This window comes from Gymnogyps californianus, chromosome 1 (genome assembly GCF_018139145.2).
Source record: "Gymnogyps californianus isolate 813 chromosome 1, ASM1813914v2, whole genome shotgun sequence".
In the NCBI taxonomy this organism is placed as follows: Eukaryota; Metazoa; Chordata; class Aves; order Accipitriformes; family Cathartidae; genus Gymnogyps; species Gymnogyps californianus.
The window spans coordinates 36,634,314-36,778,492 of record NC_059471.1 but is presented as its reverse complement, the minus strand read 5'-3'; the positions used below and the strand labels follow the sequence as shown (position 1 = coordinate 36,778,492).

Sequence of the window (144,179 nt, the reverse complement as noted above, 5' to 3'; positions counted from 1 at the left end):
TAACAGCTCCTGCCTTCTCTGCATGAACACTGGGGACACAAAGGGATTTTTCATAAGCGGAAAATTTTCATTAAGCTAAAATTTGCCATCCTACCCATCTTCTCTGATAGATTGGATGTCATTTCCTGTTTAGTTAGGAACCAGCCTTCATCCTTTGCATGTGTAGGCAAGTTTTATGGATTCTACAACTACAGAGAGTTCAAATAAAATGTAATTGAAAGCCTCCGTCCTCATTCTTTTCCTTCCATCTCTCCTCATGAAGCAAAAGTATTATGAATGAAATCTTGTCTTCACCAAAGTCAGTAACGAAAGTCCTTGTTGACATCACGGGGGGATGTTTTTGTCCTTTGATGATATGAAACTGTCTGAAAATCACTTGACATTTGTACCATTCATCTGCCTTCTTTATATAAAAACAGATACTAATATACATTTCTTAGCATTGACTTAGAGAATGATTTCATGTCACTTATTGCAAGCTTTAGTTGATAGTACTAGAGTGTTGATCTTTTTCCAGCTGTTGCAGCTATTCAGAATTTTGGGCACTAGACATCAAAGAGGAAACGTTTCTGGTAAATGTAATAAATAAAGGTAATGGTGCAAAGCTGTGAGAGGGTCCTAACATTAGTCTTGAGGAATGCACACCAGCAAAAAACACTTGAAAAAAATCAATAAAAAGGTCTCGCCTTTCTTCAGACATCTAAGTGAGCAATACTTTGGAGAGAAAGTACATAATTTGGAAGAGTCACCGTGACAGTCCTGTGGCTCTTTCAAGTGGGGAATAAAATAATATACCTTATTTTGCAGCAGAGTTTTCAAAATCCAAAGGTCTTTTCCTGTTTTCTGCTGCTTGCAGAGTCATGTTTAAGCACTTACAGCAAATGCTTGATGGATTTTGTAGTCAGTCTGCCATCAGTTCATATATTTTTAGTAAAGTACACTGGTGATAGCAAACTGTGCATAAACTATTACAAGTGAGTTTGTTGCTCTCTGCTAGTGACTCTGCTTTCTCTTGCCTCACAATATTAATTTGGGGGTTTTGTTCCAGCTTTAATTGTCACAATAATACAAGGAGTTTATACAGCATGTTAGCCTAGCATAATAACCAATTTTATTAGTTTCTTCTATTATTTTTCTTGTAATTGATTTTTCTTTTTCCCCCAAAATTACACATTTGTTAAAACATTAATGGTTATAATGATACTGGGACTGATGCTACACCGCTGAGCAATCAGGTGAAGTGATACAACTCACATCGTATATTGGCTTCAGTGGGAAAATGTCATGCAAAGCGTTTTACAAAAGGAAGTTCAGAACCTCTCAGTTTGGAATCTTTAGCCACTTATGGGAGAAAAAAAAATATTTTAAAAGTTATTTAGGCATCTAATTTCCTAAGACATCAAGTGGAATGGAAAGATGATTAGTGCTGAACTACCTTTAAGTCTTTGTGCAGAAGCTTTTAAGAAAATCAGTAAACAAGAGGACTGTAAAAAGCCCCCAAAAAATATTTTCATGATGCCTTATATCCCAGTTCATTTATCTTGTTATTTCCATCTTCTGTTTTCTTCCTTTTTCTTTCATAATATGTCTTAAACTCGTAATCATTATCTTATCTCAACCTTGTAGTATTTATCAGAGATCCTACCAACTAGGCTTCTATAAGAGATGAGGGTATACAATCTTTAAAGTATTTTCTTTCACAGCACTCTGTTATGGAAGAAAGATATATTTTACATTTCACACATGGGAAACTAAAGCATTGAGAAGCTAATGAATAGACCAAAAATACAATTCAGGCATCTAGCTGAATACAAGTGTAATTTAGAAATCAAAATCTCCAAATTGTTATCCTTAAGACTCCCATTCAGCGTATCTTAGAAATTCCCAAATTCCAATGATCCTTTAATTTGTGACCTTAAAAAAATCTCCCCAGGTAACTGCAGCTGAATTGTAGCACATGGACTTTAGGCACCTAAACTCTAACAGGTTTGAGCAACGCAGCACCTAGCCATTAAATAAAGCTATTTAGAGACACCAACCATTCCTTTGCTTAGATTTCCTGGGGGATTTGAACTTACAGACACTCTCAGAGCATGCCAAATATGCTTATTAAAATTCTAGCATAGAGGACAGAACTTGAAAACAAACACAAACAAAACGAACAAGCTGAAAGATCAAAACATTAATTTAAACACTGGGAATTTGGATGCCTTAAATTTTTGATGCCTAATTCACGAAGAGGTATCTAAACTCTACCAAAGTGACTTCAGTCAGATGGAGTGCAATCTTTCTAGCATCTTGTTTGTCTAATATGGTGCCACATGAAAATAGCCAACAGATAAACAAGCCACCTGTTACAAGGACCTGATCACTTGCACTGCTCTGAGGAGGTGTCTGTCTGTCTCTACTGGGGATGCTTAGCCCAGGTTGCTCTTCTGCACACAGATACCTACAACTGTCTTTCAAAAAGGGTTCTCAATCTTGAATCTCAGTGACACACACATCTCAGATCAAAAGAGAGGTAGGATTTCAGACGTTTCTTTCTTTCAGTGTCTCCCAGAGTGTACCTCATTCACCCTGCTCCCGAGCATGCTGAATGTTATGCCTTTCATTCCTACAAACCTAACCATTTAAATGCTACAGCAAGTTTATGGGTGAAAACTAATTCATGCTATACTTAGCATTTGGAGCTCTGTAGGGGAGGAACAAAGATATGGTTGGTTTTGGGGTGGGTTTGGGTTTTTTTTTTTCAGAGCTGGCTCTCAGATCTTTTTTTCTGACTTTATTAGTTCATCTAGTTAGGGAGTAAATAAAAACAAATTATGAAGTGTTCAGCTAGGTTCATGAGGTTTAAGCACTTACATTTGCCAAACCTTTTGTTAGTAGGAGCAAGGTGCATCTCAGTATATTTCCAGTTAAATTTTTAAACTGCAGTTTTAATTAGCTCACAATAACTTTCATTACTTTAAAGGAATATACCATAAAGTAGGAGTGAAGGGAGGGGACTTAATAGTGGAAGATCAGTGATATAAATGGTATTTCAGAGGGCTTTTTCCTCAGTGAGGTAGCATCTGTATATTATTTTCCTACTTCCCCCCCCCCCCCCAACATGATCCTAAAGTCTCACATGCTGTAATACAGTAATTCCCACTTTGGCAATTATCCCTTCAGAATGTGAAAACGCTGTTCGGAAAAGTTCATTGTTTTTTCTAGTACTATTAATTTACAATTACATAGGCAATAAGAATGTTTCTTAAATTTTTCTTCCATATTTTATGTACTTCAGCAGTCTTTCTGAGTTAATAAGGCTGCACACTTATACCTCATAAAATCTGAATCAGTGCTAGAGTATGTGCCTGCTTTTGCTTTGCTGAATTTTGCAGTTTTGCTGTTGATTTCCACAAGAAAACAGTTTAAGGCCTAGCTGCAGATAAAAGAGATCATTCTTTAGCCAGTGCATCTCAACGAGTCCATAATAACCTGTTGGGGTGGGAAAAGTTCAAGCCAAAAGCTATTGATTTCCCTAGAGCCAATCCAAATGATAGATGCAGTGGTGGAAGATCACAGCTGACTGGGTTTAGTCCTCTCATCACTAGCTGCAGATGGCATGTAATTTAGGGATGCCCATTTGGTAAAATTTACCAGTTTCTCTTGAGATCACACATATGGGTTTGCATTTAAAAAACAATTGTACCAGGAATAGCATTTTAAGCAACAGATGTAAGTATTGACAGTGAAAGGACGCCCAAAAAGCAGCATATATCCACATCAGAGAATGGAAAGAACTTGTGTTATGCTTTACAGCACTCCATGTGACATTTTAACTTTAAAAAAAAGGACAGAAAATAACCATAAAAATCAATGAATACAACACTTGCCAAACCTCCTAAATTAGATATGAGCTTCTGTCTTTACAGTTTATGGTTTTCAAGCATTTAACATCTTTTTTTTTTTTCCAACTTCATATTTCAAAGCCACAATCTCAAATCCCCACATAGCAAAGAACTGTCTTTAAAAGAATTATGAGTTGCGCTGATCTCTGCTTGCTTTGAAATCTGGATTTAGCTAAAAGGAAACAGACAACCAGATTATTTGCTGTAAACTGTCCTTAATTCAGAGCAGATATTTTTTGTAGTGTTTAGACTTTGACCAAATAACTTGTGTATATTTTCAGCCAGTTGCATGACTAAAATAAAATAAAATAAAATAAATTAATAATAAATTCTGCAAAGTTATCATATCAGTAAAACAGCTGTCAGGGTAAATCGTAATACTGAACTAAGACAGTTAAAGGAACAATTATGTCCACAGTAAAAACCCACCAAAAAAATCTCCATTTATGTAACACAGCACCAAAATTACTTTCACAAGTCATGTAACCTGATTTTCATTTTTCTGTTCAAGTGTAATTATGGACATTTCTCGATGACAGGAAGCCATCAAGAAAGGAAGCCAACAACGTAGGCTGTTAAGTCTCTCCACTCTAACATTACATATGAGAAGATAACATAACTAAGAGGTTAGGTTTGAACAGGTACCTTTCACAGTGATTAGTTCTTCACTGTACACAGCTGTATGTTATCTTTTTCTCAGTCTCCTGATTTAAATAACCTGGGCTAGAATGAGACATGTAAATTATGACATTAGTAAGCAATATTCTGTTTTTTCTGTTCATAAGTCGCATAGCTTAAAAAAATTGTTAGGATTTGGTCTGTTTTTATTTGTGGGGTGGAAAAATGGGGAATGAGTGCTCTGCTACAGATTCAGTGGATGTGAAATTGGTTCTACAAAAGAGAAGACAAACTGATCTCAGTGCCAAAATATTTGTAACACCATTATGAAAAGAAGAACTAGCAACAGGGCATTCAGTATTCTATAATATGTAGGCAAACCAGTTGGTGTCATCCACTTCTTATATGTTTTTATATATATTTTTACCTAGAGCATTTTTACCTTAAGCTATTATATTGACTACCTGCTAACAACTTTTGAGTGTGCTACTATACAAGTTCAGAAGAGTCTTATAAGTAGTCATCATGAGCCCAGGCAGAGCGGGCAGCTCTTATGTGGTAAAAAAGTAGCGTGTATGAACCTAGGGACATCAAGAAATAATATATATGACTTTTACTTTTTTGTTGGAACAAAGCAAAATGAAGTGTTAGAAGAGATTATGGCTCAAGTCTCAAAACCATATGGGCATCTTAATCTCATACAAAACTGATTCTGAGGACCATTACAGATACTACAATATAATCTGTACAATCAAGGTAAAAAAAGCAAATGTTCTGAGAGAACATTAAAATTAATTTCATCTTTGGCTGCAGTTAGCTTCTTCTGTTGACATTAATTCACTAAATAAATAAATAAGATTATATCATGCTATGTTGCTCTTTTTCTCTTTTTTCTTCTTTTATTTTTTGCTTTCTTAGATACATTTGGCCAGATCTGCAGCTGGCAAGAGCTGGAGGAGACAACCCAACCAATTTTCCGAGCCTGAGGCTGGGTCGCTTAACATTAAGTGACTCTCAGACTGAAATAAACCCAAGTGTTTAAGGCTATGCATAAGTCAGGGATGAGAAAGACAAATAGTGACATGCATTACAGTCAGTCAAAACTGTTCATAAATATAGACTGCAGGTTTGAATTTAAACATCATAATATTTAACGAATTCTATAACTTTGTAATATAGATACCCTCATAATAGTTTACTTATACTATTAGTGCTTTTTAATAAGTTGCTTAGGATCTTTTGCAAAATAACAAAAGAATTGATGTTCCAATGAACTTCTGAACTTTTGTTAATGAAGAATGATATAATCAAAGAAAACAAATTTATGGTTTTGAAGGCACCAAGCAGTCTGGGAGTCCCTCATAGGTCACATCAAAAGGGGCATACCACAGACAAGGAGGAAGGATTCCTGGGCTTTAGAATCTTGCCTAAAAATGCCTTTTAAGACCTGTTAGAAATGTATTCAGTTATGTCTTGAAATATATAATTTCCATGTCAGAAAGGGAAGTAGTTTGCAAAGTAATATTGGAGGGAGACCTTGCAGGACAATTGAAGAAGCTGAAGGGAAAAGAAGCAGAAGAACAGTGAAAGCCTGTGTAAACCTCTCTCACAGCATTGAGGTCAACATGAAAACTGGATTTGCTTATCTATATTCAGGATGCTTTTGGTGCACTGTTGCTTGTGAAGGGAACAGATTGAGCTTTTAGTTGCTAGAAGAACTGGGATTTTCTCCATTATCTGGGACAGTTGTACCAGTTGACTTCAACTTAGATTTTGGCCTATACTGTCAACTGGCCCTATCCAAACCGGAACCTAAAAGTGCCTAAAGTGGGATGGCGATGAAAGTTTAGATAGTAAAAATGCAATCACAGTTCAGCTTGCATCTGATTTCAGAGATGACCCAACATCCATAGATGCTCCACTGTTAGATGATAAACTCTCCTTTTTATTTAGGGACAGGTTCATCCTGCCTACCTCGACACCAAAATTAGGCACCTACTCACCTTAGGTATCCTCTTTATAAGTTTGGGACATACAGATAACCACAGAAAACAAGTCAGACTCCTAAGCTTTTGATTCTCTGTGTTAAAACAGACCAGTTCTAATGTGGCTGAAAAAATCATCACAGCTTAGAGCTGGGATTCAGATGTTAGATGTCTTACCTATTATGTTCCAAAAAAGGTTCAATTCAGAAGCTTTCTACAGAACACATGTAACACATCCCATCAGGACTGGTTTCGTCCCAAAAGGTAGTGTCAGAGCCCCAGTCTTAGTTTATAATAGGCTAAATAATAGTACATCTCCTTTCCCTAACAAGCAAGACATAGGGCTCAAATTCTTTCAAGTCTGGTAGCTTTCTAACACAATTCTGTCATAATCCATCGTGAAGTCCTTAACTAATGGGATATAGTCTATCTGAAATATTCTTACTGTTGACACTGATCAGGAAGAAATTCAAGATTCATTGGCACAGACAGTATTTATTATATGTCACTTACACTTACACCATCTCTTTTCATATAATTTTTCTCCAACACAAAGCATCAGTAATATGAGGCTGCTTAGCATCTTTTCATTGATTAGATCAATATCAGCATCTAGGCTATTGTAGCTGTCTCTGTTAAACCAGGTGAAAGATGTTTTAAAGAGAAAAAAAGAAAAACTTGGAAAATTGTAGGTGATAGGTGTAGCACAAATTATTTTTAATATTAAAGATAGACTAAGGGAGATAAAACTGACAGAATTGGCCAAGAAACAGGAGGATTTAAAAAAATGCCAGCGCATTAACAGAGAGGTGCTCCAAGGTTTTACATTAAACTCCATGCTTTTTAATACATTTTATTAATGATCTGGAAGAGAGGATTGTGCAGTGAGGTGGAAAGATGACACAAAGTTGTCAATCAAGACCAGAAGGTACTGTGAAAAACATTAGCAAAGGAAAACTACCTGCTATCCAGTTTTACAGTTTCTGGATTCACAGATAATTGCTTCAAAACTACCTAAACCAAATGTCCAGTTGTTTTGAAGTTGATGCACTCCTAGAGGGCTCAGATAACATCATGGAAAGGGATGAGGAGACAGAGGCTATACTGGTGGAAATAGGAAGAATGTACTGCAGCATATTCTTTATGGCTTGGGATCTGTTCGGGTCCCAGCTGGAACTCAGGAACTCCTCAGACCTGGGCACCTCTGTAAATAAGCCAATGAAATACTTGGATCAAAAAGGCTACCAAGGTGTTGGAGGAATAGCGTAAGAAATAACTAATATGGTAAAAGCTATGAAGCCTTTCCATAAATCAGTAGTGTGGCCTTACTTAGTGAGTGCTGTGCAAATTACCACCCCTGTCGTGGTTTAACTCCAGTCAGCAGCCAAGCACCATGCAGCCCCTCCCTCACTCCCTCCCGCCCTGCCTCTCCCAGTGGGATGGGGAGGAGAATCGGGAAAGAAGGAAGAACTCGAGGGTTGAGATAAGAACAGTTTAATAACTAAAGTAAAATATAATACTAACAATAGTAATAATGAAATATAATAATAATAATAATAGTAATGAAAAGGAATATAACAAAAAAAAAAAGAAGAGGGAAAAAAAAAAGAAAAAAAGCCCCCAGTGATGCACAATGCAATTTCTCACTACCCACTGACCGATGCCAGAGCAGCGATCCGCCCCTCCCGGCCAACTCCCCCCTGTTTATACACTGGGCATGACGTTCCATGGTATGGAATACCCTTTGGCTAGTTCAGGTCAGCTGCCCCGGCTCTGCTCCCTCCCAGCTTCTTGCACACCTGCTTGCTGGCAGAGCATGGGAAACTGAAAAGTCCTTGGCTTAAGATAAGCGCTACTTAGCAACAACTAAAACATCAGAGTGTTATCAACATCATTCTCACACTAAATCCAAAACCCAGCACTGTACCAGCTACTAAGAAGAGAGTTAACTCTGTCGCAGCCAAAACCAGGACTACCCCTCAGAAAGATTATGCCAGAATGAAAGCGTGTAGAAGAAAGGCAGCAATAACCAGAACTCAGAAAAAAATCTTGCATGAAGCATAGTGGGAAAAAGTAAGTTTGCTAGAGGGAGGACAAGATCCAAAACCAGCACAGAATTATCTTAAATATTAAATTTGTGTCATGGGTGCACTAATAGGTTTTAATGGCCTGGAGCAGCCTCACCTGGCTGCTCCACTGGCACTCTGGCCACAGGCCCAGGAGCCAAATTCCAGCTCAGCCTTGGGCCTTCAGACACTGCCTGGACTACATTATAGGGTTACCTGTCTCCAGCCCTGTCTCCTGAATGGAGCTCATCCCTGTACTGTGGGTAGCTTGCCTCGTAGACGGATCCCTTGGACGTACTCTGCAGCTTGCCTTAGGCCCTGTCTGTGTCCTTGTGTCTTCCTCCCCTGATGGGATACTGTAGACATATTCTGGACCCAATGTATTACTTGCCATGTTGGGAGCTGTTGATGGACCTCGCTACCAGCCTCCAGCTCCGCCCACTGTGCTCAGACCCTGTAGGACTGCATCACATCAGTGAGAGCACTGCTCTAGGGTCACCCCTGCCTCCCTGCCGTTATCCCCTCAGAGAGCCTGCTGCTGCAGTTCCTTGTTCAGCTGGAAAGTGCATCTTTAGATGTTTAACTTTAAAACAGCAAAACTAGCCTGAGAGTCCTCATTTCTTCTGCAAAATGCCCTTATTCACTTAGTCCTGCTGTGGAAATCATCTGGAACTGCCACTGTTTTGGCTGACCTGAGCGTCTAGGTAGCACTCACCTAAACCCATTTGGGATGCATAAATGAAGAGTAAATATAGATAGGTCTTTCAGGTATGTCCTGAGAATACCTAACATACATGCATAGCAACAATATCTGTACAAAATACACACATTTTCACTTAAAAATGAACTGATGATTACTGCCTTCTTCATAATAGTGTGCTGCTATTTGTGCAGGAAACAGATGGTTTTGATCCCAATCTCAAGCTGGGGAGAAGAATTTGAACAATTCTTACAGTTTAGGAAAGAGAAAGATATTTTTGAACTGCTGTTGAAGGTAGACCCTGTGGCACTCAAAGAATGGAAAGTAGAGATTTTAACTTCTTCTCATTAAAGCACAATTTTGAGTAAGAGATGTAGATCGTGATGTTAGTCTACTTCTGCATTTTACATTACAGCCACTGAATAAAGCCCTAAAATTATCCTGGGAAAACTCAGTCATCCTAGACTGTAGCATCTCTTGCCTCTCTTCTACATATCTGATTCAAGATCTGCACGTCTGATGTGCAGAAGTGCTGGAAGCTGTGCTCTGAACACATAAAACAGAAGTTTAATTATAGAATCATAGAATGATTTGGGTTGGAAAGGACCTTAAAGGTCATCTAGTTCCAACCTCCCTGCCATGGGCAGGGACACCTTCCACTAGACCAGGTTGCTCAAAGCCCCATCCAACCTGGCCTTGAACACTTCCAGGGAGGGGGCATCCACAACTTCTCTGGGCAACCTGGTCCAGTGCCTCACCACCCTCACAGTAAAGAATTTCTTCCTCATATCTAATCTAAATCTACCCTCTTTCAGTTTAAAGCCATTACCCCTTGTCTTATCCCTACATGCCCTTGTGAAAAGTCCCTCTCCAGCTTTCTTGTAGGTCCCCTTTAGGTACTGGAAGGCCGCTATAAGGTCTCCCTGGGGTCTTCTCTTCTCCAGGCTGAACAACCCCAACTCTCTCAGCCTGTCTTCATAGGGGAGGTGCTCCAGCCCTCTGATCATCTTCGTGGCCTTCCTCTGGACTTGCTCCAACACGTCCATGTCTTTCTTATGCTGGGGGCCCCAGAGCTGAACGCGGTACTCCAGGTGGGGTCTCACAAGAGTGGAGTAGAGGGGGAGAATCACCTCCCTTGACCTGCTGGTCACACTTCTTTTGATGCAGCCTGGGGTATGGTCAGCTTTCTGGGCTGCAAGTGCACATTGCTGGGTCATGTTGAGCTTCTCATCAACCAACACCCCCAAGTCCTTCTCTGCAGGGCTGCTCTCAATCCACTCATTGCTCAGCCTGTATTTGTGCTTGGGATTGCCCCGACCGATGTGCAGGACCTTGCACTTGGCCTTGTTGAACTTCATGAGGTTCTCATGGGCCCACCTCTCAAGCCTGTCAAGGTCCCTCTGGATGGCATCCCTTCCCTCCAGCGTGTTGACTGCATCACACAGCTTGGTGTCATCAGCAAACTTGCTGCGGGCGCACTCAATCCCACTGTCCATGTCGCTGACAAAGATGTTAAACAACACTGGTCCCAATACCGACCCCTGAGGAATGCCACTCATCACTGAGCGTTGACTGCAATTCTTTGAGTGTGACCATCCAGCCAATTCCTTATCCACTGAGTGGTCCATCCGTCAAATGCATGTCTCTCCAATTTAGAGATGAGGATGTCGTGTGGGACTGTGTCAAATGCTTTGCACAAGTCCAGGTAGGTGACGTCCATTGCTCTTCCCTTTTCCACCAATGCTGTAACCCTATTGTAGAAGGCCACCCGATTTGTCAGGCACAATTTGCCCTTAGTGAAGCCATGTTGGCTGTCACCAATCACCTCCTTATTTTTCATGTGCACTAGCACAGTTTCCAGGAGGATCTGCTCCATGATCTTGCCAGGCAGAGGTGAGACTGACTGGCCTGTAGTTCCCTAGGTCTACATCAATATGTACAATGCCAAGTACTTTGAATAATCAGATGCTAGCTGTCTCAAATCGGACATTTGACTATAACATTCTCGTTCTGCTAGACTTCACCTGTAAAATAGTATCCCATTAACACAGCCTGGCAGGGGTGAAGACAAGTTGGTTGTTTAGTGTTTGAGACTCTAGAGAAGAAGCAGTCGCTGATACAATGAATAACTCAGTGTCCAGAGCAGGGTCTGAAAAGTGTGCACTAAACAATGTTTTACATCACACATTTTGAATAATGAGAATAGTAAATAAGCATCCTCCCCACCTAGGTATTAAGTGACACAGTTGATTATGTCAATGAAGACAGTGTCACAGGATGAGTTCCAGTTGCTGTAAATGACAGATACAGCTTGTGCCTTAGCTTTGGGTGTTTAGTGAATCAGTTCTCCTGAAACGAGTGTTTTATAAATGGATAAATTGAGTGTCCTTGAGAACATCCAGGGAAAGATTCTTTCCACTTATGTTTAGACATCTAAATATAAAACTGAATTAAAGCAACCTCACTACTAACATTTTGTAATTTTCTATTGTTTGATTTTTGCATCTTTAATGATTATCTTTCAGATACTTTTTTTTCCTGCAACATATTCTGTATGCAGATGAACAATTATCTGTTAACATCCTGAATTGTATTATAAAAAATGAAACAGATTTCTTCTTACCATTACTGTACAGTAAGGAAAAATCCCAGCCATTGCTAATAATGCATTAGATATTTTTTTTTTTCTTTTCTAGCTTCATATGCTTATGTCTTGATGAAATGTAACACTTCTTGTAAATATGATCTTCCATGGTTGCTTTTTTCTTAATTGCTTACATTTATAGCAAAACATTAAGGTCATATGAGGAGTTACAGTGCAGAAAACAATTCATACCTTGTTTGGTCGTGGCTTTTTCTTTTACTTTCAGGCTAGTTTGTGTGTCTGACACTCTACAACTTGTTTATTTTGCAACTCCATTACATCTTTCACAGCTGTCTCCGTGGAAACCATACTCTTAATTGCAGATTTTAAGGTTAAGTCGCTTCTGTTAAAAGCTGCATCTTTGAGTGCTCATTACTGCACAGAGCAGGCAATGAATCTCTTTGGGTATCACTGTAGTCATCACAAGACTGGCAGGATTCAACTAGTCACCTTGGCTTTACTATGCTGACTACAGTACATTCACTTTTTGACTGAAATTAGTTGGGAAAAACAGCAACAAGACGTTATAAAGGTTGCAGCTATAGGAAAAAAAGAGACATCTTCCTAACAGAAAGTGATGTGTTAAGCTTACGTTTTAATTTATAGAGAAAGACTGAGTATTTTCTTTCTCATTCCTGCAAACATCTCTCATTTATTTTCAACTCTTTCTGAGTGGGTGAATTAGTTTACCTTAGCCAAAAACTCAAATGTGGTTTGGGCAAAGACCACTCTCAAAATGCAGTGTAGATGATACTGAACCAGTCTAAGTTCCTGTCCCAGTCCTCCAAAATCACAACAATCCCAAATCTCAAAATGAACCTAGCAGACACATATCCTCAGATTCAGACTATGGGAACACCAGTCTAGTAGGCTGAAATACAGCCTTCACATTATTTCAGACACTTTCAACTTAAAAAAAAAACAAAACAAATAACTTATATATATGCAAAAGTGAACCAGTGCTTATATCTTGACATGGAGCTCAGAGGAGACACTGTGCCAAATGCTATGGTGTAAAGATATGGCAAATCATATGTAGAAGGGACTAGCTCTGAACAGTTTGGACACAAGTCACTGTACTTGGCCCTGGAGACCAGAGATAACTCCCTTGCAGTGTGTATCTGGTGCTGTCTTTTAAAACCATCTGCATTAGGCTAAGAGAAATCATCCAAAGTCCAATTTAGTGCATTATGCTAAGTTAAAAAAGACACAAACATTCATTGTGTTTGACTTAGGACAGAACATGCTTGAGTTTTATATAGACAGATGTATGCATCATAAAACTACATATATATATATATTTAAATAAAGCCAGTATTTCACAGAAAACATCACAAAAGTCGAAGTAGTTTTCATTCAAGCAATTTACATGGACACTGTGTGAGAGTACATGGTTTATTAGATTATATTTCTTTAAAGAAATTCAAAGGTTCAAAATAAATCTAGCTCAAGTGGGAGATGACTAAGTTCAGTACTGAATTCAGTCTATAACGTGGCATTTGTGAAAATCCTACAGGTCTCTCAAGAACATTAGAGTGTCCATAGCAGAAAACAACAGAGGATTCATTTAACCCAACATCCTGGAGGCTGCAACAAATGATTAGGGGAAGATGACAAGTAGGGCAAGGATGAAGTGACATTTTCTTTGGTCTTGCTTTCCTGTTCCAGGCATCAACTGCCTGGGGCTTCCTGAACTGGAAGTTTCATCCAGGCCACTGTCTTTAGCAACTACAGAAGGACTTTCACTTTCTGAGCATTTATTTTTGTACTTTCTGAGATTTATCAACTTCCTATGAAAACAAAATTCTCTTTTTAATTACACACTGTGTGAAAAAGGTACTTCTTTTTGATCATTATAAAGCTACTGTCTGTTCATGTCCTGAGGTGCTCTTTAGATCTTGAGTTATGAAAATAATGAATAGAAGTTCTCTATTCATTTACTCTATATTTTTAATTATTTTAGTGTATTCTTCCTTTTCTTCTTTTTTTTTGGGGGGGGGTGGGGTGGTTCTTTTTTTTTACTAGGTGTCTTCATTTCCTAAATCAGCTTTTCTGGATACCCATCAGTTTACAATTACTGTGGATGACATTTTTCCCATGTTCTTTTAGAGGGGCATTTATAAAACCTAATTTTCAAAATCTGAGTGAGATATCCTACAACAGGTATCTCCAGAGGCTGAACTTTTCTCTGATCTGAACTACCTCTCTCAAGACAGCTGCTTGCTATCTTGAGACAGCACAATGTAACAATCCATAACAATCACAGAAACTCAGAGGATCAGTTTCCCATCACTTTTCTGACTCTGAAGAGTTTGGGCACTAGGTCTCTTTCCAGATCCCCATACGCACTCTCAGGGTTGCAATTCTCTTTTTAAGACTTTCTTCTGAGACTCAGTAATGCAGCTGTGCTGGAGCTTGCAGCTCCCGCAGATTTCGCAGTTTCAGAATTTTTCCCAGAGTCTTGTGGGTATCCTGGAATATAGTTTACCTCTTTGAGGACTTGCGGCTGTTAAAGAACAAGATAAATGTTGCACAGAAATGAACTTTTTAAAACAAAAATTGTCATCTATACTTCCTACATCAGCAAACGAAAGCAATGATGGTCAGGTTTCTTCTGAACCCGTGTCCATCATCACTAATGAACACTTTTAGCAGACAGATCAAAGACTTCCATGAGGTAGGGATGGAGAATGCATTCCCTCAAATCTCCAGAACAGAACCCCTTTGATAAGTTTTGTCATAGCTGGTCAAGGCAAGGAGAGACACATGCTGTCAATATTGCTTAAGAAGAGTAACCTGACTGACAGCATGACTACTGCAGGTGGCACTAGACATAAGACTAATTATTCACAAGGTGAAATAGAGCATAGTAGCTTCAAAGAATATAATACAATCCTTAACAAATATGCCTTTCAAACTCTAAAGCTGTTTGTTCTGCAAATCGTGTGCCTTCTGGTTTCTGTGAAGCATCTTGTCCTCACAATCCTCTTACTTCTTATCAGCCTGGATTCAAAAATCTTATGTTCTTGAACTTCCAGCACAGAGTATCGCCTAACATATTACTTTAAGCATTTTGAATTAACACCCCCCCCATTCATAGACACACACTAATTAATTATGTTGCAGGATCCAAAGGGCATCACACAGATTCTAGAGGAGACCTGGGGCTGAGTGGTTTGTGTCCCATGAGACCAGTCTACTCTGGAAGGAGACAGCTAGCTCTGAAAAATGTGAATGTGAGCCAACCTGTGCCTTAGGGTGCAGGACTGGCCTCAACCTTATTTTATTTAGCAGTATAGTGATAGTCTGCATGATCTGGGTTAGGAGCATACACACAAGTGCATTTAAAGAGGAACAAATTTTCTGTAGCATTAGATGGCAATAGCCTCAAAAGGCATCCTTTAGCCACTGTATGATGCTATGCCCTAGCACATCATGAGAGAATATTACATTTTAAGGTGAATTTTTAAAGCATCAGAATGGAAAAAAAAAAAACCCAAAACACAAACAAAACCACAAAATGCCTAAACATTATCTTTGACATCTGTGTGTTTATATGCTCTTTGTAGAGCCTTAAACTGTTGGTGATAACAGACATTCAAAACCAAAAGTATACAAAGAGCATGGTACTATAAAAAGCATAGCAACTGCAAAAATGATCCCTAAGGATTAGTTTAAATAATGATGCATTTGTGTTGCATAAGCAAATATAGTTGTCAAATATTTATGAACAGAGTAAATGAGCCCATCCAGAATCTTTGTTAAAACAGAACAGCTTCAAGAAGCCTTCCATGTAGCACTCTGATTACATGAATCTGTGAACCTACTGACATTCTGGATCAGAGCAGGGGTCTGTTCAACATGACGTTCTCTTCTGACATGTCCGGTGCCAAATATTTCAGTGGAAGTTGCAATAGTTCCCTAGAGTGAAAAGTTATGGAATAAGTGGCTCATTAAAGAGGTTTCCTCTTGACTGTCATCATCTGGAAACTGTAGCATGTTCTGAGGTATGAGGATTTCACAGATTCATCAATGCTGAGGCTGGAAAGCATTATTGTAAATCATCTAGTTTGAACTTCTGCATATTGCAGAGAATTTTTCTCTGTAATTTCTTTATCAGGTCAATAAATAGCATAACCAAATTATCGGTTTTTTGTATCTTTGATCCTATTTAGTAGAAAGGGAAAATTTTCTCTATCTACATAAATGAGTTAAACTGTTTTATTGGAGTTCACTATAGGTTTTTTTATTTTATTTTTAAAGAACAGTGATTGGTATGGTTGAACAATCCTGTCATTATTATTTTAAATCATAATTTTAATATTTTCTGCTTAATGTTCACTGAATGCTCCCATTGAATACATATTATGAACACAAATTTTCAAAAGTGACTGATTGTTTTGCAAGCCTAGAAGGTATTTATTTAGGGAAATCTGTGCCATTTACATTTCTGCACAGAAAATTTCCAGAAGCTAATCCATCTCCCCAAATTTATTTTTAAAATGCCATATTCCTACAGTCTGCAATACCATCTGTCAGAATGGAAGATTCCTTCCTGAAAGAAGGTGAAAACATCCCATATGCATTTAAGACTTGGGTCAGAAGTCTGAAAGGAAGGGCCAAAAGGCAGTCTGTTTCTGACAAAACCTATACTGAAAAATTGCTTTTCATTTGCTGACAGGATATACTCCGAAAGCATTAGACAAAAATGAAAATGCACATTATGTTGCTGGATATTAAATTTATTTTGTTCACAGTCCCTTTCTATCCGTAGTAAAATGTTAAAGGAAATAAGGGTTCAGTTCATCCCACGTGGCATATTAGGCCCCATATAGTGCCATACAAAAGAGTTAATATGATTCTTTTCTGGGGATTTGCATCAGGACCAAATATTACCCTGTAGGAACCTATGAGGTGCATATTTAGCCACATTCTAGATCTAGTACTAGCCTGGAGGTGATTTAATACACAAGAAAGGGACTACAGAAAGGAAGAAGTGAACTTTATTTCATAGTAGCTGCTTCCCTTTATGGCCAAAGAGCAAAACACAAAAGGAGGACAGAAGACAAGGAAGGAAAAAATAGCTAAAACATCTGAAGGGTTGATAAAAATTTGCTGAAGGTTTTTCATAGCTTTTGCCTACAGAAGAAAGAAATTTGATGCTAATAAGTAAGGCAGACAGCAGTTGTGAAATTCTTAAGCGCTTGAACCCCTTCCTTGGGTGCTAGATGGGGATGTAATTGCACAACTAAAGAGAACCTTCTACATAATTAATACAAATAACACATTTGCAAACTCTGCCACTTTCTCCTTCTCTTTTTTTCTGAAAGAAATAACTTATTCCCTGGAAAAAAGTCTGTCATTCTGGAGCATCTTTTTCACCATAATGTTAGCACATCTTTTTGACAGTTTATTAAAGTTTCAAGAAGTAGGCATGCAAATTAGCCTAAATATCTTATTTTGCCTTACCACCAGATTTCTGTTAAAACAGAACAAATCATTACATTCATTCATCTTCATTTGGCTGTGAGGTTCCAGGATGCCAAAAATAGTAAACACTTGTGGAATCTACAATAATTGAGAGCAACAGTAAATTACATTTTAAGTACTCATCAAGGTGAGAACAAGGCACTTCATGACTCTTCGTACATCCTTGTTAGAAATTTTGCCAAGCTAGAAGAATGCACAGGTTCATACAGAAGTTGCTAGCTCTAACCTTCCTATGAGTGTGTTTGTTTGTTCTGTACAAAGTCAGTGATTTTTTTAGAGATACCTAACCTAGTTAAAAAAAAAAAAAAGAAAGAAGAAGTAGATTGCCTTGGATGGAGAATTGTGCTAAAACCTCTAATATATGCTGCTCTTGTACTCCAATTTGATAATTTAAAATGCAGTGTGGATACCTGCTTTGTTTCCTTTAGGGTTCAGGCAGGATGAGATGTTGCATTTAGCTGTAGTTTGCTACAAGAAAAGCTCCCTCTGTAAGGCACAGCATCAATGTCTTAACATTGAATATTGCCAATAAAGCAGCTGTTGCTTAGTTTGTCAACATATGCGTATGCTATATAGCTAGTAGAAACAACATCATAGAACAACTGTCTGCTTTAGAAGTTCCACTTTCTTCCCAGTTCTGCCCTTACGCAATGCAATTCAAGGAGCTGAAAAAGTTTGCCTTTGGCACTAATAAGACACATTAGCAAGGTATGATTTTTGGATTATCCTTTAGCTGGAACACCATCCTTTGGTCTTGCAAAATTCAGGTACCATTCCAGTTATAAAATGTACTTGATCTCCTCTTGCCATAATAAAGGTACCAACTTATCCACACAGTAAAATTATTGTATGTTGCCCCTTTGTGTATTCCAGTGTAAGTTTTGCAAGTACTCCACTATGCCTGGAAACAGATAATTTTGGCCAGTGAAGTCCTAAGGGGTCAAAGGTGCATCTTACCTGTCCATTCGTATAGTGACCAAGATAGGAAGGGCTTGATCACTCATGCCCACTCTCCACTTCCTTCTTTAGTGTCCATGGAACATAAAGAATGAAAGGAAGGGAGATATCCTGTTTCTAAAAACTCTTGTTCTTACAGAAAGAAGTATCTTTTTTTTTCTTTTTGTCTTCTGATTGCTCATCTCTCTATGTATTCTGCTGCAGGTGGCTCCAAAGCAGTACAGCTGAGTGGGGCTAAGAAGCAGATGGTAATAATTACTGAAAGACTTTATATAGGAGGCATCCAGGGAAAGCACATGCATTAGACTACAATGATTTGTAAAAATGTGTATGGAACTCTGTGCTACACTGAATGCAAATTGTATTTCTAAGCTGCACAGGTCCTTGCTGAGTGTGGTCATATATTGTCAGGTGACTCAGATAAATCTTGGGAAAGCATAATAGACACAGAGATCCACTTTGAGATACTCTGAGTGGAAATTGCTTCCCCTTTCGTCCTCTCAGCAAAGGAGACAAACGGCTTTAGAAAAAAATTTGAAAGGTTTTGTCCTATACAGATAAAAATCCAAGGCCCCCCACATATCTTGTTTCTTCTTTTTGCGGTTGGCATTGTTTGGTAAATTATTAAGTTGGTTGAGTTCTGAAGCTATTGAAACTAGAAATATCAGGCAGAAATTTTACCACAATATATTTTGGGGAAAGAAAATCTGGTATTCTCTCTCCCTGGCACCTCCCATCATTCTTCCTATTGTCTTAAAAAAACTGATGGACATCACGTTGGGAGAAAAAACTGACAGAGAAAGAGGTAACCATGAGACAACACTACAGGACATCTGAGATAGTGCTGGATACTCATGTGCATTTAATTAAATCCACAGGTTTCTAAATGTCAACTGCATTCAGAGAGACCTATTAGTAGAAACCGGAGTGTATGCTCAGAGCTCTGACTTAGCAAAGGAACCTTTGGGGTCCTGGAAAACACAGCTAAGTGAGAAAAAAATTAAATTCAGACATGCTAACCATCTACTTGATCTAATAAATAAATCATTGAGAGCGATGACTGAATGTAAAACAGAAATAGGTATGTTTAGTCATTTCAGGTTTAGAATAAATCTTTATGTTTAATTTTTGTCTGAGTTTTGTTTTGGAGAGGAATTGGAAGGATCAGAAAGTTTCTGTTATCAGTTATTCTCTCTTTCTTTGTTGACAATGAGACACCAATGCTGTTGTGCCCAGTTTACATGTATTGGTTTTTGAAAATGAAATCTGTGACAAAGAAAAACGGTTGTTATAAAGATGCAGAACAGCAGAAATAAACCCAGTAGCTGTTTATTTGTTATGATGGGAGACAAACTGTTATGAAATTGTACAAACATTTCCCACAGAGGTATAGGAGAGGGAAGACAGATCCAAAGGCTGTCAACACTCCTATCAAACAGGATGTTACCAGATAGTGATTTTGGTGACAAGTAAGTAGAAAGTATATTACCCCTTTGAGCCTTTTGATGCATCTGAGATGGATCCTAAGAGCACTGTGTCCCAGTCGGGCACCAAGATCCACGGGGGCTGACAGGGCAGCACATCACCAAACATGGCCCATATCACTGCCCCCACTGAATGCAAAACTTACGGTGATCCCCAGGCCATAACAATTACCTGCCCATATAATACATCTCTAGCCTCAAGTCCCAGCTCTAGCTCAGAAGTTTTGCTGGACTCACTTTACCAACACTCATGTTTTAGCCAGTTCCTCTTTGTAATGCACAAGGAATTTCATAGAACCACAGAAATGTTGGTTGGAGGGGACCTCAGGTGGCCATCTAGGCCAACCCACTCCTTGGTGCAGGCCTATCACCAATATTAGGTCAATCAGCCTTCATTTTGTCTAGCTAAGTCTTGAACACCTCCATGGACACAAATTCCACAACATCCTTGGACAACCTGGCCAAGTGCGGCACTACCTTCCTCCAGAATTTTTTCTTCATGTACAATTTTCTTTTCCCAAGCTACAACTTGTGGCCATTGCCCCTTGTTATATCATCTGGCACTACCAAGGACACTTTGGCTGCATCACCTTTGCATCACCCTTCAAATAGATATAAACAGAAGCCCTTAGTTTCTTCTTCACTGAGCTATATAACCTCAGTTTCCTTAGGTGCCATTCATAGTAAATATTCTGTGGCCCTGATTATCTTTGTAGCCCTCCATTGGATCTTCTCCAATTTCTTCTTATCTCTCTTAAACTGTCAGGTCCCAAACTGGATGCAGTATTTTACATACAACCTCACCGGTGCTAAGCAGAAGGGAAGAATAACTTCCCTTCATCTTGTGGCCAAGTCTCTTAACATAGCTCAGTATGTAGTTTGTCTTATTAAGGAAGAGAGAGCACTGTTGGCTTATCTCCAACGTGGTGTACACCATTACCCTCAAGCTCTTTTCAGCTGGGCTTTAACTCAGCTAGTCCCTTCCTAACCTGTGTTGATGCATGGAACCATTTCTCCTAGGTCCAAAACTTTTCACTTTTTCTTATGAACCTCATGAGCTTTCTTTTGGTCTAGTGCTAAAGTTTATTGCAATCTCTTTGGGTAGAGTTGTGACATTTGTCATGGCCACAGTTACTCCTTCCAGTTTGTTTCATCTGCAAATGTTCTAAATGCATTTTGTGCTATTATCCAGGTCACTGAAGATGTTGAACATTACGGGTCCCAGCATGGAATTCCACAGTACTGAACTTCTCACTGCTCTCCAGAGGGACATTTAACTATTGATCATTGTTGTAGCTGAATCCAAGTGATTTTCCACCCGCATAACTAACTCGCCTAACTGTTTTCCCAACACATACTTCCTCAGCTGTGGAGAATGCCAAAAAACCTCACTAAAGTCAAGGCAAATTCCATACACCACTGTCTCTTGTCGTATACCTAGTTATTATATTGCACAAAGATAACAGATTTTTTATGCACACTTTACTGTTGGAAAGTCCATGTTGAGTATTCCTGATTACTTTTCTTGTCTTTCACTTGCTTGGAAGTGGATTCCAAGAGCATGTGCTTCTTGATCTTCCCAGGGACTGAGGAGAGACTGACCAGCCAACAGTTTCTTTGATTCTCCTTTTTGCTTCTCTTAAAGATTAATGTTTCATTTTGTTTTGCTTTGCTTTGTTTTATTTTGTTTCTTCCAGAAAACATGATAAGCAGCAGCCTCACAAACACACCAATCAACTCGTTCAGCATCTGTTAATAAAACTTACCAGCCCTATGATATGGAGTACACCTAACTTCTACAACCTTTTGTTCTAAAAATGAGAATCCCTTGTCCTTCCCAGACTTTGCTGGTACACACAGAGGTCAGTTGAGTCCTTCAGTGTTTTCAGTATTGTCCATGACTAAGCTGTCTTCCCCCTTCGTCAGCTTCCTTTCATTTTCCCTGACATTTTCTTTGTAACTGGCATAACTATACAATCCCTACCTGTTTACCTTTATGTCTTTCACCAGTCTTAGCTCCAGCTGGAATTCTGCTTTCCTAATCTTGTCCCTAGGTACCTACGCAATTCCTCCATACTTCTTTGTTGCCTTGTTGTCTTGTTGCCTTTTTTTTTTTTCCCCAGCTCTTGTGGACTCCCTTTTTTTAAGTTTATTGGAGAGTTGCATGCTTAGCCAAGCTAGTAATTTGCCAAAATTACCAGTGTTCCTGCACAGCAGACTGGGGACAGACTTATTAGTAGGGCCTGTAGTGATAGGACAAGGGGTAATGGTTTTAAACTAAAGGAACGTAGATTCAGACTAGATATGAAGAAGAAATTTTTTTATGATGAGGGTAGTGAAACAGTGGAACAGGTTGCCCAAAGAGGTGGTAGACTGTTTCCCATCCCTGGAAACATTCATGGTCAGGTTGGACAGGGCTCTGAGCAACCTGGTCTAGTTGAAGATGTCCCTGCTCATTGCAGGGGGGTTGGACTAGATGACCTTTAAAGGTCCCTTCCAACCCAAACCATTCTATGATTCTATGATTCTATGATTAATTCCTGAGCTGTCTTTAAGCTCTCTTCAAAAATCAGCTAGCTCTCCTTGACTTCCTTCTCCTTCATGGCAGCTTCCCAAAGAGTTCCCAAGCAACATCCTGAATAAGATGAAATATGCAGTTGTAAAGTCCAGAATCTAAAATTTGTTGTTTGCCTTCCCATTTCACCTCCAGGTCCTTAACTTAATCATCTGAGACACTGCAACCCAAGCCACCCTCTGAGATTGCCACCAGGTCTTCCCTATTTATGAGTAGAACACTACCCCTGGTCATCCCCACTAGCACTTGCATTAGGAGATTGTTACCAGACTTTTTTTTTTTTTTTTTTTTTTTTTTTTAAACAATGGTAGAAGTACAATTACACCATTCCTGGAGAGCTTCAACTTTTCCACGAGGATACGAAATCTTTCCTTGGTTAATATAATAATTACTTTGCATGTAATACAAATGCATGGTTAATGGGAGACAAAATTTTACATGGTTATAAACTACTGTTATTCTCTATCTATTACCAGAGTTCCTAGAAATACATTTCATGCCCAAATACAGGGAAATTTTTTACCTACCAATTACATCTGACACAAGCCAGTGTGTGCATTATAGCAATTCTAGAAAAATCTGTGCCTGCTTTGTAATATTCTGTAAACAATTTTCATTCATGTAGTAACTGCACAAATTTTAGTTATAATGAAACTACCTGCATGGACAGAATCAGTAATTTTTGCTATTATCGTATAATTCTGTATTCAACTATTTGACTTTTTTTTTTTTTTTTTTTTAAACAATGATAGAAGTACAATTACAACATTCCTGGAGAGCTTCGGCTTTTCCCTGAAGATATGAAATCTTTCCTTGGCTAATATAATAATCCAGACTGAAGTCTGGTCCAAAAATCCCCATGAGTAAATATAGTTTATCTGCAAGAACTGCCATTGAGCCATTAATAATCAATGCCATGTTTTTTAACTCCAGTCTAAAAAGAAGCAGCTTAAGGCAAGACAAGCTCTCCATTCTTCCCAAAACCAGGATGGCAGTAGAAATGTTACTTTGGACGAGCCCACTTGGAGCACCGTTTTCAGTTTCTGCTACCTCTGGCAGCCAAGTAATAGATGTTCAGGGCCATGGAATATCACAGGTGACAGAACATTTGGAAATGATCCATATAGACTTAGTACAAAATTTACAATTTATTAGAGCATAGGAAGGGGGAGAATGAGAGCAGAGCTCCTGCCATAAGCTCTGAAAAGGCAGGGAACTTATCAGGTGAAATAATTTAGATTAATATTGATTAGTTTAATGTTGGCTTAGAAGAAAAGGACAGTCTCACTTGGTAAACAGTCCAGTTTACTTAGTAGATCTCACCATGTTTTCCTTGGAGATGTCCCAAGAATTGGCTACGGGGAGCTCCACTTAGTTGGTTGGATCTGGTACAACTACATACTGTAGTAAAACAGTTTTTGTGTACACTGAAAATTCAGGTTATATCTAAGCTGTGAAGCACTCACGGTCATATATAGTTTATGAATTTTCAGTGTCTATCATCAAAGAAATTATAGTGCCTTAAAGTAAGTAGTCTTCTATTTTATCTGCCTTGGGAATGTCAGGAAAGTTATAAGAACGTAATGTGTGAGAATAATTTACAAATTAAATTAAATTAGTAAAATGGAAAAAGACAGACAGTGTTCTGTTATGCAGAAGTGCTGATTATAATCCAGTCATTATATTTGGTTAAGATAAGGGCATTCTAAATAGTTATCTAGATTTTAGAAGTGTTTCTTCAATCTGCAAATATAAGCCGAAAACAATCACAGGGGATTAAAAAATGTCTAGATGTCATTTCAATATTTGTAATTCAATGGACTGTCCAAAATGAGATTACAAATGCACATAAAATGGAAAACTTTTAATTAGCGTGCTGGTTTTGGCTGGGGTAGAGTTAATTTTCTTCACAGTAGCTAGTATGGGACTATGTTTTGGATTTGTGCTGGAAACAGTGCTGATAATTCAGGGATGTTTTAGTTACTGCTGAGCAGTGCTTACACAGAGCCAGAGCCTTTTCTGCTCCTCACACTGCCCTGCCAGCAAGTAGGCTGGGGGTGCACAAGAAGTTGGGAGGGGACACAGCCGGGACAGCTGACCCCAACTGACCAAAGGGATATTCCATACCATAGGACGTCATGCTCAGCATATAAAGCTGGGGGAAGAAGAAGGAAGGGGAGGACGTTCGGAGTGATGGCGTTTGTCTTCCCAAGTAACCGTTATGCGTGATGGAGCCCTGCTTTCCTGGAGATGGCTGAACACCTGCCTGCTGATGGGAAGTGGTGAATGAATTCCTTGTTTTGCTTTGCTTGCGTGCGCGGCTTTTGCTTTACTTATTAAACTGTCTTTATTTCAAGCCACGAGTTTTACTTTTTTTTCCTGATTCTCTCCCCCATACTGCTGAGGGGGGGAGTGAGCGAGCGGCTGTGTGGTGCTTAGTTGCCGGCTGGGGTTAAACCACAACAGTGCTTTTTGGCCCCCAACATGGGGCTCAAAGGGTTCGAGATAATGACAGGTTTGATTGGAATGTGCTAGATCGAATTTATAGCTTATTGCTGTTTAGCTATTAATTGGCAGGCTCCTGTCCTTACTATGGGGCTTGCTTGCCTGACTGTATCTTAGAGTCTAGTGCTCGTTAGTGGCTGCTTTTTGCTTTCGCTGCTTGCTGTACAGCTGTACTGCTTATCATCTGACCCTGCTGTGCCTGGGAACATTTTGATAACAGCAATGGCCATGTGCCTGGGCTGGCAGATGGCCAGGGCATCGTTGCTGTTTCTATGCTGCTGTACTGGACAGGCTGGAACTCCAGTGTGAACTTGAGTCTAAGGGACTGGGACCTGTGGATGAATCCACGTGGGAGCAGGACACTCCAAAGCATCTGTGGCCGTGGATAAGTCCATGCCAGAGCAGGTACATCTCGAAGCATCTGTGGCCATGGTTATGTCCATGCCGCAGCAGGTATACCTCTGAAGGGATCGTGGCCCAAGGATAAGTTCAAGCTGGAGAATGTACACCTTGAAGCATCTGTGGCTGTGGATAAGTCCATGCTGCAGCAGGTACACCTTGAAGCATCAGTGACTGTGCATGATGTCATGTTGGAGCAGGTTTACTTCTGAAGGGACTGTGGTAAAGCCACACTGGAGAAGATATATCTCTGAAGGCATTGTGGCCCATGGAGAAGGCCACCCTGGAACAGGTGCACCTCAAAGCAACTGTGGCTGTGGATAAGTCTCTGCCGCAGCAGGTATACCCCTGAAGAGACTATGGCTCATACATAAGGCTCCACTTGGAGTAGGTACAACCCTAAGGGACTGCAGTCTGTGGATAAGTCCAAGCCTGAGCAGGGGCAAGGGGAGGAATTCATTGCAACATTAAACCCAATGGACTGGTCCAAAGGGACCAGGGGTGGAGATTGTAATGGAAATACCTTTAAATTGTTGCAACCCAGGATTCGAGTTGCATGTTATAGGAATTACTATAGCAGGAACCACCTGAACCAATGGAGGACAAGCCTTACAAGAAGCAGTGCAAGTGCAGCAGTGACCTGACCTGAGCTGGCTTTGGTGTTACTAACTGTGTAGTAATATAGAATTACTCCTTTGTTACAAGTGAATACGTCTAGGAAAAACGTTTGGCTCAGAATGTAGTTTAGCTGAATCTGTGTGGCTCAGTTTTAAATCTTTTACTTTCCCGTGATTATTCTCCTTTTGTGTGTGTGTGTGTGTTGCTAGACTTTTTAAATTTTAATTTCTGCATGCCATTAAAAGATAGGCACCTTTTTCATGATGTCATTTTCCTTACTTGCTTAGAAACCCAGAAGGGAGCATATTCCCTATTATTATTTAAAACAACTTAAAAACCTTGGCTCCTACAGGGACTTTACTGTCATATTCATTCATGTTCCACTGTGAGTGTCAGGTGCTAGTTTTGGTATGCAGCATGAAATAGAAATCAAGCATAATCAAATGGCTTTTATACAGCTTTTTCAGTGCAACACAATTATAAATGATCTTGAATATTATACATGGAGAGGTCAATTCATTATCTTAAATCAAGACTAGTAGTTACAGTGATACACTACCTATTTATCTAAAATTCTGTTAAAACAATATTCTTTCTGCCAGAAAATTTGACTTTGAAAAATCCATAGTTTAAGCAACTACCTGCATCATATAACAAGACTCAATTACACCAGGTGGTATTGACTGATATATTTGGTAATGTAATAAAGACGCCAACCCTGACAAAATTTGTTAGTTTGAAAATAGGGCAAAATGCCATTTTATTGCAAAGCTAATGAAAAATATTGCTTACGGAATGATGAGACCCATCAAGTAGATTTATAGCATACGACATTTGTAAGATCTCAAATATTTCAAAAAGATTAGAAGGCTTATGCTATGGGCGATATGACTATTGTCTCTGCAGTATAATGAACACAAGAAAAAGAAGAGAGGTGAGTTCTGACATTCAGACTTGCACGGTAGCAGGCTAGAGCTTTTTTGTGTAGTAAAACTCTTAAACAGAGTACGCTGCTTCTTGAGCTTGGGCAGGCACTGTCATGGCTGGACCACCACCTGGATCTTTTGCAAGCTCCACAATTCAAAGAGATACTGCTTTGGGGGATTAAAGACTGTGAGTCAGATTCAGTGAATTCAAATCCCAGCAGAAGTTTGGCAGAGGACTGAGTCGGTTCCTGGGATGCCAACATTAATGGCTGAGGGCCAGACACTAATCTCAGATGCACGGCACGTGTCGCCTCCTATCTCGATTAAGCCATGTCTGTGGCTTGCACACACAATGCATAACAGCAGATTTTCTAAGGCATATGCTGCTTCCAGTGCCATACATCTTAGTTTAAAATCTGGTCCGTAAGGTATGACTGTTTCTTTTCTTTTTTCTTCAGTTGTTTGATGAAGAAATAAAAACAAAAGAAAAGGAAAGTAAAAATTTGTTAACAGCACTCACCCTGTTTTACCCCTCTGGCTTCTTCTTCATCTCCTATTCCCCTCCTTCCAAAGGATTCAATCTGTACTACACCAAAGACACAAAGAAATCAAAGTAATAATAGAAGCAACACAGGAAGATTATTTTCCTTCATTCGTTCTTCAGTATATGTGAGACATGACAGGATTCTATAAACTCACAAGTATTTACTCTTTAAGCTAATTCTGCAGTGTTGTAAAACAACATGCAAACTGCAGGCTAGAGAGAAATAAGAGAGTCAGCATAGCAAAACTCGATTAGAAAGTTTGATTTGATTATCTGTTCCTTATTTGCATCACACTGCTGTTTTGCTCAGAGCTACCTGACTGGAATATTTTCACTGCAATCTGAGCATGGAAACCAAAGCTATCGGCAGAATAGTAGGCTGCAGGAAGCACAGCGTTTTATGTTGGAACATTCCAGCACGCTAATTGCTGCCTTGAAAATCATACTCCAAACATTTTCTTTCTTCATTTGGTCTCTTGGTTTCAATGGAAAATGTCCAGAAACGATGTGGTTGAGCTTAAAGATGAGAAATGGGAGATTGAGGGGCTGAAAGGTACCATATGAGTGGATTGATGCAGTGTCTTAATGTACCGGCCTTGAACTATATGAACTTGATGGTGAATTCAGCCAGATTAAGGAGAGTGAGAATCAATCAGTTTCTGATGTCTCTAAAAGTTGCAATAAAAGGGAAGATGGTTGTGTATTTATTGTCTAAAAGAGCTACACAGAAGACCCTCTTGTGCAATAATAATTAAAAAGGCTCAACTAGAGAGGTTAGCTTGAAAAACAAGGAACAAAACCACCTGACCCTTCTGTTCCTAGAAAAAAGCCCATTAGCTGAATGATTGATTTTGTGCTTAACTTTTTTCTTTTTTTTTTTTTTCCTCAGCATCTATTTTTCCTCTTGGTCTCATTCTCTACATTACATGAAACACACCAAAGTATTTTTATCTATTGGATACTTAGCCCAAATTGGGGAGTGGCAAGTGGGAGGTTAATTAAAAGGTCCTGTTGTATTGAATTTCGCTTTCAATAAGCTACTTTTAACCTCACATTCTAGCAGGACAGGTACCAGAAAATATATTGCTTTTGATTATTTTTAAATAAAAGGAAGAATCTGTATAGATTATGTATCAATTTTTAAAACCATATCCTTATTTCACTAATGTATAACCACCAAAAAGAAATAAAAAATTGCAAGAAAATTACACCCCTCTGCTTCCAAAGTGTTGTAACAAAGAACGCTCTTTACTGTCACCGGCCCTGACTTTGCATAAGCCTCTCTCTTGCACACTGGAATCGTATATAATGTAGATGAGACTGGTAGGGCCAGAAATCTTAATTTATTTATTGTATAAGTGTAATGCCAGCCACCTCCTGTTTTTATTATACCAATCTAATGCCAGCCATTTCCTGTTTTCATTAGACCATTGTAATGCTGGACTCCTACTGTTCTCATTAGTGCAGGACTGTGTAATGGCAACCACCTCATGTTTTCATTATAACAAAACTGTATGGTGCCAGCTGCCACTTATTTTACTTTACAGAATAACATTTGAATGTAGTCCATACTCTTTCCAAGAGATGTCAGGATGATGTCAAGGAGATACAGAGATGCCAAGGACCTTAGAAGTCTAAGGCCCCTAAGAAAATGATGGAAAACACCCTTCCTGACTATTTTGTCGCTGGAAGAATGGCAGAGAAATTATACAGAATACACAGAGAAGAGGTTAAAGGCTGGGGTTAAACTGTTGTGGAACATGGCTAAATTCTAGCAACTGCCTTTTTGATCCATAACCTATCTGGGCTTCCAGAAGAAGATAAAAAGGTGGTTGTAGTAGTTCAAGATCTGGATTAGACTTCTAGGGAAATCCAAGTTAAATTCCTGGCTCCAGTACATATTGCTTATGCAGACTGTAACCTATAAATTCTCATTCTTATTACTCCAGCAGTGACTAGTCTGGAGATAATAAGATTTTCTCTGTCCAAAACATTGGACTGTTTTGTTTTGTTCTGTTTTGCTTTACTTCTGTAATACTTTTGTAATATGAAATATTTCAATACTTATCAGTAGTGCTGAAAAAGAAGCTGTACTCCTTCTCTAGGGTCTTCGAATTCTATTGTAATGATATTAAATAGTACTAAAAGAACTGCCTGATGACACAAAAATCTTCCACTGAGAGATCTTAAAAATGTAGCTTCTTTGAAAGCTGGCAGGGTTCTGTTACTAAGATGCAGTTAAGTTGTGGTTACATCGCAAAGGATTATGGCTATTTTAGTTTTTGTAGTAGGTACCAGAATAAAAAAAACCCTCTAATTCTAAAAGAAATAAAAGTATAAGATGTTGTGAAAATACTTTTACTAAAAACTTTTCTAGTTTTTGCTAAAAAGTTTTCATTTAGATGCTCAGGTTTCTGCTGATATTGAACATTATAGATCTCAACACACCCCCCCCCCCAGTGTCATTGCTCTGTAAAGACTATGTAACTGCTATGTGGATGTCCTGTAATATCATTGCAAAAAAATATCTGGTTTACGTAAGGCAACCGTGGCCTCAGGTCTATAATGAATGAATGAGCTGTGTTTTAGTCATGAGGCAGAGCCACCACATCTACTGGTGCACATACATCTGCTGCCTCTATTCTGAAGCTTTGGGAGCTTGAAGTGCTTGCTATCAGGACCAGAAAAAGCACCACAGCGAAGGCCCTTATTCTGTACCTGACCAAAATTATCAGTTCTGCACAGTGACTTTGTTTTTAATTATTCATGTGATTCCAGCTTGTCATGTTTTATCTGTTGTATGTTTTAATGATTTATAGCTTCACTGTAGCTCAGGAGGGGAGGAAAAAAGCTCTGTGAACAGGTACCATGAAAATAAAGTTTTACTGTTATTATAAATACTGGTTGTGGTGGGTTGACCTTGGCTGGATGCCAGGTGCCCACCAAGCCGCTCTATCACTCCCCTTCTCAGCAGGACGGAGCCAGGAGAAAATAAGATGGAAAAAAACACCTCGTGGGTCAAGATGAAGGCAGTTTAATAAAGCAAAAGCAAAGGCCGCACGCAAAAGCAAAGGAAAACAAAAGATTTATTCTCTAATTCGCATCACCAGGCAATCTCCAGCCACTTCCTGGGAAGTAGGGTTTCAGTACGTGTAGCGGTTGCTCCAGAAGACAAATGTTGTAGTAATGAATGCCCCCCCGCCCCCTTTCTCTTAGCTTTTATTGCTGAGCAGAAGGCATATGGTATGGAATATCCCTTCGGTCATTTTGGGTCAGCTGTCCTGGCTATGTCCCCTCCCAAAATCTTGCCCACCCCCAGCCTACTGGGTGAGGGGGGAATGTTGGAGAGACAGCCTTGATGCTGTGGGAGCACTGCTCAGCAGTAGCCAAACACTGGTGTGTTATCAACACCTTTCTAGCTACCAATACAGAGCACAGCGCTATAAGGGCTGCTATGGGGAAAATTAACTCCATCTCAGCCAGACCCAATACACTGGTACTTATATTCATTTCTCTGGAAGAAAACAGCTCTTCAAAAGTATTTTTGTTCCACTCTTCCAGTCTTGATGGAAAAGTTGTGGTTTCAAGAAAAGGAAAGTGTTCTTTGTCATTCTCAGATTGCTGTATTATTAACATCACTGAATAGAGTAATTGACAGATGTGTATAAGTTTTGTTAAAATGATTAAAAGCTCTGCAAATCATAACCTGTCAGTGTTCCCTGGAAAACAAAGACCTTTCCATCTGTTAGGGGACTCTGTAAATGAATGTAATGAGTCACCTTTAAAATGACAGCTGTCACCAGTAGGATTTGAGCCTTGAAGGAAGTGCAAAAATATAATGAAATACATATAAACTGTCGATCAAAAAATATCCTTCATTTGTTATTACTTTGATCACCTCACTGTGGGCAGGGTGTAATAGCTTGTAATTTGTCTGTGATCTCTAGTGTCTGGATTAGGTCCAAGTCAATAGGAAGATAGTTATGTTTAGTGATGTTACAGTTTGATAAGGCACTATATGCCTGCATATATTCTCTGTCACAGTCTTCACAATGAATAAAATTTTACGAGCATAGTGGCATGTGATAGCAGCACATTTGAAAATTACTTCTTCTGAGCTGTGGAAACCCAATAAAATGGAAACTGAGGGTTGGAACTGAGGGAGGTGGGGGGGTTGGTGCACTTTTGGTTCAGCTGCAAAGTTGGTACACCTGTACTCCCTTCCCTTTCAATATTTAAGTTGTTTTATTAATAGTAAGTGATTTGTCACTCCATTACTTGTACCACTGTTTCCCCTTTCTGATACATTATCTGAACTAAGGCAGGTGGAGTCATAACATTTTCTGTGAAATAAAATGCAAATTCTGCTATGCAAATGGACCATTAAGAACTGAATTAGATTAAGCAGTAGTGGTAAATCAGCAATTATACTGCTTTTTTTTTTCTTTTTTCTTTTTAAATAGCAAGATTCCAGCACAAATAAAATTCAACAAGTCTGCAACACATGTTGTAGATGGTAATGCTAGTCACCACTAGAAAAGAAATCCTAGGGCTGCTGATGTGCTTTACTGAATCTAGTATACATTTTACCACTGCTCTGATGCAGTCTTTAAAGCCAAGGATGCTTAGCAAAGTGCTTTGAGTCGGCTGGTAACACAGTATATTAATTCCAGCTCATAATAACTTCCATTTTTACATAATTGTTGCATAGTTGTGCATGTTATGCCAAATAAAATCCTCAGTCTGGACTGGTGATTGTGATTAATATTTATGCTGCTGTTAAAAATGAGCATGCTTTTAACTTCATTGATGTTGAAGATTTTCTGGATTATTTATAAAATGAAACAAAAATAATAATTAAAGAAATTCCTAAACTGAGCAAACAGGTGGTTCTTCAAATACAGTTCTAACTGAATTTTATCTAGCTGCAAAAATGCATTCTGCGCTAACCAACACGTGCATTGAACAAGGATTGTTTTTTCTCCAGACCACCCTTCAAGGCTTGGAAATGTGGACTAGCATTTGCTAGTATGCCTTACAAACACTCAGGATGAAGGAAATAAAGAAAGTGAATGAGAAGAGCTGGCATCCACTCACAAGAAGCTATGGGATTCAAGATTTGGCAGCAGTACCTGGTGGCTCCTTGCAGTTGAGTGTTACCATTGCCCATAGAAGCTTGAATTTCTTCCAGGCAGGAGGTGTTGTGAACAGCACCTTAGACTACAGGAATTACTGGTTATCAGCAGAGCTGTCTCAGGTTTACATTCTCGATCCCACAGTAAGTTTGGCAAATCTCCATGAAAGCTTTTTGAACAAGAGCACTTGATTCAGACATCCTCCAACGTTCCTACTTCTCCTACTGTTGCAGTAATACGGTGGGTCCCTGACATTTCACCTCTGTTAAAGGGATAAGAACTAATAGGAACTGAAAGTCTGCCCAAAGCATCACATTCCTTTTCCTCCTCTATCTTGATTTCTGCCTCCAGCCACAATAACTTATGCAGTTGCAGTGGTTTTAAGATTCAGCAGTCCAGAGAAGTTTATTAATAAGTGCTGGAGGCTTTACCTGGGTTTCTAGATCTTCCATTCCTCTCTCCTATTTTAGTCCACTGGAACAGGTGGTGGATTTATAGTCATCAACAGCATTACTCAACTGAGTTGTGGAGGAAAAAGTGTCCATGAACAAGGTTATGTTTGCCATTTTTCCTGTTTGTGTTTTTTTTTTTCTTTTGGGTTCTGGAGACTACTTTTCAAAGACTGTTACTTTTTCAAAAGGTAAGTGTTCTTTTCCTTTTAAAGGATTGCTGTGTCTTACTTTGACATGTACAAAAAATATAAATCAACTAAACAAATCAACTTTCTATGTATATTGCATCCCTAAACGAGTCAACCAAACAGCCTCTGCTAAGGTAACGTTGGAGCGCCAAGTGGCAGTGAGCTGGTATATACCAGGGAGCTTGGTTCACTTACTCACACTGGTGCAAGGAGGTGCACAAGTTATTGTGGAAGCATAATTACCAACCTCTGGAGTCTATTCCAGAAGAAGATAGCACAAAAGAAGCCCAGAGTCTGGACAGCGCCCTTATTCTGGAGCTTTCCACTACTACAGACTTTGAACTGAGGCAAAGCCTCTATGTTTTTAAGAAGCTTATCTTGTGGTCAGAGATAAAGGCTTATTAACAGTTGCTAATCTCTATTCTAAATCTCTTATAACATAATGGTACTATAATGTTATTAAAATAGTTTCACATGTATTCTTTTCTGCTGTATTTACTATATTCACTTGGTGTTATACAAATCCTTATTAAATGATATAGCAGTGGCTTATATTCATTTTGTTCTCAATTTAGAATGAGACACAAGGGAATAGAAAATCACTCCTATAGCCAATACGGCTTTAAGCATAGAAACTCAAAGGGTACTCAGAGTAAATACAATTTCTCATCTGGTCTAAGACAGTCTCTAAACATGTACTTATAATGAAATACATTGTTATGAATCATATTATAGTTAGAAGATACTAAATGCATTAGTTAGTTATCCAGAATATACATATCCAATGATTTTTTTTCCATAATTTCTGTAAAAAAAATCTAAAAAGAAATAATTTTCACTAAAGATAAAATAGTTATATGTTTAGTTATCAAGGAAATATCCTGATTTAGAGCTGATTAGTTTACTAAGTGTGATACTCCTCTTAGCAGGATCTCCCACTGAAATCACAATAGTGAATGAAGAATTTGTTCATAAAAAGATAAGTGTTTTAATGGGAAAATAAAAATATTGTTTTAATATATTTTAGCAACTTTAATATGATCAAATTTTAAAACAAAGAATTTTAAGAAATAAATGGAGGTCTTATCAACAAATATTATGATTAATTTTTTTAAATTATATGGTATAAAGTGTGAAACATCTTTGAAGACAGATGAGGAATCTGCTCTAAATTCTCTACATGAGATAAATTTGCAATGTAAAGTATTTTAAATGGACATATGAAAAGGAGGGAGTGGTGACTAACAAAAGGGGCACTTGCAGAAATCATTATAGCATGTAACATCACAAAAGATGCCTGTTGTAAAAGGGTTAAAAAAATAGATGCATGGAACATTTTCCTAAAGACAGTGATAACAAATAGATAAATGTCATTTTCTGATGGTCAGACAGATATGGTGTTTCCATTTTAATGCTGATGCTAGCACAGTGATCCATTTTAGTCACTCTCAGATCAAACCACTGAAAAGAGTTCTGTATGTGATTGCCCCTAAAATGATGGAAAATTGGCAGCTATTACAAAATGTAATTGTGAATTTGTTAAGGAGTATTTATTCTTGCAAACATGTTACAAATATGTTTTCTGTACTGCACTAGCAATCAACTAATTTCCAGATGTAACTTCAACGTTGGTTTTAACTTGGAAAACGTTGAGGATAGCTGACTGACTGATCCTCTAGTTCTCTGGCAGCGGTTCCGTAGGTGCACTTCAACAAGATTTCCATAGTTAGTGTTCAAGTTACTAAATACACTATGTTTTCAGAAATGGAATTTTAATTATTCCATTTCTCAGTAGGTCAAAATCTAAATCTGTTGTCCAATAATCTATGTTTCAAGCCATGTCTATACTGCTTCTTACCAAGATAAATCGCAGAACATTTATGGACATTTTGGAGTCTTGTCCAAATAAAAGGTTATCTCTAGTCCAAATAACCTAAAGAAAGGAACCATGTCAGAACACTATTTTAATTTTTAAAACTAACAAAGGCCCCACAATTTGACCAGCATATATTTAGGAAAAAAATAAAAATAAAAACTTTAAAAAAATATATTAAAGAGGAATTGGTTTCCCTATCAGAGAAAAATGTTTCCCCAAAACTTGAAATAAATGTTTTTCTGAGTCAGGCATTTTCAGGAACCATTAGCAATAAATAAACCAAGATACTGTGCTCTCTTCCCTGAATCATAACATATGCATTATGGAATATACATCTCAGAAAATTCTTAGATGGCTCATTAATTCCCGGATCCATTTCTGCATGCACTACTGATACTAAGGTGACCTTTCACAAATCAAGCTATACATACAGCAGAGAGCCATCCCTTCTTTCTACTGGATAAATTTCATTTTTAGGGAAACATTACTAACTGAAGAAATAAGCTTTCAGCTGCTTTCATGTCTTAGACTCAATAAAGGATAAGGATAGGGTATTTATCCCATCAGTGAACACCCTGAAGCAGTTATACATGGTTGGCTTAAAGGAGATCTAAGAATCTCTGTTTGACAGACTGGCCACTTTCCAAATGAGAAATCAATGACTCTGTATTCTGGGTAAAGAAAAGCCAGGATGGTTTATGACTTGTTCTACATATACTGTGGATCCAGCCAAGCTCTGAATTACACACAGTTGAAGACAGTAAGCGCAACATCCCATGTCCAGTGAGGCCTTCAGCAGCATAAGGTACATTCTGGCAGGACTCTGCACAGATTGCTAGATTTTGGAATTCAGCCTGTAGAAAGACAAATATATGTAGCAGAAAAAAGGGAAGAAAACAATGGAGGGTTTCTGTGCCTAGGATAGCCAGCTAACTAGATGCATGCTGGTTTTGTTTCTGGCAAAGAGACTTGCAGAAAACATGCAATGGGTAAAAGGTAATTCTGCCTGCAGGACTAGCACCTATCTTTGTAATACCTGTAGTATTCTGAACAAACTAAAATTCTATTTAGTTGTCAAAAGCAATGCCTATTTACTTAATTATTGGTAAAAAACCCCAAACAAACAAATAAAAAAACCCCAAACCAAACCTCCCAAAAAACAAGAGAAATCCGGTGTGGAGGTTTTACACTATTTGGTATGTCATTGCTACAATCACACAGGAGCAGACAGAAAGAGCCACATATCCTGAGGGATTGATCATGATGCTCAAATAGAACAAAAAACAAACAAAAAAAAGAGGTTAACAAAAGTGTTAAATTATAACAACAAACTCAAACAACCAGACATAGAACTTAGTCATATTTTTCCCAGCATTTTGTCACGTTGTTTACAGCAACATGAATAAAGTTATTTACCTCTATTACTCAGGCTCTTAAGAAAGACACATTAAAAAAACCCAGAAAAACAAAAAACCCAACCCTTTACATTCTTCAGATTTTTTTCTCCACTTGTATACGCAAGCAGTGTTTTGATCTTTCATGTTGGGCTGACAGTCTTTGAGAACTTATACCCTCATTTATAATGCTTTTGATGAACTCACACCAGTGTACTAAACCAAACTATCCTTTATTCAGCTCCATGTTTCTATGAGCAAATAACAGCCTGTAGGGATTCAGCACATCAGCTGCTTAAAAGATAAACCTACCCAGCTTGATGAAAACTCTTCACCACCTTCCTGTTGAGAGAAAATGGTTACACATTTCTAATAAATGAAGCAGGAACTGTCATTTTTTTGGCAAACTGATAACTAGCTGTAACAGCCGCATTGCCACAAGTTGCTTTTCCAAAGTAATTACCATCAGGCTCCCTGTGGTATGCAGTGTTTAACACATTTCTTCTGTGTTAATGAATGCAAAAGCAGGCAACACCACTATTAGTAATTGCTTTTTATTCGTAGTCCTCATTTTCCAGATAGGTCACATTAAACACAGCCATTAAACAATAGCGGTTGAGATAATCCGTACAATGTATGCTGCTTTTGTTTGTTTTTTGTGTCATTCACCAGTCATTGGTGCAACTTTGAGCCATATGGGGAGACAGGGGCTGATAAATGCGAATGCCAACCTGTATCACAATTGGGCCAGAGAAGTCAAAACCTTAATCAGGTTTCATTCAATTACACTTCAAATCAACAAATCTTGATAGCCAAAAACTCCCATTTGAATTAATGCAATAATAATCACTGCCTGATGTCAAAAGAAAGTAATTAAACAATAATGAGTGGGTGTATATTATGCTAGGCTTCAGACTCTTTCTTGACCTCAGCAATTTCCCTTCCATTGGACATTAAGCAGCTTGAAAGTTTGTTTGAATGATGTATCTTGCTCCACTATGAGCAATGTTTGACTTCTAGGGATAGCTTGGACTGGGAAACCTATATTCTCAAGTGGCAAATCACAGTTCAGGAGAATCTCTTTCCTGATAAATATGCCAAGAAAAAAACACAAAAAAAAGGTCTGATTTTGAGTCCTGATTTGATTGGCCAATTGTTTAAGGAACTCCCAGTTGCTGGTTTTCATTAATAAAAAAAAGATATAGAATGCCTTATTCGCTATTCACAGTGTACAGTACAATTTTATTAGTTCCTTAACTTGCCTCCCTTAACTCTGCCATTCTCTTTACAATCATGTGGCAGATATTTTCTTTCAGTCTTATAAAACATGTATGTAAGGAATGAGAGAAATAACTCATAAACTTTACCTTTCATTGCTGCCTCTTTCTCCAGTGGTTATAGTAGAGATACCATGGAGAAAAAATATGTTTAAAATTCTTCTGTGTGTAGTACTTCCTTCACACACAATCATGTTAATTTGACTGAACCAGCAAAATTCACGTTGTATAAGCTCTGCTGGTTCATTGGTTCATTATGTATCCATTCTAAATTGTGAAATAGATTTTTTAACCTGGGATATCCTTATTGGAAGCAGTATGCCAGAGATCTACAACACAAGGCAGTTGTCAGCCAAATTAAATAAAAGCAAGATTTCCTAAACTCTTCTATAAAGCTATGAGTCATGAATTCTGAATTACCTCACAGTGGTAAATAAATAATCACTACTAAATACAGATAATGTGTTAAACAGCTAAAGCTAGTAAATCACTAGTGACAGAGAGCCTTAAGGTAAATTCCTCTTACACTGGCACAGCCCTTTCTCAGAATGTTGTGGTTTTATGTCTTCAGAAACATACAATGAATTGTACAATTGGTTACTCAGTGTTAAAATCATTTATAAAATACACAAATCTCCATCACTTGACCGCATTTACATACTGGCTTAGATTTTGCTGAATAATGGATCTCACTGGCAGAGCTAAAGACTTGGTGCACAGACACTGAAGTGATGGGCACCACGGAAATACGTATAAGAGACTGATCAAACAATAAGAAATCCTCTCCACTATGGAATTTCAAGCTATCAAGCTATCAAGCAAAACCAATCTTGGGTCTCCTGGCCAAAAAAAGAAAAAAAAATTATATAACACAGACAACACCACATTTTAGATACATAAATTGTCCAAAACATGGAGAGTAGCTCGATAAAACATGTACAAGATCCTTTTTTTACATGTAATTGTAGACTTTTTTAACAGGAGCTAAAAGCAAACTGTCAGAATGGTTGTCTCCCAAAGACAATTCATTGTAGGACTGATTAGCTAAAATCACCATTTAACAGCAATCCCAACATCAAAACAGGCTGTTGGGCCAACTTTCTTTCTTGAACTGATGAAAACTATGGCTTTGTGGGATTTGAGATTGCCAACCTCTTTTATATATGTTTGTATAGTACAGATTAAATTTAATAAACTCAATACACCATTTTTAAACAATGCGCCATAATGGTATTTCCAACAGAGTATCTGAAATATATAGGGGACAAATCCTGAGCTAAACATTTTATTCTTCTGCTTCTTCTTGTTCTGTGCAAGTTCATTTTGAATGTGGGTTGTTTTTTAACTTTCATCTGAAAGCAATTTTGAATTTTTCAAATGCAATAAGAACATCCGTAGAAAAAATAATAAAAAGTAGAAACTATATCTCAAGTTATTCTGCAAATACTTTTCAGAACAAATAAAAACCAAACTAAAAACACCCCCCAAAGTAAGCAGTGTATATCTAGAACTGCAGTAAGCAATTGTACATTCTAAAGAATCAGATAAAATACTGCCTATGCCACATTGGCACTGACATGTTTTTCAGCTCTATGAACTTAATAGCAAAACTTTGAAAATGGTGGCATCTCTTAAGAAGTCAATCAGATATCCTACATTAAATAGGCTGGCTGCATGTGTTTGGGAAAAAAAAAAAAAAAAAAGGAGGTTCCAGATGTTGGTTCGAGTGTAATTTTTGTTATTAAACATGGGTTTGCAACAGAAGCTTCTACAAGGACTTGCACATAACCATGACTGATGGATGTATTTGTAGGCCGTTCAGTTAGCTCCATCAGCTCACTCAAACACATTTTGAACAGATTATGTACTGCAGTACTTCGTAGACCATACATTAAACAAGAGACTTTGCTCTGAGGCACTGCTTCCCACAATCCATGGGGAAAAGGAAGCAGGAAAAAACAAAACTCATAGAGTTCGACAGCTACCGAGGCAACACTTGCCATTTACAATATAAGCCCAAATATTTTTGCAACACAACTATATATTAATTTAATAAAATACACAATATAGCTCTTATACACTCAACAATTTGGCTCATATGCACTGAATCTGCAATAAATCAATAAAAATATGTCATTTGATGTAAACACACTGAATCTTCTTACATTTGCACATTTAAATGATCATGTGATTTTTGTGGATGTCTAAGACATTTTCACTTTCCTGAGCTATTTTAGTGTCCACAAATGAATAAAAAAGTGTTAATAATGTTAATTTCTTTTGTGTATTACCATTAAAGGTAACTATTTTTTTTTTCAAACTTTATTTTACTTCAGTTTTTTTAAAACTTACCGCTAACTATTTATAGTTTTGTTGGACACTAAAACGCTAAATAGATATTAAAATCTTTTTTTTCTTTTTTATCAAGTGAATTAGCTTATGTGTGTGCAGGACAAGATGGACTATATCATTTTACATTTAACCTTAATATGATATGAAGTGTTTTACTAATGGTCAGGATATGTTTTGTTGAATAATGATCTGGAATGGTTTTTTTTGTTTTCTTGTTCTTTTTTTTTTTCATATTTGTGGCAGATAACTTTGTACATAAATGTTTACCACAAATGAATGTTAATGTTTGGTGTCACTTGGACTACTACAAGAACTCTTTTTAGGACTTTCAGTAGAAGCCTGTGGTGACTGCTGGAAATCCACCACAGATCAAAATTATTCAACCCTGTTTTTCTTGGGGTTTATACGTAAACAGTAAAGTCAGCATCAGCTATTGAGGACAGTCTTAAAATATCAGACGTATTTCCATTCCACCTTTCTCACACCTTCCTATCAGATTGTCAAAATGGCACCGTCTTTCCTTCTTTCATTTTGTTCTTAGTGTACTTGACTCTGTCCTAATGAAAGTTTGGTCAAAATGAAACCAGTGTTATCTGTCAAAAAGAAAGAGCAGTGAAAAGAACATACTTGTGGGCACTTCAGATGTTCACTAAAAGCCTTAAAGCAGCATTGGTCTTCCTTCATTCCTGTAAATCTGTTATAACCAGGGGATTTATTTATTTATTTACTTTTAACCAGCAGAAGAGGAACGTAACTGCCAGCCTGTCCTTATTTTCCCCCTCACTTTCTGACGGCCACAGGGTCGCTTCCCCGACAGTCCTGCAAGAGCTTGTCTATTTCTCTCACAACTTCCTCGGCATCCACCGACTCCCTGCCTAGATCCCGGGCTGAACGGTCTAACTGCTCCAGAACAGAGTCCATCTCACTCGAGTCTCGGCTCACTCGGGAATGCACATCTGCAAAGGCCCTAGCCATCTGATCTGATGCAATGAAGGGAGCGTCTTTTGACTGTTTACTAGGCGATAGATACTGACTGTCAGTTGACAAGTACTGGCTGCTTGGTTCAGCCAAGGCTCCTGATTTCACTTCACAACCATCCAGTGGTCCTTTTGTTGAGGTGCAAGGCTCAATGCATGTCTTGGTTGGGCTGCTCGATGCTGAGGGAACCTCCTGAAGCAGAGGACTCAGGGCACGTTTGGCTTTTAAGTAAGGTTTAACATTGGCAATGAGAATAGTGTGCTCTCTCTTGTCTTTCCCAAATGTACAAAAAGTCTTTTTCCCGGTGGGATTCACAGTTTCATATGTCTCAGTCTCAACACTAGCTTCAACTGTGGGTACAAAGAGATTTGTGCGATAATCTGCATTCTCAGCCTGACTGGCTGCAGGGAACTGTGGCATCCAACACCTGTCAGAATGACCAAGCACTCTGCATTCATCTGTGCAGTTAACACATTCTTCTTGCTCTGTAAAACAAAGGAGAAAGAGAAAAAACTCTAATTATAAGTGGATTTCTTTAAACTAATGGATAGGGTATGATCAACATGTGATGGGCTTACTTGACATCTGGTTTCTTAATTATGGAGAAAAAGAAGAAGCTATAATTAAAATATTTCAGAAGGATTGCATAAACCTGTTAGTTCAGACAATAGATGTATTTAACTCTGTTTTCTATGTATTAAAGCATTCGCACAGCCCAATGGAAGTACAAAGGGGTCATTAGAGAATCATTCTCAGTGGAATTGAGCTTCATCTGTAAACTAATCTGCTGTAGAAATCTGTTAGGCTTTGTTCTGTAAAACTCATCCTAGAAAAGAGTGAACAGTACTTAAGGAACTCAAAAGGCATTATCAGGATTAATTTTTCAAATCAAATAACTGAGCAATGACTGCCTTTCTGGAACTACAAACACTTCATAAAAATCAGCAAGCTGGCTTTTCATTTTTGTCACCTCCATTTCATTTATAATTGTTATGTTGTGTGACAGTCACAAAATAAAAAGGTTTTCTTAAAGAGCCTACTTTTCCTGCTGAGAACAGAGAACTAGAATTTTCCATCAGTATGCATTAAATATAAGCTTGTCAAAAAGTGCATATTGCAATTTTATTAGACATGAGTATGGATCATGTAATCAGTTTTCTCCTTTTTTGTTTTGGTGCAAGTAAGTGAAAATGGATTTACTCAATACATACAATTTGGAAAAATGACAAACTGTGACACACTATTTGAACTGATAATGTTTTCAGACAGGATTTCTATATTCTTATTTCTTTCAAAGAATATAGTTAAATAGGATTTTTTTATTCACTACATTTTTAGAACATAAATTTTGATACTTCCTGTTCTACAATTCAAAGAAAACTTTCTGCTTTAAAAACCTTCGTTTGTCATTTTACACTAAAAGAATATGTTTGGGCCACCATTTACCATTTTATAATTGTACACATGATTCTAACCCAATGTCAGGGATAAGGAAAATTCCAGAAATACCCCTTAAATCTGTTTTTTAGAAAAACACAGCTCTGATCCGAGTTGCTTTCTTTTTCTTCTTCTCAGTACTCTCTAGTCAATACTAACAGAATAAATCCTTTTATCATCTCTAGGTTTCAATCAGCTATACACTGGTCTTTAGCCATTAAGCATTTTCTTACACAAAATGGGTGGATGGGTTCAAATATTCATTTTATTTGAGGAATTTAGTATTTATAAAATGCCTGGAATTCCAGTTAGACAAAAAACTATGAGTATGCCTTTAAATGTAAGGATGAAACGCACAGAGACATGCACAGCAGGTCTTCAGAAAAGCAGAAGAAACTTGTTGACCCAAAGATAGAGAAAGTTTAAGTGATCATCATCTTTCTAAATTAGAAAATAAATTCCTAGTAATCTTATGATATTACCACCAGACTCATGGACAGTTGCACTGCAGAAACCTGACGCAGAAGAAACACCAAAGGTGTTCTATGAGAATGCGATAGTGTAAACAGCTTTGACTGTTCCCATTTCTAAAAAGACATGAATAAATGTGACTTAAATTTAAATAAAATTGTGTTATGTCACAATGATCATTTAAATCAGTGTGAGATAATTTACTCAGAACTGATACTTGTTAATGATACTGTTCTGTGAAAAAGTGTCTTTCTGTATACGTGTTCCCTTCCTTGAAGAGTTTAAAATCTAAGACTGGTGTAAGCCCTAAAAAAATATCAAAAGCAGGAGAGAATGAGGTACAGGGAGAGGAGAACAAAGAGTGATTTTTGAGGAAAAGAATGTAACATAAAGTCTTTAAATATAAAATTCATAGAGGTGAGTCAGCCTCGCCTCTGTGCCTGGTAAGATCGTGGAACAGATCTTCCTGGAAGATATATCAAAACATATGGAAGACAGGGAGGTGATTAGAGACAGACAACATGGCTTCACCAAGGGCAGATTGTGTCTGACTAATCTGGTGGCCTTCTGTGATGGAGTGACTGCATCAGTGGACAAGGGAACAGCTATGGATGTCATCTACCTAGATTTTGTAAGGCCTTTGATACGGCCCCCCACAATATTCTTGCTTCTAAATTGGAGAGATACAGGTCTGATGGATGGACTGTTAGATGGATAAGGAATTGGCTGGATGGCCACATGCAAAGAGTTGCAGTCAATGGATCAATGTCCAAGTGGAAGCCAGTAATGAGTGGTGTCCCTCAAGGGTCCACACTGGGACTAACATTATTTAATATCTGCATCAATGACATGGACAGTGGGATTGAGTGCACCCTCAGCAAGTTTGCACATCATACCAAGCTGAGTGGTGCTGTTGATAGACTAGAGGAAAAGGATGCCATCCAGAGGGGCCTTGACAGGCTTGAGGAGTAAGCCCATGAGAACCTCATGAAGTTCAACAAGGCCAAGTGCAAGGTCCTGCACCTGGGTCAGGGAAATCCCCAGTATCAATACAGACTGGTGGATGAATGGATTGAAAGCAGCCCTGCAGAGAAGGACTTGGGGATACCAGTGGATGAAAAATTGGACATGAGCCAGCAACGTGTGTTTGCAGCCCAGAAAGCCAATTGTATCCTGGGCTGCATAAACTGAAAGAGGGTAGATTTAGATTGTACATGAGGAAGAAACTCTTTAATATGAGGGTGGTAAGATACTGAAACAGGTTTCCCAGAGTTGTGGATGCCCCATCATTGGAAAATTTCAAAGTCAGGTTGGACAGGGCTTTGAGCAACCTGATCTAGTGAAAGATATTCCTGCCCATGGCAGGGAGGTTGGACTAGATGATCTTTCAAGGTCCCTTCCAACCCAAACCATTCTATGATTCTATGACCTCCAAGGAAAAGTAAGCTGCACGCTGGTTTTAATGTACAATAAAAATTAGAATTATCATAATGAAAAGCAAGAGTAAAAGACAACCCTAACCCTGGGACTGTAACATAGTGACAGAACTGAGAAGAGTTTAAGGAAGAGATTTAAGTTTGTGGTGTTTGATTTTACTTCACTTGAATGAGATGGCATTGGTATGCATAATCATAGAGGCAACATATGTGGTGACAATTGCTTAATGAAAAGGGAGCCACACAAATAAAAGACATTCCTATACACCTCATTCCACCCATTAGTTCACCTCCACTAAAGTTCTCTGTATCTAGTTTTCCAGAGCTTCTATAGTATCAAACAGCTGCTGCTTAAAACAGCCAAGTGCAACTGCTACTCTCTCTCTCTCTCTCAAAAAAGGGAAAACATGAAACTCCACAAAACAAACCAAATCAATATATTTTAAAAGGCACATGGGGCAAGAGCATTGGAGAGGAAGGTTCTAAGCTTTAGCATGGGATGGCCAATAGTTAATACTAGCCAGGTTTGATTATGTTTTATCACAGAAATCCTACGGAAATAAACACACAAAAAAATGCCCCAAGCCCAACCTTTTCAATGTTAATTCTAGAACCAGATTTTGCAAATGTTTGCTATTAATTTTGGTTTTTTTCTCTTCCTCTTAATCCTACAGAGCAGATTTGTGGCAAGCTCAGCCTCTAGACTTAAAAGTGGACCTACGTAGTAAGGAGAAATAATATTTGTTTTGTTTAGGATTTTCTCTAACCAGATCTAAAATGATTTTTCTCTTACATGAAATTCATGACAATGCTGAGTAAAAGTTTTCTGGAACTTTAAAAAGATTTCCCTAAGCAATTAATCAGCTTTCCAAATAATGTTTTATTTTGTAAACTTAACTATCTTTTATATGAATTTTTGTAAATAATTTTGGTCCCTTTTTAACAAAAGATGAAAATAAAAACATGCTGCATGTTAGCTACCATAAAATGCTCAGAACTGCACAATCAATGGAGCAACACTTCTCTCTACTGCTCGCTCTCTTTTCAATTGTTCCATTAAAGCAGGACTCCTCTTTGCTCCTTCCTTTCTCATAGAAAAAAATGTAGCGCTTCCTGTAAAACTTTCTAACAATATTTAGTGTGTTAAGAGCTCATAGTGTACTACTGAGAGACAATCAGTGAACACAACTGGGAAGATTTCAATACATTACAGCCTATTTCATTAAACCCCAAAAAGACCATCTGTAGAAGGGAAACTCTTCCTGCTTTTCAGGTAGTAGTTCCATGTCATATTATCTTAAAATACATTAAATAAATGTTCATATATTTATATACAATTCTCTGCTATCTACATTGACTATATATATATATGTATATGAAATATACAACTGGGAAATTCTATTTCGACACTGTCTTTTATTCTAAAACTTGACTGAACTTTATTTGTTTAAAAAAAAATTAATAAAATTATTCCCTGAACTGAGATTGAAATGAACAAACTTTAGATGAAAGGTAAAGATCAGAGAAGTTCTCAGCTACTGGAAATAAGTTAACTACACTAGGTATTCACTGTACTGAAAACTATGCTTTGAGATTTTCAAGACTGATTAGGTTAATTTTGTTATAACCAAGTTATGTTCTAAGATTTTAAATTCTTAGCTCTTATGCATGTGTGTACACATACACTGGGTATGAGGATAACTCTTACACAGTATTTACATTATTCATTACTGCCAATAAAAATACAAAGCTTGCTGGCAATCTCTAAGTAAAAGAGATATCTATCATATAGCATATATATGTTATATATATTGCATGCCATGTCTTCCTTCCCCTTCTCATTTCCTGCATTTGCTAAAGCAGTTTTTATACTTGCGTTCATACTCACAGTATCGACTAACTTTCCATTTCTGCTCCCTGGGCATCCTAGCAGTGACTGAATTAAATATGAAGCCAAAAAAGAAGAAGAAACAAGTACAGAATGACCTTGAAGTGAAAACCACCTGCATTGCATGAGCTTTGGTGCTCAAGTCTTGAAAATCTGTGTCTTTTCACTTCACTCTTTTATGTCACATCATAGGAAATGGATTTTGAGTATTGATTATCATACATTATAAGCTGCTTGTCTCACCATTAGCCTGTAATTTTGACTGCTACAGCTAGCAGACAGTGAAGAAAATCGAACAGGCACTTTTGTACTAGTAGCAGAAACTATAAACACAAAGTGAACTATCACCACCAAGGGCCAAATGAGTATATATGAGAAAACGGAATCAATTTAAAGGTAAATATATAAATATATGTATGTAAAATAGGTCATACACTGTGCTATACAGCAAGATGTGCTGTTAGAGTGATATGCACCATCGGTCTTTATCTCTACACTTGTCTCCCTCCTGTTGAAAATAAACCCTTAACAGTACAAGTGTGTACAATAAACAGAAGCAGCCTAGAGGTTTTCCTAACTCTCTGGAGCTTTAAGGGTAAACAGTCAGAAGTGCTTTATGCACTTAGGGGAGAACATACACTAAAATAGAACTGCTAAATTATCAGCTGTAGAAAGAAAAGGAAACAAGCTATCTGGAAACAACAGTCACATAGATAGGAAAAGTATACTGGATAGAAATTTAAGACGGTGTAGGATGAAAGTTATGTTGGCAACATATAAAATGCAATGCAAGGTATGTATTTTGGTGCAACATGAGACGTATCTTACATATTTTATTCTAAATTACCAGAAGACCTATAGTTAACATCTACCTTTTGTAGCAAGCTTAAAGCAAAAGATACTTTTATTGTGCTACCTTTAATTGCCGATGCTTTCCTCATAAATATTGTGAACAGAATTAAATATGGGTACTGATTTCACCCTAAATATATTGCACTATAAAGTTAATTAATTAATGCTTTAGATAGCTGGCTCCTTTCAATGGCTAAATCTGAGATATCTTAGTTTGACTTCCTAATTATATGAAATTTGCATAATGATAACAAGGAAGAAACTCTAGAATTATTTTTTTTTTAAACAGTGACTCAGTGTAGCCAAATTGAGTTAATAAATACAATATTTTTCTAATTTAACTGGACCCTAATTATTTAAATTGCACATACACACAAAAAGCAGAAAAGCAAATGAAAAGTAAACAACTCATGTACATAAAACATCAGCATACAAACATTTTCAAGAACTATTTCATGTACTAAGTTTATAAGATGAAGAATACTATATTCTTTATCAAAGTACTCCATATAATGTAATAGTAAATGTCCAGGCTTGTGTATAGGGGAAATCAGATGTATTAATATACATATATGAACCTAAACGTATATGCTTTTGTATATATGTATATATGCATGTAAATATATATGTATACACCTATATTTAAAATCTGATTTCCCCTATACACAAGCCTGGACATATACCTAGACCTAGACCTATACAGTCATGTTCCTCCCAAAACATGTAAATGATGTTATCAAATTGTATTTGAAGTTAAACAAGGCAGACAGAGTTCAGATCATTATAATTTATAAGATTTGACCTGGTAAACGGTCATTCAAGTGCATTCTTTTCTAAGAACTTTTACTCACAAAATATTAAAAAATGTAGCTTTGTATTACCATATGTTCATCGATGAAGGCTAAATAATATGGCTAGATAAGAACATGAATAACACTGAGTATTTTAAAATGTGAGTAGCTTTTGTTATTTTTTATTGTCCTAGGAAATGCTAGCCTGTCTTTCAGATATCTTATTTACTCTTTTTTTTTCTTTGAACAGGTGACGTCTAGTTTTTACTATCACTTAAACACCTTCTAATTGACTTTTTTTAAAAAATTCTTTTCTATAAATATGGAAGCTAAAAAATAATCATTAATTGTCAGGATGGCTCACTGGCTGACTCAGTTGACTGGAATAGCTATCAACTAACAGCTCCAAATGAAAAATACACTGGAGGACCCATTCCAAAATGTAAGTCTTCTTTTTGAAGCATGCAGTTTCATGCTGCTATGATCTACCTTCACTCTTGAAATGCTCTATTCTTCATTGTGTTACAGAGTGAACAGTAATGCACATGTTTTCTGACCCTTGTTTCACATTACAAAGAAAAAGATCTGCCTTTGAATGCATGGATGGAGTTCACACTGGCTTCCCTAGGAGATAGATTCATTTCACCCTTGATGTTGTGAATTTGTGTTCATTATTGAAAATATTTCCATTTAGAATTCACTCAATAATGAAACAAGGTGTAAAATACTCTGTAACTTATATTTCTCTGGTCTAACAACAAACACACTACATTAAAAAAACCCACCAGTACTTGCTTTAGACTAACAAAATATGATATTTTTAATATATTTTAATATTTTGAATAGATATGAAAGATCTATATTTTCTGTACATATGTGTAAATGGAATAAATGACATCTAATGTCTAATAGAGAATATAAATAACTCTGCCTTTCAGAACTTCAGTAATTCCTGTAATATGACCAGAAAACCTCCCAGAATTGATATGAAATGTTGTCTTACTTTTTTATTTGAAACAGGCAATTGCCTTTACTAAAGAACTGAAAAGACTATAAGTAGGTATTTATTGCAGGAGAAAAATAGTGGGCTGCTTTGACATGTCCTAAACACTGGGGCTATATGACACTTCTGATGAGAACAATCAGCTAAAGTACTACTTCTGTGGTTGGATTCCTGTTTAATTACAATTGATTTTGACATAAATGAGCAGAGGTAAACAAATACTTCTATACACATGCTTGCTGTTATTAAACAGAGCTGTCTCCAATCTGAGTATTTATATTGGCTTGTCTGTTTAAAGTCTCCTTTCAGTTAGGCAAAGCAATTATGTAGCTCAGATTAGCAAAATGACTGGCAGTAAAATGAGAATGGACTGCCACTTTTTTAAACCTCTTGGATCTCGTCGTCTTTTCCTGATACTATAACTACAAGCTTCTGAGGTCTATAATCCTTACACAGTTTCCCCTTTGTGGGGTTTTTGATTGGGGTTTTTGTTTGTTTGCTTGCTTGTTTTCTGGACACAGGATAAAAAGAATATATTTTTTGTATTGACATGGCATAATACACTTCAAAAGCAATAAAAAGATGGTGGGTCTATGGATTTAATTCTAGTTCATATTTCTCCCAAACCATAAATATTGGAGGAATATTTCAGGATTACATGGAGCACTACAGAACATTTAACATTTTTCTTACAGGAGTATGCTTTAAATTCATGCTTACAATTTAATGGCAATCATATTTTTATTTAAAGACAGCGTAGGAGCAAGAAAACATTTCTGTTACCTGAAAATTTTCCATCCTCACAGCGGGCTGGTCCACAGATCCCAACGATGGGTCTTTGGCCTCTGCCTTGCTGTTCTGGAGGCAAATCAGACCTGTGAGTCACAGACAGGGATAGGCTCTGCTTCCAAAATTCACAACAATGTCAAAACTTCCACAGCAGAAAAACAATTTCTATCTGTGGCCCAGGCACAGTTCATGGCCCTTGAAATTTTTCACTATGCTTCTGAAAGGTATAAACACAGAAGTTTATAGTTGGCAGTGAACTGAAAATGTCTGACTAGTAAAAAGGGTGTCTCGTTTCTTCCTATCAGAGGAGAAAGAGGAGAGGCTGAGAATGGACACCCAGTGTTAGTTTCCAACGTTTGCCTATAAGTCAGACTGGCACCTACTCTAATTTGCAGTAAAAAGACCATATGACAGTCATGAAAAGATATTTTGGCCTCTTCCCCATCCCACCATAAAAAACTTTTCCTAGCCCAGGGCTGCAGGGAGGAAACGTACAAGGGCTAGCTATGCCAGCCCTCCACTTAGCTGAGAAGCTACAGGGAAACTTTAGTAATCTGACAAATTCATAGTTTTAAACAGTAGATCTTTGTTGTAGAGCCCAAAAACTGTTTCCTGAAAAAGAAGAGAAACTAAACCGCAGTAATTAACAGAGGAGAACAGGGTTGTGGATCTGTTAGAAAGAACATTTTTAATATAACACATTTTCCTACTCTTGATCAAGGCAGTTGCACAGATTTTACAGTGGGATTGTTTCAGTACTGGCACCTAAAAATGCAATGACTCTTAAATCTGAAACCTAACTGAATTTGTGTAATCATTTGCAGAAATTACATGATATTCACTTTCTTTTATACTAACTTTATTGTGAGCTAGTCATAATTATAATATCAATAATTTCCATATCTAATTTGTAATATTTAGTGAATACTAACACTGTATATTGTACTGTGGCAATGTTTAGGAATCCAGTCATTAACCAGGCCCATTGTGAGGCATTCTATACAAATATTAATAGATTGTACAGTTAGAGACAAGAGGTAACAAGTGATTATGACTAGCAAAAGCAATGAATGGGAAGGAAAGACAACATTAATGAAAATATAATCATGCTGTTGACATTTCCTGAAAATACCAATATAAACCTCCATAATTTAAAGAAGCTATCTCCATCTGTCACACCGTCAAGCCACCAACGATTAGCTATATATTACACCACTGAGCCTTCCTCACTGGTTGCCAATTATCTCAGTATACAAATCTTTAATTAGAAGGCACCAAGCTTTTTGTTTTGTAAGCTTGTCTCAAATTTGGATATGACAACTTGTTTACAGACATTGACTGATGAGAGTGCCACTGAGGAGAGAGACATGACAGCCTTCTGAAGAAATCTGTTTCTATGTCCTTTTGATGGCTCTGTTTACATCCTGACTATAGGTAGACTCTCTTGAATAGAAGTCTGTCAGGTTCTGTGAAGGAGCATGATATTGTCCAAAACAGAATCAATGCAGTAAAGCTTTTCAAACGCAATCTGTTTTCCTTTACAAAGTCTCACAAAAAATGACTAAAGGCTATATGGATGCTGAACCATTCAAAATCTGGCCACTTTGGTGAAAGAGAGTAGTTTCCGCCACATTCTTGCCAGCATGCCTGGATTTACATTCAAAATCTCCTTTACCAGGCATGATGAGACCATGTCTGTTTTATACTGATAGATGGAAAAGCCCACTGGGTATCATTCTCTGCTTCAAAAGGTTGATGTCGTATACGGGTCATATACTTTGGACTTCATGGGAGGTGCAATGCATCTGACAGAGCAGGAGGGAGAACACTTTTCATGATGCTGCTCTCAGAAAAACCCCGAAGCTGTCCAGGCATCTTAAGGAACTCTCACTTGGACATATAGGTACAGAAATATCTTCTTAGGAAAAAAAAAAATATCTAAGAGCTTCATATAGAGTCTCCCCTATGCTATGATAAGTAACATATTCATTAGTGTTTGATTAGATGGTGCCCTAGACTATTGTTTAGCAGATTGCTGGTGTTGTGTTTTATTACCACCTTCAAAAGATATTTGCAGAATGGGATTACCCTTACGCCAATTCATGAAGCACCTGCATTCTCTTAGGAATTTGAGTTTCATAATGCTATCCTACTTAGCTTTCTGCCTGGATAGTGCTCCAATTAGATCAATCAGAAAGAATAATTAAGGATGTTTTTTTCAAATCTGACTCTCTAAATATAACTAGTTTGGCAAAAAGAATTGTACATATAAACAGATTCAATACCATATTTTCAGGTTCTCCCTGAACTGTAAATGAACTTCTGAAAGACACTTACTGAGGATGTCCTCAGAATATGCACATCTTCCTTTCCCCAGATCCTTCATCAAGAACCTTAAGTTCCGGATCACTTTCTTATATTTCAAGGATCGTGGAGATTATAGGTATTAACAACATTAATACAGAAAATCTCTCCTGTTAGTTACTTTTATTTGCAGCAGCTGAGCTGCTCAACTGAGCCACCTTTTTACTTGTCATCTTTGCATTTGTTATAGCTTCAACTTTTGTATTGATGTCGGAGTACTGTGAGGTGACAAAACATATCTTTAAGAAAAATTGGTAATTTGGGAACTATTTCCAAAGATGTTGTCATTATATGTTCATTGTTTTCATTAATATCTTCACTTTTTAAGACTGCTAACTGTTAGAAGCTATTTTTCTGGTCTCTAGCAACCCCTCATGTGAGCCATGTTCTTACAAAAAGTGTATTTTAGTCCTGGAGATAGACTTAAAGGCTGGTTACAAACATCACTGCCAAGTAAGATGCAGTCAGGGTAATTTCTCTTAGCTGTGCCCTCAGCTTACTTATCTGAGCACCCTACAAAGGAAATCCAACAGTGAGGCATTAGATAAGTTAAACACTGTTCTGGCAAAGCAAGTAAAAGATGCAGCTGCTACCTTTTAAAGCTGCTGAAGGATTCAGAATATGCCAGTCAGTGTCAATCTATTGACTTTCTTTAAGAAAATCTTTACTCTGTAGAGGCAATGAAGAGACTACACCCCTAGAAATGGGGCAGACACGCTATAAAATGCAGTAAAACCTATTCTAGACATGGATCATGATCAACTTACTTGGGGTATTTAAAGAGACCTTTTAATTTACTGGAACTTATCACTATAATATTTACTCGATTTAGAATTTCATGTATGCTTTCCACCATGCTTTCCCCTCCTTCCAGCCTTTTTGTTCTGTTGGAAAGAAAGGGCAAGAGACCTGTACAGTTATTATTGGCTTGAATTCTTAGTATATCAGATAATAGGAAGCATAGAAAACTGAGCCCCAATGTCTACTGCATGGTTTCTCAAAAACAGCCTCTGGGTTTCCTAATAAAAATGTAGCTTTGCTTTGTTTTTCTTTAAGAAAAAGAATTGCTTTAATTCCCAAGGAGACAAAAATTGTGTGTGAAGCACCATATCTGAAAGCAAGGCTCAGTCTGACCTTGAACAAATTCTGTAAGGAATTAAGGTAAGAAAAAATTGTCTTACGGGAAAAAAAAAACCGAACTTTTTTTTTTAAGTCCACCTCTTACAGCACACGCATGGTATGTATCCCACTTCTCAGGTATCTAAGAAACAGTTTAGCAGAGCTCTAAACTTATTTGTAAGCTCTCAAGTGACTCTCTGCAGTTACAGCTGAAGATGGATACAAGGCAGCTAATTTGCTACCACCAAGGGAAAATGTTATAACATAAAAACATTCCCTCCCTTAGCTTCAAAACTGTTGAGTGCCTAGGGAGCCCAACTATTTGTAGAGCTGATACTATGCATATGCTTCCTCTGTAACTGTTACATGCATACATCTGGCATCTGTCTCTGTGTTAAACAGACTTAATTGTCCCTAGTATTACTATGTAAAAAACCTCTAACCTAGATGGTTAATGCAAAAGAAATAAATTAAAGGATATAAGTGATTCTTGTAGAACTATTTTTGCATTATTGGCAAGATATGGAAAGAGCTCTGCACTATGGCTATCAGCAAAATATTTTAGCTCTGCCTTCTGAATAAGTTTAAATAAAGATTACGCTCTTTTCTTAGCATGACATTTGGCACTTTGTACAGCCTCTTAATCAAATGGGGTTGTTTTAGCTGGAATTCCTTTTTCCTTTTATTCTCCCCTTTTTTTTTTTTTAATTTCCTTTCTTGATTGTTGATCCTCCCTCTTTTATCCACATCAGACTTCAGGGCATTTAATCATTTGCCAGATATAGCTGGACCAATTCTGAAGATATGTCATTTCTTATTTTTAGGTGATATTAGGGGGACTCTACACATTAGTACACTATTCAGCTCACTGTTGCCAGCAAAGTCAAGATGCAGGCAAAGCACTTGATTTCAGATTTCAATATATTTTTAAAAGATCAAAGAGCATGGCAAATCTTGTTCTTTGTTTAGGCAAACCATGCAGAACAGTAATACTCTAAAAGATGAGGGAAGCTGCATAGAACTAATACTAAAATGAAGGCCTTTTGAAGTTATTTTAACCCTTGTGTCAATGTTCATCTCAAAACTCCCCAGCAAAGTAAAAAAAAATGCTTCTAATTGGGAAAACACACAGAAATGAGTTCTTCCTGTAAAGTAAGATAAAAAAATGCTGGTGATTTGACATCTGACATCATTCACGATAGCAAAAATGAAATATGCTCAAGGTGGTTCTTTTACTAAGATTTATTTCTTTGAGCAAGACTATAAAGCATAGTCTTTCCTAAGGCAACTGTACCTGCCTAAGTCTATTTAGGATTCAGGGAAAAGGTATTCCTACAGCTGAGGTCTTCTGAAAAGCCTGATTTCCTCCTACGAGCTGCACTAAATCCTAGTGAGCAGGAAGACAGGCCATAGTTTTTTCACCCCTCCTGTTTAAGCTTTATTATCATGCAACAGGGAAGCAAACCAGAGAGAGCTTCCATCTAATCTGCTATTTAAGGGAGAGTTCTTGTCAATCAAGGGACTGAAAAAAAACCCACAGGAAGTAGACTCAGATGCTGAATATTAGTTTCATCAGATGCCTAACAGCAGCTATGAGAGAAAATAATTTCATTCAACAAATAGAGATAGCCGCATAACCTGATTTCTGACAATTAAAATTAGGCTAGAATTCTTATGCTGTCTCTAGAGGCAATGGAGAGGGATGGATTCAGAGAGCCATTCACAATGTCGGTGATAGGCTCCAGATCTAAAACACTTCCCAGATAGGCCTATCTATCTTCACTGAATGTGCATGGAGTTGATGTCTTGAAGTTATCATCTGCCTCTATGTTAGAGATACATACCCATTGGTCTGGCTTTTCCTATTAGCTGTCTAAAGCTTTTCAGCACTCAGAAAATTGTCTGTTTTGAGTCTAAGGGCCCAGTATTCTATAATTTAATGTAGATGGGCTTTAGGTGTGTAACTCAGCATCATGAGTCCCCTTTTCCAAGATGTGCTCCTAATGCACATTGTCCTCCTATTGGTAGGAAAATTGTCCCCTTGCAAACTAATAACTTAGTGATTACATGCACATATAACCTCTGGGATTTCCACAGAATATTCATTCAGTATCTAGTCAAATCAAGATTCCTGGTATTTTTCCACTGAGCTATTTTCTTGCAAAAGCAAAGCAACTTTACTTCTCCCCTAATACTGTGCTACCATGCTTATACCAAGCTACTACTTTTTTACACAATTAAAATTTGTGTCAAATAGTGCTGCATTTTGAATGCCTGAAGGAACACATTGGGATCTGGTGCTCTTCACTGAGGCAAATTGTGTCTGATCCACTCCCTTCTCACAGCTGCAGCTCTGGCTCCAACTAAGTTCTTGTCAGAACCGTAGCAGGGAGTGGCTTTGCTGATGTATAGGTGCTGCCACCTTTACAAAAGCAAGATGTTCGACATGGCATGAAGTGGCCTTTTAATTTTATTTTATTTTATTTTATTTTATTTTATTTTATTTTATTTTATTTTATTTCCAGAAATTTAGCAAGAGAAATCCAGATCAGCTGATCAACTATACTTTGCCTATAGAGCAGGTTGGCACCTTAGGTATGACTAGAACAACATCCTAGATCCCGCTGGAATTTAGAGTCAGAGGCAGATGAGAGCCAACGTCCTCCTTGCCAACTCTTCTGTCCAGCTGCACCTTGCTTTTGCAGCCCAGGCTCTGCTGGCTCACAGATCTAGCTGAATGCTAAACATAGCAGAGTACTGGATACCTTGCAAAGATGCTAAATTCCAATTTTCCCTTTCATCTACAGTTCAAACCTACAGATCTTCTGCAAATACTACTAAAGCATACGTTTAGCTTCTGCTTAACTAGGAAAATAAAAGGAAGGGAGCTTCATGAATCATAGCCCATATTTATGTACCAGATTTTTCATGCCTGCCTGCCTGTCCTGAGAGTACAGAGTTGCTAGCCTTGGATTTTGGAGTCGGATTTTAAGTTATATCTGAGATGCTTGAAAGTAAATCATAGTATGTCACTTCTCTCCTTTCCAAGGACAAAATAAAATTTATTGATATAGAGCAGCATACCTGGAATTCCCACCAGTCACTGATTCCATTCTCAGAAACAATTCTGATCTCAAAATTCTTATTTTAAAGGTTGAGTAGGACTGAGCTCTTCCATTCATTAAGTCTGTGGCTTTCAACATCAACCCAAATATTCCTTCTTTAAATAAATTCTGTTTAAATTTGGCATGTGTTTTTTGATTCAACAATGTTGAATTGGTATTTCTTAGTCAGACTGGGATGATAAACAGCTGTCAACAACTTTGTTCATAAAACATCAGTCACAGTCCTCTGAAAACCTGACAGACTTATTTAGCAGTTAATTTTTCTTTAAACATAATCAAGTGGAAAACCAATGATGGTAATCCTGTAGAGTGCATCTGCATTATCAACTGTTCCCATGATATATTACCACAGCTACATTTAGCCACTACAGCCTACTGGTCTACATGATATAGAAATAAATTCAATTGCAGCTTGATGTTACAAACTACCTTCAACATTTTCGTCTGCAGTTCATTGCATCTCCGTAACTTCAAGAAGTATTTCAGAGCCATACTGGACAGAGTAGTAAGGCTAATATTCACAACATATATTGGGATAAAACATATGTTGGGGTAGATATTTTCAGTTTTAGAGCGTGCTTTTTTTGGTAGAAAAAAGCTAAGGGCTATTAAAAAGAAAACAATTATCATAAAAAATTATATGAAAAAGTATAAAACTAGCACAGGAAAATAAAGGGTAATTCTTTATTAGATTGACCACTGAATAAAAATAAGTTATTATGTAAGTCTGTTTTCAAGTCAAAAAACAAAAGAGAAGAAATCATGTATTAAATCTAAATGTTTATGTAAAACGTCTTCTCTAAAATTTCCTAGGATTAATTCATTAGAAATTAATTTGTTTACAATCTTTCTTTGAAAAAATCATATCTAAAGTAATATATTTATTTTGCTTACTGTGAGAATCTGTTTTATAAAACAATCAGCAAATGTTATCCTTGAATATAATTGCCTATTTAATTTCAAACAGGAATTCAAAGTGGAGTAAAAATACACAATAAAGCATTTCACACAGAGAGGGATATGTATATTTCTGTCACTTTTTATTTTCTACCTTTGGAGAGGAAAATACAGCATTTTCTATAAGCTTTCAGTGTCACAGTTAGCCTGCTCTAACTATGATGACAACATGCATCTTTGATGACATGGACGAATACATCTAAAATTCAAGTCTTCCTTCCAGCAAAACTGTAATCCTGTACAGAGGGTCAATGGCAATCTGCCTATTAAGGCCAACTGTTTGTAAGTAGTAAGCAGCATTTTCCTGTTAGGACTTTTTCTCTCTGCTTTGCTATCTGATTTCTGCAGGGACATGCATCTATTTACTGCACTAAATCCTGTTGTTCATCTTTTGCGTCTAACATATTCTTTGTTCATTTCCTAGAGGTAGACAAACAGAACTGGCGTTATTGTTAGCATTCTCCAAAGACACAGTCAATGCAGATCTAGCTAATCCCCTCCTACTTATTATTCAGCAATCAGTGTCTGCCAATAGGATTTGGGAATCCCAAAAGACAATGTTTAAAGGGAAGGGTTAAATTCAGCTTGTTTAATGACATTCTCTGTTCCTGGGATCATTCATCATACTCATGGAATCTGTTCCATGGAGGGATCTCAGGCTGCCAATTAAAATAAATTAAACTAGATGGACAGCCATCTAAGTGAATGAGATTGCTGTCGTGATCTGAAGTAACTTTATTAATGGTGAGAAGCTATGTTGGTACAGACAGTTCTTTTAATCTGCTCCGAAGGCCCACATATTCCTTGCAGAAAGTTGCGTTTGGGAGGTATCACCTCTAGAGCTAAGCTCCCTGAGAAGCGATCATATTAAGAAAAACCTGCTGGGGTACTTGATTTAACATTAAAGTGAATTTATCAGCTACTCCCAACTTTTTGAGAGACTAATTGAATTATCAAAGGCTGCAATGGGGAATGTAAAGCCTTCTGAGAACAGATCTGTAATATAGATAAAATCCTTAACTCGTGCCATGTGATTATCTTAAAATGTAGTAATAGCCTGGGTGCTAAAACACATCCGAATTTAAGATTTCTTTTGCCTGTCTAAAGCCTCTCTCTACCCACCAAAATTATGAGAAATGTCAAGTGTTTGGGACAGGAAAAAGACAAAATTGTTTTAAAACATCTTATTTATTCTGTGTCCTCTTTCAATGTCTTCAGGTGTGCTGGGTGCTCACTAGGGTAAATTCTATCAAATTTGTTGTTCAACTTTTTACAGTATATATTTTAATCTTTCACTTTTTATAGGCTTTCAGAAAGAATATACAATTTCCCTCATTTTCAGTGGGATCACACATGATTAAAATCAAACATGAATGCATCATGTTCCTGAACTAGAGCATATAATAGTGACACTTTCTTACACAGAAAAGCTGCTATTAGTGCAGACATTAATTTCATCTGTGAAAATTCAACCTTGCCCAAAATTTTCCAAGATATTTATCCGACAATTTATTTTTATTTTTTAATTATGTCTCTGATGTACATATAGATTTGGAACTATAGAACAGATCCTGGCAAAAGAGACTAGTAGGTTGGGGGCAGGTGAGTCCGGCAAAGTTACAGGACAAAGGCAATTTATTGTATCCCACTGACACTTTGTCAGAGATCACCTTCATATACATACATAAACATAAATGTTCACAAGGATATTGTTGAGTATATACTATAGAGACAAAGCTGTGTCTACAATACATACATTTTCATACATTTGTCACACAAATGTTTGAAAAATACTTAATTGCCCTATTAATAATTATAAAACCGATTACAAAAGTACAAAAAAGCCATGTTAAAATTGAAAGTATGAGAGTAAAGCTCGCAAGACTTGCATGACAGAACAAAAGATACAAGACTAGCTTTGACCCTGTAAACCTCCTATGCTGCAATCAAGTGCAGTGACAACAAGCTGGAGGTGTTCACTGCATGAAGAGGTGAAAAGAGGTGATTGTAAGAAGTGCGAAGACAATTCTATATCCATAATGTATTCATCCCAGAGCACAAGGACATCTGTTAAAATGCTTTCTCATAACAAGCAGCTTTAGAGATACTTGAGTAGAAGCAGGTAAAGAAACACAAATAGAGGATAATTTAATAAGATGCTATAAGGCATTAGAAAGGACATATATTGTAATCTTATTCTATCGTAGAAGTGTATCCTGTCCCATGAATACAACTGGTGATAATTGTGAGTAATTAATTATACCAAGAACCACCTGCTTATCTCGCATGCACAGAGCAAAATCTGTAGCATTCTCAAAACATGCTGGTGTTGTTTGCATTTTCCCTCTCTCTTATGGAGACCTCCCAGAGGCATGCAGAATCCATCACTCAGTGAAGTGAACCTCGGAGCAGATCAGGAGAAGCTGAGGAGCTATTAGTTGTCTCTAATTTGCTCTGCTTAAAGAATATGAGAAGGGAAAGAAAAAGACAACTCCCCCCTGCAGTAAATGCACGTATATTCTTTCAGTATTTGCAAATCAAATGTCTTGCCAGCCTCTCAAGAGCCTCAGAAGTCAGATTGCTTGTCCCTGATTTTTGGAGTGTCATTTCACTGACAATGCCATCTTCTGACTTTCCATCTGCCACCAAAGGGATTTTAAACTTTTTCAGAACTCTGAATAATTTTTCACATCCACTGGCCTTCTGTCATCTTTGTTCCACTAATATTCCTGGTTATGACAGTTTTGTCCTCCTTGAGCTTCTCCACAGGGCTGTTAGTCTCCCTGTGCTTAATTCTGTTCACTAGACCTGTTTCTGTTGCACTGTCTACAAATACACCGTACTAACAATAATACATAGTTTCATGAGCAATGGAACTAATTAAAGCTTATTTTCTGCAAATTTTTGTATTATTATTGAATAACGCATTTTGGAAGGCACAGTCTGCTTGAAGCTTTCTCAGTAACTGAGGCATTATTAATGGCTTTCTTCAGTCAAGTCTTCAGTGTCCAATAATGATTGACATCAGATTTTCACCTATATTGAGCACTTATATAGTCTATTACAGCTGTCTATATCCACAAAATTTGTGGAAACTTATTTTTGAGGCCTGTGTCCTCGAACAGATACTGGTTCAGAAGTTATGGGTAATCAGGGAAACAAGCAGACACAGATTGCAGTTTCATGCAATGGTTATTTCTAAAAAAACCCTGAAACTGCCTCTAAAAATCAAATTCTTTTTTCCATAACTGTTGTTGAAAGACTGATCTCCCTATATAAGATATTTTTTTCTTGAATTTTTCTTCAAATTTTATTGAATTTTCTTGAATATCTGGAAGGCACGTAGGAGATCATAAATGCTACCATAAACTACTTATTGGCTAGGTTTTTCAAATATCACTTTCTGGCCAAATCAATGTAAAATATGTTTAAATGACTTCTCATTGAGAAGCAGATTAGCCTGATTAAAAAAAATCACTAATGTGTCCAGATTGATTCTGACACTGAACTAGCTCAGACACTTCCACTCGGCATGCAGTACCACTTTGTGCTGTTCACACAGAGAGGTACATACATTTACACCTAACTAAGGAATGTATGTGGGACATACATAGCCCCAGGTTCTGACACTTGCGTTCCTCCAAGGAAGGAGTCTATGCCAGATAGGTGTCTAACTTCCCATTATAGTACATGGAGACCTACTTAAGAGAGTCAACACATTGTGCACCCTAATGTAGATATTTATAGTTGATCTGAATCCCATTGCTAATTAACTGTATGAATGTGGACCAAAATTGCACTCCAAATGTCTAAATATAGATGTAAGTTACCATCTTTAGGCAGAAATATTTGAAAATACTTGGTATTTCAAATACCCTAAATACAGCATTATTAGTCTTCTATAACAAGACACTTTGCACAGAATCTTGGCAGTGATTATGAGCAGAGCTGCAGAACTGACGTCTAATTGGATTTTTTTTGTTTCTGTGTTAGGAAAGGCCTATTTTGATTAACCAATCTTGCTACAAAAACATGCTATTTCTTTCACAGCAGTTTTCAAGAAAGCTGTTTTGAAATTTCTTGGAAGACACACTCCAGCTTGTTGTGCCCAGCTGTGTTACATCACACAACAACACACTCACACATGATTAATGAAAACCATATCATCCTACACCAGTCAAGAAAGAACTAAGTTCAGTTAACTTGCTTATATTCCTACCCCTTCCATAAGGATAAAGATCTCCTAGTGCTACTTTAAAAAATCAAGCAGATTAGCTTTTTACACTTTGAACAAAGGACAAGAAAGGAGAAGTTTCAAGAGATTATAGGACAAAATTAACCATAGGAGGCCAACATATGTCTATCAGATCAAAATATAAAGATTAGGGGGGAAAAAAGCAAAAAAGCTGAGTCAATACTTCTACTGAGAACTGTTTCTCTAAATCAGAATTGTAAGTTTAGACTTACCATTCTCCAGCATGCACTATATTATAAACCTTCAGCCCACAATAAATATCACTTACTTGGATATGGGTTTAAGTAGCATCCAAGATCAGTTCACACACGGAAGGGAAATTTATAAGTATAAACTTTCAGGTCAACAAACTTTAAACCTAGCAAGCTTAAGCATGCCATTTTCTACACAAGTAAAAAAAAAATCTTTTAAAGTGGAACATTTATCAAAAGGTCATTCTGACTAATTTAAAGCACAAACAAAAATTTACAAGTATGTAGCTAATACATGTTGGCAAACATGCAGGGAATGTCTGGTATATACCTGCTTTGCTTAAAGGCAAAATCCTATTAAAAACAAAATAAAACAAAAATAAAATCAGTGATTATAAAAAACTCCCAGTCCACCTTTTAAAACAGTTTCTTTTCCTCGCTAAGTCACAATCTCTTCAAGTCTAACTTTCAGCTTATTTCAATGCTTGTGGTTAAGCTCAGCTGTATTAGGTGTGGCTTTGTTTATTTGCTTTTTTTTCTTTTCAACTGGTATTAAGCAAAACTGAAAAAAAATGTTATGTACCACAAAAGAAGTTTTATCTCCAGTAAGCTCTAAACCAGAATGCATTTCAGCACAACATTTTTACTTGAAGATTGTTTTACCAGTATTGGTTCTGTTATAAATATATAGCAAAAATACGTAACTGTAACCAGTTCCATAATCTAAAATTAAGAATTAATTTTGCTTTATGGGAAAAAGAAATGTGATGAATTTTAAAAGATGTCCAAAACTGGACTCTAGCTAAGCCCTAACTTAAGTTCTTCCACACCTCCAGAGTTTTACCCAAAAGGAGGTGAGCTGAAATGAAGACAGTGGGACTTTTTATCCTATGCACATCTAGAGGATCTCCTTTTAGAAATACATATGTATATCTGTAGTGATGAACAGGAGAAATATCTTCTGAAAAGTATGTTTGCTTTCATGAAATATAAACTATTGCCAAATATGTGAAAAGCAATATATTACTTCACAATTCTTTTTATTGTCTTTTCTTATTCTTTGGGGTTTTGTTTCTCATCTTGTTTTTCTCTTTGTCTGTTCATGTTTCTCTTCCTCTGTTCCTCCTTCAAAACATGTAATACAATGTTCTTTTGATACTGGCATACCGTTTTCTGAAGTGTCCACCACTTTACTTTTTCATTGAAAATATCCAGAATTAAAAATAAGCCACAGAATTAATCTCTAAAGCTGAACAAAAACCTGAACGTTTATCACTTTTGGTTATTTTACTTTACATATTATAATCAGTTCTGGTTTTTTTCCTCATGAAGTACAGATTTAATAAACTCATAATTGTATACTGACTGCAGTTACATGACACCAAGTGAGACACGGAGTCAGTCACATGCACTCACACAGGCAAAAAGCAAAGGTAATGTTTCAAGGTTTATATTTTTGGTCAGGTATAGAAATTCTCACAATATGGACAGGCAGGTTGTAAATGAAAAAATTCTTTATTCTCAGCTGAAATCTGTGTCTTGCAGTAAAGCAGGTAATAATAAGACAAAGTATTTCATGCTTTAGCAAAAACTGCCTTTTCGATAAATTTACACTAGGCAGTAATGAGCTATATTGTGCGGTGTTTAATCTGCTCTGAAAAAAAGTGGGAAGGAATTCTTCTGCCCAGCTCTCAGGTATTAAGTCTGTACATCTTTTATGTTGACAGTTCAGCTTCAGGCTATAAAATAGAAGAACCTGTTCTACATCTACTGTTTAAAACAAGAGCAGAAAAACTAAACCTCCATCAATCTGCTGTCTTTGTTTTATGGCTTATCTGTGGCAAAAATGAATCATAAGAAAGATTTGTTCTGATTCCACAGACAGATCCATCAACCTGCTGGTACCCGTGAACCATGCTTTCCTATAGAGATTGGTGGTAATGGCGCAGTTGCAGTACTAAACATACTATAACATTGAGCTACTGCTATTCACTTGCAATTACAGTAAGGATCGGTAATAAGAATGTATCTAGAAAACGTGCATGCACACACCATACACCCAAAGTAACACAAGTTCACATGGTATTTTTTTCACATGTATACCTCTTCCAAATGGCATACTTTCTTTTAGAAGCTCTATCAGGACAAAAGCAAATAGAATAAGACAGTGATATAATTTTGATTTTTTTTTCCAGAGGAAATTTCAGTCCAAATCCTTTACAAAATGCATACAAATATGTGGTTTCTTCATCAAATTACTTGTAAGCTCTTCAAGAAATAACACAGTCTATCCAGTTCTGAGCTCTGACTTTTTAAGCTGCAACTTTTCAGAAAACAAACCCTACATAGCTTTATAATCTCACATGTAAATTTTGGATCACAAGAGAAGACAGCTAGCAGATGAAGTATTTGCTCACCTGAAAGAAGCAGTTCAACAGACTGAAGTCTACTTGTGATGGTATGTAGGGTGAGGATAGCAAAGGAAAGCAAAGTCGGGAATGCTTGAAAAATAAAATATTTTTAGTTAACAAGAAGAAAATTAAAACGTTGGGGAAAGGATTCATTTCACATCTGAATCCCTCTCCCAAAAAGGTCTCTGATTTTATCTTAAACTTGTGAATAGCCATCTCTGAAAAAGTGCGGTAGCAGTTGCATTAAAGCGCACAATTCTTTCAGTTAAGGGCCACTGCGAAGTGTATTCAGGAATAACTCCCATTGAGGTAAATATTCTACTCAGGGTAAAAGGGAGAGTACAATGGAGTGGTGATGCACATGGTTTAGTGTAGTAACTCTGCATGTAGTTTCAGCCCCCTTTTTTAGATAGCTCTATCCTGACAGCAATTTCATAATGCTTTCAAACCCAGTGCCAGAAAATAAATCAACTAAGTAAGTGGAGAAAAAAATTGAGACATTCTTAGAAAATGATAGTACAGTTTGCTTTAAAGCATGATGCAAGTGTGAGAAAAGGGGACAGAAAAATACACAAGTACAGTTTAGTGGCATTTATTCCATAAAGATTGTGAAAAATGTATCTTCTATGGATTATTTGGATATTTGCAAAGCATGAAAAAACCAGCTAATTACATAAGCTATCAACAACTTCCCATGGAAAGAGCTTATAGGGTTTCTGACCTGATATCATATTCATTTAATCTAATTTATGAAACTGCTTGAGGAAACATTCAGCTGCTTTCTGAAAGACTGACTTGGGGATTATTGGAGCTGTATAATTGTTCAACTGATCAGACTTAAAAAGAAACATTTTGTTTTACATTAATCTTGCAGAAATGGGCAATGAATTTGAGAAATAGATTGCTGTCTAAAAGTCTTGCCAAAAAATGTCTAGCTGAGAGCAACCACAACTACTTTTTTTTTCAACAGTCTCATTTTCTTATTTTCAATCTTTATTCAACATCTGTTCTTTCCCCCCTCCTCTGTAACATAATTATGCAGAAATCCAGCATAAAACAGGTTGAGCAGTTAGGCAGCTTAAACATTTTTTCACACTGATGCCCTGCAGATGTTTCTTTCTTTTTCTTTTTTTCCTTTGGCTTCTCATCTAATTTGTACACATTTCTTTCCTGGTCTTGAAGTATGCTTTCACAACATATGGAAGCACCTGAAAATAAGTCTGGGAAATGCACGTGTTCATAAGGCTCTAATTGTGATAGGTAGAGCATTTAAAGGGAGAGAGTGAAATTCACCATTTGTCCAGTTAAAGCAGAAGGAATTTGATTAAGATAGATAGTCTCTCACCACACTCACTCCAGAAAGACTTCCAGACCTTTTAAAAACGTTCTGTATAAAGGTTGACAGTCTTTCAGTATACATCTATGTATGTTTTCTCTTCTCCAAAATAGGTTCAGTTTGCTTTTCTATATTTGACATAAACTCGCTACACATCTCAAAAGTAATCATGGCTCCATGACAAATACTCCTCATTTTGCAATACTTCATTTCAGTAATTAGCACTTGACATTTAGCCTAAAAGAGATGGAAAAATGTTGTACTGACAGATGTTCAAAAGGTCCACTAAAATATAAGAGTTCCTCCATGCAGAAACAGGTACAAGATGCTGTTTTCCCCTGAATTCCCAAAGAGTTCACTTGATTAAGATAAATAAAGGATCCTAATTCATCTGGAAAAAAAAAGTTTAAAGCAGTCAGGGTTAACTGAGAAAAAAAGTACTAGAAGTCTAGTAAATGTTCACTTTACACCAGAAAAAAAGGAAGGTAAAAATTACAAAAGACAATACTATGCAGAAATAGAATGAATTTCATTTTATGAGATACATGTAAACAAACAAGGCACAGTAAGTGTAACTGAATGTACAACCTATTGTAATTAGAGGCTTCTATCTTCAGGTTTGCATAAATACCTTAACTGGAATTATTCCATGAATGTTGAATTGGTTTATAAAAGATGAATCTAAACAAGCCTGATAAGGGTGAACATTTTCCCCATGGGTTTATTAATGTATAAATCCTCATGTTTGCATTCTGAGGACTGCATAACCTGGGGTTTTTTTCATATTGTCACTGGTTTATTTTTATATTCTTGGTATTTGAGGCAACTATTGTATGTTTTCCATATTTTCTGGCAGACTTGTGTAAAAACTGTTGATTTTAATGTTTTTCCCACCTGCCTGTTGCATGAAGTTTTTACATTTATATGGAGTTTCACTGCTATGTTTATTATATTATAGTTGGATGAGATACTACCCTTTATTAATGAGACACCACGTAATCTGATGGCTCCTGCTGGAGGAAAAATATTATCTGTTTTCATTTGTCTCACAAGAGGTGATGAATAGTTAAAAATTAGCACAGAAGACACATGTAAATTCCTAGTTTATCTATGAAACATTTGTTCTTTAAGAGGGTCACAAAACTGCAGCTTCTAACCTGCAGGGTTTAAAGTAAAAGAGAAATTATTCCATGCAGTAGTAAAGTAGGTTTGACACAGATGAATAAAAGAATGTTTCTTAACTAAATATGAATTTTAAAAAAATCTGAAAGATTAATATCTTCTCCTTGGGCAAAATTACATGTAGGATAGTTACAGATTATGAGATTATTTCATTTTCCTTTGTTCTTCTGAAAGATATCTTGTTTCCCTCCTAGGCAGAAGGTCAAAAATCATTTTCAAATGAAAAAAAAAAACCAAAACCACAACCAAAATCAAACTCCAATTTCAAATCCTCTTTTGTGATAAGGTAAGAAAAAGCATTTGATTTTTTTGTACAGTATCTAATGCCAGCAGCTGCTTTAATAATGAAAGATTACACGGATAGCTTTTATAATGTGCCCAGTCAAGTTAGCCATAAATATGTGCATACGTAACAGAAAAATTCTTTTGTAATGCAAAATTTTACTTTGTGAAAAGATAATATTTCCATGAAGCAGTTCTTCAGCATATGCTTGAAAGGACTATCTTTATAGTTTTACTTTTAAATTATCGAAGTTGCAGAAAACTCTTTTTGTTCTGTACCGTCCTCACCTGCTCCCAGCAAAGGAATCAAAGCAGAAGAGGCAGTTTGGAAGCAGCCAGGAAATGCTAAAGAATGTGAGAAGAAACTGAAAGACACCCTGCATCTGGTATATCCTGAAATTACCTTGGAAATCTGCTTAGAACTACCTGCTATGTAGTGTGTTGCTACTTACTGTGCACTCATGTGTGCCTAGAAAATTAGGATTCTTGGAATTGATCCAGCCAGACTGCAATTTAAAGTGAAGTTTATTAGATTATCAGTGTGGGAGGGGGAAAAATAAAGTAAAAATAAGAAAAGAAAGAAAGATAAAGAAAAAAAAAAAACAACAGAATACAATAGCATCTTGGGAGTATTAGTGGATGAAAAACTGAATATGAGCCAGCAATGTGCGCTCACAGACCAGAAAGCCAATCACATCCTGGGCTGCATCAAGTGTGGCTAGCGGGTCGAGGGAGGTGATTCTCCCCCTCTACTCCACTCTCGTGAGACCCCACCTGGAGTACTGTGTTCAGCTCTGGGGCCCCCAACGTAAGAAGGACATGGACCTGTTGGAGCAAGTCCAGAGGAGGGCCACGAAGATGATCAGGGGGCTGGAGCACCTCCCCTATGAAGACAGGCTGAGAGAGTTGGGGTTGTTCAGCCTGGAGAAGAGAAGACTCCAGGGAGACCTTATAGCAGCCTTCCAGTACCTTAAGGGGGCCTACAAGAAAGCTGGAGAGGGACTTTTTACAAGGGCATCTAGTGATAGGACAAGGGGTAATGACTTTAAACTGAAAGAGGGTAGATTTCTATTATATGTAAGGAAGAAATTCTTTACTGTGAGGGTGGTGAGGCACTGGACCAGGTTTCCCAGAGAAGTTGTGGATGCCCCCTCCCTGGAAGTGTTCAAGGCCAGGTTGGATGGGGCTTTGAGCAACCTGATCTAGTGGAAGGTGTCCCTGCCCATGGCAGGGGGGTTGGAACTAGATGATCTTTAAGGTCCAATTCTATGATCTTCAATACAAATACAAAAAGCTCTTTTATATGAAATTGATATAACTGTGCTATCGTTTATGGTAGAGTTTTTCTGCACACCATCATAGTTTGTATGATCAAAAAAGTAATGCAATACTGTATTGTTGCACTGCAAATTACATCCTCCTCAGTTAGCTTCACATAACCTCTTCCAAGCATCGTATACAACTTTCTTCAGTTTCAGCATTTACTGATAGGAATTCTACTAAATAGAGTACTGTAGGAAGTTACTACAATGATTTAATTTGCAGGTTTATGATATTGGGCCCACTACTCACTATGCTGATCTGAAAAAGATGCACAGTTCTATCTTCTTACGATGACTAATATCACCAGAATCATGACTTCAAGACATCACGAGGACATGACTTCATGACATCAGGAGGAGCAATGTACAATACTGCTACTGACAGTGGATGTCCACTTGTTAAACTTTACATACTCTTTGCATGTATGTTAAGGCAATTCTGAGGAACTAATTTTATGCAAAACCAATTCTTCTCAGATTTAAAGTACAAGAGCAGAGAACAGTTATTTCTTGTTAGAAGAAAAAATCTTTTCTATACATGAAATTCAAGATTTTTTCATACTATTCACTAACAACAGAGATTTTGTAATTGCTATTAAGTAATGTTTCATGTGCAGCAGTAAAGATACGATTACCATATATACACAACATCACTTCAAGGTCCTACCAAGACATGATAGCTGTCAGAAGAAAGTAATGTCCTCATATCTTTGCAGAGGGAAATTTTCCTGGCTTTAAAATATGTTATTTACAAAGTTGACAAGCCTCAATTAGACACAGCAATATTTTTTGGTTTCTTCTTCCATCTGCCAGTCTGCTCTGTACTGAGCTTGCAGTTCACTAGAGGCCTCTAAAAGAAAGATTTCTATCTTGTTTTCTTGGATACCCAGATGATGTGCACTGGCAGACTGATATTTCACATGGTGAAATTCCTCCTGAATTACCTTCAACTCTTTTTTTTTTTTTTGCCTTTATTTTCTGATATTTTATTTAAATTCTTTTCTGTTTTCAATATTTGTGCTGTTCTACGTATTGTGATTTTTGTCTTCCTCATCAGGAGATCTGATTTGTATTCTTATCTCCAGATTTCATCACCTTAGAGTTTTCTGACATTGTTGTCAAAGTTCCCAGGAAATAAGTTTTATCTGGTATCTGCTGCTTGAATCTGCAGTCTTGTAAATATAAAATTCTGTGCAACTCTGCATCTATGATGTTAATGTTATAAAATACATATTTATACACAGGACAAACTCTTCAGGTATGATAATTTAAAATGATAGTGCCTATTTATGGATCTTTTATTAAAGAATTGAAAAAGGAGTTCACTGATAGCTTCATTATAATAGAATGGAAAAATCATGGGTTTGGGACATTTTGACATAAATATGGTCAGAGTCAAGCATTACCCTTGCCTTCTTGCATGAGCCATTTCATTACAGATTATCTTGCCCTGACCTTTGGCCTTCTGTGTCAAGACAGAGGATACTAACCTGCAAATGCCTTGGATTGACCATACTTATTACGGTAGTTATCAAATATTTCTCAACTTCCAGAAAGAAAAAAAAAAAACAATCATCTTGATTTAAAAGAAAAAAAAAAAATTCTATGGCTCTCTAAGAAATTCCATAGTCCACTTTAGAAAAAAAAGGTGGCTGGTCACCAGATGAAGACATAGCAAATCTTTATATGCAAGCCTCAGCCACCAACAGTCTATCCTTCAGATAACCTCTTACTTTTCATCAGCTCTAGAGATTTCCTTGGTTTTTTTGGCTGACTAAGAAACCCTTTTGATTTATTTCCATCAGCATTTACCAAGCCTGTCATATCTCACCTCAAGTCACCAGTCAAAGTGATTAACTCCATAATCAATCCAACACCTACCATACATAGCTGAATTGTAGTCAGTGATCTAAATAACCATAAAGAACTTTTGTTAAAAACATAGTTCATATTTGGAAGGCTTCCTAGACTGTTGGATATACTTCAGCAATAAGTGCAAGTTATGTGTCTACCAAAAGTCCCAAAATTCAATATAGCTATTCACCAAAAAAGAGGATCATACCCTAAGAACATGGTGATCCAAAAAATCTGAATTACGCCCTTTGCAGCTTAGGAAGACAATAAATGACAACTGGAAGGTGGCTGGTACTGATCCTAACCAGAACAGACAATCAAATAAGTCATATTTTCTTTCTTTGCAAAAACAGTATTCTAATAAATACTAAGAGATTCACCAGCTATAACAAACTGACATTCACTATCCAATCATCTAAATCCTGAGCAAGCTCAGGAAGATGTTAATTAACAAAAAAATCTAAGCAAGTTTGATACTCTTGAAAATTCAGTCTGGACTTCGGTCACGGCATAGACTTGACAGTACATTGGTGGTTGATCTAAAGAGAAAGATAAGACATTCATTATTCTTACACTCCTGTATCTCTGCATTATGTAACACTGTCAGCCATGAGATCTGTCTAGCTTGTTTGATCTAGAGAGAATGTGCTATACCTTTTTGTCAGAAATGAGCAATAATAGAACCTATCCTCCATGGCTAAGACCCGCATTTGTGGTGAACAGCATAATTATCAGTGTACTTTCAGATCCTATCTATATATCATGATTAGATGATCTATCATATATATTAGGCGATATAATTCACATGATATGGACTGAAAAGCCGGCAGCTTGCATGTAGCAGATAGCTTTACCTCTCTTTATCTCAGAAAAATGATGCTACCTTCACCAGGGAGATACTTGGACAAGATCAGCTCATGAAGGAATATTTACTAGTTCAGCAGATTAAATGGTTCTAAAAGACTCACAGAAGTATTGTGAAGCTCTCACAACTATGCTGTAGTCTCCTGGGGCTGAAATTGTACCACTATAAAGAATAAAATAATCTGTGTTCTGGGAAAGCTACATTGCTTAGATATGTAAAATAAGAAGTTAGCCTTTTTATGCTCCCTACCTATTCAATGGAAAAAAAGAGCCTCTTTGAGAGGGAAATTCAGGTTAAATTCTTAATATAGAGACTAAAATACCTTTGGAGTAAGCTCGCTCTCTTGTTTGGCTACCTAAAATGAGGAAGAAGAGTCATTAACCTCATGAAGTTCAACAAGGCCAAGTGCAAGGTCCTGCACCTGGGTTGGGCAACCCCTGGTATCAATGCAGGCTGGGAGATGAATGTATTGAGAGCAGCCCTGCAGAGAAGGACTTGGGGGTACTGGTGGATAAAAAATTGGTCGTGAGCTGGCAATGTGTGCTTGCAGCCCAGAAAGCTAATTGTGTCCTGGGCTGTATAAAAAGAAGCGTGCCCAGCAGGTCAAGGGAGGTGATTCTCCCCCTCTGCTTTGCTCTGGTGAGAGCCCACCTGGAGTACTGCATCCAGCTCTGGGGTCCTCAGCACAAGAAAGACATGGACCTGTTAGAGTGGGTCTAGAGGAGGGTCACAAAAACGGTCAGAGGGCTGGGACACCTCTCCTATGAAGAAAGGCTGAGAGAGTTGGGGTTGTTCAGCCTGGAGAAGAGAAGGCTCCAGGGAAACCTTATTGCAGCCTATCAATATATATAGGGGGGCTTATAAGAAAGAGAGAGAAAGACTTTTTACCAGAGTCTGTAGTAACAGAACAAGGGGCAACGGTTTTAAGCTGAAAGAGGGTAGGTTTAGATTAGATATAAGGAAGAAATTTTTTATGATGAAGGTCTTGAGTTCCTGCCCGTAGTATGGGGGTTGGACTAGATGATCTTTAAAGGTCCCTTCCAACCCAAACCACTCTGTCATTCTATGGTAATAGGAACCATGTATCTTAACTTTTGTGTTCTTTGTTAGTATGAAGTTGTCACAAAAGACAATCTATAAATAGTATTTTCCATTTTTGCTGGTTGGCTACAAAACTGTCTCAGCCAAGCAGAAAGTGATCTGCCCTTGCTCAGGTCTTCACTTCTCAGATGAATTGTCATATACTTCGATATGATATTCCATAGTTCTACCAGAATTACAAATTTTAACTAGAATTAGAGTCCTTTAGGACGTAGGCTACCAAAAATGCATTAATTGAAAGTCAGGCACTCAGCTGTTTTCTCCTTCTGGAGAGAAAATGAGAGATCTTAAGTCAAGAGCTTAATACACCACTGGAAGCTATTCAGATACTGCTGTGATGAGTATCAACAGAATGAATAGGAATATCTAACACATAATAAAAGCAATGTGGGAAAGAGTTGACTTTCAGAGAACTACCTGCTCTTTTCATGATAACTTGGCAGCATATGTGCAAGGCATGCATATATATTTATAATCTTTTTTTTTCCTACTACACAGTGATGATAGTGATCTCCTGTTTTGTGCTATACTCATTTGACAAGCCTGATTTCTTCAGAAAGAGATACATGCCTTTCACTTCCAAATTGAAAATATGGCTTAAAGGCCTGTGTGCTTTTAAGTTGCTACATTTTGCCTGAACAAACAAGAATAGTAATCATAAGCATGAAATAACTAACATGAACAAAACTAGCAACAAACCATCCTGCTGGATGGTAGCACACTGGAGTGAGTGCAGGATAAAGATTAATATATTAAAGATAAACAGTGAGGTGGATCACAGAGTGCAGTTACTATTACACTTTTTTCCTGTTGGACTCTTGTTTTGAAGAGCAAATTTAAAAAATAATCTGAAAAAAAAAATTAAAAGATGTTTAGGGCAGGAAGGATTTGAGGCCGTTAACCTTGACAGAGCTGTCTTTGCCCTGAGCAATCTTTGTGCTTTGAACATGAGCCACCAATGTTCATTTGGAGACTGAGATGAAAATACAACTGTATTTCACTCATGGACTAGTACTCATGTTTTGTTAAATGTACCTACTTAGTCACTGACATAGACTCGCTTTCCCGACGCACTTTAAGAGAAAGTGCAATTATTCAAATGTGAAAACTCCATATAATTTTTTTTTCTTGCTCATGTATTCCAGTAATTTAGGCTGGATGTCTATGATGATCATGTAATCACCTTCAAATGTCTTGCCTTAATCTACAGAGAATTGCCAAGAAGTTGCAAACTTAGACTTCTAAAGAAAGAAAATTACATAGCTGTAAACAAGGACAAACCAGTATACAAAATTCTTACTAGAAATAAAAAATAAGATTAGAAGCAATGTTTCTGATCAGAGGGAGTCAAACTAATAGAATGAGGTTAGCCAGAAAAAAAGAATAAGAAAGGGAAAACTGTGTAAGGAAAAGTGGTGAAAAGATTAAAAAGACATGCCTTATGCAAAATAAGAAAAAAGGTGATCAAAAGGTAAAAAGCTAATTATAAGATCAGAGATAGAACCATCATACCATAATTAAGAGGTAATAAGAGGAAAAATCAAACAGCAAGGTGAAAAACACTATGTGACTAGCACGAATGGTCTAAAATACTAAATAAGAAAAATAGAAAAGGTGATAGTGCAAGAAAAAACATGCAAGAACACCAAAACACATGAAATGGAGGGAATGTTAAAAGTAAAATGCTGGGGGAGAAATGTAATGTAATGATTGGATCAAAGGAGTGTGGCAGAAGTCACACAAGTGTTACTAAGAATGATTAAGAGTAATAATAATGATGATGAAGATGACTGAACAGATTTGTTTTAAAAAGAAAAGTCAGGAACTAAGAACTGTTATGACGGAAATGAAATAAAATTCACAAAAAGAACAATTTGAGCCACTTGAAAATATCACTAATATCTGTGCAATCTGACTAAACGTATACTTCCTAATGCATATTTTAGTGCCTATCAACAGTACATAAAGTATTACACAGAAATGCATGCATAATAATAATACAAGCCTAAACCATTCAGCTGTATCACAAATAATAATTATCTGGGACACTAAAAGATCATGGCAAAAGCTAATCTAATAAGTCTTCCATTATCCTTTAATACTTTAAAACTGAGCCGTGAGCTAAACAGTTGTCAAAATTGAGTTCTGTTTACACCGAGCTGAGTATCAGTGAAATAAACAGAGATCACTGCTGAGCTCTAATTACAAAAACAAATCGTTCTCTCTGTAATCGAGCTGAAAAGGTTAGTCTCGTTCTCCTCTTGCCCCCGCCCCCCCCCCCCCCCCCATCAGACTTTATGCTTATTGGAGGCACAAGGGCGGATGAAAGATCATATGTCATTTGTTGAGCAGATAGGAATTGTAAGAGAGGGGACATAATAGAAAGACCCCACCGGATAACGCTGATTAGCTGCTGCCTTGCAGGCATGAGGTCACAGAGAGCACAGTGACTACTTTATACCAGATATTGTATTTCATTTTAACTCAGCTAATGGCATACTCCCTTCTCTCCAAAGTGCAGTGGCGAAAGTGTGGTCTACCAGATAAGTGCAATTCATAGCTATCCTCCTTCTGAAGGGAGGTACAGACTGCAGAGGTTATATAGACAGGCACAGGGGATCTGCTCTCTCCTCAGGACTGAAGATCATATGGACTACCATTCCCCGTATTGCATATGTAAACTTTGCAGTTGTATACACTCCACCTTATGCAAATATGATCTAGCATAAATATTTGTGCAAAGTTAATTGCATATGATTCAGGGACTATACTGTTAATAAGCCTGCATCAGAAGACTGAGTTCAGATTTCATATCATGAAGTACTGCCCATACGAATGTCCAACATGAACAGAAGTAGAATAGCTCACTACTTATCATGTCTTCTAAGTTTTTATTCATTCCTACTGGGGAAAGATCACGTGCTATTCGTTTTGCAGCAATACAGTCATACATTGATAGGCACTTTGATGTCCAGCTTCCCACTACCCAGCCCTCTTGCCAATATTTTTCTTCTATCACAATCACAGATTAGCTAGTGTCCGGCACCAATATAGATGTTCATGCCTGAATATAAAATGCCAACTGCATACTAAGAGCAATGGTTGCCTGTACCATCACTTCTCTACAGATATGTAATTCATTTCTTGAAAGAAATGCTATTACAATGCAACTAAATATAACACAGCTCCTCAGCAGGTATCACTGTGGTGAGAATAGCACATCACAGTTAGACTGTAAAAATTTGTTTTACACAAGCCAGTCTCTGCTTGTTCACTGTCAGAGACAATACATTTTGCATCATCACTTACATTGTTTTCTTTATCTGGCATGATAGTTACAATCTATATTTCTCAGCTCTGTGCCCCAGGGACTAAAACTATCAAAGTACAAGGAAAGCAAATATGCTAATAAAAATGCAGTACCAACCCATCTCACGAACAAAACCAGAGTCACCTTTGATTTCCAACGTGCTCACAGCCCTATCCAAGACAGCTGCTAAATTACTGTTTTAAAACACTGAAAGCCAGCATGAGAAAAGCTCTTATTTTGTGAATAACTGGTACCTAACACACACAGCCTAGCTTGGGTAAGAATACTGATTCATTATAACTAGTATACAGTTTTGCATCTAGAACTCAAATCAAAGAAAAGATTACTGAGAAACTTTATTACAATGGCAAAGTGTACCGTTCCTTTGAATGATGAATTACAAAAACAAAAACTGAAAAAAGGCAATTAAATCTACTTAATTCCAACTTCCTACAAAACTACACCAGATCTAAAAATTTAAGGCTCATTTAAAGCAAATGGATTGGGTCATTAACAGCTTATTGAAGATGTCAGTCAACTGGAGATGTGATAAGAATTTAAACACATCTAAGTACTGGCAGTCCTTATGCCCGATTTTTTTCTTCTTGTTCTACTAAGGGGAAAATTTCAGTCTTGCACCCCTATTGGAACTAGAAATTCCTCCCAATGTAGATTTCTATTTATAATTCTTTCATAAAATATCACCTCTAATACTAGAGAATTTAAGAAACTTCATGCTCTAGAAATGGAATGTCTACTTTCTTATCTAGACTAATTAAATAAAAATAATTTTAAAGTTTGCTATTAGCACTTTGGGATTTTTAATACATTTGACTAGCTGCATTGTATCTGTACTTATATTACATTCGCAAAATCTGACTGCTATAGATGTTGGAATCTTTAAAATTCTCTTAAATTTGTTTATCTGTAGTACAAGTCTGAACTTTCTGTTGGGAAACAAATTATTTCACAGTAGCCATTCATGGTTTGCAAGAAAAATACATTATTCTTTGATATCCTTCTTATAATTGTCCAGTTTAAGATGGGAGAGCATAAAGTCATTACTCGAAACAGACGGAAAAACTGAACAGCAATCTGCACCATTTGTTCAGTCCAGAATGATGTAAGTACACGTTTGCTTGGGTAGTTACCAGCAAAATGGGACTTGTAATCTGATTAGGCCTGTTACACAAACATAAAACAATAAATAGTGAATAATAGTGGAACTTTTAAGCTCTTATCTGTAAATAAGATTTATAATTAAGATTTCTCCTTTAAAATACGATGTAATATGAATGCATTTGGTTTAAGAGTTTGATGTGTCATACTTTACACAATAATAGTTTCCATCTTGCTGTAATTCTGGTTTGGTAATTTGAAAATCTAACCTACTGCTTAAACTTTAAGACCTACATTTTTTGCATACTCAGAACGGGCATTCATTCATGCTGCATGCAAAACAAGTAGCTTACATTAAAAAGATAAAATAGGATAAAATTGCAGGAACAGATACTGTAAATAGTTTGAGACTATCTTGCAACATCTTGCCTGTATCTAGTAGGAACTCTTATTCAAAGGATGCGATTTTTTTAGAAGATGAATGAAGAAGACCTTTTCTTTTTTTTCTGTTGCAGCATCTGTGAAAATGCACATAAAAAATTCTGTGCCAGGATGTGCTTAATTCCAGAAAACTGTATAAACTGCAACAGGCTAAAGTAACTGTCCACTTCTTCATTTGGTCAAAAATAAGATTTTTACCCAGAGGTGTAAAAAAACCATGGCAGTTGCCATCTTTTTGTTTTGCTTTAAGCAGCTTTGCAGTGTGGATTCCTGACCTTTCGGGCTAGCAAACATAATTAGAAAAGACCTAGTTCTGACAGAAGCAAGCTTCTCCTTTCTTTAGGCTGTGATTCCTCAATATGTAAAGCTAAGCCAGATTAGTACTGCCTGGCATCCACATATCTAATTCCCATTCTTCTAATGGAAACCAGGGTGCTATAAGATAAAAACGAATTCAACAGAGGTGTGGGGTCCCATCATGGATTTTGTCCCAGTAAGCAGTTAAGCACAAGCAGGTCTCACAGTTTGGTCACGTTGATACCTAAATGATTGAGTTTGTTGGTTCTCACAGACTGTGATAAGAGGCACCTGGAAATACGATTAAGGGGTAGGTAACATCTGAATCTTATGGACTTTAGCATATTGTACTTAACAAAATGAATGTGCTGTGTCTTTTTGTCTTTTCACTAGAAATATGACTTTAACATGTTTTACATCCTTACGCATTTTACAAGGAAACGAGAGTAATTTTTTTTCCCTTCATATAACACTACTGTCAATTTTTATTTATTATTTGCCCAAACTCACTCTCCTTGCACACTATTCCTACAAAATAGCTGGAAGAGCTACTTTGGAATCAAAACCATTTCTGCTGGATAGAACAAATGGCAGGATATGCTTGAAGAGTTACACGGCTGGCAGTTGCCACTGAGAATAAAGCATATAATGCTAATTCTCAGCATGCATCAGGGTGGAATTCAAGCTCAGCTGAACAGAGTTGCAGGTATCCTTGTCTACCTTTGAGCTGTTCAACCTGACAGTGCAGTGTACCATAGCTTTACATTCAGAGCTGTTTTGTTCTTTTCAGTAAGGAAATCCTGAATACAGGATTGATGGCGTTGCTCGTTTGAATCAGCAAGCAAGCTATTAACAGGACACGATTGGGTCAAATATTCCACAAGTTTCAGGTTTTACTGTAACCTCTTTTTAAAATAGAAATGGAAAGAAGTTTGCTTTTCCTCACGTTCCAGATGAAGGAATTTAAAATAAATATATATTGTAATTGAATGAGAATCTAAGAAAAAGATGTAAAACCTCTCAGATAAACTGAGAGACTCCTATCCTTGTCTAAGATGTGAGGGACACTCTGTGGAGCTCAAAATGTTGATTCCTTCTCTATGGATTCTTTGGCTGGATCTCGGTTAGTAAATGTAAAAGTGCCACAGCAGGAAACTGTCTGTACTGTGTAACTACTCTACCCATAATGTCCATGCAGCTGGAACGATACTGGGCACACCTTTGGCCTGGGCCAGCTATCATTCTGCCAGGCTGTTTCAGACATGATTCAGAAGTCAGCATAGTCAGGAATCATGGCTGTGTGATCCTTCTACTTAGCATAATGCTGTTCCTGGATTTTACCTTGGACCTTCACAAAAATTCTGTGAATGTGCTGAGCCTCAGTAATTACAAAAGCAGGTGACTTTTCTGTGCTGCAGGGTAAAAGACACTACAAGTACATCTGTGGCCAGACCATGGAGCTTGGTTTCAGGGTCAGAGAACCCTTGCAGTCAGAGTCCCTATGGTTTATTTGCACAAAGTAAGGCTATGAGGGTGTTACCTGACAGGATCTGAGCAATGGTGAATGAAGATGGATTACCAATATGCTTCTTTTGTGTCTTCTGACTCTCCCTTTACCAGACCCAGCCATGAAGCTGAGGCAAACCCCATGAAGCTATGGCAGCCTAGTTAGGAGCCACAGCAACCCAAGTGAATCCCACTGCAGTTCATAAAGCAGGAGTGGACATTGGGTGGACAAGCAGCCTAAGATATTGCTTTGATAGAAGACGTCCGCAGCGCACTGGTGAACACCAGAGAACATAAGATCACATGTACTTCTGTCTGAGGCTACACTGAAACACTCTGGAAAATTAATCCTTATCAATTAGACAGGCGAATTTAAAGAAGATTTGTTCAATCACATTAAACCACTATGTGGATATTCTTATATTCTTATTGTTATACTCTTATTCTTTTCCTTATTTTTATTCTTATTCCTATTCAGAACTAAAATGCTCCTGATTCACTTTACTCTCATTCACTTTGGAACTGATTTAAGCTCAGCCAAAGTAACTGTATTTTAAGCCCAAATAAAGATATCTATACAGAGATTTAAAGTGATTTGACTAATCCACCTGTAATGTTAATTTGGACAAATTTTCACAGCTGCTCCAGTGTAGAAAAAGACAAAAACATTAAGACTTGTGCTAGAATGAGAAAAATAGTAATAATAATGGATGTTTGCATTTCTGAGTGGAATTCTGCAACAATAACTTGTGAAAGATCTCTACAAGTATTTTTCCAAGGGTGAGGAAAGTCAAAATGACAACAGGGTAAGGAACGAGCCTAAAATAGGCATTTGGCAAAAAGTGTAACAAAGGAACAATAAAAATATCATTAAAATATTGTCTTTGATATGCGTTATTACTAATATACCAAGCAAAAATAGACATTGCCACTACACATACTTAAAAATGTTATTCCTATTTCCCAAAACTCCTAGGAAGCGTGAGAATAAAAATAAGAAGGAGCTGAAAATAGGAAATTGGTGGCAGTCATTGGAGACTACCAATATAATGTGGGGTTTTTTTCCAGAAAAAGGAAGCAAAACATTGCATTTTTACTTGAACATCAACAACAGGTATAACTATCAAGTCTCTCTTTCATAAAAATTCATTATGGAGAGGCAGACTTGAGTCAATTGAATCACAAGTGAAAGATAAAATTCAAGATGAAGATGAGACAGCTATGGATCTCTCTAGAATTTATTTGGAATAAATGTGTCTCTTTCCGCTCCCCCCCCCCCCCCTCCCCCCCCGGTCTTTCTGTTATGGCCTAAGAAAGAACTGAAAATGACATCACATTTCTGCAACATTTCCACATTTCTGCAGAGATTCTGTTTCTACTTTCTGATTTTAGACACTAAAGCTCATATAATTTTTGGGGGTTGAAAATTGACTTAGATAAGAGGAGGATATATTTTAATTAGTAACCAAGGAAATGTTTGTAATGAATGGAATACATCCAAGAAAGGTAGGCATCATGCGAGCCAGCACAGAAAAAAGGCTGGTGATATTTGAATTGGTTATAAGAGAGTGTTTTTAAATTAAAGACAAGTGGCAGGCATAGAAAAGCATGTAATCTCAGATAACTTGTCAGCTAGCGTGAAGTCACAAACTGTACACTCAAAAAGGAAAAAAAAAAGGCTAGAGTAAAAGTTAACCATGTTTGGAGAGGGAATAGCAAAGAAAAAATTTAGCAAATAAAATCCCAATTGAACAGGGCACATAAAAATTTGTAACCAGACCAACACCAAATATTTACTTGGTTCTATACATTTTTTAAGTCTAAAAAATAAGAACTGCAGCAGCTGGTTCTAAGTGAGGAATGTGATGTAACAGATACCTCACAGAGGCAGTAGAAAGAAAATACCCAGCGGAACCCGGTGCAATAATAATGCCAAGACACAAATTATATAGGAACAATGAAGTATATTGCACTTAAAACAACTAGTAAAAGAGTTCGCAAGAGGATAAACATTGCTTACTTGATTTACTTTTTAGCATTCAATAGGCCATGTTGAAAATGCAATTATCTACATGCTACACTGTAATGCTGGCCATAAAGCACTCAAATTCAATGTTTCTGTAGAAAAGAAAAAGGCAAAAAAAATTACTACAGTAACATTTAACTTAAAAAACGGGAACTACCTGAACATGACAAAGCTTTTTAAAAGGAAATTGAAAAGGACAACTAAAAGACTAAATGACTGCAGATAGCATGACAGACTGCTTAAAGATACTATATGAGGAGTTCAGAGTAACTGTATACCACTTATCAAAAACACTTTTGAAGGACAGAAAAGTAGCCAGTATAGTGAAACAGCAGAGTAAAAGAGGCCATTAGAAGTAAAAAGATACTCTTAAAAAAGTGGGAATTGTGTGCAAATTAGGAAGAAAAAAATGCATAAAGTCAAACAAATAAAATGTTACAATATTCTAGGGAAGGATGGAAAAAGTTTTGAAGATAATTTGTTCATGACATAGCAAGTAATGAGGAGAATTTTTACAAAAAAAATCAGAAAAAATGAAAGCCTGCCAGAGGATAAATGCATCAGTGGAGCTGACAGAAAATCAGCATATAATACAACACTGAAAGAAGATAAGGTCACAAATACACACCCCTCAAAAAAAAAAAAAAAAGAAAAGAAAAACAGAAAAAAAGGAAAAAAAAGCTTTGAAAAGAAGGAGCCTAGGGAGATTCCCACAATGCAGTTATTTTGGGGATAGAAATGAGTCATAAAAACTGCCTGCAACTAAAAGTTTAATAGAATAAATTTTAGAGAAAATGGGTAAAATGACTCCTAACAAATCAGCAGACCATATGGAACCCGAATATGAAACTGGAGCATTGTAATGCTATCACTTAAATTAGCTTTGGTACCAAACAAATGCAAGTAGTAAAATTTGAGAGTGGTTGTGAAGAGCTGCAGATAGATGTCATGCTATTGAATGACTACAATAAAATGGCACATGAGATTCAGTGCCAACAAATGCAGGTAATGTACATGATGAAAAACAGTAACAACTCTCAATACACAAACTATGGACTTTAAAACAGATCTTCATATTATTCTGGACAGTTAAATGAAGATGTCAGCTCATAGCTCATCAAGAGATCAGTTAGAATAAGAAGAAATCTTGGAAAAGGAGTAGAGATTAAAACACAAAACATTACTCTGTTTAAATCCACAGCTGCTGTGTCTAGACTTCTGTATGCAGTTCTGCTCATGCCATGTTCAAAAGAATATAATAGAACTGAAAAGATAAAAAAGGGCAGCAAAGATGATCAAAGTTATGAAAAGGCTTTCATAAGAGAAGAGATTAAATAGACTAAGATTTTTTAGCTTGGAGAAAAGACAACAAAGGGAAAATATGAAAAGATTTTTGAATCATGATTGTCACTGAGAAGACTAATAGGAAACAATTATTTACTGTTTCTGCTAAAGCAAGAACTAGGCACTGCCAATGAAATTACCAGGTGGCAGGTTTCAATCAACAGCAGTATGTTTGTACACACACCTAAGTAAGTTGTGGAGATCATTGTTCAGGACATTATGGATGCCAAGGGTCCATAACACAACTAGACAAATTCATGGAACAAAAATCCACCCAGATTTGATGGAAAAATACCTTTTTTATTTTCTTACATTCTTTTCTTTAGACCCTGTCCTGGTTTTGGCTAGGATAGAGTTAATTTTCTTCCTAGTAGCTGGTATAGTGCTGTGTTTTGGATTTAGTAGGAAAATAATGTTGATAACACACTGATGTTTTTTGTTGTTGCTGAGTAGTGTTTACACTAAGTCAAGGATTTTTCAGCTTCTCATGGCCAGCCAGCAAGAAGGCTGGAGGGGCACAAGAAGTTGGGAGGGGACACAGCCAGGACAGCTGACCCGAACTGGCCAAAGGGATATTCCATACCATATGATGTCATGCCCAGTATATAAACTGGGGGGAGTTGGCTGGGAGGGGCGGATCGCTGCTCAGCAGCTAACTGGGCATCGGTCGGTGAGTGGTGAGCAATTGCATTGTGCATCACTTGTTTTGTATATTCTAATTCTTTTAGTATTATTATTGTCATATTATTATTATCTTTATCATTATCATTACCATTATCATTATAATTATTTTTCCTTCCTTTCTGTCCTATTAAACTGTCTTTATCTCAACCCACGAGGTTTTTTTTTTCCCTATTCTCTCCCCCATCCCACTGGGTGGGGGGAGTGAGCAAGCGGCTGCGTGGTGCTTAGTTGCCAGCTGGGGTTAAACCCCAACAGACCCTTAACTGCACAGGGGTGTAATTGTCCTAAAGTCTTTGTGCAATTGCTGGAGTGACAGGAAATTCCACAAGGTGACTCAGATGTTACATCTAGGTGGATGATTGAATTACCTTCAGCTGGTATAAGTGAAGGGCATACATATAGTACAGTCGCCCTAGACTGCATGATGAATTGTAGTTTGTTACCTCACAGTAACTTCCACGTCTCAGCCCTTACTAGACAGAGTTGTTTTCATATGTTTTTAAATTCCTACAGATTAATAGCTTACATACTAAAGAAAATGTTTAAATCAGTGTGGTAGTTGCTGAATCAGTGCTTGCACTGTACCTTCCCAGCAATTTTTATTACTCTTGCTTTCATATCCATTATTCTGAATGTCAGGCAGCTATTTTTAAGTACTAGCTTAGTTCACTTTAATAAAATATATTAAAATGTCTGCACCAGAAAAATTAAAAGAATTCCTTATTAAGAATTTAGTTTCATAAAATCAAATGCATATGTAGGTAACTGCATGACTTCTCCAGACAAGATACATTTTACAGGAGTAACATTTTACAGCCTACGCTAGAATAGTGATATAGAGAAAGACAGATGGGACCAGGATTATGAAAAGTCACAGAAAGTATACAGTTAAAAATTTCAAATGTCCAGTAGAAAATCTGGCTACCCTTTCAGTAGTTTTTTAATATGTTGACTATTATTACTAAATTATTGTTTTAAGCTGAACTTCCTTCCTTTTCAAAATCTGATCTGTTGTTGTTTTCAGTAATAGAATAATCATAATATTTAGTTCTTACATTTATTAGAATGAAGTTTTCTGATGATTTTCTATGAAAGGAAATAAAAAACTTAGTTAACTTTCAAAAAGCTGAGGGGTCTAAAGCCCAAATCAGAAACAATGTTAAGGGACTAAATTGGTCATTATTGACTCTATCGATGCACAATGGTACAAGACAACATATAGAGATATGAAAAGCTGTGTAAAGCTGTAAATTAAAGAAAGTTTGATACTACTTCCAGTAATGCACACTTTTGCCTTCCCATTCTGTAAACTAGATACACTTGGAATATTTTGTGAACTGTAAATTTAACTGTGAATAGCAAAGCATAAATTAGTATAATAGGATCTTAATCTGAATTACATTTCCCATCATTTCTGAAATAGAAATTTATAGTCATTAAAAACTGTCTACTTACGGGTTTCACAAAAAACTTGGAGTTTTCAATTATAAAATGGGTGGGGTTTGTTTGTTTGTTTGTTTGTTTGTTCATTTTATAAAGTTATTCTCCATCTTCTCTTCCTCTGTAAAAGTAGTTAAATAATTTTTTTTTTTTTTTAAAAAAAGGAAATGTTGTGTTGTGCATAAGAAAAAAGGAAACTAAACCATCAGAAGAAAGTAGTCAAATTTCCCAAAGTAAACTGACTACCTTGGGGGGGGGGAAATCCAGATAAGAGTTTACTCCACTACTTGTTAGTTAACAAGGTTGAAAGAGCAAACATGAAAGCATAAGACAGTCAAAGGTATTTTACTGATGTACAACACATAAGATTTACTCTCTGAGATAGTTCTGAGGGGTACTTACAGAGTTAAATAGTTGTTATTAGGGTTACTCTGAACATGAGAAGGTAACACATTCTTGACAATCCTGTTCAATTTGCCAAAAATGCAGTTCAGTCTTTATCTGTGTGAGCCTTGTAGGAAAGCAGACTGTGTTCACTATTAATAACACTGATGCTTAACAACAACTTGTGAGACCGGATCTATATTGTGAAGTATTGCTGCCAAAGCTATGTCATCTAGAAGTGTGAAAATGACAACCCCAGTTCACACAGCTATTTGGCAGAAAACTCTGACGTTCACGTAGCTATACAAATATATATTTGGTTTAGTTTCTCTCTTTCAGAGACACAGTGCAGAAAGGCTAGAAGGAGACCTCTTTGCCAGCATGTGCAATGTCTCCAGCATCTGGCTCTGGTGACGGAGTTGAGATGAGAGTGGCAGGTGTACTCCTGCAGATAAACCTCACCTTACCACCAATAATGGCACATACTACAGTGGGTGTGATACAACAGGATAGACCCCAAGTATCTTAAATAAATATTTACTTAGATTTAATAGGATTGTTACTCTATGTTTATGAAATACCAGTTGATTCTTAAATGTATTTGCCAGGGATTAACAGCTATTCCAGAATCCATTGCTGTTTAACGAACATACAGGAACTGCTTTAGATGTAATAAGAAGTTAGGTTTAATAAGATCATGAATTACTTCAACTCAACAAATGATAAAAATTTACTGAAGATTAACACTATGTAAGGTACAGATATCTTATATAGAGGTTAATCCTTAAATTAATATGTTTTTATTCATCCCTTGGTATTTAATTAACTTAAATTATAATAGTTCCAGCGGTCAGATAAATACGTTAATTTATTTTTATTTAAGTAGACGTCCATGTAATCTAAGACCATCCCTTTCCTTTTCTGTGAGTCATTTCAGTAAAGCATTTCAGCATATAAGGCTTTTTAGAAGCCTAAGTACAGGTTGATCTCAGATTCTAATTTTAAACCTCCAACACGCTATTCTTTATTGCTTCTGGCGCCAGCAATTTGGCCATAAGAATTCAAAAGAAGAGCCAAATAGATGAAGATTTAAGCAAAGCATCGAAAACTATTAACCTGAACACAGGCACCCAATTTTGTGAGTGAAGAAACAGTTCCCAACTGCAAATACATGGAAAAGGGAACAACAGTTGTGCAAACAGAAAACATATTTCTTACATGGAAGAGAGGTTCACCACCTCTATATCATGACTCTGATGAAATGGGAAAGATTTGCTGAATAAATGAATGATGATGACTCCAGAATAAACTTGGGCTGGAACCATTAACACCTATAGCGTGAATGAGAGACACGGAAGCCAAAAAGTTGGAATAAACAATGGCCAGTGTGCAAAAAGCTGGTTCCTGCAAAAACACTGAACTGCAATTCATCTTTCATAACTTTAGTTGTCTACAATTACTGAACTACATCTGAGTTAGTCATCTTTTACTGACAGTAGAGAGGAATGAGCATTTGAGGGCGTGATTCATCTAAAATAGGTCAAATGAATCATGCTCCAGAAGTACCTATTGCTCTCCTTGTTAATTCTAAAATGCTCGCCACCTAATTAACCATAAAGAATCAGGGTAACTAGCTCAGAGGTAGGTAAGACGGTAGGTGAAATGGTAGGGACAAGGTTCCTGAGAACTTGTGGACTGTTCTTGCCTTCAACAGGATTGAAAATGTAGAGGTTTGGGATGTTAAGCTTTCTTTTTCTTTTCTTAACTAACAGAACCTTGAGATCTAGGTTTTCCAGTTTCCTTGTGCTTATAAAGGACTAAATATCTAGGAGAAAATTTGAGCCTTAGTTTTGAATCTATTTTGGAAAGGTAAAATTCACGCTGAATGAAGATGCCATAAACTTTTATTTCCTGGATTTCATTAAGATTGTGAAGCGTATTTTTAGCTGTCTTGAACTGAACAAGTTTTTTGCTTTTGTTATATTTTCCAGAGTACTCTGTTCCCAAATCTTGCCAGTAAACTGAACAAAGGCACTAAAACCCTAAGTAAAAATATCTTCATCGATGTTTTGAGGAAGTCTTTTATTTTTATTCAGCTACAAAAGCTTATGCAAAAGAATGATGTTACCTGACATTGGATTAAAAATAAAAAGCTATGTTTTTTTGATTTATAACAATAAATAAATATCATACTATGTTGATTCAAAACAGGCAAGGTGGTACAACTCTGCTGACTCTGATGAACCTCCACTGCAAAACTGCAAGCACCTGTCTGATATGGAATGTATTCCAGTTTAGGATTATTTAATTGGAGCTAGTGTCTAGGAAAAATACAAATTTTGATCACTTTTGGCAGAGAACTAAATTCAACAAAAGCACACTACCTCTAAGTAGGGCAGTTTTTTGTTTCTTAAGAAATCTGAGTGTGTTTTGATTGCTTACTTTTTCTCCTCTGTGTTACATGCTATCTTTCCACACCTTAAATTTCTATTTTTTTTCTCTTTTTTCTTCCTGTAACTCTTTCTCTCTCTGTCCTTCCATACTTTTGCACATCAGAAAAAGAATCAAGTTTGCAATAAGGAAAACAGCTGTATGGTATTTATCTTTCAAATGTGCTTGTAAAAAGTTTAAATATAAGTCTTCTTTTTAATAAACAATGAGCCAGTTACTGTTGTCATGTATACCTGTGAAAAGCTGCAGAAATGTAATAAATTTACAATGATCTGTAATTCTACTGAAATCTGAAGCTATGTCTTTAAGGAATTTAAAGAAATCTTTAGGTTTTAAATAGCAAATAAATTTTTAAGTTTTAAATGATAGCCTATTTTGTCTTACCTAAAGAGGTTACACATCTCCTGAGATCACTGTAAAATAATAGCGAATTAGCAATGGGGTAAGATTTCTTAAAAACAAGAGGAGGGTGGGTTCCCAGTTTTCAGTGATCATCTAGCCTGTCTTTGAGAGACTCTTTCCTTGTGTCAAAATTCTAGCAATTCTCCATATACAAAGAAAAAATGTGAACGTACACAGAATAAAACACATAAAATTAAAAATAAAGTAATAAAATTAAACATTAATAATAAAGAATAAACAGAATCTGAATGTAACAAAAATACGGATATTATCAATAGTTCTATATAAAGAAAAGGTATCCACAGGCAAAATTCACAACTTTTATAACTATATATCAATAACTAGGCTTAAACATCTCATGGGATTTTATTTTCACAATAAATATCATGAGGCCAGAAAATTTTGAAATAAGATTTGTTTCGGAAGTCCAAACTACTTAAATTCTGGCTTTATCTTGAAATAACCATACAACAATAACTGAGTTGATAGTTTTTACTACATGCTTCAAAGTTTTCGATACTTCTGTTCAAAATTTACTTTTTTTTTTTTTTAATTGTTTCAAAATTGTAATAGATGTTAAATGTAAGTGTCCTGAGTTAATATAATAGTGCTTGCTTTGGGGACAGTTGCAAGCTGTAATATATTTTACCATACATTACTATGTGTACTTTCCAGTGTAATTCCATCCAAATATGCATTTGAGAATGTCATTATTTGTTTATTATAAGCCTGAATGCCAAAGAAAAAAATATTTTATGCTATTATATGGTATTTCCAGTGATTTAAGGATATGCAGTATCAACTTTACATGATCTTTTTTATTTTAATTTTTATGCTCCAATTCAGTAGTGTGCTCTGGCTACTCTATGGTACTCTTGAGAAGCAAAAAGCAGCTACAGCACACTGGCAAGTTAAGCTGGGTTTAAAGCTTTCCTCACAGCATTGACTGTAGTGTTCAATGTAGTTTTCTTTCTCCATCCCTCTCTACTCAAGGGACTTCCCCTCAAAAACGCCTGCCTTTCCTATGCACCCAGGTATTCCTACCTGGGTACCAGTCAGGTGTAGTTGGGTCATAAAACTTTGAATTGAGAAAAGAGAGAAAAGAAGGTGGTACCTGACGTAATTCAGGGTCACATTCAACTTTCTGTGTTTTATAACATAGACACAAATCTTACAAATATTTTAGTCAAACCGTTTTAATTTGCCTTTTTAAATTTTATTTACCTATGGGCAAATACGAAGTCTATAAAAGAAGTCAGTCTGAGAATTTGACAGAAGTTGTTTTCATAGACTACTTTGCAGTTTTTCATAGAGAAAAATATTGGTCCTTATTAGGAGTAGCCACCCAAAGATGAACCACATAATATGATTTCCCACATTACATGTGCAAAATTTCTACTGTAAGTAAAATATTCCTATAAAAGAGATGTGAAGCTGGTGCTTTCTGAAATTATTATAAAGGTGCAGTATGAATTTTATATACCTCAGGCAAAAAAAAAAAAAAAAAGAAAAACAGAAAAGTCCTACACACATGAAGTGTAGGACTATTCATATTCAGTAATACACACAGATCCAATATATACTTCCCCAGGCCACGTAGATTATAGATGTGCTGCAAGTCTCTTCACAGTATCAGAGCAAACACAATTCCACTTGTGTTTCTTTTGTTCTTAGTCTGTCTGTTTGACTCAGAGCTTGGAAGGTTGTTTGGACTGTGTAACTGCCTAGAGATCATGTCCAATGTGCAACCTGAATTGCTGCTTTTAGGTAAGAACTACAGTCATTTGTTCAAGCAAAACTTGGGTCAGATAATAAAATTCTGTATGAAGAATTTAATTCAAAACTCTGAGAAACAGTTAAGTTGACGGACTACCCTCTAAAAATCCAAGGTACACATCCCTATAATATTTAAGCAGACACTGCAATTATATTGGTATATATTTAAAGTTATATATGTATATATACATATATATGTACATTTTATGTACAGTACTATACATTATTAACTATATATAAAAAACTTCAATTTTAAATACTGTTTTTCAACTGTATACTATATTTTACATTGACAGCTTTTGCCTCAGTATTATTATACTTTCCTAAAACAAGCTTTATGATGAAAATACAGTGTTTTATGTAAACAATTCTGTGAATTGTTCTCTTATTTGCTGTTTTAAAACAAGCATGCAATGTTTTAAAACTTGCATTTTTCCATATTGTTAAGATATAGATTTATATAGATTACAAAATCAAATTTTCAGGGACATTAGTTAATAATATCTTATTTCTGTATTTGTGCATCTGTGTGTGTACATATATAAACACACCATAGCACATGTACATATACACTATTAATATTAAAAGAAATATTAAGAGATGAAGGATTTCACATGTCACATGAACATCCCTACTGATTCATATGAGACAGTTTATGTATAAAAAGCTGGAAGAATATGGCCCTAAATTTAAAAAATACATTTACTTGTCTTAAATAAAGGGTTTTTTTCTGTGCCACAGTATGGCTTGGCTATACTGGGCATATGCTCCTCTCCATTTCATGCTGCAGAGGGGAGCAGATGGAATTAAATATAGCTTGGCATGCAGCACAGGGCCAGCCATGGAGCAGTATTTTTTAGTACCACGCAGGCACTACTAGCTCCATATACATTAGAGATGAAACACAAAAAAAGGGCATGTCACCTTCAGGAAAGGGTAGTAGTCAGGGAACATCTGTTATACATGCAGTGTTCCCTGTAGAAAGAACTGAAACATGATGAAATATGCATCAAAAGTTCCCTATGCACTGAGGTACATTAAGTCCCTTTCAAACCATATGAAGCCCACTTGGGGAAGGGAGGTTATTTGAGTGCGGCAGCTGGAATAGGAGCAAGCAGCAGCAGGGAATGGAAACCAGCTGTTCTGCCATTCTGGAAATCAGGATGGGCAGTAGGTGCACAGAGGCTGATACACGGCATGTGTGTATCACTGATGTACAGAGAGTAGACAAAGTTTCACTGAGCAGTAATTAGTTAATCATGCTGCAACTCTGCCTCTGAGCAAAGTCCATGTTAAATGCTAAGTACTATTATATTGTATCAGGGATTCTTGTTGTGAAGCACTATATAATCCACATTCCCTGTGATTCTCTAACATGGTGAGCTCTTCCTGCAAAAGAAGATGTTCGCAGGCAAAAGGCTGCAGAACAGGTCAGTGCAAGTGTTCCCTTTCAGTATGTTTTACTCAGGACTAGACAGTATTTTGCATCCTCACATTTAATTATGGCATCATAAAAAGCAGGGCTAGAGTGGATCCTCTGGCCCTGGGTAGGTTAAAACAAATCTAGGTTACTGCTGATGAACGTGTATTTAACCTGTTTTAAAAACCGCCAGGAAGGGGGATTCTTTAACTTACATGGGTAGCCTGCTTCAGTGCCTAGCTAGCTTTATAGCAAAGTTTTCCCTCATACGTAATCTAAATAGCTCTCCCAGCAAATTAAACAAAAAGAAAAGGAAAAAAAAACCCAATCACCATCCTATTTATAGCAACTTTTTATATACACAAAGACTTTTATTATGTTTCCCCCCAGACTTTGTTCATTTAAACAAACACAAATTCTAAACAAACACTTCTTTTAAACTTCACCCACAAGCCATGTTTTGTAAGCCTCTATTTTCTGCTGTTATTCTACCTCTTTGTTGATTTTGAATTTGTCCAGATCTTCCTTAAAAATAACCCCACAAACTGAGTACGGCTGCTGTGTCACTAATTAGAGTGTGCTGCAACTCTGGCCCAAATTAAATTATACCACTTTTCTCCCTCTGGAAACCAGGGCATAGGAGAAAAGTAGCAAGTACACAGAAAAAGGGCCAGGAAAAGGACAGACTGGATTACTGTATACAGAAATTAGGAGATACTCTTTGTTCCAGAAGAACAAAATACAATTAGTATTATTCCAACTGAAGCACTGCTGAATGGAATAATTAACTCCCATCTCTTATTTAAGATACTTCTGTTATGTCTTCTCCAGCTGGACATAAATCTATTGATAACTACAGTCCAAGTTCAGGTTTCCAACTAATACGCATCAGCTTTACAGTAATTCCATCTGCAGAATACTCCTTCCTTTTGGTAACAAGAATGTGGCTGGAATGAGATTGTGTCAAAACTTGACTAATATCGTTGTTTATCATACCTGTATTTTCTGCTGACTCAATAAGAGGAGATACAATCATAAAATGTTGATTTAAAATGAGAAAGAGAGGAGAAGATGTATTTATTTTGATTGTCTCCTTTGTATAACTGAGTAAACACACACACTCTTATATATACATGTTTTTTTAACTAGAATTCTATGTAAGCTTAATTAAAAGAAAATTGTAAATACACCATACAAGGACATTTTCAGATACAGACTAAGAGGCAGGAATAGACTCTAGTCCTGCTACAATAGTTTCCATGATATTAAGTATCCATCCAATATATGCATATATGCCCTAAAGTTTTCATTAACAAAAGTAAGCACAGGCAGAGAACATCCATTTACCACCCAGGGAAATGCATAAAGCCTGAAACAATGAAAACTATCTTTTTGCTGATTTCCTTGTTTCAAAAGTTGTTGATCTTTCTATGCCCCCACTTTTCTTTCAATTTATAAGAAGAATCTGAAAAGAAGAAATGTTAGCTGAAGATAATGATTTTGACATAGAAGGGCCTCATCTTACTGAGAACTGCAAATCCTTCTCTGGCTCTTCTAGTGGGAATAAAGCAAAAAGATAACTTACGGATTCTAAGCCTTCCAAGAACAAACTGCAGTACAATGACTGTGCTCAGCCCTGGGAAAGGTGGTGTCAAAACAGAGAGTATAGAAAGGAAGTAATGAGATTTACACTAGTGACAGGGGAGGGATATTGTGCTTTGTTGCCTCTAAAGTAAAGCACGAAGAAATAAGCACCAACAGCTACGGCACCCAAATGTTAGAATTTGCACTCACATCTCAGACATGAGACTTATGGTAACAGACTTATGATCTTAAAGTGCATGTTATGCATTAATTTGCAAATAAGCTCATCAGAGAAAACTCTAAAATTTATTAATACTTTCATTGGTATAGTCTCAACCTTTGAAGGTGTTAGTAATGATATATCTAAACTGATTCAGTGGTGAAGCTTCCAAAGAAAACAAAATATAGGGCAAAAATATAGATAATTTTCAACCACTGAATTAATTTGTAATTATAAAATAAATAGAAATAATGGAGGGGAGAAATGAAATTACCTGAAAAATGTAGCATAATGCACCAAATGGTGCGTAGAGAAAGCTGTGCTGAATGGCTATAATCCCTTCTTTGTGTCACAGTGACATGTTTTGTGTGTGTACAGATGCAGAAAGTTCTTTCTGCATGTTTTGAAAGTCAGTTATAGAAATCCCCCCCTAATTTGTGGCTAAATACATTAATTAAATGTGGGATACGCTATTCACAAAACTTCACTGCTACCAGATACATGATGATAATAATCTGCCAGATGCTGAAATATGCACCTGATTAAAAACCTGGTTTGGTAGAACTCAACTCCAGTTGAAAAGCAGGATAATAGGCAATAACAGGCGGCAATAATAGGCTAAGATACTCTGATGCAAAGTGTATTCACTGTCACTTCAGCTGCCAGAATGTTTGCACTGCTTTTCTATTTTGTATCAATGAAGGCAGATAAGTAAGTAGTTGAGGTATTAAGCTAATCCATCCCTTCTCCATTAGGATGCCACTTCACTTCCTTTTCTGACTTCTTTTAGGACAAACACCTGCTTCCTCAAACTTCTCATGCCTCACCTGGATAGCCTTGCCTGAAATCCAAAGCTGCTCATATACTTACGAGAGGAGCACACTACAGAGGGAAGCTGTGCCTGGGAACACTCTCATCTCTAACAAGAAAGCACCAAACAAATCGGACTCTGCTTCGAAGCACACCTGATTATCAGTCAACCTGACATCACACAGTAACACTCATGAATCTAGAGTCAGTATTGAAATAACAAAAATATAAAACGTGAACCTAAATTGACTGGTAGACTAGTAGACAGTCTAAAAATAAAACTGAAAACTAGAAAGATATTCAGCTTAACTGCAACAGAGGGAAAAAGAAATCTTTAATAGTCTGAGTAAATAAAAGTTGGTAGATACAAGAGTTTTGTCTTTATTTTGCCCAAATCCATCATATAATTTGCTCAATACATAATACAGCAACAGATATGTCACAGATTATTGGGTATTAACATGAGAAAGGTTATGACGATCATCTGTACAGCAAAGGCAACTGACCTGTGTTCCTCCCTCTAGTTCATTAACTTAGGTTCAAAGGGAGAATATTATTCTGATCTCTCAAAAAAGGGCATTACAGAATATTTGCACAGCCTAGCTCAGCCTAGGTAAGGAAGTCTTGCAAAAGTGTTACCTAGATCATCTTTAAATGAGTGTTTGAGATTAAGGCATTTAGAACATTTGATACTTTTATGAGTACACATCTGACTAAAAGTGAAATATATTAATTTAAAAGTTTAATACCAATAGAGGTTTCAATATTACCATTCAACAAGGACTTCATAAGAAGGATGAGACCAATAATTCTGCTAATTCTCTTAAATTTAGAAGTACTGTTTCACTAAACAAGGTACTCACAGCAGAAAAATAGGAGGAAAGTACTGGCAAATGTCATAACAAATTTGTTAAACACACCAGAGTGGACATCAAACGAATATAAATATGGCCTTATTCTTCATAAAAGTCTGTAATTCTACATACTTTTTTAGTCTTAAATTAAAAATCCCACTATTAGAATGAGGCCAAAATCAAATATCTCCAGGGTGTTGATAACAAATTTGGTCAATCAGAAGCAGTTACAGAACAGATAAGTTAGTCTTTGACCTATGCTAGTCTTCATCTAGGATCACACATGTGCTTGCATAAAGCACAGAAGGCAAAAAAAGGAGAGAGAAAAATATGTGGAAAAGAACAAATGGGGGGGGGGGGGGGGGGAATATCATTTTGTGTGGGCTTCACCTAACTGTTTCCAGAATTTACAGGTCTAGAAACAGATACTACTACTAGGTCATACTAAGAAAAGGAGAGAGACTCTCAATATAATTAAGTTGCTCTTGTAGCTTGCCTGGATAACAATTAATCAGATGAAAGTGAAGAATAGGTATTGCGTGCAAGTCCTGAAATACAACAGCAAGTTAGCATCTTTCCTGAACATGTTAGGGGTAAGCGAGTTGGAAGGGACAATAGTCCTGGACATAAAGACTCTTAGGTGGCGTCAGAAAAAGTAGTACAGTCTGACAGCTATTCACATTCTGGGCACAGAAAGAATGTGATAAGAGATGTTCTGTCGAGGGGAAAAAACCTACGGGAGGAAGCAATGTTGAACAAAATATTTCACAGGTTGTGTCAGCTCTGGGGAGACTCCCAGCCTCCATCAGTTTCTCAGCAGAGGCCATCACCAGCTCTGAGAACTTTGAAAAGAAATATTTCTCCACAATCTTTTTTTTCCATTATCTCATTAAGCTGATGTACTCATAAAAGAACTCATCATCCCCAATGGCATGGAAAGCGTTGGTGATGATGTCAGACAGCAGAAATTTGCTTGATGAACTTTCTGCACTTATCAGTCTAGACTGATTCTCACTCAGTTAAACAGAATGGATTTTAATTATCCTACAGACTCAAGCAAGATTGTGGCAAGAAAATCAACAGATAGTTCAGAAAAAATCTTGGTAAAAATTTGTGATAATTTCGGCTCTGCTGTGGATGGATAATGCAGCAGACTTGATTTCAGAGATCATTCTTGTTTAAAAATTGAGAATATAAATGTGTAAGTTACTACAGACTCATTCTGTGAATGTGTTCAGTGGACAAACTCAAGAGTTAACAGTATTCATAGAGATTCTGTAACGCTGATACAGTTTTTATTCCTAACACTGTTGCATGCAGGACTGCATCAGTAGTGATGCAAATGTATTTTTGTTGTGACAATGAAGAAAGAAGTATCATATTTTTAAGTCATATTTAATATCTTTTTCCCCTGAAGATACATTACAGTCCTTTTATACTAGTCATCTAAATCTTAGATTAAAACGGTGCTGTTTTACAGAGAAGCCTAGTGAGCAATACAAGTCCTAGAGGAGTCTCTGACACCAATGCTGAAGAGTTTTCTTTTATCCTTCCTCCAAGGAGGTGCCTCCGGTTTTCGTCTATTCTCAGGATCCGTGCTACTGTTAACGAGGCAACAGCGCATGCAGAAATGCCCCCTCTATGGGATGCAAGTGCGAACGGCAAGCAAACATGTTGAAAGAAAGATGCAAGGCACAGGGATAAGGCAAAAACTGAACAACAAAGCTGCCGAATTTGGAGATACTTAATCCCTTGGATATTTTTGACAATGACATGAAAATGTAGATTTATGTTAAGCAAGAAAGCTCAGACAGCAAAATCAAAATAAAAAGGAAGGAAAAATTCCTGGGAAAATCTAACAAAGACAATGATTTATGAGTAACTACAAAAAGTCCATAACTCTATCTTGTTTTACTGATTATAAGGCAAACACATCCATGATTCACTAAGAAAAGTCTAAAATGCACATCTTGCTGTTGTACTGCTTCCTTGTAGATATCATTTATGGTTTATGATTTCATTTTCAGCTTTGCATATCTTTTCAAGAAATACAGATTATTGCTGTTATGCTTAAACCATACCAAACAAAAAGATTATGCTGTTATTTAAATATAAAATGTGAATAATATGCTACTTCAGGTGGAACAAACAGGTAACTTGACAGATGTATTCAAAACTATTAATTCTTGTAAGACTTCTAAGTAGGGTGATCTCAAACTGTCCAAACTACTGATGGGGTTTAAAGTCTCAGTAACAGAAGTGAAAAAAGAGAGGTAAACAAAACAAATCTATCTAAAACCATTCTATTGAAAGAGTAGCAAGCATATGGAACAAGCTACTCAGTAAGACAGCTGATTCGGATATCATAAGCAAGCTTAAGAGACCGCGAGATATTTTTATGCAGAAAGTGGCTTGGAATTCACAGCAAGAGGATATATGGTTGAGATAACTAAAATGGGACATGCTTATTTTAACACAAAACTTACTGTCCTGATAACTTTTATTTGGTTGGGGGTTTTTCCCCTTTCTTTCCATTAAGGCCAAGTGATGAGCTTTCATAAGCATTTCATAATGATAACTAATTTACATTATCTGTCCCACTTGTGTGAATGTTTACAGTCACCACCGGACAAAACTTGCTATCGGGAGATATTTTCCTTGAAACCAAACATTTTAATAGTAAACTTACTGAGGCTTTTCCATCCACCATTCTCACTATTCTAATGCAAATCATAAAGTAAGCTTGATTGATTGCCTCCCATCCCATGCTGAAATCAAAAGATGTTTAGTCTACAAAAATCATTTTTTCATAAAATTTCCTACTTCTCTATTACTGATAGAAGCACAATTGCTGTAGTGCTACTGACGCAATTTTTGTCTCAATATGACCATTTAATTTTCAAGCTGTCTAGGCTAGAGTTGCTCAAAACTGTAGTTAAACTGCCATGGGTACAATTGGACCTGTGACAATAGTGTTTGGAATCACATACAGAGGATGTCAAACTCAAACTTAACTCATTTTTAAATTAGGAATCTCAAGTCAGGATGCTGAATTCATAGTTAATCCTGATCCTATTTAAAAAATACCAGACTATCTAATAACTAGCACTGTTCTAAAAGCAGAAGTTAAACTATTTTAAATATCTTTAAACAACAATAATCAAGCCTGAAACTTTGCTATAAAATAGTGAATTTCTGTGCACAACCCAGAATGATGACAGAACCACAACTTCTGATACTGCTTCAGGTGCTGCCGTAGACAATTGTTTCTAGCAAGCTGTCCATCTCCTTTTCCCAGAAAACAATTTTTTCTTTAAAGAAAATGCAATGCTTTTTCTATCCTAATCACATATATCGTATTTCTCACCCTTCTTCAACTTGGCTTATGACTAGAGAAAGCAATTTTGTCTATCTTCTTTCAAAAGGGAAAAGTTACTTTGGACTAAGAGCCCTAATCGTACTAAGCTCAATGACAAGCAATCATTGATTTCATTGGGAACACCACATTGCACCACATTTGTTACTGCAATGATCTGTAACCCCATAAGGTGCTCGCTGCAGGTTCAGCTTTCATAATATGCCAATGATTTTATTACAGCACACTTGAGACGGAAGAGTTCGTACAACTAAACAAATGGCTATTATTACCATTTGTAATTATGTTTGGGGGGAAAAAAAGAAAAGAAAAGAAAAAAAATAGTAGTTTATCTCTCTATCCTCATTCTTTTTTTTTCTCAGTAAGAAAATTCACATAAACACCCGCTGTTGCAGTTCAGTGGCTGACAGTACTTAACATTCACAGTTCAATATATGTTTAATAAGAATGTGAGGAATTCTTATGAGCCACTGGAATAAGTTGTTTCTTGATGAATAGGGCCCCTTTTCTAGATATAATGACAAGTGCAAACCTCCATATAGCTCTTTGCATTACAATGAAATTAAGCAACAGGAATGTTTGGCTTAATCTGCTTACTAGAGTTTTTGTATTTTGACCAGTATTGGGCTTGATGCTGCTGGACAAACTGCAATATTATGAACTCTGGCCATACAGTCCTTTTCTAAAAAACCATACATTTTTAATTTGAGTAGTAAATAATTTTCCTAATGAAAGTTTTAAAATTTTAGAACTCTCTCATGGCTATACTTGATAGAAAGAAATCCAGAGATTTTGCCTTTTTCTTACACAAAACTGAGAAAATTAGACACACACTCAAACAGCTTCTTAAAAAAAAAAAAGTCCAGTACTGCATCTTTATACAGATCAATGTCCAATTATAAGCAGAGAGATGCTGTGGCAAAAGGTCGGGAAAAAATAATCTTTCTGGCATTTATTACTTGGAAAATAAGGTCATATATGAGGTCAACCTTCAAATATATACAGAATAAATTATACTGCAGCATTCTAAATATTCTACACAGCAAAAATTATATTGCAATCTCAACGTAATCAGAAAAATGAAGTTGAACATGTAGTTCCTGATGACTGTACTACAGACCAGACTAGGCTAAGAGGCAAAAAACCTAGGTCCAATTAATCAACAATTAATGAAAAGCTTATAATATATTTCTGCTTGATTAGAAATATAGCTTCTTATTAAGGCTGACTTATTTAATAATCTTTTAACTGTCTTTAACACTGAATCATCTTCCCCACAATAAACTAATAGCAAACATACAAAACATTTAAAAATAATTCAGTGGTGCATTTCCTCATTGCTTACAGCCTAGAAGCAAAACACAAACACACACAATGCTGGAGTACTCAGTCTGTCTGACACTTTTAAAAAAAAGATGTGTCTCTTTTGAAATAAAAGACCTCATAATTAGATAAAACACATCTGGAAAAAAATGAATTGGACACAGAGTTTGAGGAAATAAACATGCTTGTTTGTCAGAATGAATGCTTGCAGAGAGCACTGTCATTGTCCTGATATAAGTCATTTTAGCTGTTTCACAGACACTCATCTTTGGTACCTCCGCAGGATGTGAATGAAATTATACTGAAAATCAGATTATGTTATTATTTGACACTTCTTACACTACTATTATTTGTGAAATCAACATTACAAATAGGCAAATACATCCATGAAATGAAAACATCTTCTGATCCATTTTTACTCGTCTGATATCCCAAGCCTCTTTTCTTTTCCTCTTCTCCAAACTACATGAGGAATGTAAATGACTGGCATTCTTTTATCTGTTGCAGTCATGTCTAGTTTGAATTTCCAAATCACGCTTTGGCAGAAGGACTGTGTATAATATATCACAGTCAAAGCCAGCGGAGATAAAGTATATTCTAATCATTTTAGAAAAGTACTAATTTTTTTTTCTTTTTTTTTTTAATCTACTTTGGTACTTGCGGTTTCATTTCATGTTCATTCTGAAAGATACTGAGTGTTCTTTGCTCTGGGCTAGCTACAAGATTTACTGTTTTCTCTGATAGTATTATCAGTGGGCTATTCCACCCTGATAAACTGTAACTGCAATACTAATAGGTTTATAATGACAGCTTAAACTCCACGCTTTTGTAAGCATTGGAGGCTTCACTCACCTTGTTCAAGTGGCTGGCTTTTAGTTGAAGTAGTTTTCATCTTGAGTGCCTCCCTAACAGACATGTCACAGCAGGAGCCTTTGTTAGTGTCTTGGTCACTGTCAGCCTGATCACTGTCCCCATGCCCGCTGTCCCTCAAGCTGGCTCTTTCTGGATCCTTGAACGTGGAGCTACTGAAATACATATTTAAAAAAAAAAAAAAAAAAAGAAAGAAAAGAGAGAGAGAGAGTTGTATTTACTTGTTCTAAGTTGAATTGTACTCTCTGGCAAAGCAATTTTGACAAGAATGCAAATGGGGAAGCCGAGAAAGTTATTTAATAGGCCTTACCTTTGAACAAACTGCTGCCTGCTGCCCATGTAATTGGGCTCTGCGGGAAAATTGTCTGTCTGTGAAAGAGAAGGAAAAAAATACGTATAGTTGTACACTGGACAAATCTCCTGCAGAGCAACAAGATTTCCTAGAGGAGAAATGATTAATAATTCAAAAATTCCCTTAATCTTCAGATTTGTACATTTTAATTAAATTGGAAAATGCTGGCATGTAATTATGTGCTCAGAACAATTAAATGATTCCGGTCCACAAATTACCTGCTAAAGTAAACAATGAGGCTCCAATAAGTGGCATTCTCTGTTAGTAACCTGACAGATGACACTGTTTATGTTTTTTCATTAGTTAGATATTAAGACTGATGGTTATTGAAAATGAGAGAAAAAATTACTTTTGCGTATTACAAAAGTGAATTATTCAATAATACTGATTTTTAACCATAATTACATCATCTACTGGGATTCTGAAGCCCTTACTGCTGTAATACAATTTCATATATTGCTATATTACTCTTGAATTGAAAAAAATAAACAAAAAAATCAAGAAAATTTATGGCTGATTAGCTGTGGGGTTTCTTAAATGCTACTGGAAAAGCGCAAGTAAGAAAATTTTCTCTCTTTAATTTTCATCAGTATTAATAGCTATGTCAGAATAATGAGAACCACACATGCAAACAAGAACATTAAATGATTGTTGTAGACAAGTAGTTTTTAAAAGAAGATAGTTTCATTAAGTCTGTCATGAGTATATTTTTAGCAGTATGAGCTAAGTAACTGTAGAAGCAGAAGTATTTACAGCATCCAGACCAACATGGAGTCCTGCCAAAGGGAACTGAATTCCCCTTGTATCATCAGCTGAAGTTCTTTGGGAGAAAGAGAGACTGCATCTTTCACAAAACTCCATATACTGTACATTCACACACGTCACTTCTTGCAGCTGACCTAGCGACAGAGCTTCTACTGTTTTCTGCATCACTTCATATCACACCACTATGCTTCGCAGCAGCTATGAGTTTTGCAACAGCATCTAGCATATCAGTATCGGTAACACAGGCAGCGCTCAATTAATGGAGCAGAAGGCCCAAGGTAAGGTTTAATGTTGCACAACAAGTGTTTACACAAGTGACTGGTCTCTAAGATACTTGTTTTTCCCTGCCACTCTCCACTCCATTTTTTTAGCTTTGTTTTGGTTTTATAGGTAGGTGGTAATTAGAAATATTTGCTACCTCTTGTACGGTTGGAATATTGGAGCTTGGAAAAGATGCATGAAGTTACTTCTGAAATTCAACAGCCGCTGCTGTTTGCAACAGACAATAGGTACCACCTGCCGCTCTCAAGGTACACGTGAAATAGATGTGCTTATATACCATGGATATCTTGTGTAATTTAGGGAAGGGACAGAAGATGAAGAATTATCTTCTGTTCGGCATGTATGAAGTCAATTTACACTGTACCTCCTTGTTTCTAGTTAAATACCTTGGTTCAAAAATCAGGATTATAACACACATTGTGTTCACATTTTGAAGCTGTTTCTAATTTAAGCTGTGGAGTGCATAGCATTGTATATGTCATTACAAAAATAATCTGATGTTTTATCAGTGAATGTTCTTTTATGATAAACTGTATGACAGAATCAGTTTTTACTTGTCTGTTTTCAAAATATAGCATGAAGCACCTATACTTACAATTCTAAATGATTTTTTATCATATCAAAATTGCACATAATTTGGAAATCTGGGTGTTTATGTCCAACTAGAGACTTGTTCTTCGGCAGCATTATTAAAAGATGGGCTTATGAAAGTTCTTAAATACTGCCTAAGAAATGCAAATGATACGCTGTATTACAGAAGAAGAATTCTGAAGATCTGGGACATCAAACTCAGTGTTGTGTCACTGCTTTTCCAAGTCAGCTTTTCAGAAGCTGATGATTTCAGCTACAGGCATCCAAACTTTTTAAAATCTGGCCACTTCAATTAGGGGGTAGTTTAGTGCTTTGCACTTAAAACCAGACAAGATCCTGGTTTTAATATATACAATTAGAATAAAAGCTTGTCTTAACTTTTAACATGTTTCAAGTTAAAAAAACAAACATTAAAAAAAAAAAGGAAGAGATGGAGGCATAAAGATAAATATTTCAGCATTCTTATATGTAATCTCTTAAATATAGCGCATCATATTTTGGAAGCAGCCTTAATTCTGCCGTTTATTCTTTTCTTGTCGCAAATTGTAAGCTAATATCTCTCTTGTGTGCAGCAAATCTACCTCATATATATATACGCATATAATCATTGTGACACCCACAGAGCCCAATACTTCTCAACCCAGATAAACCTTTACAATTGCAGAACTCATGTCTATTTTCTAGGTCTAATATCTCAACTGTAGATGCCCAGGAAAACTGACCTTATGCTTTTACTTATGTAAGACATCTGCCTCCTCCTAAACACAGCTGCTACTAGAATCAACATTTCCATTTTTCAAGTCATTGTCAGGCAAAATGCCTGCTATAAACTGCCTTTTCATCAATTCTCTGCCATTAGAAAAGTCGGACCTTTGCCCTGGAATTAATTATAGCACCTCCTTAAAGACGATGCTAAGAACTTATCTATAAACTGGACTACAGTAAGAACTGGTCATACCTTTTGTTTTTGCTTTTTCATAGCAAAAAAAGCATTTTGCACACCCTGGACTAGCCAAGATATAAATTTTAAAATAGAAGTTATGACCACAGCTTAGCTGCCATCCTAAAAATGGGAGCTGCTTCTGAGAAGTTCTGTATTTATGGTAATCATTAATGACCTTTAACTCAATAATAATTTGACCAATTTCCTTCATATTGTATTTTGCAGTAATACAAACAGTTGGGTGCCATGTTACAGTGAGCTCATTGTTGCAAAGGAACAAATGTAAATACTTGATAACCATATACAGCCACAGAGCTCAGAGTTGAATTCTTTTCCTTCTGCTCTAAAAGCATTAGACCTTCTCCTATGAACTATGAAAATATAATGCTTGTGTTGAGCTGTAACAGAGCACTCCGAGATACAGGCAGCAAAGAGAGAATTGCTTCATGTATGATAATATCTATACAAGAACTGTGATAATAAACAAACATTTAATTTTAATGCTAGGCAGTTTAGAGGAATCTTAGAAAGGTAAGCATCCACTTCACAACGGATTACAGAGAAATATGAATGTCTAACTCCCTTAAACACTTTTTTTTTTTTTAATCCCAGTTGAAGTGAGAGGTCATATACTTAAAATTTTTACACTTTAACGTCTATGGAAGTGATATTACACATTTCAGCTCATGCATTAGTCATACCTCTTTACACTGCATAGCTGTAACTCTAAGAAATGAGTGCTACTTTAAAAATCTATCAACAGCAAATAAACTCTTTGTTCTTCTCTGGGTACACAGCCCTTTCTAGGAAATCAGAACCACCATGCCTCTCTGTTTGCCTCCAGTTTTAAAGTAGGTTTCAGTTCACCTGCAGATAACCATCTAAAAGCTAGTTATCTACTCTAAGCTAATCAGCTAAGATCCCTCTATAAGCATTAGAGACATACAAGATAATTCGTCCCATTTTGGGCATCTAGCTTTAGGTACATACTGCTCCTGGAAATGACTTTCACCAATAACTATAGGGGAACCTAGATGACCAGCAAGATGTTCAGTGTAATAGCTAAATTAAGATGCATCATATCAGAAGTGAATTACATGGAATTACAATCTCCTGATAAATAACCAAAAATTACTCAAATGACAGCGCTGTTAACCTCCTGAAGAACAAAATGAAACAAGCTCCACCCTCCCCCTCCCCCAAGAAAACCCCCAGAAAAAATCCATCTCTAAAAGTCACCGGAGTTAAATAGTAAAGACGTGTTTTCTGTCTCTGTGATTCAAGGTTGAGAGCTGGAGTATCAATTAGGTCACCAACTACTAAGAGACAAGTTCTTCAGTAGGAAGAAAAACATACTGGGACAAATGCTCTCTAAAACTAAAGCAAAAGCAGAACTGTCTGCTTCCCTGGTTAGATACTGGAGAATTAAAATCTGCGATGTCAACCTAAATGTCCATAGCTCCCCTAGAGAAGAGGTCCTGGTATCATGCCTCATTTTCACAGATTAGCGGAACCAGTTCATTTCCAATGAGAGTATGCTGTTAACCATCCAACAAACATACTTTTTCACAGTGGTTACAATGGCCCCTTAAAAATACTTTCTTCCATCTATCTGTCCTAGTATGGAACACTGCCATTACTGCGATGTTGCAGAAAAAATCCTGAGGATTTCTGTACACACGTTTAATACAGCTTTCTCAGAAGGATGAAGGTCATAAAAAATGCCATTTTGAAAGAGATCAGAATGCATATAAACCTTTCAAAAGCTACCAAAATTTTAAAAAGAGGGTTACTACCTTTCAGAAAATATCTTACAGTTTGATTATGTTACCTTTTTCATCGGGGAGTTGAGGAGGAGGAAAGTAAAAGAACAGGCAAATTAAACCTGTGCAAAATACACTTCTACTGGTATGGAGTTTCAGATGTGACAATATAATTGCTACAGTCTAATAATGTGACTTGAAGAATCATTTACTGGCCAGTGTTTACATGGACAACATGTAGGACATCCTTCAAGTGCTATTGTAAGCTGTCTATAAAACCATTAATTCTATTACACATGTTAGGGCTTGCGTATTAAGACCACACGGGGGCCTAGATAAACTACAATTGTTGCTAAGTATTGCTCTCATATAATGAATTTGGAATACCAAATTTTATAAATTCAAAATAAAACCATTCAGAAGTTTGAAAGTCAACAGTTAAGGTTCTACTAATTAATTCTAGAACGGCTATGATTTCCAAAATTTTCACTTAGAGAAAGGAAAATGAAAAATTATGGCCAAGAACAGAGTATCAGAAACAAATTCCTCATAGGATCCATTAACCTTAAATAATCTCATAAGAAGAAAAAAAAAAAAAGTGAAAGCTTCATCACTGGAAGCAGTTTGAACCAGCCTGGGCAAAGCATTACACAATGAATTATGGGGAATATTTTTAGCAATGGGCTACATTAATCTCTTTTCCTTTTTTTTTTTCCCCATAAGTTCATGTTCACAAGGTATATGTGTTTACTTCTGTTGAAATGTTTTGATATTTTCATAAATAAGAAGGAGTACCACTGTGGCTCTGCACACATATATATTAAAAAAAAAAAAGTCAGGATTAAAATTACAGCCCCATATTAATCAATCAGATTTCAAGGATTCTACTGTTGCTCAGTAAGACAATTACAGAGGACTTCACAAGGCTTCTGCTTTCAAGAATTCCTATAAAAAAGCAGGCTAGTTATTAAAAATCAGAGGTTCCTAGCTATTTTCCTTTTTTTTTCTTTTTAATCAAAATCTTTGTTACACCACAATTCTGAAGATTTCTATCAATCTTTGGTGTATTCCATACTGTTTGAATAAAATTAGAGAAAAATAAAAGAAAAAGTTTTCAATTGGACAGGTCTCTCTCCTAATAAAAAAATCTTAATATCAATATGACAACAAAGAAAAAGACAGAGAAAGTGAAAGAGAAAAAGGTGGGGGGGGAGAGAGAGAAATGCAATATTTAAGTATTCTTGACAAATTATGCCCAGAAATAATTGTCATATTAGGGAAAGATGTATTCTCAAATGTAAAAAAAAGGACTTAGACATTAATCAGATTTATGAATATTAAACTACTAGAATATTCATAATTTTTTCTCAGGATTACAAGAACAAGTATCACATTTTCAGAAATGATTCAATGCAACTCCGTTTTATGTAGGTGTTCATACCTGGAACTATAATAAAGCAAAATATCTTTGCTGACTCTAACTTCTTTTTAATTAAACATTAAATGCAAAAATGAAATTAAACATCTCTCCCCTTTATCAGACTGCTACTTAATATCTAACTCAAGCATCTTCTGTGTATTTTCTTGAAAAGCTTAATTCCAAGTATTCACCCTTCCCCCATGAAACAAAGATCGTACATAATGGCAATCACTTTTGAAGACAAAAGAATTGTATTCTGCCAAATCTAGTTTTGAAAGAGCAGACAATTGTCTTCATTTCGTTAGGAACAGTTTGGATTCAACATAGTACAATTTTTCACAAAGACTCTTCAGTTTAGACTACCAGTGAGTGTATATATTTAGCCTGAAGTAGCAGGTTTTGATTTCACAAGACTTACTTCATTAAGAATATGTATAAGCCCAATAGCAAAACAAAACAAAAAAAAAAAACAACTGGGCGTAACCTTCTAATAAGTTATTCTACCTTTTTGAAGGACAAAATTAAATAGGCTGTTTTAACAAATCTTGTCTTAATATGTGCTCTCCACTCTCATTCTTTTGAAAATGTTTTTGAGACATAATTTATATGACATGTACATATTTGGGAAGTTTCACACTTGCTGCAAAATGTGTATTTTGGTGTTAAAAGACCTACAGCGTGTTTATGTGAATTTCTGACATATGCAACATTCTTCAAAAGCACATTAAAAACACAGGGCAACAAAAACAGTCAGATGCACAAGGCAATATCGTTCACTAGGCTGCTGTACTCTTTACTGAAGTGTTGGTGGCTCGTGTTTTCTCTTTGTCTTGAATGAGAAAAGCAAACCTGTGAGGGAAAGAGGTCCTGACCTATTCAGTCAAATGCACAGAGTGACTTCTGAAAAGTGAAACTCTGGGGACAAAGACTACCATCTTTTCCTGTAAGTGAAGGAATGCAGATTGTCCCCATATGAATGCCTAGTCCATGTACTATTTTCTCTTAGCAAGTACTGTATTTGTTACCAAAAAAAAATTATTGTTGACTTATTGCTTAAGCTTTCATATTAAGGTATTGCAGATATTTCAGTTGTATTTGTACTACTGGCTTAATGAAAACAATTATTTCTTAAATTTTTACAAGAGTTTACTCTGCAATGCGCAAGCTACAAAAGAAGACTGAAGCCTAGACTGTAGGGATTTAACACAGTGCAAAGATTAGAAGTCACAAGGCCCAGTCAAGCTTCCTCTCACCTCATTGATGGTTGCACCGAGACTGAAGACTGAGGAAGCTAAAAAGGTCACTACAGAGAGACATATTTTTAAGTGACCCTGGTAAAAAAGTAGACTTGAAAGACACTCAAAAGATGGGGTGAGACCAGACCCTGAGCAGATTTTTTTATATGAAATAAAAGATTGAAGCCTTTCAGGAACAAGTTTGCTTCCTTGTCGGCGGGGAAGTCAGCTTAACAAAAGCCTTCAACTCCTCTGCCAGAGCAGATGTAGGATATGTGTTTAAGGGCAGACTTCTCTCTCTCAGAAAGATGGGACTAGGAAAAAGTGTGGAAGCTGAACCCAAAACTTCCTTCTACTGAAAAGGGAATCAAGAAGATTTTCCAGACCAAACTCAAACTACTGTTTGTTTCACAATGGTTTCAGGTTTCTGAGTCTCATTTTATTTTGCGCTGGAGAAACACGAAATGTAAGCATCTAATGAAATTAGCGTGGTCTGGGAAAAGAATGTGGAAAGGTGACAAATGGGACTAGGAAAAAGTAATTGTAATATGAGCTCTTAAGATGAACTACTTTTTGGAGAAGGTGCAAGATCAGAACGTAGGAAGAGGTGCCAAACATCACACCACATAAAGAGCTCGAGCTGAAAGTACAATAGCTCTGCTTCTGCTATCACAGTGTCAATAAATAAACATAATGAAATTCATGGCACATTATTGCATTGCTCTGTATTGCCTCTATTCATTTAAAAATGATGAACACATTTAAAATAATTCACAACTTGTCAAACGCCTGTAAGCAGTGTGGTTAGACTGGTGCTTTAAGAGGCATTTGTGAAGATCTTACGAGAGAGCTTGATACAACTTATATCAAAGTAAAGATGGAAGTATGGGAAAACAGAACAATAACTACTTCACCTGAATCTGCTAGTACAGTTGTATCCAATATATTTACACTGTTCACCAATGATATGTACTTACTGAAGCTACTCTGTCAATAAAAACCACATTAAGAACCTTTTGAAAGAGGTTCCCTGTCAATTAGGCTGCAGATACATTCTATTGCTCCAGTTTTCCTGTCAATTTAATATACTGGATCATATTAACAGTACTGGCTTGTCAATAAGGCAAATCCAAATCCTATTAATGGAATTATACTGCCAATATAACCGGCTTCCTATTTATCGAGCTCCCCAGTATTTTGGAAAGCTGTAAAATGGGATTATAAGGTTAGGTTACATACATCTGTCTCTATTTTACATAAATATTTCAGGAATTGTATCCTGTTGTGTAAAGAAACACGTGTAATCACTTTTGTCCATTACGTAAACTTCAGATGACAGAATAGTATAATTGTTTACCTTTGCTGAGAAAACATTAAATCATCCTCATTTATCATGTTATGTTTCCTGCTTGCTCTAAGTAACGGTATTATTTTATAAGACAGTCTACTTGTGTGCCACACATACAGAACTGCTAAGAGATGTATGCACTCCACCCTACCTGCACAAGATAATATCTGCTCCGGAAAATAAAAGGAAAGAGATAAAACACATTTTAGGAACAAAATAGGAAACACTCCACAATTTCAATGCTTATTTAGCCCTTGTGCTGTGCTGTATAACCTTGGTGAGCTGAAGCTTGTAAGTATAATTCTAGTGTAACAGAAACCCCTGGAAATAATTAATAAGAGGTAGTAGTTCGTGCATAAAAAAACAGTAGAAGTTCAGCAAGCCTTCTATTTAATAGAAGCCTTAATGAAGTTGAACATTAGTTGCTTTTAACCACATTCAATATTAAATAACTACTTTGACTAGATTAGGAGAATATACAACAGACCATTAAACCTGATTATATTAAAAAAAACTTTTGCTTAAAAAGAAAGAAAAAAGAAAAAAGTAATTGCATTAAAATGTACTGGGCATTCTCTTATCAAATTAACTCTCTAGGTCTAACTTGAAAATATGGATTTTAAAAAACATGGTCCAAAATGACAGTTAAAGGTCAATGAATCAAGTTGCCAATTATATTTTCTGGTAGCAGATGGGTGCAATGAAACCTAATGATTGAATTTGAAACGCTTTAATGCACCTTTTATCTATGGCTCCCACCATGTTGAGTCTACCTACCTAACAGATATTCTGTTTACTGCATAACAGACTCAACTACAATTAGCTAACTAGAATGAAATCTGCACTTATCACAATATCCAGCGTATTCTAAGAATATCATACCATGAACTCAAAATAACAATACATTTGGGAGTGTATCTTTCACAGCATTTGTGGTTTTTCGATTTTTCATTCCAATCTACATGTTAAATATGAAGTCTAGAAATTGAGACATTAAAATTAGAGGGAAACTTAAAAAAATAGTGCCCTGAAATTTAAGGAGATGATCAAAGTATTTGTTATAATTTAAAAAAAAGTTTTTCTCTCCTTGTGTTTAGAACACTTTTTTCTGTATGAAAACAACCTTATCTTTTCTTTCTTTCTTTCATGCACACAGATTCTACCGTGCAACTGTGAGGCCCTGGCATTTTATTTTTAATTTAGAGACATATCTGAAAGCTCTTACTCAGCAGGAATTCCCAGTGAAGACAGTAAGTGTTGTAGAATGTGTCCTATTCTTACCACTGCTGTTTTCCTGTTTTTAAAAGCAACAAATCACAAATGTTTTCTGAACAGATAAAAGCTTATAAACACTGCAGTACTATATGGTGGAGAAGGAGATCAAATTATGGCCTTTTAACACTGACAAATTGTTTTGTACTCATAATATTTAGTAAGGGGAAACAGAGACACTGGATATTTTACAACTGTTAAGTTTGTGTTAACATCTATCCACTATGTTTACCTTCTTCTGTCCAACCCGTACTCTCCCTAAAGGCAACAATAAAACTCCCACAAGCCATGACCTGAGGTCCACTGAAATCAATGGGTGTTTTCAAATTGGTTTCAATAGCCCTTGGATCAGTCTGCTTACTTCAATTACGGGATAAGCGAGTCTTTACATAGCGTGCTACATTCCCACAGATACATATGTTGTATGCTGAAGAAAGCTGTAAAGGAGCAGGAAGAAGATTACAATAGTGATAGAAAATGAGAAGAAACTCTTAAATGTAATATTCCTTTATCCCAGCATATGGTCTTCTCTATGGACAGCATTTAAACAGATTTGTAATGGCAGTGACAGGGAAAGGTGATTAGCTAGGCAGCAAACACTGTATGTGGCACAAGACTCCAGTTCTATGTTTCTTCCCTACAGAGTGAAAAAAATTAGCAACAAAGATAAAGCAGGACTTGGTTCTGAAGCCACACTGCCTGCACAGAAAACACACACAAAGAGGAACACTGAAGCTTTCTTCCTAGGTGACGGTCAGAAGAACAGACGTAAATCTAGATCACCTCCTTTCCTTTAAAGCTGCAACCTTATCCCCTTTCTCTTCCTAAAATCCTTCCCCAGAAAAGCAATGATTCCCTTAAATTCCTTAGGAATTAGGAACAAAATCACGGATGTTAAAACTTACTTACACTATTACCTTCTGTGTAATTTCTTATTTAAGTCATGCAACTCTTTATTTCAACATTTTGTTAAAAATCCCCAACAAGGTATTCTATAAACATTTTGTGACAGGATACAAAGCCCTACGTTCACACAAATACCTTGGCATAATTATTTCCTCTTAGCACTAGAAAAAGACACACCACTAAATATGCTGCCAAAATAATGGCTGAATTTATGACAGAATAGTAGATCATCAAACTTTACAGCCTCACATGCCTGTGCAAGGAGATTTTCAACTGTAAAATGGTGATGAGTTGATTTATTATTTGTGACATAAGATAAATAATTTAGGCTTGCACAAATTTAGCAAGAGGTTCTGTCCCTAAATATGTTTTAAAGCCATAACAGTCATGTGTCTATGATGAGGTACCTCATAAAATGGAAAGTTTGGTCGAATACACCATGAATATAGTAGCAGTGGTCAAGTAGGCTTGGACAGAAAAAATAAGGCCTTTCTGCTATAGGGCTTTGTATATCCATCCACAACTCTGTCACTTCAATGTTAACCTACTGCAATGTCTTCATACAGGACTCTATGTTAAGTTGATTCAGAACAAGCAAAAAAAATAGTTATCTTTCTCGATAGGATCACTTCATCTAGAACACAACACCCATTTATCTAGAGATTGCCACAGGTAATCTATAAGCTCATGGGTATTTAAAGGCTGACTATGACCTGTAAATTCTTAAAAGTCTGGGAAAAAAATGTTCTGGATTACCCCTCTCATTACAGCTTGCCATATCGAGACTCTGAAATCAGATTTTGCTGTTAAAATAAAGAAGATCCACATAAGAAATGTTCTCTGCAAAGATTCCAGGGTTAGGAAAAGTCTTCTTTCTACTCCAAACCAGTGTTGGTTTGTAAACATCTAGCACACGGCTGCAAGTTTCACCAGGGATAGAGAGACTGAACATGAATGTTAATATTTGACTGAGGGGTTAGTTAGAATACAGTGACTAAATTATGGATTTTCCTCTGCATCTAATTAGCAGGATGCTCACCCAGCATGTGAGCACTTTTTTCAAAGCGGAATGCATGCAATGGCAACTGAAGGATGCATATATATTTTAATTTTTTTTTTTTTTTTTAGTCATGATCTGTCAAAGAAAATAGTTAATGCAACCTTCTCTAAATAATGTCCACATCACAAAAGTCCCCAAGCCAACACTCAGAAGAAGTGTGTATGTGGGGAAGCCTCTTTCAAAACGGGAAAAGAAATGAAAATACAACAGGTAGAGCGCAAGAAATTCCAAAAAAAAACTCATGCGAAGGGAAAAAAATAACTTAAGACTGTTCACACTGCTCTTCCTAAATATTCAAACTGGATAATGTGTAACACAGACTAATGCTGCTCCCTGCAGGTGGATCATGAGCCCTCATGAAGCCACACCAACTTCCAACTTCACTGGAATTCAACATGGAGTTAGGTGCTTAGCTGCAGAGAGTGATCTCCAGGAGCAGAGCCTTTGCATGCAATTCTTCTACACATATGCCTTCAAAACTTGTTTTTGGGTAGAAAAGCTCATTAGGAGATGAATTAGATTATTTCCATGGAAAGTTGTTAATTTACATAATTTCGGGCCATCAACTTACTGGTGCTTCTTTCTAAACAAACACGCCATTGTGCCATTGGGAATAAAACAAAAGCCATACAATACTAAGGGACTACTATACGGTCTTCAGTTCACATGCAACTTTATTAAGTTCACCGTAAATTCCTAAGAATGAGTAAACTTGGGGTTTTTTGTTGTTTTTGTTCAGATCTTCTCAGGCATAAAGTAATAAAATACAAAATGCCTTTCTAAAATATGCTAAGATCAAGAGCAAACTCATTCACTTTCCATGAAAATAGAATTAGGATCTTACTCTTAGGACTTTGTGTATCAAACCTTAGCATAGAGACTTTCCAAGGAAATGGTATAGAGCCCTACTCCTAAAGGTTTATAATAGGATTGCTACTTTAACCTTAACCACAGCATAACAAACAGCACCAATATAATGATAATCCAAGCTACCAGCAACCTTAAGAATGTGCAAGGAATAGACAGATACTGGCAGGAATTAATCTGCCATTTTCACACATCTGCCCAAGGGAGGTATTGTAATTGCAAAAATTTACTCTTAGACTGCTGAGACTCATAGTAATTATATTTCTTTTTTAATAGAAATAGCCACAGGTAGTAACAAATTGGGTTTTGAGATGGGGAACTGGGCATGCATTCTAACCCAAATTACTATGTAATTGTCTTTATTATAAAATACTATAGAAAACCTATGGCTCAAAATTTAAATCAGAACAAAACCTTTCCTTTAAATAAACTCTTCTCCTCCCACAGCTATTCAACATATATGCCTATTTCTTCATTTACTGGTATCAGCAAGACCAGTATGACTGCAAGCAATTTATCTTTATCTAAAGATCTTTGCGAATACTAACCAAAATTCCTGAAGCATACATTTGCTTAATAGAAACAGCTTTCTCTTGCTTTACTTTCATGCAAGTAAAGTAGACTAACAAGTAGGTCAACATCTGGAATCTAGCTACTTGTTCCTAAGGTTCCTTTGCCAGTATCAGGGGATGAAGAAAAGAGTGTGTGTGGTCCACGTATATTTTAAATGAACTGAAATTAAAGTTTTCTTCAAAATTCTGGAAGCCTGTTTGAAACAAATGAGTATAGGAAAGTACTTAAAATGAGTTATTTCACGATTGAAGGAATTATTATTTCATAACCATCATATTATTGCGATAATGAGATGTATACTGTTGGGAAAGATCATATATACGGTGGCCAATGAATAAATAATAAAATAAATTCATCCAGTTACTTCTGCCCCTTGCAATACTATATCCTGTTAGGCCTGAAAAGAAGCTACAGGTGGTTTAAACAGACAAAATATTTTTACAGATTTAGACAAAATGAAGACTATGCATTGAAAGAAATAACATAAAACGTTTTGTTTTCCCCTCTTTTTCCCCTGATGGCTACAAAGCTGACTGATATGTTTCTTGCCTCAGAGCTACGAGATGCAAATTATCGTGTGCTTTTTAATATCTAAAACACCATTGATGGAAGCAATTGAGTGCTGATTATTCTCACATGTCACATGACTTATACCTCCTTTTCATCATTATGCTCAATCCCGAAGTCTGATAGCAGAATACACAGTTTTAAGCAAGATGTATAACTTCCACCATGAAGCGGAAAATGAGGTCCTTCCTTACCTATGCTCTTGCCTCGGGAAAAAAATGACAACAGCATTTATCTCTAAACTTGATGCTTTCTAGGTCGCAGCAAAAGGTGCGGATTGACAGCATCTTCCAAAACACTGTTACACAGCTATGTACAGATTATGCACAATTTAAAAAAAAAAAAAAATAGATGCACATTGGTCGTCAATGGTGTTTTTTATCCAGCTAGATAGTTCTTTTGAATCCATGCTGCTCTCTCATCTATGTATCTGCACATATGCATTCATACACACAGTTATATTATCTGACACAGTCTAGAAATTTAAATAGTTTCTAAGCTTTTGTGGCTGCCATTTTTAAAAGGCTTTTAAATTCGTTATTTCCCAAGGACTCTAAATTCCACTATATTCTTATTGTCATTTGATCCACTGAAATGATGAACAGATCAGAAAAGAACACACTTGGTACTTTACAGCTGTGGCTGGATAATCTTGCTCATGATCATCAAAGCAGGATTGTTTTTATGATCTTCAAATCTGCATATCAAATTATGCAAGTCTATGCGAAAAAGCAAAAATATCAAATATTCAGACATCAGGACTATCTCAATAGAGTACTAGAGAATGCAGTTGGAGGCTAAGTGAAACGAACAGCTTTTGCAGCTTTGCAGTGTTTTTAAAGCAAAGGGGAAAAGCAACAGGGAGCAGTTCAACTAACACAGACTCACAGATTCTGGGTTGAATTCTGCACATGCTTATGCACATCAACAACTCCACTCCTGTAAGCGATCTATGTAATTCAGTGGTTCTATTGACCTAAATTAAAATATTCACTGAATAACTGTTTTAAGGCTCATGCCTTGAAAGACATAATACTAATGTAATTACACATATATAAGTTAGTTTTCATAGGCCTCAAAATTACTTATGCACTGATTAAGGACATGATCCTGGTCTTTCTCCATTTGTGGAAAAACAGTCTTTTCCTCAATACCATTAGGAACAAAGCTCAAGTGCTTAATCTGAGGTGCGTTATTAAAACAATGTTCTTTTCTTTGTCACCTTTAAAATTTTATAGAATGTAAGTATTTTCATTAAGAATTAATGAAAATTTGTTTAGCCCACTTCAGCTCACCTTTTTTTTTAAACCAAGTTGTAGCTAAACAATCTTAACCATAAGTGGTTGCTTAGCAATCAGCAAAGAACGAGACAGAAATATAGTAAGTAAAGAAACTGACTGACATGTTCTGTGTTTGAATCGTGGAATTCATTAAAAACAACAGAATAACACCAACAGAAGTTTAAAACAAAATTCTATTAATAAAAGAATACATACAACTGTCTTTAGGAACAAATTGTGATTCACTTGTCTGCTCTCTATAAAAAATCCTTTAGCTATTATTAAAAATACATTAAAATCCTTCAAATTTTGATGAAGCCATTATTTACCTTTTGTTTTTAATTCAATTGTCAAGTATGTTTCCAATGATTTTAAAAACAGTATATATCTACAAAGCAAGCAAGAGTTTATAGCTCTGAAGACTTGAAATTGATTTTTAATGCAGCAGCTTTCAAACACTACAAAGGCTGCTCTCTGCTGATAAAGACAGTAAACAAGAAATTGTCCTTTAAATGTTCCCTTTAATGTTTTTCTTTAATTAAAAATCAATCAAAAAACATTGCAACATTAAAAATTTTAAAATTAAGACATTAAAAAATGTTTAAGGTTTTTGACACACGACGCATTCAAACTAGAATGAAAACTTCTGATGTTACTTTTGTTTAGTTGTGTTACTTTAGACTTTCTTTGCACTGTAAACATTGTTAATCAAGAAATAAAAATACATAAAAGTAGTTTATCACTGAACACAGCTATTTTTATTGAGTAGAAATGTTAAAAATATGATGAAATAAAACTAGACATTATAAAAGTACTGAAGTAAAATGCTTTTTTAATACCTTTAGATTATTTTAATATATTCCTTTCCTCTAATCAGACCAAAGCCTATTTATGTAGATTAGTTACATCTAGAGTCTCATTTATCCAACCTGTATTTATCCTTTGATCACAAAGCTTGTTAACTTAAATGGTCTTTTATTGTTATGATTCGTTTTCCCATAATTATGCAGTTTAACTGCCTGATTTTTTTTTGAATAAATATATGCAAACGCGCCAGTCATATTCAGCAGTGTTATGCTGGATGCTCAATGAACTGTAAGAACCATTTCAATACAATAAAACTGCCTGGAAGTGTTCCAGGGCAAGGACTGCAAATACCAGTAATCATAGTGTCACCAGAACTAGTACAGGCAAATACAAGCGTGTCACACATATATCAATAGATGGTCTGAAACACTGCCTGAAACTACTTTCGCATGTCTGTCACTGCAAGAACTTACAATGCATCGATCAGAGGTCCCACCCACACAGCAGAAATTATGCATTTGTATCTTGTAACAAGACTTTTCTTTTCCCCTTTAGAGTCCTCCTTTGGCGTACCACGGAGACTGCAGCACACAACCACCCAGCAGAGAACAGTATGCAATTAGAAACTTTTCTATTACAGGTAAAAGTATGTTATGAACCAGAGGAACTCTGATCTGATACATACATCACAAAGCCAGCAGAAAGGTCCATGGCTAAAATAAAATACTGTTCATTTGAAGGATTTTACTTGCCTAGATCGCTTATAGCGTACTAAATTGAATATAGATCAACATGGGACTGATTGTCTCGAGGGCTGAAAGAGGAGATATTCCCTCACTGCACAAAACTGAGATGCAAACTGATCTTTATGCTGTCCCTCTGTATGAGTAACACTAATAACTGGCTGAAACTATGCAGTCATATCTTTACATGTAGAGGGACTCCTCAATTTTGAGGACACATCACCAGATGAAAAAAGGAGCTATCTTCTCATCTCAAGCAAGGGAGATGAATTGATCTTCTGCTATCCTTTCTGTAGAGGTAACACCACTAACCAGTGGAAGCAATTCAGTAGAAGAAAGAGACGGTTCTCGTGTGACCTTAATAAGCAGGAATTGTATCAGCAGCCTTTGGGATTTAGCTAGAAAATATATGACTGCTCAAGGAAGTTATTTAAAGCACTGCCTAATATCCTAATTAACAGGGACATTCATATGAATTTGCTTGTTCTTGAATGTAGTACTTAATACTGAGTATTTTATCTAAAATGCTTAATAATTTATCTATTTTTTCTTTCTCATAGGATTTACAGTAATTGATCCAGAATCTTCTTCTGTTAAAAAAAAATAAATGTCTACAGCAGACTAAAAAACAAAGGTTGCACTAAAAAGGCCATGACAAATATATTACTAGGGTTTAGAATGCACCCTGGCTAAGATTTATGGCAGGCTGTACACTACTCCGTTTCATCTCATCATACTGACAAAACCAGCAACTAGTTAATCTCCTTGTTGCCCCCTTAAAAACACACCAAATTAAACACCTAAACTCAAGGAATTTTTCCTCAAAATCATTTTACCACTCTCTTCCTAGTACCTTTTTCTTTTTTTTTTTTTTTTCTATTTAGGTAAAAGCTTGCAGTCCCCTGAGAGTATCACTTGTTTCCTATATTTTTGAACCCTTTAGCATTAATTTTGCCACTTCTCTTCTTACAGCTGAAGTAGAGATACAATTGAAAGTATAAAGCTCTCAAGCTATCTATCTGCTGCAAAAATTTGTCCCAACTGCTCTACTCTGACCTTTTGACATCAAAGTATTGCTTCTATACTTTTAAAGATAAAAACAGAGCTGTGTTTCTGCTCCGGTCAACAAATCATTGTTTAAGATCTTTTCACAGAAAATTCTTACCTGTTGGAAAATACTAGTACTAGTGTCAAAATGTCTTTTCTTTATACGTGCAGGCACTCCACAGTCTTGAAGAGGTATCTCAAGACCTCTGCCATGCATCCTATATGTTTTCTTCGGAAAGGAAACAACAACCCCTATACATACACTTTTTATATGTAGAACGAGTGTCTTGCATAGCGAAATGTAAAACTAATTTGACAAGGCATTTTAACTTTTGTAGAAACATTGAAAGAAAGAGAAATCAAACAGTATCTTTAAAAACATATATGTAAATATTTCCCAGTATGTTAATGTTTCCTGGGGAGGAAGGTAGTGAAAAGGAAGAAAAAATGCTGGGGAAAAAGAAAAAAAAAAATTTTTTTTTTTTTCATTTGAAAACAAAATCCCAACTGGTTTACAGCCAAATGTTGTGACTTGGGAAGATTTTTTTTTTTTTTTTTTGACATTTTTGCCTCATTAGAGAAGCCAGGTTGTATCTATGCTTTCTTAATACCAAGTGTTATTTGCAAATATTTTACATGTACCTAACGATAATTTTCCATGTAACAGTATTTGCTGAATTTTAGGAATAATGCTATATCACGCACACTTTCAAAAATATATGAAAACGTGAAAATATATGTTCAGCAATATGTTCAATGGAGTCTTTGATTTCTTCTTTCAGCTGCACATCTGATTATGCTAGGTTAACGGTTGGACTTGATGATCTTAAAGGTCTTTTCCAACCTAAACAATTCTATGATTCTATGTTACAGTTCACATCATAGTTACAAAATCTTCTAAATTCCAGTCACCTTAATTGTTTGTAAAGAAGCTGTAAGAGAACATCACAAAAAGCTGAAATCTAAAAATAAAGGGCCAAATCATACTATTCTTAGCTGCACTCTGTGAGGCTCTCAGTCACAATTTACTCTTGAAGCACTGAAATCATTGATGAAGTCAAAATTATGCTATTGACTGAAATATGAGTAAGAACAGGCCTTTTCTTCAACGTGAGTAAGGATAACAGAAACCTGACCAAATCTATTGTTAAAAGATAACTCTTCAAAGGATCAGTCATCAAAATTGCACTGGTAATCACAAATTTGTGTGGATTTACCCATTTAAGATTAGGTAGTGACAGTGAGCACCAAGACGAGGAAAGCTCAGACAACTTTAAGAGCCATTGAGAGCTGTGATCCAGTAAATCCTGCATGACTTGCTTCATGTCTTTTATTATTTTAACTGCACTAACTTTCTTCAACTCTTATATTTTATAAAACAGCAAGTTCTACGGAGACATTATTATTCTTAATTTATTGGTTAACGAGAATTTCTGTCCTGGCAATATCATTTTCTTTCTCATAATGTCAATATTCTACTTCAGACTCTTAAATTGTCTTTTTCTCTGTTATGTTTATTGTTCTATATTACAGCATTTCATCTTGGAAAGTTCTTTAGATTTCATATGGACCTATGTATCAGGAATGATCCTTTTGAAACAATACTGGCAAGAAGCTCAAGATCAAGACCAGAGCAGATGTAACACAAAACAGGAGCCCAATTCTGCTTCCTCTGCCTATTTCAGCAGCCAGGGCAGATGCCACAGTGAGCACGATGTTGCCAGATCTGGTCCTAAAATATATGTACTTTGTGTCATGGTACTGTGCAGTGTATCTTGACAAAAAATGTAATAATGCTTCATGAAAATAAAGAAAAGATCCTGTCCTGAAATTCTTACACAGATGACTCTGGTATTGACTTAATTGAATAAGTAAAACTAAAGCTTACAGAACGACGTAACACAAAATCATATTAACTGCAGACTGTATTTACACAATGCAAACATTCACAGGAGTTATTTTGCAAGACATCTAACCTTGTAAAACACTGTAAAAACTATCATAATGCATCTTAGGTACTTCTGAAGTTTCATCTGGTGACAATTTAGTGTCCTTAGATACAGCCCTAGAATATGCAGCTGCGAAATTTTGGGAATTATAAAGTACAAACCTGCAAACTTGCAAATGGGTAGAACTGCCCCAGTATCCTCTTGGTGCAAAATGTTAACTTCTGCTAGCTCTAGTGAGAGAGAATAATATTCCTCATTTGCAGCAGAAGATATAAAACCAAAAAATGAATACCTGTTTTCAGATACGAATTTAAATTACTGAGAATGAATGTAACTTCTGTGAGGAAAGCTGCTTCTCCTTATACTGCAGCAGCTGCAGACTTCTTTCTGCATTCTTGAAATTTCTGAGCTGAAGTTTCTCAAAGTAAAACATGGAATAGTATATCTAAAGACAGAGCAGCACTAATATAGCTTATGTTTTTTATTTCCCCTGAAGACTGTATCTTCTTACTACTACTAGACACCTGGCGATGAAGCTGCACTGGGACTTGACAGTAATCTGTTGACACATCATAAACATCAGGTGCCTGAAGTATTAAGAATGATCTGTACTTTATCTTAAAATGCTACAGGACTGCCTGGTACAGCAGCTACAGTGATTCCCAGCTTGAGAGCTTCTTGCAACACAGTCATTCTTTTTTAGCTGTTGTTTAGCAAAAGCTGTGACCACCGTTTTCTTTATTCACACCCGTCTCATTCCTGATATATTTACAAACCTCTCCAAGTTGCACCACAAGTATAATAATAAATAATCTCTAGGATGATCAACACTACTTGCATATGTAGATAGTTTTCTACACTGCTGTTATGTCACTTTGAGTAACCTATTTCCAGAACCTGTTTGTTTAAAGAAACTGTTTCCCTTTATCCATCCACTCTTTTATCTGTTGGAAATCTGCAAGAAGAAATTGCGACTTGTTCACCCAGGGAAAGGTGAACTGATTAACTCAGAACTTTTTGGTAGGAGAGATATGAACATATATGTGTATGTTTGTACATGATATTTCTTTTTCTAATGTCTGCTCTTCAATATAAAGCAAAATTCTGTTTCTCTTAGTCAGGTGAGTAGGTCAGCTTGATTTACTCACCAGAATGAGATGAACAGAATTTGCCCAGTAGTCTTTAAGGTCTAGAGTGAACAGAAATCTTCTTTCAGCCATGTAGAGTTTCCATTTTCTCCTGCTTTCCTCTTTTTTCTCCCCAATAAAAATGAATAGTTTGGACCTTAAGTGATTCAAAGATCACATGGAATTTTGAATCTAGCAATGAAAATTGTATAGCACTGGCTTATATTTAAATATTTTTAACAGACTTGCGTTTGAAAGCACTGTTTCTAAAGTATGTTTAGAATATGATTGCTGAAATTAAAAGCAATGAAACATGCTAAAGTGTAGCTGTTCTAACTTCCCTGTATGTTACTGAACACTGTTCTTCACACGCATCAACCTCATGTGCACATCAGATCACAAATGGTCTATTTTCAGAGGCCCTAAGCACTTGCAAGTCTCTTGCGCCATTAAAAGCTGAAGGTACACAGCATCCTTGGCTGTCATCCAAAATTTTATACATACATGTATGTATGCATGTTTAAATTATTTAATTTTTATGGTACTGAAGAAGTCCGTTGATTCATATAAGTAACACATGCAACCACGGCACACAGCTGGGTGCTACAAAGTAGTGAGTAAACACACAAGTTGTTAAACCATGTGACTAATGTATAACAGAAGTCACTTAAAGAGAGGCAAGATTACACCGCTCTTACACGTATCAGGCAGTATTTTATTCAATTGCTCGTCATTTTGGGTCAGTCTGAAACCCATAGTCACTACATAACACTTTACTCCACAGGTATTCATTGATATAAATTGGGCTATCTGTAGAATAAAATACTATTAACGAGAAATGAGGGAATCATAAAGCCTATTGGCTTTACTAGCTCTTACTAGTAAGCAAAGCAAAAAAGTTATTATGTACTCCTAATAAGAGTGAGAAAATTTGGATCTTACTGAAAAAGAAATTATTTATTTGATTTTAAATACTTATAGACTCAATTGGATGTACTAATATAATATTTAGCATGTGTGTGTATATATCCATAGATATATAAGTATGTACATATATATATATATATAAAAACATGAAGTTTTAATAACAGGCTCCTGCTAGAGAATTCTGCCATTAAACACTTGCTGAGAAAATGAGAGTGAAGAAAAGCAGTTCCATTGTATGAATTATATAGTGTGAGATTATCATGATTCAGTAATATATCTGGAAAAACTAAAGTGAATATTCGCTAGAGAACACTTACACAATCGTTTACCTTTCCCTTACTGAGGTAACAAAGAAAACTGCTTTTCTGAATTGACTAATGAAAGGAGATGATAAAGCAGCTGTTTGGATTCTGTATCCTTTTTCCACTGGCTATGCCTTTGATTCCTAACTGTGCAATTTACTTTTCCAGTCACAGGTTTCCTGGAGTGATTAAGGATATAGTAGACCCAGAGAGAGGGCTGATCCTTCACTATTTCTCCCTAAGTGTGCAGTTTGAATTTTACATGAGGCAGAAGTACAGGACCAGGCACAAAGTAGTGTCCACATTCTAAATGCAAATTTTATACAAAATTTACTCCAGGGATGTGGAGATGGAGAATACAAAATGTATTTTAGTAATGCAAAATTAGAGTGAAAAGGATCAGATTTTCCCATCTAGCTACTTTAAGTCTGGGCCTTTCCTAAATAGAAACCAACTACTCTGTTTCGTACTGTGTATATTTGTTTTGTCAATACAACTACAAAATACAGTATCAATAAGTATGTTTGAACAGGTTGTTCACTGGGAAAAATGAATGTTTCCTAATCTACTGGCTGGACCATCTAAACATCCAAAACACTCTGTGTAGATATTCAGGGAAAGCAAAACAATATTAGATATACCAGTATGTGCTATGAGGAGTTACAGTTAACGTTTCCCACAGTTGTCATAACGAAAACTCTTATAGAAACCACAACACACCTTTTTAAGGGAGGAAATTCCTCTTTTAGCTTTATACAGATCTCAGAAAAAAAAATCATGATTGATATTATACAGTGAACACTGTAAAAAAAGGAATCATATTTTCCATAGGGATTTTACACTACAATTGAATCTTTACTACTCAGTAGCATCAATACATGAATTAATTGCTTTATATAGACATTACATGGTTGTAGGAAAGTATAATTTTCTGTCTTTTAGCAACTATTACACTTGTCAGTAGGAAAAAAATGTGTTTTGTTTTTTTTTTTAGCATTCTGACAACTCCATTTTACAGTAAAAAAAGTTGACATTACTTAAACAAGTGTCATTGAAAGTTACTTGTTTTTTAAAGCATGAATTATAAATCAAATTATCTCCGGTTGTGCCCTAACCTAAACTCTTCCCTGAAATGTCACTTTTTGTTAAAATCAATTTCAGGTTTTAAGTATTGCTCCACTCACCTAATTGATAGCAACACAAATTCATGATAGGCATAAAATGAAATTGTTTCTGTGACACAACTCAATAGTGGGTTGAGGATTAGTTCACAGTGACCTTGTACAGACAGCCTTTTTTTCTTTTTTTTTTTCCCCAGTTGTAAATATTCAATTTACAGGCCATCAGTTACTGGAATTTTGGTTACTTAACCTGCCAATTACCGATGACCACTTCTATTTAGTTTGAAACTTTAGATGCAGCTGGCAACGAGAACATTTGGTGTTCACAGACCACAGGGTATGATAACTCCAAGGTATTACGGATTTTCTTTTGGTACATCAAGTGTCTACAGTGCAACTTCTTTCCCACTTGCTGCATACACAAAATGAGTCTGTGTCACTTCTGATACACTCAGCTCATTCCCCTATGACTCAGAACAGCATATTAGGAGAACCACAGGATAAAACAGATATGACATTTCAAATATATTTAATAGTCATTATCCAGAGCCTGCTTTCAATCCAAACGTTAAAAATCACTTTGGAACATACCTGTAGTATTTGAACATTAACCTGCATTAATCATGAAGTAATACTTTAAATTAAATCAACTGCAGCCAAATTCTGCCCTCACCTTCACTCTGAGAGTTCACTGCTCTGGAATACATCTTCTGAGTTTGGACTTTAAACTACCTGCTAAAAATTAAGTCATTCTTTGATTAGCACCCGATATCCAATGGTCCAAATTCTGTCATTTCTTACATTCACAAAAGTCAGTAGAGGACAGTGTGGATATAACCGGCAGCAGAATGCAGCCCAGCTGTAATTTCTAAATGCGCTTTGGTAGAAGACAGAGCATGTAAGTCTTTCGCTATAAAGCAATCATCAATATTGACTCAGGCTACTGGAAATCTGACTAGTTGTTTTGCTGTTTTATGACAGGATGTGAGTTTTGTTAACATTTGGGGGTAGGAGGGAATCACCACATACATTTTCTTTCTATTTGACTAAGCAGAATTTTCAGCGCTGAAGGTTTGGTTGTTTATGGGGAGAGGAGGAGGCAATGGGGCCCCAATGATACTGTTCTGCGTCAAAAAAATAAATATTTATGTATATATATTCTAAAGAAGGAAATTAAAAAAATTAAAAACATACATCTTGGAAAGATAGCTCATATTTACATACAGGATTGGAGGGTTATAATACACTGTTGCAACTGATGTCCTCAGTGTGTAGAGTTTCTCCCACGTCCTGTTAGTTACTACAGATGATATGACTGCTTCAGAAACGCCCTCCCCCTTCTCCACCCCAAACCAAAGTGAAGTGAAACCTGTGGAATTGCCCACCTCTGCCTGACGATCTTCTGAGAAAATACCCCAGTGTGCCCCAAACATACTAAACGCCTGCCTGCACTCTCACATGCACCTCTTTTGCACTGCCGTAACTCTGTTTGTTTCAGTGGGCATTTACTTTTGAATCACACGGGAAACACCAGTGTGACAGCGGAACCAGACCCACCAGATGTGGTCTGGTTCCGCTTTCATTAAGTCCACCTCTCTTTAGTGACTTGTGTTGGTCCCTTCAGTGGTGCCTTACAGCAGATTTCACTGCAGACAAAAGGTAAAGTTAAACCAGCGTCTAAAGTGAGGTCCAGGGTATTCTAAAAGTCTCCTACCTGAATTATGGACATCCGGCTCGGGGGAGCCTCGCTGGCGTTAGTCCCTTGCCCTGTGAAGCTGGTGTGGCAGCCCACATGTCCCTGGGGTACAGTCAGGTTGTTGGAGGCGGGCTTCAGGTACATCACCTCAGACCTGGGAGAGCTGAGGGGCAGGCGGGTCTGGTAGTCAAAGTACATGGGTGAGGTGGCCAGGGATGGGCTGCTCACCACGTTCATGACATTGAGGGGGCCCCGGCTGTCCTCGCCCTCACTGGGCACCAGCATAATGTCATTCTTGCTGATCTTCTTCTTCTTGCCCTTGCCCCCTCCACTGCCACTGCCTCCTCCTCCCCCGCCACTGCCTCCCCCTCCTCCCAGCTGAGGGTGGCTATACTCGGCAATGCGACAATTATAGGTGCGGATCTCCTTGTTCTCTCGCTTGCACTTCACGGCAATAGTGATCATGGCAGCCAGCAAGATGATGGAGACAGTGCTCAGCGTCACGATCAGGGGCAGCGACAAGTCCCAGTGTGGTCGCCGATGCTGCTCGCCATTCACCTGTGGCTCGCCAGCCTCGGGCAGGGGCCCCGCCAAGGCCCTGACAATGAGCTTGGCCACTGCGGAGAGGCTGGGCTTGCCATGGTCACTGACTTTTACCACCAGTTCAGCTACAGGGCTGAGCTCCTCCCAGTAGGGGTGCAAGGTGCGTATCTCACCGCTAGTGGGGTCCATCTCAAAGAGGTGCTCCTCATTGCCTTCCACAATCTCATATGTGAGGCGCCCGCTCTCCCCAAAGTCACTGTCCAGGGCGCGGACGGTGCCCACAGGGTAGCCCACCCCAGCATTGCGTGGCACCTGCAGCTCAGCAGTGTCATTGATGAGGGCAGGCAGGACAATGAGGGGCGCATTGTCGTTGACATCGAGCACAGTGACGCGCACCGTGGCGTTGCTTTCGCGGTGGGGTGAACCCGAGTCTTTGGCCAGCACGCGAAACTCAAAGTGCTTTGTCTGCTCATAGTTGAAGCTCCTCAGAGCATAGATAGCACCATTGGTGGGGTTGACGGAGACATAGGTGTAGATGGAGACGTCGCCCACATGCCCGGGCAGAATGGAGTAAGAGACTGTCCCATTTTGGCCCAGGTCGGGGTCCTGGGCCAAGACGGAGCCCAGGTACTCTCCAGGGATGTTGTTCTCAGGCACCTGTAACACATAGAGGTTCTTGCTGAAGCGGGGTGGGTTGTCATTCTCGTCGAGGATCCGGACAGAAAATGACTTGGTGGAGTTGAGTGGGGGGTTGCCCCCATCACGTGCCACGATGGTCACATTGTACTCATCCTGTGCCTCGCGGTCCAGGGGTCGGTCGGTGACCACAGTGTAGAAGTTGTCATAGTTCTCCTCCAGGGTGAAAGGGACGGCTCCGGGCCCGCCGCCACCGCCCAGCACCCGGCACTGGAGCTGCCCGTTCTTGCCCGAGTCACGGTCGGTGACCCGCACCAGGGCAATGACAGTGCCCGGTGGGGCAGCCTCACTCAGTGCTCCCTGGCGAACAGAGACAAAGCCAATGGTCGGCGCATTGTCGTTGCGGTCAATGAGGCGGACGGTGACCTTGCAGTGAGCGGGGATGGGATTGGGCCCCAAGTCCCGAGCCTGGACATCGATCTCAATGAGGCCGCTCTCCTCATAGTCCAGGTTGCCCTTGACACGGATGAGGCCACTCTGCGGGTCGATGCTAAACAGGTCGCGGACACGCTCAGGTGCGTAGCCACTGAAGGAGTAGAGCACCTCTCCATTGGTACCCTCGTCGGCATCAGTGGCATTAAGGTCGATGACGGCGGTGCCTAGTGGTGCGTTCTCCGGCAGCTCTACCACATAGGAGGCCGCCTCAAAGATGGGGCTGTTGTCATTGGAGTCAATGAGGCGCACGTTGATCTGCACTGTGCCGGAGCGTGGTGGGTCGCCACCGTCCAGCGCCGTCAGTACCAGGGTGTGGTGACTCTGCTCCTCACGGTCTAATGGCTTCTGGATGACCAGCTCTGGAAACTTCGTGCCATCACCGCGGGACTTCACATCAAGGGAGAAGAGGCCATAGTCATCACGGGTGAGCAGGTAGGTGCGCAGCCCGTTGTCCCCGGCATCCGGGTCGTGGGCGCTGGTGAGGGGGAAGCGGGTGCCCGGCGCAGCATTTTCCGAGATGTCCATGTCCACTTGGTCGGAGGGGAATGCCGGCGCGTTGTCGTTCAGGTCCTGGATCTCCACCTTGATCATGCAGATCTCCTGGTCGTTGGCGAACACCTCGAGGGACAGCTGGCACTTGGCGCTGCGCCGGCACAGCGCCTCGCGGTCGATGCGCTGCTTGGTGTAGAGCAGCCCGCTCTCCCCGTCCACGTCCAGGAGGTGCGGGGCTGAGTTCTCCAGCACCCGGAAGGTTGACTTGGGGCCGCGGCCGCCGCCGGGGCCGCCGCCGGGAGCGCCGCGCTCCGCGGGCAGCATCCCGCCTCCCGCCGCCAGCCGCGCATCGCGGCCGATGTTCCCGATGACGGTGCCCGCTCCCTGCTCCTCCGGCACCGAGTAATTCAGGTTCTTCAGCGACAGGGCGGGAGCCCAGCAGAGGAAGAAGCAACAAATGGAAAGGTACATCCCCGAGCAGGGGTGGGGGTGGCAGCAGCTGCAGCGGCGACCAGGGTTGTTCCCGTCTTCTCTGCCTCCTGCGCTGGGTTTGTTCTTCCTCCTCCTCCGTCGGCTTTTTTTTTTTCTTTTTTTTTGCCTTCTCTCTCCCCACCTCTGTATTTTAAGTTCCTGAACCTGTTGCTCTAAAACATCTGCAGACACACAGGATGAGAAGCAGCAAATGGACCATGTAGCTCAGAGGGAGGGAGCAATCGGGGGGGGTGGAAGGGGGGGGGAAGAAGCTTCGGCAGCGTTTCAGCAAGCGCTTGCCGTGCTTGCAGTCCCCTCGCAGTTACTTCGGCTGTCCAACTTCGGCAGTGGGAGGATTTCAAAAATCAGAAAATTTGCAAAAGATCTTCTTCTCCGGGCAGGCGAAGCGTTCCCGATCCTTGAATCCCCGCAGATGTACAAAGGATAATAAAAATAATAACAATAATAAAAAATCGGCGGCAGTGGTTGTTTTTCTAAAAACGATCAAAAATTTTTTTTTAAAATATGTGTATTCATATATACATAGGAGAGGGGGGTGGCCACAGGTCTGTAAGCAGGGGTAGAAAAGCTTATTTGCTACTCATCGCCTGTGATGCGATTGATGGAGTGGAGGGGTGGGAGAGAGACAGAAGGGGAAAAAAAGTCTCAGCTTGTTGTTGAAGCCCTCTTCGTGTGCAGTGAGAGGCAGTGAAATGTCTGATTGCACCGCGGGGCTGTTGGTTTTCAGGGAGTGTTTTGCTGCATTTAGAGATCTAATCTTGCATTGCTTGCGGCGGAGAGCTGCATCTCGCTGCCATCGGTATTTCCCCCCTCCCTGTCTCGTACACCCTCACTATTTCCTTCCCGAATCAGAAGGCGAGTGAATGAGGATTGCAGGGCAAGAGGGGAAAACAAAACACACAAAAAACCCCAGGGTAAACTAGTGTCCGGATTTGTAGTTTCCTTTCTCTCCCTCTACTACCAGCCTCACACTCGTCCTTTTGTGGGGAAAAAAATTAAGAAACCCACCAGCTGATCGTCATCATTAGCAGTAAATATATATTTTGAGAGAAATCACAGGCTGTGCTCAATCAGATGCACACTTGGGTTTCTTTAAGACAGGCCAGTAGCCGCCGCCACCACCACATCCTTTCTCTCCGTGTATCTATGCGTGTGTGCGTATGCGTGTCTGAGGAGCTGCACTTTTCCCGATGCAGTTTAATTCCAGTTTGCTTTTCTCTCCAGCCGAGAGGAAATCAACAGGCAACCCATTGCTGGGCGCATAGATTAAAAAAAGAGAGCAAGAGAGAGAGAGAAAGGAAAGGCGGGGGGGGGGGGGGGGGGGGCGAGAAAGAAAGAAAAGCCACCACACACACACTCTCTCTCTTAGTCTCTCGCTAAAAGGGAAACAGTCTCTGTATTCACAGGGCTGCGCTATCAAGTGCCTCTCTTTTCTTTCTATTCAGCATCTCCTTCCAATGACACTGCCGCCTAGTCCTCTTCATTTAGGGGAGGGGAGAAGAAGAGGGAAAAAAAACAATCCTGGCGATGAATAAAGTGGGAGATCTTTTAATCGACTAATTCGCTTATATTAAAACCTATGCAGTTCCGCGATTGGTGTGATGCATTTTTTGCAGTCCTTTCAAGCTTTAACAGTCTCTCTGGGCATCGTGGTACAGGGGAGAAGAGCAGCGGCAACGCCAGATGCGTTCCCCCCTCTCTGAGACACCTTTCCCAGCGATACGGTGTACAGGTAAATATTGGGGAAGAGTAACTAAATTTTATTTCAGGTTCTTTTAAAAACCAGAAATAAATGAATGGCACATCGAGAAATGCAGGTGTTTCAATATGCTGGATGAGTCAGATCCAGCAGAACAAATCACATTCACTATCGCCTCATGTTCCTCCCTTCACAGACATTAGTTGCAGCTTCTTCCTAACGCTTCTCTGACTCACTCTACAGACAGGAAAAAAAAATAATCAGATTTATATTTTGGAAGGGGGGGGGAGAGGGGAAGAAAAAAAAAAGAGAATGGGGGGGATCGGATCCAGCTACACTTTTACTATACCTCTTTCTCCGGGAGACTGAGGATCAGGAAAACAAGGCTGTTATCCACTCACTGGCACAGAGGCGCGTCTGTCTCCTGCTTTGCTGAGTGTTTTTAACCACCTTTCCTCAGTGTTATGTGTGAAATAAATCAGAGATCTTTCATATTAAAATTAAAAAAAAACCAACAAAAACATAGGTTCCCAATACATAGGTCACAGATCTAGTTCCGAGTCTCAGTTCTGCACTGTTTTGGTTTTTTTTCTCCTTTATTTGAGTCCGGACCCAAAGTACACAGTTAATTCTGCAACCTGTGGTAGAGAGGCTTTCAAAAGAAAAAGAAGAAAAAAAAAATTAAATATTCTTCTCTGCCTCATTGATGGGTGGCCCCTTTCAAACAGACGGTCGCCAGTCTTAGCCAGACAGCACGCGAAAGGAACGCCGATCCCCGATAAGCCAGATCCATTTCACCAGCCGCCCGCAGGTAAAGTGGAGAATTCAGCGAAAATTCAACAGTTGGAGCCGCTCTCTGCCTCTCTCTTCCCCCCCCCCCCCCTCCTCCTCCTCCTCCTCCTCCTCCTCCTCGCCTCCCTCACTGCAGCACTCGCGGGGCCGCCGCGCCGCGCCGCGCTCGCCCAGCGCCGCTCGCCGACTGCCTCTATTCACCTCACGCCGCGGCTTAAACATTGATACGGATTCCCCGCCAGCCAATCGGCGGCGGCGGCGGAGACCGGCCCCGACGCCGACCCGCCAATGGGAGGAGGCGGGCGGGCGCGGGGAGGGGAGGGGGGGGGTAGCCGGGGGGGGGCGGAGGCGGGGCCGCGGCGGGCGCTGGGTGTCATTGATTAGATCGGTTCGGTGGGAGACGCGCAACGTGCGAAGGGCTCGGGCGGGCGGGCGGGCGGGTTGCGGTGTCTCGTCGCCGCGCACCGCAGCGCCGCGCCCCCGGCCGCTCCCGGCTTCGCGTTACTTATTTATTTATATACCCACACCCCCCCTTATTTATTCATTTTTAAGACATATTAACAAGTCTTCCGTGATGACGGGTGGGGAAGGAGCGAGGACGCGACGCCCCCGCGCTCCTCCAAAGGACTGCGAGGGGGAGGACTTGACTCCGCGGCACGGACCCCGAGTCCTCCGGGGGCCCGGCGCAACCCCCCCTCGCTGCCCCGGGGATGCATGGCGGGGGTGTGGGTGTGTGTGCGTGTGCGTCGTGTGGATGCGGACCCTCCCCGCGACCTCCGCCCCGGCCCTGCGGGACCCACCCCGAGTGGGTAGGGGTGCATTCCCCCCTGCCCGCGGGACCGCGGTGCGGGGGAGCGGGAACGCGGGCGCGGCGGCAGCCCCGCGATGCGGGGCTCGGGGCCGCAGCAGCGCCCTCCCCTCCCTTCCCCGCCCGGCGCCCGCCTCCGCCCCCGCCGCGGCGGGTGGCTCTCGGCCGGGGGCGGCGGGCGCGGGGGGGGGGTGGGGTGGGGGGGAGACTGAGGCTGGAAAGGTGAGTGCTCGGATTGCCGGAGCGCCGGTCTCGACCCGTGCGTACCGAAATGAAGCTGCCATTTGTGAGCTGTGAGTGACGAGCGTGTAAGTAGCTTGAATCATTTAGGGGGAAAAGAAAAAAAAGGAAAGGGAAAAAAAAAAAAAAAGGAAAATCAACTCTGGAGCAATTATAAGACGCTCCTGACAATTATTTTAGGAGCGGCTGTTAAAAGATTCAGTTAAGGAAGCTGCTCTTTCGCCTTGCTCAATAGGATAACCTTCAGCCCTTTCTGAGTTATTATGTCCATAAATATAATTTGACTTGGAGAAAGTCTTACAAATTTATAAATTCAAATACGTGTTCTTTCTAGACCCATCTTCCCGTCCTGAAGACCTCTTTGTAGCTTTGAAACGGATAGTTTGCCATGCGGAACGAGTCTACTAGTAACCATTATAAAACTAATGCTGTGTTAAAATGCAGTATATAAATAAACTATACATACATTAGTGGCAGCATAAAATCACTGCTCTCAGACGTGCCAACTTTCTGTGTGAGAGCGACAGACAGACGAAATAAAGAATATGTTTACAAAATGGGCTTTGCCTTCTGAATGAGGGCTTCAGATTGGCTGATGAAAATCGGCGTATTCGGCTAAGTCACTTACTTGGGAGAAGTCCCCTATAAAAGCAGCACGATTTTAAAAATGGAACAAACACCAGAGTAAGCCTCTGAGCTATCAGGAGACCTCGTTTCACTGTAACCTGAGTCCTGTGCTTTCCTTTCCTTATTCCGTAGCCCATTCCAAACCTGCAGGATGTCCAGAGATTTTCTATGCCAGTTTTGCTAATTGGGGAAAAAACAAGGGTCGTTGCAATTATGTAATGGCTCCCTCTAGTGTGCTAGAGAGACTGCTGCATTTGGGGTATATACTGGGTGCGTGGGTGCCTAAGCGTGCACGCATACGGTAACTCTAGTTTCCTTTCTGAGGGAGCAGGAGAGCACCAGCAGGATAAAACAATAATTTCGCTATTAAAGTGGCATATACTATGTAATATGTTTCTGACAATGTTTCTTATGGTTTACTTATGTTAAAAAAAAAGCCACAAAACCCAAGATGAATTTGACTTTTTTTTGGAGGAGGCTGGTGTCTCCACCACTTTTTTTCTCCAGTCTAGTGAATGCCTTTCTTTTTTTATATGACTCAGCATTACACAATAAATACTCTGACTCCACAATGAAGTCAATACATTTGAGGGCACTCTGCAGTTTGTAAAACAAGTACTCAGGACTCTGAATTAAGGGGAAAGCTATATAACCCTTTATCCAAGCAACTGGGGTCTTTGCTTGTAAAATCTGCCTTTTTTTATCAAACATCTTGCAGCTTACAACATCCCATTGATACCAACGACATGCATGGAATACTTAGAGAAAAAATAAAAACTGAATCACTAGCACTAGATCCTCAAACCTATGACTGACTACCAGGTGATGATCATAAATGAAGCGCTTGCCCCTTGCCCTGCAAGTCACTGTGGGTTTTAGTGTTAACTTCAACAGAGCTACTTTTTAATACCCATTTTCAGGTATGGCTGATTATTAGCAATTTCTAATGATTTATTGGAGATCATATCATCTTGATATCTTTAAAAACTGTGGCTCTTAAACCCAATAGAGACTCAGCTATATAACTGGAAAAAGCCAGATAAAAAATTATGCCTGCATATGAATATATGCCTCTGCCAGTCTGATGTTTGTTACATCAGACAGTTTATAACAACAAAATGGCATTTATTGATTTTAATCCACCTGTGCAAGTAATGAATATTTTATTTGTTCGATGATTTTACAGTATATCTAAAATGCTTTTTCTGTCAAATTTGTAGCACACACTACATATTTGATAGCTTAGACTGGCATCATAATTTTCTATACATTCATCAGGAAATTGCGGTATTTTTCACATAGAAAAGTCAGAAATAAAATGTATGAAGGTAAAGCCAATGAGTGCCAATAATACCTATACGCTGTGCCATGTCACTGTGTATTGAATATATAATGTATATTTATCGGGGAAAAAAAGAAACAAAGAGAAAACAAGATTAAAAAATACTTATTAACAGCTTGATGAGAAAGCTGTACTGTGGAGAGACTAATACACGGACAAAATGCAAATCCTTAATAATAGGAATACACATATAGAAGGCTTACACTATCTGGCAGATCAAGAAAAACACATTAAATACACTGTACAGGAGAAACTCGACAAAGGAGCAAAGTCCAATATAACAGCCCTAACAATAACCTATGCATGGAGGGGTTAAATTATGCTTTGGAAAACTACTTTTTGATACTTTAAATGTTTGTTTATTGGAAGCTGTAGTTTGACATCAACCGAAATAACAAATAGTAACAGGACACATCTCAAAACCAACTTTTAAAAAAATGCTGATTAATCATGAACATAATACAACAGTATTCAGACTTTTTTGGGGAAATGTTCATAATGAAATCTAGTAGTTTATTATTCTATCCTCAGCAAAGGCAGGTAAATCTTTCTACTTTCAAAAAAAGGAAATAAATAATAAATATCCTCAATTAGAAGTGTTGAAATTAAAATCTTTAGTCTAAGCATGGAGGGTACTTAAGCACAGCACAAAAGCCTCAGAACAAATATCCCTAAACAAATAAAAGAAAATAGGAAGGCAAGGAAAAGATCAATATAGTTAAATGTCAAGGTTCAATATTTAAGTTATTTGAGCCTAAAATGTATCATTGGGAAAGCCCAAATCCAATCATCTTGAAAGCAATAGAAAGAAGTAAAATTAGAAAGGCCAAGGAGGGAATTTGAGGAACAAGGAATCCATATATAAAAGAATGAATTACCTGTTAAAAAACAAACATATGCTTTAGCGATATGAGGAAGCCACGACAGAACTGGCAGGCCTATTATTTGGCCAGCTATAAAAGAAAAAATATTGCAGAGAAATTAAATTTCTGTACTCTAGTACTCATAGCAAATGAAGACATTTCCTCAGGTCAACTTTTTTTTAGTAACAAAGATGAGATGTGGGTGTGTACTGAGGTGTCAACAGAGAGATTCTTAAAGCATCTAACTAAATGGTAGTCATCAAGCATTCTTAGAGAATCTGAAAATGAAGTAAATGAACTGTTAAAAATATGCAGTCATTAAGATCAGTTATTATGTGTGAGTGAGGATTAAAAGGTACAAAATCTGTTTGTCTTCTAAAAGGACTAAAAAAGTGATCAAGGAATTACGGTGTGGCAAGCTTTACCTTTAGTACTAGGAAAATTAGTTAAAATGACAATTAAAAATAGGAATTATATGGCATCTAGAGAAATGTAAGAGCAGTACTGTCCAGAAACTCAATGAAATCAATAGAAACCTTTCCACTGATTTGATTCATCCCATAATAGCAAAGTAGCACAAGTTACATAGATTAAAAGGACATTTCTTCCGTTTATTAGTATTGTTTCAAAGTAGCAACAGAACAATAGATAAAATTACTTTTGTCACTCTGTATGTAAGCAGTTTTATGTCAATTTAAATGTGAGTCCACATCAGCAAGACATGCAGAAGAGAGGATAGTTGCTGGGAAAGGGAAGAAGAAATAACAGTGCAGTAGGTAAAGGCAAGACAAGGCAAGTGTCTGCAAATGATGTTGGTGGACTAATGGAGGGGCAGGAGCCAAGAAGAGAGAGAAACGGGAAAAGGGTGCTGAAGTGGGGCACAGGGCTATTTAAAAAGACTTCAGGCAAAGGGAATTAGCAAGTAGGAGATAAGCCTGAGATTGTCACTGAAACAGTTGAGACCTACTTCTATCTAGCTGGGAAGTCGTCGTGGTTTAACCCCAGTCAGCAGCTAAGCACCACGCAGCCACTTCCCTCTCCCCCCTCCCAGTGGGGTGAGGAGGAGGAAAGGAAAAAAAAAAAGTAAAACTCATGGGTTGAGATAAGAACAGTTTAATAACTAAAGTAAAAACAAAAATACACTACTAACTAAGAATAATAATTGTAATGAAAAGGAACGCAACAACAACAAAAAGAAATAAGAAAAGAAACCAGTGATGCCCAATGCAATTGCTCACCACCTGCTGACAGATGCCAGAGCCACAATCCACACCTCCCAGCCAACTCCCCCTGTTTATATACTGGGCATGACATTCCATGGTATGGAATACTCCTTTGGCTAGTTCAGGTCAGCTGCCCCGGCTATGCTCCCTCCCAGCTTCTTGCACACCTGCTTGCTGGCAGAGCATGGGAAACTGAGAAGTCCTTGGCTTAAGATAAGCGCTACTTAGCAACAACTGAAACATCAGAGCGTTATCAACAGTATTCTCACACTAAATCCAAAACCCAGCACTATACCAGCTACTAAGAGGAGAGTTAACTCTGTCCTAGCCAAAACCAGGACAGAAGTATTACATTTACAGTTGTACCTGTGTCATTTTGGAAACAAACAAACAAACAATCAATCAAACAAACACAAAGATTCATTAGGCTTACAGAAAGGGTGACTTGTTAGGCCACAGGTAAGTGGCTTAGGACTTGGATTCTCATGCCTTTTTTCAGGCACTTTATCTAGAATACACAGAATGCAGAAACTTTTTTTTTTTATTACAGTGAAAACAGGACACACTGAGATCAAACCCAGCATGTTTCAAACAGACTAAGTAGAAGTTTCCTTAATGATTTAAAAAACTAAAGCCATTTATTTAAGAGCAATCAAACTAATGAAAAGCAATTTCCTACAGGTGTGTCTTTTAATTTTCTCACTGCCACTACTACCAGCTTCCTCCTGTGTCTTCAGTGATGGTTACCCTGCAGATGTGAGTGGCTGGCTGAGAGGGACACGCTGCTGGGCCAGGCAGCAGCTGCCGGGAAAGGTACAATGGTTACTTTTCCTTCTCTCAGTTAGGGTATCAATTTATCTCCCATACATACCCACCAACTGGGATGAAATTTAAACTACAATCACCTTTGAAATGTCTATCCCACTTGCAAATTTGATTGAAATTGTCCAGTAGGTCACAAAGTTACTGGGCAGAATGATGGAGAGACAGACACACACTCAGGTAATGGTCAAGTGGGCTGTTTGTTTACTTACGTAGCCTCCTTTAAAAAAAACTAGAACACTAAAAATTGAAACATTTTAGCCATTTTAATATAACATGACGCTAATCCGGGGGGTACAATATGGCACAGTAATATGATCATATGATATGACTTGGCATGTTGTCATAATGCATGCACTGATATTACCAGTGAGATAGGAATATACTGTGTAAATATAGACATTAGATTTTGTAACATAGAATAGAAAATACTTGCATTTTCAAATAAAGGATATTCTCTGAAGCATTTAGAAACTTTTCTGAAGTAAATATTTGATGGATTTTTCTTAAACCTGGCAATTTTTCTTTTTCATGGTAAATTGCATTAAACCCTATAGAGATCGGCAATATGTTTTGTTTCACTGAATAATGAAGTACTTTACTGATGAAAATCTGTTTTGTGAATTATTTGTGACAAGTTTGTTAGAGATTAGAGCACATACAGCCTTTATTATTATAATGATTTAAATATTTGTTTAGAAATTTATAAAGGTAATTAAAATTTATTAAATACTTGGTTTAGTAGATGGTGTTTAGTTTGTCTGCAGTTACTGTAGGTTAATGTCTCCTGTGTCCTTTAAAGATTATGTGGCAGGACAGGACAGATGTTTGTCTTCTTGTTCCCTGCTGGGTTAGGCTGCACTCTGGAAAGGGGGGAGATTGTGCCTTCCCTGAGAATGCACAAGTGAAGAAACTTACGGAAGTGCAGGATAAAAGAGAAGGAGAAAGGGGGAAAAAAAAAAAGACAAGAGTGAGCAGAAACTCCAGAAAGTGCTGAGAGAAGCAGGGAACAGACCTGCTATTCAAGTCTCAGAGGGGAAGGAAAGAAAATGTTCTCTTGGGCTTGGGGAGAGGACTGTGCGTAATCCTCTGCAAATCTGCGGAGCTGCTGGACTGAGACCGTACACGGACAAGCAGACCTGCTGTCTCACAGCAGCATGAGCCAGAGGATGTTCATCTACACCTTTTTCATTCTGTCTCACTTTGGATGTTTTATGAAGCTTTGTTTTGGAGTAAAATCTGTTCTTAGGGGCTTAAAACTTTTCTGGGAGCTCTGGTAGTGCTCACTTTAAGGAAAAGGTAGAAGCAGATCCAGCTCAAAGATCTGGCTAAGTGACATTCATTGTGCAGATAGAAGTACTGGTAGAGTACTGATAGAGAGGAAAGTTGGAGAAGCCAAAATTAAAGCAACATTTCAAGAAGAACATATCTGATGATATGAAAGGTCAGGAAAGTCAAAGAAAATGGGGGCCCTGACGAAAGTCTTGACAAATGTATTTCATGAGAACAGTCTAAGGGCAAAAGCATGTGCTGCATGGAACTGAAAGAAAGATGCTCTACCAAGAAGACTTTAAGGTTATGCTCAGTGAGGTTAGGTATGGAATGAATCTTTTTCCTCCTCTTCATTAAAAAAACAACCAAATAAAAAGACTAAACAAACAAGATTACTGACCCAACAGAGTCTGAAGAAGCTGCTGGGTATTTCTCATGTTTCTTATGCAAGAATGTCCCTAACAATATTAAGATATTATATTAATAACATTATTATTAATAATAATTAATAATTTGGAATTCACTGAAATCTCAATATAGTGTGTCACTGGACCTCCCTTAAGAAGAAAACTGCACCTTCTAAGTTACAATATTATTGGGAGCAGGCTGATACTGTTGTTGAGTCAAGTTGAATCTCTGGCTAGCACAGCAGAGCCAGTAAGTTTTTTAACTGGAACATCACAGGCTTACCACATTTCACACCTTCAAGCTGCAGGAGGTTTGAGTCACTTATTCAAAACATTTTCCCAAATTTTGAGCATCAGGATATTGCCTTTTATGGAATGGTAGGTTTTTATTGTTCACTCTCTCCTAGTATTTCAATACTACAATTGCTTCAGAGCTAATGTTTACTGGCAGTAGCCAAGGAATTGTGGTAGAGTTCATTGCATCACTTTTTCCTCTCAAAGCACTACTTAGAGGTTGAAGGCTGTAACATTAGTCAGACAGGTCAGCAATTTGCTTGTGAAGGCAAGAGCAATGTCTTTGTGGAAATTCAGAGCGGGTGCTGCCGCCTCCAAATAGTGGCAGGAAGCAGAGGATTGAGGAAGACTCCAAAATAATTTAGATGTAAGGTACTACGTATTCCTGAGCCACAGAAATTCACCTCTGCCGATATTCTTACAGCTACTCCCCAGGTGGGATGAAGATATCATGGTCTTCGAAACTTTTGGTTTCCGAGTGTGGTGCTTAGTTTCCTGAAGAGAATAAGCCTGAACTATAAGTGCAAAGTAATCTGTGTGTATAAATTTGCAGGAGATAAAGTTCCTACTGGAAACAAAACCAAAAATAACAAAAAAAAGGAATTAAGCCAGCTTTTTGATTGTCAGTTATTTCCATATTTTTGCCATTCTAGTTTTTCTAAGTTAGCATTTTGCATCCACTGACAAAATTGCAAACTCTCCCTAGGGTTTATGAAATTTCTTATACATTGCATACTAAACATTCTACAAGCTAAATTTACCTGTTATGCAACCCTTTTGTTTCCAAAGTATTCCCTTATTCAGTTATGCAGTTAGTAGCTCTACTTTAAACATGACTGATTGCAACACTGTAAACAATTCTGTTGCTAAATCTCACAGAGAAATGGAATCCCATTTACTCTCTCCTAGCTGCAATTTCATAAGATTAGAAAGAAAGGGGAAAAAAAACCCACAAAACAAAAAAACAGGTAATGAAACTGTCTGTACTCTCCACCCCAAAAGTCCAGGGACACAACTAGGAATAAATAATGATAATAAAAAAATCTATTGAGTCAAGTGTCACGTTTGTATGGTTGCCTTTTAAAAAAGGAGCAACATCTTTAGACTTTCTGTAGGTGAAAACCTTTCTTCACTAGTTTACACATTTATTTGAAACCAACCATTCAGTTTTGTTCCTGCTAACCCTTTTCATTTGTATACTCCTGTGTGAGCTCCAACATAAACAAGACTCATAAACAGCAGACTATAGATAAGCTTTCAAAATGTTATGTGGCATTTTACCCACATATCTGTCAAGTAAAAGGTTAGAATCTTCACTTTTTAAAGAAAAACATACCAATTAGCAGCAAGGCAAGGCTGTCTAGAGCATGAGGTTTTCAAAGTTTGACACATCCGTAGATGCAACACAACTCATTTATTGTATGAAGCTCCCTTTCATTTTCTGATGGCGGGTGAGGATCCATGGAGGGCCCCAACTCTGATGAGTTTGCAAGTGCTCACAGGAATTACAAGATGAGGTTCTTTGCCTGATGTGTCCAGTATAGCTACAATGGGATAACGGGGTAGCAGATGATTGCTTTGCCTTGTTTGCCTACCAAATTGAGGCCTCAATACTGGTTTCAGTGGCGTAATCGCCAAATAGGGTTGTCAAACGCTCTTATCCCCAGTGTGCAGGAAAATAAGGGAGACTTGAGGGCTTGCTTCCTGGCATGGGCTAGTGGGACTGCAGGTCACAGCGAAAGCTGGAGAGTGATGACAGCAGCCTGTGCGGGTCCACGGGTCCCTGTCCTGATGGGGCATTGGCAGCCGGTGCTCAGGGGCATGCAGGGCTTTGGCTTCTTCCCCTCAACACATTGGCCATCTGAGATAAGCTGACCTGACAGTTGGCTGCCAGCACAGAGCAGCAGGAGTTTGTGCCCCCTTAAAGCCAGGGGCGAGCAAGAGAGGAAATCATGTTTCTAAAAGTCATGATTCCCTTCTCTGTTTGCTCCTGGGATGGTGCTGCTATGCATCCCCCTTTCTGCAGGCAAACTGTCATCTTACAGTCTTGTCATAAGTGATTATTCACAATCCAGTGCTATAAAAAACCCAGAACCAAATGTAATAACCAAGGTGCAAAATTAACTTTTAAAAAATCCTATAACATGCTACAAAAACAGATCCTAAAATTAAAATATGAAATACTGTATCCTTGAGACCACTAAAAATGCTTAGTGAATTTATCTGTCTTTATAAAAGACATTTTAAAGAGGCTTGATTTTTTAAAATTGCGAAGTGTCCATGTCCTGGAAATTAGGTCCTTTAAGGCATCTTATTGATGAGTACATAAAATCACTTGTTACTCTGAAAATCTTAAAAAAAAAAAAAAGCACATATTGTTGGATTACCTATGTAAAAAATAGAGAAAGAAAGAGAAACAGAAAAAAAAATTCATGCAAATGTAAATCCTAGTTAGTATTTCTATTGTTAAGTTTTATCTATTAGGTACCAAAATAGTTTTTAGTTTTATACAGGAAAGTGTATTCATGGCTGCTGCCCTGAGGAATTTATAGTGTCAATAAATTAACATAAATGAATTGCTACAATTTTCTGTTTTATTATAATATCTTAAATTGTTAGCAGACTTAATGGCTTTACATACATCTAGAGATAACATCTGAATTGCAAATAAATCACTACCAAATATATGTTGCAGACAGTTTTTATTTAATGTGCACAGTCATTAAGTATTTAAATGGCTAATTTCTGCCATTTGCCTGTTCCACTAAATGTGTCCAGTGTAGTGTGTAAAGGGGAGTGTACTATATTAAGATGGGTAATATTTTAAGTTAAGATTTGGTTTACACTACAGGTGTTTAATTTGGATCTAATGAGTCAGTTACGTTACTAAAATAGGATAATTATTTTAAATATATCTGTTCAGATGTAGGGAATATATAATTGATTTTTATCCTTTTTTACTTCTATATCTGTTAATAACTAGCTCCTGTTTAACGTGTACTAACTCCTGTTAAACTTAAATTAAATGTTTTTTGGAGGCTTGCTCTTTAAAGTTTTACTGAAGAAGTAAAATTTACTTTTTAATTAACTACTTAATTTACATGCCAAATTAAGGGTATGTAAACATCTCTGCGGCACAAGAACATGCCATTTTGTTACAGTGAATGTCCAGATGAACCCAGCATCAGTTATATGCTCATTTCTGTAATGGCGAGGCCATACACCCTCATTGCATGGGAAACTCCGGCTGACAGGGTGCTGCAGTGCGACTCCTCCATAACGCTGGCTGCCACCTGACGTGTGAGAGCATGAAGCCTGTCTCAGGGTGTATCAGTCAAGTTCAATATCTCACCCTTATCTGAAGGTGCTTAATGATTCAGGGTATCGAAAAGACCGAGTCCTTTGTGAAGACTGTGGTTGACAATTTGGCTTTTTTGCCCCAGTAGTGCGATCTGCCATAAATATAGTTTATCTGGAGAAGGACCTGACACCTTCGGTGGACAGACCCGATAGAGTAGAATGAAATCCCACGAGAAACAATGACCATTTTACACCTCAGCAGATTTCTGCTTTAGGTGCAAGGCTTTTCTCTTTACTTAGCTTGCTTTAATGGAAATATATAGCAAAATTTATATGTAGGTAACTTTAATTTATTAAGACGAAACAGCTCACACTTTTCGCTTTGAAGGAAGGATGGCAGAACAAAATTAAAATAGTTTAATTTGTAGTTCTTGGTACACTAATATTAGGTGTTCTCATGGTACAGTGATGAATGTCTATCAAAAATCTGTATATCAGAGAACAGAAGACCACATATGACCAAAAGAAAGATAAAATCACTGCTAATATGGGGTGTCAGGGACCTAAGCTGTGAGAAATATATTAGGTCACCAAAATGTCTGAATTCAGACATTATTGAGCTCTTATTACAAGACATAATCATATAGGAAACTGCTGAAGAAGGGCATTTTAAATTGCTTTGCTATTTTCTTCTCTAAGAGAAAGTGGCGTTCCTGATCATTGTCTCTGATCTTTAAAGGCTGTAGTCATGTTAGTATAGCATTCACTTCTTCAGCAGACGTAAATTGTCTCTACAGTATTATGGCTGTAATCCTGATACTGCTCTCTTGCAGAACTTTACCAAGTAGCTACTTGTTGAGTTTTCCTACTAAAGGCTCATCAAAACACAGCCAGATTTAAGCCTTCATCTACGTGATCATCTTGTTATCATTTGGCCCGTGTGATGCAAAAATCAAAGAAGTCCCCAAGCAACTGAAGTTATAGAGAAACACATTTAATTAATTAATGAACTTTGAATCACAACTTCTTTCAGGTTTTTTGTTTGGTTTTTTTAACCAATGAGTGAGGATAATTCTAAATTTTAGCTTGTGGCTATTCTTGAGCATTTCATATAGCAAGCTCTTTCATTAACAGACTTTATGGGAAAGAGTTCACAAACAGGGGCCATTGTTTATTGTATTGTAGTAAACAGCAGTAAACAGTCTCAAACAACTGGCTACAGTACCCTGGGAATTGGGTCCAAACCTCTGAAAAGCCACTTATCATACAGTAAGTGCATAAAAGAAAAACTGGAAAAAATACAGAGTAGATTCACAGGACAATTTTGAAAGACCTCGAAGAGACCAAGTTGTTGCCTATGCTGTCTAGCTCAAAGAGTTTAAAATAAGAAATAATACAAAGTTACAGCTGGCAGACCTAAGCAATACATCACTAAATGTCCACATACACAGTGTAGAGCCTCTACTAAGAAACTAAAGTTAATTTGCAAATTAATATTTAATTTATTTATTCTGTTTGGTGAAAGTATTCTTTTTCAGTATGCTCATTTAGAGTTGAAGTTGTGGATGCTCTCTGGCATATTCTAATACACATGTTCTCCTTCCAGTCAGTGGACCAAAAAGAAAAATGACAATAGTTAGTGTTCACACCTGATCACATAAAGTGAACAAAGATGGTTAATAAACAGAGTTAGGCAAATACTAATACTTTGGGGGGACTTCCTGTTGTGTATGCCTGACATGAATTTAAAATTATTAAGCCACTTCATATTCGGCTATAGTATAACCAAGGTCTAACTCTTACCCTAGTGAATAGAAGAACAAATTCTCTTTGGGTTTAACAAGCTTTTTCTGGTATTAAGCATATTTATACAATTAATTAGGAAGAAAAAGATGATAAAAACATGTGCTTGTTCCCTTCTGTGGGGTAAATAGCAGGTGTCAAGACTAACAGTAATGCAGCTAACATTTCTAATGTATCAGGACAATTATTTGGAATATTGACCTGCAGAATAAACAAGTATTGAGGTTTTATCATCCTTTCTAAAGGCCACAGCACTGAAAATCACACACGGACGAAACTGGAATGTTAAATGGAAAGATGCTGTGTTCCACAACAACGAGGAAACTGAGACCCATGAGCTAAAAAGCAGTGATGACTATTGGCAGATTCTAAACAAAGGCATATATCTTTTTTCTCTCTTTTTTTTTTTTAAAGTAAAAATACCAGAATCTCTTTACATCATTGCTTCTGCCCATACAACACTTTTTGCAAAAGCATAAAAGAGAATTCACTTCCAATTATACTTTGTTTATTTGCAGTCAAATAAACAACTTTGAGTAATTTGCATTGAATAACTGTGTTCAGTTCCTTAGAAAGGAAAATCTAGGAGACAGATAGCCAGATTTAAACATGGAGAATTATCATCATCCTTCTGAAATCAGATAGAATTTTGCAATTGATTACCATGGCAGAAAAAGTACACACTGTGATACTGAAAATAGTTTTTTTTTATCTTAATACAGGTGAGCACAACAATGATTTAGTTGGCAATCAATAATTTATAAGATTTCTATGATACCAGCCAGAGTAAAACTATCCCAGTAAAAGGTAATGTAAAATATTTAAAATTAAGTATGTAAATATACTTGGCTGCCACACTAAAATATTGCTCTAATTTCGTTCAGAGATATGCTGAAAAAGAAAAAGTAATCTGTTCCAGTGGATTCTGATTTTTTTTTTTTTTTCCCAAATAAGATATTTTCAATCATAATATTTAGACTTACTCATTATCGACACTGACTCACTAGCACCACAAAGTGGAGAGTAGAGGCTCTGGTACATTTTTACCAGGACCAGTGCAATCACACCTGACATTAACAGGTGTGATCGAATTTAACAAGACGTGATTTAATTGTAGATGTCAATGTTTCTAGCATTGTTGCTCTATTTCAAAGAAAGAATAATAAGCAAACTTCTGTCAACATTGTTAGAGCAGATAGATGAAGAGTTGGCATGCATTATAGTCTACGTCTCCAGATGTGTGGAGTATATGTCACAAATAATGTGAAAGCATGTTTGAATTTAGGCAGCTAGTGATCAGCGTAACATGCTAGGCTCTCAGGCAGATGCATTTCTGTATCACTTCATGATGACACATTTTTA

General features: G+C 37.4%; 1 protein-coding gene across 1 annotated transcript; it reads right to left on the bottom strand.

Annotated features, from left to right (window-relative positions):
* Nucleotides 1–40,858: 40,858 nt before the first annotated feature.
* On the bottom strand, nucleotides 40,859–127,304 carry PCDH17 (protocadherin 17). The gene is made up of 4 exons (XM_050907645.1): nucleotides 124,686–127,304; nucleotides 100,035–100,093; nucleotides 99,707–99,879; nucleotides 40,859–41,541 (listed from the first exon to the last, which is right to left on the bottom strand). Exons 1-4 carry the CDS (start codon nucleotides 127,302–127,304, stop codon nucleotides 40,859–40,861), a joined length of 3,534 nt encoding a protein of 1,177 aa, XP_050763602.1.
* Nucleotides 127,305–144,179: the final 16,875 nt, after the last annotated feature.

Bases quoted from the DNA above. Each gene is read 5' to 3' on its own strand.
- PCDH17 (XM_050907645.1), bottom strand. From the start codon at position 127,304: ATGTACCTTTCCATTTGTTGCTTCTTCCTCTGCTGGGCTCCCGCCCTG. The intron at 100,094-124,685 runs GTAGGAGACTTT...TCTCTTTCACAG, and splicing joins GCCGGATGTCCATAATTCAG to ACAGACAATTTTCCCGCAGA. The intron at 99,880-100,034 runs GTAAGGCCTATT...TATGTATTTCAG, and splicing joins AGGCAGCAGTTTGTTCAAAG to TAGCTCCACGTTCAAGGATC.